Source organism: Cryptomeria japonica, chromosome 5 (genome assembly GCF_030272615.1).
Source record: "Cryptomeria japonica chromosome 5, Sugi_1.0, whole genome shotgun sequence".
Lineage (NCBI taxonomy): Eukaryota > Viridiplantae > Streptophyta > Pinopsida > Cupressales > Cupressaceae > Cryptomeria > Cryptomeria japonica.
The window spans coordinates 266,536,308-266,680,486 of record NC_081409.1 but is presented as its reverse complement, the minus strand read 5'-3'; the positions used below and the strand labels follow the sequence as shown (position 1 = coordinate 266,680,486).

The window sequence follows — 144,179 nt, the reverse complement described above, 5'->3', positions numbered from 1 at the left end:
TTGCACTATGGATGCTTATGGAGGATTGAGATTTGTATAATAGCTCCAAATATGAAATGAAAAGCTAATAGTAATGCTAAAATGATGTATTTTAACTAAAAAGACAAGATTTAGTTATGCTATGCTAAAATGCTCTCTAAAATGGCTATAGTCTAAATGCATACAAGTTTTCAGGATCTGGATTATGAAGGAATGGGCTCTATTTATAGGGAAAATGGAGCAATGGATGGCCAAGATTAAAAGGTTTAATCAAGGGTCAAGCTTGAAAGTTGGGAATCCATGTGCACAATTTGCACCAATGAAATGGTGACAAATGTCAACATAAGATTGGGTTGAAAGAAAGGGGTTGGAGGCATTGAATGCCTGAGAAGACTTCATGGTTATCTAAAGGCTAAGGGTCAAGCCTAAATTAGGATTACCCACTGGATTAGGAGTTAATCCAAGGATAAACCTTTGTGCAAATGATTAAGAGATAATCATGGTCAAAGCATTAATGACCTGATGAGACCCTTGGGTTGGGTAGAGGTTGAGTCAAAACAAATGTTTTAACCATGTGGGAGAGTTGAATTAACCATTAATGGTTATTGGAGACTTTGTGGATTAAGTGGTTGAAAGTTGGAAGCCTTTAATGGTTTTCAAAGACTTTGGGGTTTTTGGTGGTTGAAGGTTGAAAACCTTCAATGGTTATCCAAGACTTTGGGCCATTTAAGAAGTGACTCCATTTTGCTTAGGAATGTGACAATAATTAGGGGATGGATTAGGTTAATTAGGAAGGGGTTAGAAGAATCTAGAAGGGGATTAGATTTTGCAAGTGGATTTGGTGGGTGAGGGAAAATAGGATTTTATTAAAATAAAAATTCATTTATTTCAATATGTGTGCAAGTTGCATTTGTAGGAAAATGCAAGTGGGGTGGGGATAATGATTTAAATAAATGTTTTATTTAATTTATTTAAAAGAGGAATAGGGGGATTTAATTAAATAAATAGATTTTATTTATTTAATTGATTTGAATTGGATTTAATGAATTAATTAAAATAAATTGAATAATTTATTTAATTAATAGAAGAATGTTTGGGGATGAATTAATTAAATATTTATTTAATTAACTGGTGGCTAGTGGATTTTTAATCAAATAAATACGAAATATTCATTTAATTAAAATGGATAGATTTATGTGACTACATTTGCCCCTCTTTGAGACGGTGCAGTTTATCGCATCGTTTCAAAGAAAGAAAAATTGGTGTGAAGAAATGCCCCATAAAATGTTAATTTAATGGGTGGTATGCCCCCTCGAGAGATGGGCCGAAAAATTGCGAAAAATCGGGCGAGCTCTCGAAAAAGAATGAGAAGTGGAGGGGAGGTAGAATAGAAGAAATTAGCAACAATAGTGAAAGAATGGAAGAAAAATAGAGTGAATACGGAGAAACAACAAGCCAACGAGTACCCTGAGGTCATGCAAGAGATACATAGTAGATGTAGTGTGGGGTTTGGATTGATGCTATACAATTGATCAAAATTGGTTAGACAATCTGGTGCAATCGGTTTAATTGCCCCGGTCAAGTCAAAGCATGACAGTTGATGTCAGTTGGTTGCTTGGACATGATAAAGTCTGAGTAAGTGAATCAAAGTGACCTGATGGTGACTTAGACAATTGATGTAATTGCCCGATGAAGTCAAGGTATATGAAGCAAAATACTCGTTGAGACGTAGACAATTGATGTAATTGTCTGTTAGATTGTGTTTGATTGGTTGATCAATTGATAGTGTGTGCATGTGATGGGTGGTTGTGGGGAATCATGGCAGCCCCGTTGAGACTAGGTCATTATGATAAATGCCTGATGTAGTCTAGGATTACCATAATCGATTACCTGTTGAGACCCGAAGATACTTGATCAAAGTATCTGTTGATAGTCTAGGTGTGTGGGAGTCGATGTATCTGTGTAGACAGAGTAACTTGCTTGATTGCGTGGATGAATGAGGATGGGAAACACAATCCCTCCTTTTAGAGATGGATGGTGATGAACGTGGCTTGATTGGGTTGATTGAGAAATGATGTAGGGTATGTGATGGTGATTATCGAGATGGGGAGGGTGGGGAGGGGTTCAATGTTAGATAGAAGAAATGGAGGACCTATTACATTCCTATGGAAGAAGAGGAAAATAGAGTATGCATTATTATGACTATGTATGCATGATATGTAGCTATTATGAATGTATTGATGGGTGGAATGCAACGAAATGCAATATATACAGATGAGATGAGATGACGATCCATAGTGCTCTATTTTCATCATTGAGCTTTAAAATGTTGTAAGAAAATACAAGCAACTTGACATAAAGATTCAAGATGACCAGAGTATTTCTTACATGGATTTTGATATAGCAAGTTAATACAAGCAACTTGATATAATGGATCAAGTTGACCTGAGTATTGCTTGCGGAACAGACAAGGATTATTTCCTTTCATGCATGACTTGGATCGTCCTCCTTGACCTTAGGCTGATCAGATCCTGAGACAAGTGCATACTGTACTAAGAGAATAAAACCTTTATCCAATTTGGAGGAAGAGGAATCAAAGGATGAGCATTGTACCTGCAACCAAACAGTATATATGCATAAAGAATAAAGAATATGGATCCTTGGTAATGGTTCATGTCCATATGGTCGAGGTATACGCTGTAGTCAGCAAGCCGTAGTGATCTATGACTGCATTTTTCATAAGATCACGTAGCTTAGTGAACTTCCCACGTAGACACCATTAGTACATGCCCCAGAACTTCATTGGAAATAATGCACAAACGATACAAAACAATGCTGAAAGATCCCGATACAGATAAACAAACGATTGTACTCACAAATCAACCAAGTATTTGATAGCCTAACATAATTTTCTTGTCAAAGAAAATGTCATCTTGTCTTTGTTTTGGTAAGGAAGGATGCATCCTTGGTTAAAGACAGGTTTGGATTGTTGATGTCGATTGGTTTGGTGTGATTGGTAAATGGTCATTTGTGTGAGTAGTTTGTCAATGTTTGTTTTGCATCTGATTGGATGAATATGTACAAGGTGTTGTCATGTTTGTGTGTGATTTTTGATGGGTTTTTCGATGTTTTTGGATTTTGTGAGTCATTTTTGAATGTTTTTGTATTTTGCGAGACATTTTTGAATGTTTTTGTATTTTCTTCAGGACATTTTCTGAATGTTTTTGTATTTTCTTCAGGACATTTTCTGAATGTTTTTGATATTTTCTAATATGTAGGGGAGCCTGATGCTCTGTACACCTTAGGTATAAAACCGTTTGAGGTGCATGCAATTGATTGGGTCTGCGAGTGGTTCTCCATCTGATGTAGCCAACTGATATGCCCCGGACCCGAATACAGCAGTGACAACATATGGGCCGAGCCAATTTGATTCAAACTTGCCTTGATGTTCTCTGTTTGGTTGGTTGCGAGGATTCTCTCGAAGAACAAGATCACCTACCTCAAATGTACGAGATCTAACTCGGTGATTGTAGCTTCTGCTCATGCGCTGCTGATAGGCTTTGAGGTGATTGTATGCAGCTTGTCGCTTCTCATCTAGTAACTCTAAGTCTTGAAGACAGGATACTCTGTATGTTTCATCATCGATGAGATTATGCAAGGAAACTTGTAATGATGGTATCTCAACCTCAATAGGCAAGATAGCTTCTGCACCATAGACCAATGAATAAGGAGTTGCACCTGTAGGGGTTCGAATGCTAGTGCGATATGCCCATAATGCTGGATTCAATTGAACATGCCAATCATGATCGGCATCATTGACTGTCTTCTTTAGGATTCTCAATATGTTTTTATTGGATGCTTCGGCCTGACCATTGCCTTGTGGGTAATAGGGAGTGGAAAAGCGGTGTTGGATATGAAATTTCTCACAAAGCTCACGAACATCCTGATTTTTGAAAGGAAGACCGTTATCTGTGACAATGGACATGGGCACACCATACCGGCAGATGATGTAATTGAGGATGAATGAGGCGATCTGCTTGCCGGTGACTTGGGTAAGGGGAACAGCTTCGATCCACTTGGTGAAATATTCAGTGGCGGTAATAATGAATTTATGGCCATTGGATGAAGATGGATGGATTTTACCCACAAGATCAAGACCCCATTGACAAAAAGGCCATGGTGTTGTGATTGGTTGCAGTTCCTGGGCCGGTGCATGTATCAGGTCGCCATGAACTTGACATTTCTTGCATTTTTTGACAAAGTAGTAGGAATCCTTTTCCATAGATGGCCAATAATATCCAGCTCGCAAGAGTTTCTTGGCGAGTGATGGACCACTTGAATGAGTCCCGCAAATTCCTTCATGTACCTCTTCCAAAGCCTTTGTTATCTCACCTTGTTCCAGACATCGAAGGAGAGTACCATCAAGACCGCGTCGGTATAGGGTTTCGGCAATAATGGTATATCGAGCAGTTTGGCGAATGAAGGTTTTACGTTGGTTATTTGATTGGTTGGGAGGAAGGGTGTGATCGCGGAGATAGGTGTAGAACTCACCGTACCATGGGGATTCAGAACCAACAAGGCAACATATCATTTCAGATTCAGGGATATCATAAGCGGGGATCCAAAGCTGTTCTACCAAGAACTCGTAGCGTGTTGAATTTTGTGGAAGATCTAGGAGAGATGCGATGGTAGCCATGGCATCAGCAGCTCGATTCTGATCTCTTGGTATCTGCTCAAAAGTGATAGTAGTAAATGATGTCTTTAGAGTGTCCACCATTTGCTTGTATGGCATGAGTTTATCATCTTTGGTCTGATATTCATCAGTTGCTTGTCGAATGACCAGTTGTGAGTCGCCATATACTTGTAGTTCTTGTAATTTCCATTGTATGGCTATCCTGAGTCCTGTGATCAAAGCCTCATATTCTGCTATGTTGTTTGTGCATGGAAATGTGAGCCTGTAAGACTTCGGGATGCTATCACCTTGAGGTGTGATAAACAGAATGCCTGCCCCCGAGCCGTGCCTAGTGTATGAACCATCAAAATATAGTTTCCATGGTTGTACTTCTGTGATCATGAATATCTCTTCATCTGGAAAATTGGAAATGAGAGGATGATCACCTATGAGAGGTGCATCAGCCAACTGATCTGCAATGACCTGACCTTTGATAGCTTTACGGTCCACATACTCGATGTCAAATTCACTTAGAATCATTACCCATTTGGCTAAGCGACCTGTCAATGCTGCTTTGCTGAGTAAGTACTTGAGTGGATCAATCTTTGCAATGAGTTGTACCTTGTGTGTTAATAGATAGTGCCGCAGTTTGGTGGCTGCCAAGATTACTGCTAGGCAAGCTCGCTCAATAGGTGTGTAATTGAGTTCATAGCCCACAAGTGTGCGAGAGATGTAGTAAATAGCACACTCTTTTCCTTCTGCATTATGTTGTGCCAGTAGTACACCCAATGCTGTACTTGTTGCTGAGATATAGAGCAATAATGGTCTACTTGGATCTGGTGGCATCAGCAATGGTGGATTCATGAGATAGTCTTTAAGCGCCTGAAATGCTTGCTGGCATCTGTCATCCCACTGAAAGCGGATGTTCTTGTGTAGCAGGTGTGTGAATGGGTGACACTTATCAGCCAATTGTGCAATGAATCTGCGGATAGATTGAAGCCGTCCTTGTAGTGTTCTTAGCTGACTGATATTCTTTGGAGGTGGCATGTCCATTATTGCCTTAACCTTTGCTGGATCGACCTCAATACCTTTGCTTGAGACAATGTATCCTAGAAGCTTCCCGGAGGTCACTCCGAAGACACATTTCTTTGGGTTGAGTCGAACATGGTATTGTTCCAGTCTATCAAATATTTTATCTAAGATGTGAAGATGTCCTTCTCTAGTAAGTGATTTTGCTAGTAAATCATCCACATAATCTTCCATTATAGTATGCATCATGTCATGGAAGATGGTGGTCATTGCTCTTTGATAGGTCGCTCCTGCATTCTTTAGACCAAAAGGCATTACATTCCAGCAGTATGTGCCCCATGGACATGTGAAGGCTGTCTTATGTTGGTCCTCTGGTGCGATCTTTATTTGATTGTATCCTGAAAAGCCATCCATGAGTGAAAGCATGGCATGTCCTGCTGTCAAATCCACTATGATGTCGATATTTGGTAGGGGGAAGTCATCTTTAGGACATGCCTTATTCAGATCTCTGAAGTCTGTACAAATGCGAATGCCCCCTTTTGGTTTGCCAACTGGTACAATGTTGGAGATCCATTCTGCATAATCAATTGGTCTAATGAAACCAACATCCAGGAGTTTCTTGAGTTCTGTTTTGACTAGCACGGCAATCTGAGGATGCATCTTACGAAGCTTCTGCTTGACAGGTTTGGCTCCTTTTGCTACTGTGAGATGATGCATGACTAAATCAGGATCAAGCCCAGGCATGTCTGCATATGACCATGCAAAGTTGATCTGACGCTGTTGGAAGAATTCTATGAATTGAGGCTGTTCCTCTGTAGTGAGAAGAGATGCCAGATGTATGATATGAGGGTTTTCAGGAGTCCCCACATTGTATTCTTTGGTTTCCTCGATGAGAATCGTCGATCGTTCCTGTTGTGTACTAGCAGGGAGAATGTCAAACCCTTCATCCTCAGGCGCCTCAGAGAGGTTTTCACCGTTGGATACGCTCTTTCTTTTTACTTTTGTTGGATCAAACAGTGCCACAGTGTGGTTTTCACTGGAAGATCCATGTTTTAATGTTATATTTTTGCAGCTGAAGGGTTTGGCATCCGCTCCGAAGTATGCTGTGCTATTAAGTTCAATGGTGAATCCAGCTTTGTGATCCCCGCTTGGTAGATTATCCCTTAATTCCAAAAAGTCAATGATAGCCTCATCGTTTTGGAAGAGGTCAAGACATGGAGGATTTGATTGGTTCCATTCGATGAGTTCAGGGTGGATAATGGGCATTACTTCATCGATTAGGTTAAGTGCGGGAGATGTATCAGTGAGGGTTAAGACAGTGTGGTGAAGGTAGTTGATGGTACTCTCCCTGTCAGAATCAGGCGTAGGATGAGACGTAGGGTCTGTGGAAGATGTTTCCAGCTCAGGTACCCAAGTGGTCTTTATCTGTGCTTCTCCGTAAACAGGGATGTCTTTGCGTGGTGGAGGTGGTGATGTGTCTCCCTCATCTGAAGTGTTAAGCTGTACAGAATCAAATTCCCACTCATGTGAGTCGGTCTCTGAATCACTTTCCAGCATCCGATTGCTATACCATACTGGGATTTCGCTGGAGTTGAATACTGCAGGTGTGATTGGTTTATGTACCTTTGAGGTGATCGGTGCTGCAGGAACTGTGATGGGGTTTAATGGATTTGTCATTGGAAGTATCGGTAGTGTTGATTTAGTGGCTTCTGTGGGAACGGCTGGTGCCATAGATGTTGCTGTAGGTTCGGAGATAGTTGCGGCTGCTATGGGTGCTGCTGATGGGATTACTGATTCGTTTGGTGGGATGATTGGTATTGTAGATGGTTGTGGTAGGTTTGTGAGCCTCGATGGGGCAGTGGGGATAGTGTTTGATGGTGCTTTGATTATGAAAGGTGTCCTCTTTGCAGTAGGCGGGCAAAATGGTTTGCTAGGTTTTCCTTTGAATCTGAGTTTAGGAAGGATCTCTTTTTCAAAACCTAGGCCTGTATTACCTTTGGGCTTGAACTCTGGCAACAGCGGTTCATGTCGTCCTTGTTTGCAGTATCCCAAAGCACTCTGACCATCATATCCCATTCTTTGCATAATGAGGAGGCCTTTGCCATATTGTTCCGTAGGAAGTGTAACTCGCGGTATGTCAGTGGTGATGGGATCCTTATAGATCCAGTCCGCTATGTCCTCATCTTGTGTTTCTTCCTCTTGACTCTTTCCAAGGATGAAAGGCATTAAGGCACATGCTGGCGTGATTAGTGGTTGCTGGAGCAACTGTTGTGGTTTACCATGTGTTCTTGGAGAAGTGGGCATTTGTCCCACACAAAAGAGCTGACTCAAGTTGTATTCTCCAGGACCTTCCTCTGCGACTTTCATCTTAAGCTTTTCTTGCTTGGGTATAGGGGTGTTCGAACTGGCAAGAGAGGCGGGATTTACATATGATGTGGAGGAAATGGCTTCTCTATTATTAGGAACAGTAATCTCTGGTTGATGGCTGATATTATGGCAAAATGCAAAGGGATTTGCATCGCCCAGGATTGTGATCTCTACACCATTATGTGGGAACTTGATACATTGATGGTAGGTAGATGGAACGGCTTGCATGGCATGTATCCAAGGTCTCCCTAATAATAGATTATATGGCAGAGGAAGGTCCAGAACCTGACAAATGATGTGCTTTACCACAGGGCCCACTCGGATTGGTAGTACCACAGCTCCTTTGGATGAACGCTCTGCATCATCATAGGCCTTGATGGTGATCTTCTTGCGAGGATCCACTGATTCTACTGCATAGCCCAATGCTGTGACCAACTGTAGTGTGCAAATGTTTAGGCCTACTCCATTATCAATCAAGACTCGCTTGATCCTGTGTTGGTTGACAAAGCCTTCAATGTGGAGTGAGGCGTTATGAGGTTGCTGGAAGGAAGAGTTATCACTTTCGGAAAAAGTGAGACAAGGTGATGACTTTAGACTTCCAACCATGGCTTGAAATTGGTCCGTGTTCAGGTTTGCAGGGACTGACGCCTCTTGGAGTGCTTGATCCAAGATTGTTTTATGAGAGGGTGACAGACGCAAAAGCTCCAAGATGGATATAAGTGCAGGGGTTTTGTCTAATTGTTCCACAAGATTGTATTGCTTCGGGACAGAGGTGGTGCCCTGTGGAGCTGCCTTTATGGTAACTTTGCCGCGACGTGTAACAACATTGCAATTTGAGGTGGGATTTTTGAAGGTTATAGTTGCAATTTGTTCACTGGCATCATATAGGTGATTTACAGTGTAGTTATACGCAGCCTGCGTATAGTCAGTGGTATCGGTGCCTCGCCTGGAAGTGGAAGGACCCCTTTGATCTTGTGATGGAAGTGGATTCTTGAACATCTGATGATCATTATTGGTTGTTTTTGGGTCATGTCCTTCAATTCCAATTTCTCGTTGCCTTGACCGTGATCGAGTTTGAGCCATTTTGTTTGCAAGTTTGTGTTGAAGTTGATCGAAGATGATGATGAGTGGTGATGAAATGCAAGATTGATTGGTTGGTGATTTGTGTTGTATGGGGATCTCTAGCACTTTTAAGGTAGATGTAACCAAAATTCCTTCTTTGAATTGCTTGCTTGTTTTGATAAGTTTTGATGTGATAAGGTGTAGAGAAATCTGAGATGTGTTACAGATTTTGACTACCTAGCAATGAGAAGATTCACTCATGAACTAGTTTTAACCTGCGTAGATGTGTCTCTTAGGATGAGCTTATCCTAGATGTAGAAACAATCTAAAAGTGATGTGATGTGTTTGATTTCAAGCAATATCTAAAAGAGAACTTGGGACAAGAACCTCTTAATGTTTTGAGAGTTTTGGGATGAATTGATGATGGAATAATTATGTATGAATGAGATGATGGATGAAAATGTTTTCAACTTTCAATAAAAACTTTGTGTCACAAATGGGACAAACTCTATCTCTTCCCTTTCGGGTGTTGGTGGCACTTCTCGAGCTATGTTGTAGGTGATACAGATGTTTGGGAAGAAATTGGGATTAATCTTTCCTCCTTGATTTTTGTGATAACTCAGAGCTCTATATTGCATAAAAGCTCTGTGGTTCAATGATTCTGAATCAAACTCGTTTGTTTTACCTTGAAGGTATAGACGCATGCGATGTAGAAAGACTCTATGGGAGACAAAGATTTGTCGATTGATATAGAAGAATTTCCTCCTTTTGATTAAAGCCTTTGAGCTCAATGGTCTTCTTTTCAAGGTAATATTCTGATGACACTTCTTCTTTCGCAAGATGTGAAGAATGGTCATAAATTTTTGATTCTTTGTTTGTTTGCACTTTGTTTTTGGTATTTTTGTTTGTTTTTGACAGATGTTGGATGAATACTTTGTTTTTGGGATTGATTTTCTGATTTTTCTTTGACAAGAAAACAAAGCAAGCACACAAACACAAGAATGTTGCCTAAAAAGGCACAAATGAGTATGGGTCTAGATCAACCCAATCCTTGGACTTGTTTTTGACCCTTCCTTTAGATGTATTTTAAGGTGTAATTCCAAAGCCTGAAGTCGGCTCAATTTGCTCTAGGTCTGTAAAACGAACACACTTCAAACACTCTTTATCCCTAAGGTCAAATGGCCAGTTGTGATAAATTTAGCCCACATCTTGATATTTCTTCGACTTTGGTACTACATACCTTATGAATCCCGCCGTGGCAGGTAAGGATGTGATATACTAAGTCTTGCACGAGCATAACAAATAGATGATCCCTATGATGGGGGAGTCACCACTTTTATCAAGCCACAAGTGACTTTTCAAAAAGCTATGTTTCTACTCAAGGAAATATGTATGGTGAGTATCTTGGGAGCAAAACCTTCTATGCTCTTGCACTAAATTATACCTCAAATATCCTCAATCAATAGAACAGGTGGGCTACTACTTAAAAGTGTTTAGTCATGTTCGATGGCTTTGGACATAAGTTCATTCTGCAGTGACTCACTTAAGAGCCTTGTAACTGGTGGTGGGGCCCATTTGTCCTTTCGGCCAGTTACACTGTAGGAACAGCTATACCCAAGGCTACAGCTTTCGCTCTCACCTGATTTCTATAGCGGCTCGAAGGATTTACCGCTCGAGGTCGTTCCCAAGAGTATCGATCCCTTGGCAGGCCTCTCTTAAAAAGATAAAATTTTGAGCGTTACTAACACTTTTCTCTTGCACCTAGGACCACGAGAGCCAAGGGAGAGGATAGTGTGTGTTAGAAGTAGGACCACTCGACTGACTTTTTGTGCACAAGCGTGCCAAACACGTAAAACACTTGTTCCTTTTAATCCAGCATTTGCAAATGTGATCTAACTATTTGGAGATGTTGCTCCAACAGCCATGGTGTTCTTTTTAACTTCAAAGCAATATGTTTTGTAATCTAGAAGTTGAAAGTCCTGGTCAACTTAATGAAAAACACGATTGCATGAAGGAAAATTTGTTTTTGCCAAAATGAAGACAAGTGGATTGTGTATTTTATTTGCACCAAAATTTGAAGTGTGGCTTGTGATTTTTAGATTTGATGCAAGAAAATGGAATTGTTTGGTTTTAAGCACCAAATAAAGTGTGTTTCCTAACTTGCAAGAAAACAAATGTTTGAATTTTGTTGTTCTTTTTACCTTGCAAATAAAGAAAGATGAATTTGTTTTAAGCACCAAAAACAAATTTGAGGTTCATTTTATGCACTCCAAAATGAGATGTGAGGTTTATTTTAACTTATGCAATAAGGGAAAAATGAATTCTTTTTAGCCAATTTTTTTAAAGAAAGTAAAAAGAAAGATTTTTTTTTTTAGAGCATCTACTAACTCCTTTCCCTGCACACAAAAAGATTAGAACCTGCACCTGGTCAATAGTCAAAGCGTTAGTGTGGGCTTACACAAGCCTAAATGCTGATTTTGGGTTACAAAGCGAATTGGACAACACTCTATCGCAATAGCGCTATTCTGCCTTTTTTTACAAAAGCGCTAATTAATACAATAGCGCTAGTCTGCGGTCGCAGAAGCGCTATTTTACACAGTAGCGCTGAAATAATAGAAAAATCCGGAAAGTCAAAAGCGCTAAAACAGTTGCAATAGCGCTAGAAATGTGACAAAGGCGCCAGAATGGAATCAATAGCGCTAAAACTTTTTCATTAGCGCTATTATATGGACAATAGCGCTAAAAGAAAATGTTGCAATAGCGCTAGAACGCGTTCAATAGCGCCGAAGCGCGACCTGTGTGGCAGTTTCAACAAGCAAAAATGTTAATTTTTAAAAACAAAAGATCAGAAGGTTGCGTGTTCGATTCACGTCGGGTTCACCAAATGATGCCCTCCTAAATGGCACAATTGTTAGTTCTTGATCAATCAAAACAAAACACACAAGATGTTAACGTTAGTCAATCAAAAACTAAAACATGAAGGCATTCCAAAAGAGACACTAAAAGAAACATGCTAAATATATCTAATAAATAGAACAAATGATCATGAGACATCTCCAACTGCCTCTTAGCATGGCCTTAGCTTCTTCTCCCTTGTTCCTCTCCTCTCCAAGTTCCAAAATAGTGTAGCTCTCAGCAGCTTTTTGCACTATGGATGCTTATGGAGGATTGAGATTTGTATAATAGCTCCAAATATGAAATGAAAAGCTAATAGTAATGCTAAAATGATGTATTTTAACTAAAAAGACAAGATTTAGTTATGCTATGCTAAAATGCTCTCTAAAATGGCTATAGTCTAAATGCATACAAGTTTTCAGGATCTGGATTATGAAGGAATGGGCTCTATTTATAGGGAAAATGGAGCAATGGATGGCCAAGATTAAAAGGTTTAATCAAGGGTCAAGCTTGAAAGTTGGGAATCCATGTGCACAATTTGCACCAATGAAATGGTGACAAATGTCAACATAAGATTGGGTTGAAAGAAAGGGGTTGGAGGCATTGAATGCCTGAGAAGACTTCATGGTTATCTAAAGGCTAAGGGTCAAGCCTAAATTAGGATTACCCACTGGATTAGGAGTTAATCCAAGGATAAACCTTTGTGCAAATGATTAAGAGATAATCATGGTCAAAGCATTAATGACCTGATGAGACCCTTGGGTTGGGTAGAGGTTGAGTCAAAACAAATGTTTTAACCATGTGGGAGAGTTGAATTAACCATTAATGGTTATTGGAGACTTTGTGGATTAAGTGGTTGAAAGTTGGAAGCCTTTAATGGTTTTCAAAGACTTTGGGGTTTTTGGTGGTTGAAGGTTGAAAACCTTCAATGGTTATCCAAGACTTTGGGCCATTTGAGAAGTGACTCCATTTTGCTTAGGAATGTGACAATAATTAGGGGATGGATTAGGTTAATTAGGAAGGGGTTAGAAGAATCTAGAAGGGGATTAGATTTTGCAAGTGGATTTGGTGGGTGAGGGAAAATAGGATTTTATTAAAATAAAAATTCATTTATTTCAATATGTGTGCAAGTTGCATTTGTAGGAAAATGCAAGTGGGGTGGGGATAATGATTTAAATAAATGTTTTATTTAATTTATTTAAAAGAGGAATAGGGGGATTTAATTAAATAAATAGATTTTATTTATTTAATTGATTTGAATTGGATTTAATGAATTAATTAAAATAAATTGAATAATTTATTTAATTAATAGAAGAATGTTTGGGGATGAATTAATTAAATATTTATTTAATTAACTGGTGGCTAGTGGATTTTTAATCAAATAAATACGAAATATTCATTTAATTAAAATGGATAGATTTATGTGACTACAGCTCCAGTATCTTTCAGGCTCGTTGCGATCACTTCATACACACATCCATCCACCCATCAACCATGGCTTGTTATAAATCTACAAATCCAAGAAAGTACTGCATGCATCCTACATCCCGCTTTTTTATAGTCATGTCTAAAAACTTGGGGGCAATACCTTTTAAATCTAGATGATGGAAGTGGATTCTATGTTACTGGTGATTCATTGGCAAAAACATTAAAAAATGTCTCACAAAATCCAAAAACATTCAAAAATGTCTCACAAAATCCAACAAACATTAAAAAATGTCTCACAAAATCCAAAAACATTCAAAACAATTCAAAATCCAAAAACATTCAAAACAATCACCAAAATATCAAAAACAATGGAAATCAAATCAACAAAATCCAAAAACATCAAAAACAATTGAAAATCAATCAAAAACATGGCAACACATTGTACATACTCATCCGTGCAGATACCAAACAAACATTGTGATATACTCCACAAAATGATCACTTCCCAATCAAACCACACAATCAACATCAACACTCACAACTGTATTCAACAAGGATGCATCCTTCCTTACCAAAACAAAGACTAAATGATATTTTCTTTAACAAGAAAATTGTGTTAAGCTATCAAATACTTGGTTGATTTGTGAGTAATTCATTCATTTATCTGTATCAGGTTCCTACCGCATTTTTTGTATATCTTCGGTGCATTATTTTCGATGAAGTTCTGGGGCATGTCCTAATGGTGTCTACATGGGAAGTTCACTAAGCTACGTGATCTTATGCAAAATGTAGTCATAGATCACTATGGCTTGCTGACTACAGCATATACCTCGATCATATGAGCATGAACCATTACCAAGGATCCATATTATTTATTCTTTATGTATATACTATTTGTTTGCAGGTACAATGCTCTTTCTTTGGTTCCTCCTACCTCATCCACACTAGATAAAGGTTTTATCTCTTAGTACGGTATGCACTTGTCTCAGGATATAATCAGCCTAAGATCAAGGAGGATGATCCAAGTCATGCATGAACGGAGATAATCCTTGTCTATTCCGCAAGCAATACTCTAGTCGACTTGACCCTTATATCAAGTCGTTTGTATTAACTTTCTATATAAAATCCATGTAAGGAATATTCTTGTCATCTTGAAACATTATGTCAACATGCTTGTATTCTCTTCCAACATTTTAAAGCTCAATGATGAAAATAGAGCACTATGGATCGTCATTTCATCTCATCTGTATATATTGCATTCCATTGCATTCCACCCATCCATACATTCATAATAGCTGCATATCATGCATACATATTAATAACAATGCATACTCTATTTTACTCATCTTCTTCCATAGGACTCGGTCCTAGGTCCTCCATATCTTCTATCTAACATTGAATCCCCCCACCCTCCCCATCTCCATCATCAGCATCACATAATCCCTTCATCGTTTCCCATCAACTCAATCAAGCTACGTTCATCACCATCCGTTCTCTAATAGGAGGGACTGCGCTTCCCATCCTCAGTCATCCACACAGTCAAGCCAATTACTCTATCTGCGCAGGTACATCAACTCACACACACCTAGACTATCAACAGATACTCTGATCAAGTATCTTCGGGTCTCAACAGGTAATCGATCATGGTAATCCTAGACTACAATAGGCATTTATCATATTGACCTGGTCTCAATGGGGCTGCTATGATTCACCACAACCATCCATCACCCACACACACTATCAATTGATCAACCAATCAAACACAATTTAACAGACAATTACATCAATTGTCTAAGTCTCAACGAGTATTTTTGCTTCATATACCTTGACTTCATCAAGCAATTACATCAATTATCTAAGTCACATCAGGTCACTTTGATTCACTTACTCAGACTTTATCCTATCCAAGTGACCAACTGACATCAACTGTCACGCTTTGACTCGACCGAGACAATTAAACCGATTGCACCAGATTGTTCAACCAATTTTGATCAATTATATAGCATCACTTGAAAACACAACAACCACATTTTCACCATATCTCCTGCATGACCTAAGGGTACTCACTGGTTTGATGTTTCTCCATATTCACTCCGATTTTTTCTATTCTTTCTAAATTCTTCTCTTCTATCACCCTGCCAATTTTCATTCTTTTTCGAGAGATCGCCCGATTTTTCAAAAAAAATCGGCCCATCTCTCGAGGGGGCATACCACCCATTAAATTAACATTTTATGGGGCATTCCTTCACACCTATTTTTCTTTCTTTGAAACGATGCGATAAACCGCACCATCTCAAAGAGGGGCAAATGTAGTCACATAAATCTGTCCAGCTCAATTAAATAAATATTTGTTATTTATTTGATTAAAAATCCACTAACCATCAGTTAATTAAATTAATATTTAATTAATTCATCTCCAAACATTATCCTATTAATTAAATAAATTGTTCAATTTATTTTAATTGATTCGTTAAAATATTCCAATCAATTAAATAAATAAAATCTATTTATTTAATTAAAATCCCCTTTTCCTCTTTTAAATAAATTAAATAAAAACATTTATTTAAATCATTATTCCCCCCCACTTGCATTTTCCTACAAATGCAACTTGCACACATTTATTGAAATAAATTAATTTATTTTAAATAAAAATCCTATTTTCCCTCACCCACCAAATCCACTTGCATTCTTAAACCCCTTTTAGATTCTTCTAACCCCTTCCTAATTAGCCTAATCCATTCCCTAATTATTGTCACATTCCTAAGCAAAATGGAGTCACTTCTCAAAGACTTCAAAAGTCTTTGAAAAGCATTTAATGCTTTGTGTGTTCAACAATTTAACCTCCAAAGTCTTCCAAAACCACTAATGGCTCTTACATGACCATTAATGGCTCTTACATAACCATTTATGGTTATTTCAAACTTGTCCCCCCAAACATTTATTGCTTTGACCATGTTTATCCCTCTTGCCTTTTGCACAAGAGTTTATCCATTGGATAAAAGCTTTATTCTTTGAATAAAGAGTTTATTCATTCAACTAACCTTGACCTTAACTCCCAAGGTCATGTCAAGCATTTAATGCTTATTCCCTCTCCTCTCAACCTATCTCACATTGACACTTATCATCCTGGGATTGGGTTGAAAGCCCTCACATGGATTTGAAATCATTCAATCTTGACCCTTGTTGAGATTACTCAATCTCAACCATCCATTGCTCCATTTTCTCTATAAATAGAGCTCACTTCTTCATAATCCAGATCCTGAAAACTTGTATGCATTTAACCTATAGGCATTTTAGAGAGCATTTAGCATAACAAACTCCTATATTGTCATTTTGGTTAAAATAAATCATTTTAATATCAATAGCTTAATATTAGCTTCTTTATTTACATTTAGAGCAATATTTCAATCTCAAACCTCCATAAGCATCCATAGTGCAAAAAGCTACTGAGAGCTACACTATTTTGGAACTTGGAGAGGAGAGGAACAAGGGAGAAGGAACTAAGAGCATGCTAAGAGGCATTTGGAGATGCCTCATTATCTTTGTTTCGTTTGTTAGATATATTACCATGATTTTAGCATCTCTTTTGATATGCCTGTTTAGATTAGCTTTTGGTTAACTAACACTAACGGTTTCTTGTGTCTTGTGTTGTTTGCCATTTGCTAACCTTGTCCATTTTGCAGAGCATCAGAAACATACCTAGAAAAAACAATTTGAGGATGGATGAAAGATGAAGAAAATTGGTGAGCTTGACCTCCAAATCAAATGACAATGGTAAAAATAAAAACAAAAATGCATAAAAGAAGGATTAAAAAGAGGAAAGAGACACCTAAAACAACTCAAATTTGGAATCATTAAATTTAAAATCATGGGCAATAAATGAGGTGAAAATCAGGTTCATGGACCCAATTTGCACTATTAATGTGCATTTCAGTTTCATGAACCTGATTTGCACATTTGAGAGTCGGGTCTAAGGTCCGACAATACACTAAAATGACCAAAAATAAAACTAACTTAAAATTGATACCAATGATGAATTAATTGCTTTGAATCAAAAAGAGCTTAGAGTTTATGGGTCGTGATTTGGACAAAAATAGTGGGGGATATCCAAAAATTGAGCTCAATTGAAATTGGGATAACAACTAGCTCTAACTATGAAACTATTTTCTCGATCATTCTTTGAAACAATCAAAAAGTAGTAGAATCCCAAAAGTCTAAGTGCCTTCATCTGATCCATTTGGCCATACAGTCAAGCAAAAGACAAAGGAATCAAAAGAAGAGACACAAAACAAAAAACTACAGATAGTTACAAGTGTATTTCACAACTTAATTGAGTGAATAACTTGAGATATTGTGCACTATGAGGTAGCAAAAATTGAGTCCCATCATCATATGCAAGGAGATAACTACCATCGCCACAAACATGACAAATTGTGAATGGACCTATTCATAGGGAAAAAACTTCCCACGCATGCCTTTACATTCTCACCACTTATCCCAAAGAAGGACAAGATCACCAACCTTAAATCTCTTTGCTTTGCTCTCTTGTCAAAGAGATCCTTGGTTTTCTTCTATTTTTTTGCAATGTGATCCACCACTTGTGCACATTATTCCTCTAATCGAGTAAGGAACATGATCCTTTTATAAATGGAACTTTCATAGGTCTCATCTTCAATAGTCTTTGTCATCCTTAAGGTCGGTAGCTCTAGAGTAATTGGAATTTCAACATTCAATCCATACAATAACTGAAATGGAGATATACCATTGGCTCACTTAGGCATAATATGATCCATCTATAAAGCATCATACAAATCCTTGTTCCATAATCATTGATTTTCATCAACCAATTTCTTGATAATTGTGACCAGGTTCTTATTGCTAGATTTTGCCTCACTGTTGCCTTGTGGATAGTAGTCAGATGAATGAGAAAGAGTAATTCCATATTCAAAACCAAACTGAGTCACGTCTTGAGAAGAAAAAGTAGCTGCATTATCGACTACAATTTTGTATGGGACACCAAACCTGCAGATAATTTTTTCATTGAGGAAATGACATACCATCTTTGACGTAGAATGTTTGACCAGATTAGACTCCACCCACTTGGTAAAGTAGTCTATTGCTATGAGAATATATTTATGCCCAACACTTGAGGATGGATTGATGACACAAATGAAATCAATTCCCCATTGCTTGAAAGGTTCTTGAATTACAATTGGCTTCAAATGAAGGGTTGCCAATTTTGCTTCCCAACAAACTGTTGACAAAGATCACACTTATGTACCCACTTGTATGCATCTTGAAAAAGTGTGGTCCAATAATATCTAGCCCTAAGAATCTTGTGAGATGTGAAAAGTGTAGAGAAATGTCCACCACAAGCTATGTTGTGAAATTTCTCCTGTCGTTCTTTATCTACACACCTTAAGAAAGTACCATCAATATTCCTCTTGTACAAACAATTGTCCCAAAGAACAAAGTTTGGAGCCTTGAGCTTAATGTTCCTCTTTTCCTTGTAACTCAAATGATGAGGGCATTTTCCATACATGAGGAAATAAGCAATATTTGAATACCATTCATCAGTGGTGCTAAAAAAGAGAACTTGAGGAAAAGATTCAGAAGTTTCACCACCTTCTTCATTAGGTTTATTTTCAGCCATGAGTTGGTATAAACCTTTACCATGCACAAGCTTTGTAGGTTTGATCTCTAGATCATACTCTTGGATCTTTGTAACCTAATTGTCTCTCTTCGTGCCAAATTCATGTTGAGTCAAAATTGACTTGACAACTGTATCAAGGACCAAAACAAGAGTATGAGAATTAAGAATATAGAACTTGAAATGTTTCGCTGCTTAACAACAATGAAAGCATGCTTTTCCATTTCGTAATATTTCAATTCATGAGACTTCAATGGAGATCTCATGAAAGCAATAGGAGAATCTATCCCCTCTTCATTTTTTTGCATCAAGATGGTGAACATGTTATGCTCTGAGGCATAGCTATAGATGATGAAGCCCTTAGTGTAGTCTAGACAAACCAAAACTAGAGCATGTGCAATAGTCTCCTTGATCTCATTGAAGGTTGATTTCCCTTCAACACTCCAATGGAAAGAAGATTTACCTTTCATCATATCAACAATATGATGAGCCTTTTCTACAAAATTAGGAATAAACCTACATAGGAAATTCACTTTTCCAAAGAATGAATGAACAAATAACTTGCTAGTAGGTAAGGCAAAACTTTTAAATGAAACCCTTCTAGATCAATCCTAATCCCTTCTTTGGACACAACGTGTTTGAGGAGTGTTCCTTTTGTTATCCCAAAAACTGACTTCTTGGGATTGATTAAGAAGCCATTTTTTTGACATCTCTCTAACACTTGTTGTAAGTGACAGAGGTGATTCTCACAATCCTAGGAGAAAACCATGAAAACATCTAGGTATACAACAATAAATCTACCAAGTATTCCTTGAAATGCTAAATCCATGGCTCTGTGGAAGGTAGCCCCTGCATTGATCAACCCAAAAGGCATTTTGCAATATGCAAATGTACCCCATAGAGTTGTAAATGTAGTTTTGTGTTGATCTGATAGACTCACCGCAATTTGATTACAACCTGAAAAGCCATCCAACGCGGACATCATCTGGGATCCTATCATTGTTTGAAGTACTTGATCCATTATCACCAAAGGGTAATTATCCTTGAGTGAAAGGATAAAAGCACAAAGATGTGTCACACTTTTATAAAGGAAATGACCAATGTTGAATTAACTTTTTAAATTGAATCAATAGAAAGTGAAATATATGTTTTGAATTTTGAAATGATGTAAACTAATAAGATATATATTTTTTGTGTATTTTATGTTTGTAATTTTTTTTAAAATTAAAAATTATTTGAATATACTTTCTTATAAAGTAAACATTATAATTTAGTTGCTGATAAAATACTAAAATTGAAGTTACACAAAGCGTCACAGTTTATATAGTAAATTTTATCTTTTTCTCTTTAATTTTTTTGTGTATATTGATAAATTTAAATTTTAGTGCAAAAATATATTTTTAACTATTTTTTATGTTTATATATTTTGTAATAAATTTGAAAAGTTATGTGTACTAAAATATAACTCTTTCCATTTGGTGTCACCTTTTTCCTTAATTATTTATTGAAATTAGAAAAGAATTATATCATCTTGACATAGACTCTTTTCTCTAGTGCATTAATTTTTTTCAAAAATTTTAAATAGATTTTAGTATTTTTCCTTTAATAATCAACCTTATATTTTAGTGTTGATGACCTACTTTCAATAAAAATAAAATATAAAAAATAAAAAATAATTAAAATATTAAAACACATATTTTGGAAAATTCACTTATAGATCTATAAAAGGATATTTTTACATTTCAAAAAAATTATTATTCATAAGAGTCGGAGTTGTTGAAACATCGAGTTTTTTAAAATAAAAATAAAAATCGGTAATTAGACCCAAAGTGGAATACAATACACATTTAGTAGACAATTCCAATTGGAAAAGTTGTGGCCCATATATAAGATAGCTTTAATGCATCTCTATAGACCATATGTTTGACTAAAAGTATGTTTTAGTTAGAATTACTTAAATTAACTTGTGCTGATAAGTTGGCCTGAAATGTGACACGGTTTTGTGCTTTTACCCGAAAGTTGATTGAGATTCCCGAAATCTACATAAATACAAATTTATCCACTCTTCTTGCATACTAGAACTATGTTTGCTACCCATGTTGAATGATGAATAGTAAAGATAATTCGTGCATTCAATATTTTTTTAATTTCAGAAAGAATGGTACTTGAAATATTTAGATTGTACTACTGCTACTTCTACCTGAAAGGCATCACACCAGTCATGAGGGGAATGTCATGTTGTAACTCCTTTGGCTGGAAGAATTTGAGGTCATCATATGAATATGCCAACACATCAATTTATTGATGTAACAATTAAATAAATTGATCTGTTTCTTATGGAGTACAATTGTTACCAATATTTACAAATTTTGGATCATCATCTAATCCAATATTATACTTCTTGTATCCTATAGAAGATTCAAGGTCTGACTTTTGCTGACTTTCGGTGTAGCGATCATGTTTATCAAACAATTTTTCAAGTGAAACTAAACCTAAAGGGATTTTATTTCCTTTTAGTTGCAAATTTTTTTCACCTTGCTCAAAATTTTGATCTGATGTTGAATCAAAACAATTGCTACCTTCAAAGTACCAATTATTAAAGTCATCATTGACTTCAAGAAAGTTAATGGTGTGCTTATCATCATTAAAAATCTGCCAATTATCCCAATTATCAAGAATGCTTGGCCTTGAGACTAACTCAATAGTATACTTATCTTGGCTAAAATCTTTATGGAAAATCAGGAGAGAGGTAGATGTTGCAAGAGAATCAGCCCTATCATCAAATTCCCTAGGAACTACTAGGATATTGAAACCATCAAATGCTTCAATATTATCCCATACCAAGTTATGATAATACTTGAGCCTGACATTCCTTGTTTGATATATTTTCCTTACCCGACATACCACTAGCTCAACATCACCTTGTGCATGAAGATTCTTTATACCTTTCTTGCATGCAACTTAAATTCCTAACAACAAAGATTCATATTCAGCTATGTTGTTAGTATTTGCAAACTGCAACTTGGGAAAAACTTCTCCTTCAGGAAAAATAAGAACAATGCCCCCTCTATATCTGACAGAAGAACAACTGCCATCAAACTCCACTATCCTAACATCATTATTACTATCTTCATTGTTTACATCTAGAGAACTTTGAACTTTATCAATGGTAGAACTTTGAGCTTCTGGATCAATTATTTCAAATGATTTGTTAGAGTCAGAAATGGGATCTCCACTATCATCATTACTTGATAAAATATCCTCATCAACATCTGCAAAATATTTTCTATCTGAAACATTTGAAGATTAAGAGCCTTCAGATACCTCAAAAACTTTTGACTAGTCTTGAGAAAATTCTAAGATCTCAATATGTAAGTAGTAATTTCCCATTTTGGCACAATCAAAGAGAATTTGAGCATGAGGATCATCAATATTTATCACTATATACTTAGTCTCTTTTTTTAGGAAGAAGTTTTTGCATGACCCCTTTGACATGAATCTTAGCTTGAGACATAACCATGTTAAGCTCACCTCCTACATCCTTGCAAAAATTGCGTCCTAATAACATCCCATAGGAGGTGGGAACATCTACGACCAAGACTATCATTTTGATCCTTTTATCTGGAAAAGATGCAAATACAAATTACACATCTTTTATTTGCCCATCAAGAGACACTTGTTTATTTTCCATACAATAACAATTACCAAAAGGCTTGGTTAAAGTTAATCCTAAGGTGTTAGCCACCTTAGTTGGCATAACATTATCCGACGCTCCAGAATCAATAACACAATTACTCAACTTAAAACCATTAACCAATATAGAAATATAGAAAGGCTCTACTTTTCTTGGGACAAAGGAAGGAATAGTAACTAGGTTGTCTGGAAGATTATTGGGCTTAGAAGAAGAAAAAGGTATACTCTAGGAGGAATTATCAATGGGACAAGTATCCGGGTGAAAGTATAGTGTTGTGTCACACTTTAGGCTAAGTGCGATCGCATTAAAAATCCTACTCGACCGAGTAGGACTCGGCTGAGTGTGCATGGCACCACATGGCACCTATGTGGAGGACGAGTGGCGGGGTATACTCGATTGAGTAGGGTTCAAATACAAAATATAAATATCACTTTTGTGCCATTGAAGTTGAATTGTTTTGTTGTTGTTAGCCTTTTCCTTTATAAAAGTGAGACACGAGTTTGTACTTTTACCCGTCCTTATCCTTAACAAATCTAACCAACCTATTAAATTGGTTTGGGTTGGCTTGTAGGTATTCTACCTCTGACATATGGATTTTGGTCTTCTTGGCATGTTCAATTATGTCAAAGGCTTGATATGAGCTTGTCGAGAAAGACAAGGAATTTTTGGTCTAAAACTTGGGATTAAGGGCACTGGATTTTACTACATTAGAAGTAGAAGGATGAGCGGATGTACTTACTTGATTATCTCCCATTTTAATCTTAGGTATAACTGGAAGAGGAGTCATCCTCTTTGCAATAGTGACTGGTAATTGAGGAGTGTCCTTCTTCTTTGCCTCATCATCTTTTGGATGATTAGGTTGATTTTGTGAATGGGTGATAATTGCACAGGTATAAGCACCAACTTCTTGTTCTTCCCTTATATATTATTCATTATACCCAATAGTAGAGTCACCAATTGTATCATCTCCTTGATCCTAAAAGAGAGTTGCAACATCATATTTTGAAGGGGAATATCTCCTTGGTCAGCCTTAAAGTATCTGACCGTTGTGTTGGTAGGTGGAGCTTCAAGTGCAAGCCTCTCTGGTGGAGACGAAAGCTTATACTAATTTTTGGCTACATAGTTGTTCACATTATTTGGATATGTTCTTGGAATATCTTTATACAAATCAGGGAATGAATTTTGAGAAATTGTCTTCTTAAGAGAAAGAATCTCATTTTCTAGCCTTTGCACCATAGGATCAGTAGTGCCTGACGAAGCTAACTTGGGCAATAAGGTAGAACTCTTTGACTTATTCGGGTCTAACCTGATCTTACCAACATGAATAAGATCATATTCAACTTCAATTTCTAGAGTATGCACATGCACCAAATCTCTCACAGTTGCTCTCCTCAACAAGAAACTCACTTTTGACAGTTGAGAGTTAATAAAGAAACATTTAAGATTCTCAACGGTTAGTTGAGCAATGGTAGGAATGCAGTTCTTCAACTTGTTAAACTTCATAATGAAATTGCACATGGGCTCATGGGGTTCCTTCTTTGTTTGTGTAAGTTGAGCCAATAGAGCATGTGCATCTTTAGTCGACTTGAACCTTGCCTCAAACTAAATTTTGAGCATGTCCCAATTTGTGATGGTTTGAGGCGCCAAGTGATAGAACTAATCGGCAACAACACCTTGTAGTGTCTTAATGAACAACCTCACTAAAACATCTTCATGTTCAACTTTGAGAACACTACATGCAATGTAAAAGGCAATGATATGCTCGTCTAGATGTTGTTTTCCATCTCACTAGAACTTGGGAATATTCTTCCTAGAACCATGTAGAAGTGGATGAAGTGGAAGAGGCAAATTAAGAGGTTCAAACTTTTGCCCCATGGACCTTGAGCACCTTGACCACCTGAAGCAACCATGATCATTGATTGTGCTAGTTGAAATGGTGGGATTACAAACCTATGTATGTGTGGTAACACCAAGGATCTCAAGGCACGAAAATTCAGTTGGTATAGGAGACCTCAGATTAGCTCGTGGAAAACTACTTGTACACTATAGAGAAGTTCTTACTCTAGTTGGAAGATAATCAATGTTATTCTTTGATAATATTTCAAACATAGGATCAACAAAACCCTTATTAAGTGTAAAACGAGTAAAACTCGGATCAACTAGGTTAGAAGTTTATGAAATAACTATGAACAAAAGATTTTAATAGAACCGATAATAAGAAAACCAACCTACTGCAACTAATAGCTTGAAGTGTTTGGTTGTATGTTCTCCCCAGCAGAGTCGCCACAGCTGTTGGTTGAAAATTTTGTAAACTTGTGAGGTTTACAAAATAATGGTTCCAGTCACAACACATGAGATTGAATCTATCCTAATTATAAAGGAAGGCTCCCCCTTTGCTTATTACTCTAACTTTCTTCAAATAAAATTGTACTTACTAATTCTATTTTAAGCTTGTGGGCCTAATGAGAAATGTATTAAATTCCCTTTAGAAGCTATTCCTCATGGCTCTAAGACTAGACTTGGATATTACCACACAACTTATAGCAAAATCATGGTTAAAACTTTCACATGATTTTTGTCGAGCCTCTTCCTCTTATGCTTGGTCACCCTGAGTATATTGCAAATCAAGTAGACTCTAAGGCAATTCCTCTAGATGTTTTCTCCTTAGAGGAAGCTTTGAATAATTCTTAGGTGTCTATTATGATCTTCCTTCTTATCACCACAAATGTTGATTTCATATTTCTTGAATAGCCGGATATATTTTGGTGAGTTTTTTATGGAGGCCAATGAGAAGGATCTTTTGTCTAATATTGATGAAAACATGTCCATCCTGCATCTTGAAGACTGCAATATTCTTATTAAAGGAGACACTTTTGGTGTCCTCATCAATCCTAAGTCTTTTGAAAAAGTGATTAAGATTGGTAAATTCCTTTCTTTGTAAGAGTCTAAAACACACCATGATCTATTACATTATTATTATAATATATTTGCTTGTTCATACGAGGATATGCCCGATATTGATGAATCTATTGTGGTTCATAATGTCATTTTATATCCCGATGCTAAGCCCATCAAGAAAAATATTCGTAAGATGAATTTCAAGATTGCTTTGTTGTTCAAAACTAAGATAGAAAAGATTTTAAATTTTAGTACTTGTCCTATTAACCACTCAGCTTGGATCTTGAATATCATTATTGGTAGTAAACTTGATAATCGAAATAGTGTTTGCATTGACTTTCATGATCTTAATAAGGCTTCTCTTAAGGATGATTTTATATTACAAAATACTGATTAATTTGGAATATTGGTATAAGACAACCTTCACAACCCTTTGGGGTTTCTTTTGCTACATAGTCATGCCATTTGGGTTGAAGAAATATGGAGAAACCCATCAACATGTGATGATCTTATCTTTGATTACTTCATTCATAAGATCGTAGAAAATTATGTCGATGATATCTTGGCTAAGTTTATAACTTGTCAAGATCACATTAAGAATCTTCATCTTATCTTTGAAAGACTTTGGCTCTATAAGATGAGACTAAACCTTCTTAAGCGTGTCTTCAGCGTGGACACCAACAAACTATTAAGGTTCATCATCTCTCACTATGGAATCAAAGTTGATACAAATAGGATTGATGCAATTATTAACATGTCTCCACCTAAAAACATCTCTTAACTTTGTAGTTTCCAAGGGAATATTTAGGAGATACATAGATTCATATCTCAATTCGTCAATCGTAGCCTTCCATTCACACAATTTTTGAAGAAAGATGTACACTTTTAGTTGGATGATGAATGTTAAAAGGCTTTTGACTCTATCAAGAGATATTAGGCTAATCTTCCCATCCTGATGTCAACTATACAGGATAGACCCTTTCTATTTTATATCTCATCATCACCTCATGCCTTGCAACTTTATTAAATCAATATGATGATCATGGTAAGGAAAAATCAGTCTATTATGTTAATCATATTCTATTTGATTAAATGAAACTCATTTCTCCATGAGAAAAAAAAATAATGTCTTTCTCTTGTCTTTGCAAAGAACAAGCTAAGGCATTATCTCCCTCATGGAAAAACTCTATGATTGTTAAAAGTGATGTCCTTAAACATTTATTCTCTAAATACGACTTGTCTGGAAGGTAAGCCAAATGGCAATGTTTCTCTCCAAGTTTGACTTCAAGTTTGTAACTCAAACGACAATCAAAGGTCAATTTGTCGTTGATCAACTAGTGGAAGCTCCCTCACCTAAGTCCATTCCTACACTAGAATTGTTCCCAAATGAAAATTTGTTTACCATGAATCATTAGCCTATATGAAAAATGTATTTTGATGCATCAAGATGTCAAACTAGCTATGTGTACTATGATAGCATCAAAAATTAAATATATTTGCATCCATGATGACTTTGAATTGATTGTAAACTAGATCACGAGAACATGTCAAGCTAAGGAATGCAAACTATCTCAATATCAAATTTTAGCTTTATTATTGTTTAGTCAATTATCTTCTTATACCAATAACAATGTTCCTAGGAGAGAGAATTGTCATGTGGATGCAATGAGAAGTGCAACCTCCCTTGTACATCCTAACTATAGTGTAGATGAGTATCACTTTGTGGTTCAAATTCTCCACTCTCTAGTTGTCTGAGATAGACTTGAAGTTGATAGTCTTATGTGTGAACATATAGACTCGGGGGAATGGTATTCACATATCTACAACTATCTAAAGACTATAAAATTTCTTGATGATGCTAGTAAGAATACTTGTGTTTGAATTCAAAATCTTTTAGCTCGCTATATCATTTTATCTAACATTATTTATAGTAGATCATACTATGGTCTTTTTCTTCGATGTTTTACTAAGGTTGAGATGCCCCTTGGCCTTCAAGAAGCTCATTCAAGCTCTGGGGGTGGAAACTTCACTGGTAAATCCTTAGTACCATAAATTGACACATATGGCAACTATTGGCAAACAATGGAGCAAGATTCATTTTCCTTTGTCAAGAAGTGTCCTCAAGGTCGACAACATAGCAATCTCACTCAAGCTCCTACATAGGAACTCCATACTCAAACATCTCCTTGTCCTTTTCAAATATGGGATCTATATATCATTAGAAAGATAACTCCCCATTCTTATAGGGTAAATACCTTCAAAATAATATCTATAAATTACTTGATGAAGTGGGTAGAAGCTATTCCATTATGATCCACTAATGCTGAAGTAATCTATAGTTTTCTTCTAAATAACATAATTTATGGTTTTAGATTGCCTTGCACTCTTGTTTATGATAATGGTACATCATTTAAGAACAAAGAGGTGAAACAATTCTTTTTTATATTCAACGTTGGTTCTCTACTTCTTATTATCCTCAATCTACTAGCTAGATTGAAGCATCTAATAAGAACGTTGAACAAATCTTGCTTAAGACAATTAAAAATCATGGTAAATATTGGCATAATCAATTAAATTATGCATTGTGGGTCTATCCCATGAGTTTTCATACAACTACTGGTACTACTTTGTATAACATTGTGTATGTTGCTGATATTTTTATGCCTCTAGAGTTGGAAAATTTGTCTTTATGAGTTTCCCTTAGGGGGTTGATTTTTAATGACATTTGTCATGTGGAACATCCAAGAAAACTTGATTTGCTTGATGAGAATCAATTTAAGGCCCTTTAGCACCTTCAAGCCTATCTAAAATCTCTATCAAATCACTACAAAAAGAATGTTCTTACTTTCACTTTCAAAATGGGTGATCTCGTTCTCTATGAGAACCAAAAAAAATTAAATATGCCACTTGACCACAAGACGAAATTCAATCCTAATTAGTTAAGTCCTTACATAATAACTTTGTTTATGGTTATGGTGCCTAAAATTTATCTAATATGGATGGTACATTGTTGAATAAACCTATCAATGTCATGCACTTTGCATCGATACCATGCATAGTACCTTCCTATGTTCCATGTGTATGACACTCGACTCTTTCTAGAATTAAAGTATGTTGTGTTATGGGATTCCTTCATCAACATAGTATTCGTTCATCATGTTATGATGCATACACATGTATGTTTAATTTATTTTATTAGGGATTGAGTATATGTGTATTTTAAGGTATTGCATTAATCATGTCAATTTCTCATATTAAGCAGTATGTCTAATTAGTAGATTAGTCACTTTATTTTATGCAATGTCTTTATTAGATTAACATGTTTCTTTGTAATTTCTATGCATACATATTTATATTATTATGTCACATTAGATCACCATACTATTTGATTAAACATACGTATCATATATGTTTAATTAAACCATGATCACATCTAATCTAATCATACATCAACATGCATCCATAGCATACATGAAATTAAAAGCATATATCAAAACACAAGTCATGGTCGAATAAAATATCATATTTATATGTATAAATGTTTCAATGTACATGTCATAATTACTCTATCAAAACGCGGTGTCTGTATACATGTATATTAATATATGCGTCAAAATGTTATACAATGTCTTTATATAAAAAATGTTTAAATAATCTATCTATCCTCCTAGAGCATGTGTGTTGGACCCCGCTAGTGCTAGTGGATCAGGATCTAGACAGGGAGGTTAACATACTAATGTGTGGTGCTGCGATTGGCCAACTGTTCCACTCCATGTACAAATTCCTTTCACCTCTATTATCTACTCCCTCTAGGAGGTCATGTATTCATGGCTATCCACTCTTGTAAAGTACCCTATCTCTACTTAGCAACTGCCAAAAACTTCATCAATGATCGCACTTAGGGGTGCTTAAGATCCATAGGGCCGCTAGTCTGTGTAGCCTCAACCTGACTCCTAAGCTCATCGAACTCACTTTGAAGGGAATCGTGTGCCCTCTCAACACTGTCTATCATTATCACAACTTGATCTCACTCAGTGAGGATAGTACGAAGCTCCATCACCCCTCGATCCCTCTACCCCATCATTGTGCTCAACTCCATCTCCCTCTGAACCAAGTCTATATAGGTCTCCTTGTAGGTCCTCTTGAGTCATTCTACATGCTTGAAAAATTGGACATGCCTATTGATCATCTGATGTGGCTTGTAGGTATCTAGGATGGGACCCCATGTATGCATAGTTGGTATCATATTTGTTAGTGCTTGATTGAAAATGTTGAGCCACTCTCATGCAAACACTACAATTATAGATAAAACAACATGTATTAGTAATACATCAGAATGATCAAAAGATAATTGAAAGTGAAATACATCTACATCATATCTATATCAAAATAAAACTCATACCTGGGTCACTAGCTCTCTAGTTTGGATCCATCAGTGCAGTCCCACTCCCTAAGGCCCCCGATGTCCCTGTCAATGTAGCTGGTGTAGCACATTTTTTGGTACCAATGTCAAAATGACCATAGGAGGAATTTCAATGTGGGCACCTACTGCAAGAACAACTGAAATGATCAAGACTACGACTAGCGAGGATACCCTTTGCCATCTTTGAGGCCTCTCTACTACTACCTCCTCCTGTTAGGCTTCTTGTTGGCCTTTCTCTCCATTTGATCCCTATGATCATAAGTATCAATTGGGAGAATCTATTGTGAAGATGGAATTAGTAATCACTCTCTACCACAACCACACAAACCCATTTGTGACACCAACATCATCGATGTCCAAAAGAGCAAGTAGATTGTCATCATTGCCCATGTTGCTAAAAGAGACATCTCCAAGGGTGAGATATTATCTATCCTTGGGCCTAGTAGGACTCTTGAAAGACTAGATGTATGTTGGCACATGTTGATATGTGGCGACTGATCAACAAAGTACTGTACACTCAACATGTATCCTTGCTGATATTTTTTTTGCCATTTTTTTGTTGATGAAAACCGACATTGTAATAAAACCCTAAAAAGGTCGACTTTGTTTGTTATAAGTGGCTAGGATGCTTACGGCATTGTAAGGTTGATGTACTATTTTTGCGAAATAATAAGGAAGATTGGACGGCTGTGTATGGTGGACGTAACCCATTCTGGGTGAACCACATTAAATCTATGTGTTATCTGTGTCCAGTTTTATTTCTTTATCTTTTGTATTTAAATCAACATATAATTGTTAGTTCATATTTGCTTTGGATCTGCTTGAAACCCTAACAATTGGTATCAGAGCGAGGTTTTCTATAAATTGGTAGGACTTTTAGATTTGAGTGGGAGCAATGGAGGATTCCAAATTCAAGGTTGAAAAGTTTAACGACCAAAATTATCAGTTATGGAAAATGCAGATGGAGGATTACCTATATCAAAAGGATTTGTGGCGGCCGTTGGAAGGAAAGGCAAAGAAAGCGACCACAATGTCAGATGAAGAGTGGGACATTTTAGATAGAAAGGCATTGGGATCCATTCGATTGTGCCTTGCACCATCTGTAGCATTCAATATCACAGAAGCAAAAACGATTGTAGATTTGATGGCGACATTGGCTAAGTTGTATGAGAAACCCTCAGCTTCGAATAAGGTATTTCTTATGAAGCGTTTGTTTAATTTAAAAATGAGTGAGGGAGGATCTGTAGCGGAGCACTTAAATGAATTTAATACAATTCCTAGTCAATTATCTTCGGTAAAAATTACTTTTGCAGAAGAGGTTAGGGCTCTCTTGATTTTATGTTCTTTGCCAAAAAGCTGGAATAGCTTGGTTATGGCTAAAAGTAACTCTATCTCTGGTAAAAATACTTTGGTATTTGATGATATTGTTGGTGTTATCCTAAGTGAGGAAATGCGAAGGAAAAGCATAGGTGAGACTCCAACATCATCAAGTAGTGTTTTGAATGTGGAGAACAAAGGAAGATCAAAGGAAAGAGGAAAAGGCCCTTGGAATGAGAAGTCACGAGGAAATTCAAAGAAAGGACGCTCTCAATCTAGAGGAAAGAAAGATTGCTGGTACTGCGGAAAGCCTGGTCATCTAAAGAAAGACTGTTGGTCTCGAAAAAACAAAGAAGGAGACAAAAATGAAAATGACAGTAAGGAAGCTAATATTGCAAGTAATACTTTACAAGATGCTTTAATCTTATGTTTGGATAATGTTAATGATTCCTGGGTAATAGATTCTGGGGCTTCATTTAATGCTACACCCCATAGAAAATATTTTCTAAATTATGTTCAAGGTGATTTTGGACAGGTATATTAGGGTGATGATGAGCCCTGTCAAATTGTTGGAAAAGGAAAGATAAAGATCAAGTTGCAGAATGGAAATGACTGGTTTCTGCAGGAGGTAAGACATGTTCCTAATTTAAGAAGAAATTTAATTTCTGCAGGGCAACTAAGTGGTGAAGGTTGCATAGTTACCTTCTCAGACAATATGTGGAAGGTCACTAAAGGATCATTAGTAGTAGCTAAAGGTGTGAAGGTAGGCACATTATATCTGTGTACTGGTAACACTTACTCTACCCTTGCTGCTACAGATAAAGTTACTGCAGGGACAACAACAATAGATGTTGCAAGAACATATTCGATAATGTGGCACCATAGGCTTGGGCACATGAGTGAGAAAGGGATGAAAATCCTTAACTCCAAAAATCTGTTGCCAGGACTAAAGAAGATTGATTTAGAGTTTTGTGAAAACTGTGTTTATGGTAAACAGAAAAGAGTCAGGTTTCTCAAGGTTGGGAAAGAGAAGAAGAGTGAGAAGTTAGAGCTTGTGCATTCAGATGTATGGGGACCGGCTCAGGTATCATCTCTTGGTGGCTCTTGTTATTATGTTATTTTTATTGATGACTCAACCAGGAAAACATGGGTATATTTCTTAAAACAAAAATCAAATGTTTTTGAAACTTTTAAGAAATGGAAAGCTTTGGTTGAGAATGAGACAGGGAAAAAGTTGAAGTGTCTCAGATCAGATAATGGAGGTGAGTATTGTAGCAAAGAATTTGAAGATTACTGCTCCTTAAATGGGATTTGAAAGCAGAAGACAGTTCCAGGAACTCCATAGGAAAATGGTGTGTCAGAGAGAATGAATAGGACTATCATGCAACGCGCGAGGAGAATGAGATTGCATGCTGGATTGCCCTTACATTTTTGGGTAGATGTTGTACATACTATTGTTTATTTGATAAATAGAGGACCTTCAACCCCTTTGGATGGTGGTATTCTAGAGGAGGCATGGACTGGTAAAAAGGTAAATTATTCTTTTCTGAAAACCTTTGGTTGTGAAGCTTTTGTCCATGTTGATAAAGAAAATAGAACCAAGCTTGATGCTAAATCTCATAAATGTACCTACATTGGATATGGGATAGATGAATATGTCTATCGGTTATGGGATTTTGAAAATAAGAAAATAATTAGAAGTAGAGATGTTATATTCAATGAGAAGGTTATGTATAAAGAACAGATGCAGGAAAAGAAGCATGAACAAGACAAACAAGAATATGTGGTGTTGGATGAGATTCCTGAAAATGAAATGCCATAGGTACCTGATGCTCAGCAATAATAGATTGTCCCACAAAATCCTACAAGTGTTAGACGTTCTACGAGGTCAAGTAGACCCCTTGAAAGATTTTCTCCTTCTTTGTATTCTATATTATTAACTGATTCTAGTGAACCAGAAGAATATGAAGAAGAAATGCAGGTGGATGCCAAACAACAGTGGGAGCTAGGCATGAAAGAGGAGATGGACTCCTTGATGAGAAATAAGACTTGGGACTTAGTCCCTTTACCTGCAGAAAAAAGAGCGTTGCCTAACAAATGGGTTTATCGGCTAAAGGAGGAGGAAGGAGGTCAGAAAAGTTATAAGGCCAGACTTGTGGTAAAAGGTTTTGTACAGAAAAAGGGAATAGATTATGATAAAATATTTTCCCCAGTTGTAAAAATGACTTCAATTAGAACTGTACTTATTCTTGTGGCTGCAGATGATTTACATCTTGAACAATTAGATGTAAAAAAAATAGCTTTTCTCCATGGAGATTTGGAGGAGGAAATTTACATGTTGCAACCACTGGGATATGAGGTCAAAGGTAAGGAGAACTTGGTGTGCAGGTTGAAGAAAAGTTTGTATGGCCTAAAGCAAGCACCCCGACAATGGTATTTAAAATTTGACAGTTTCATGGCTGAACATGGTTATCATAGATGTCATTCTGATCATTGTGTATATTTTAAGAGATTGGATAATGGTAGTTATATTATCATGTTGCTTTATGTTGATGACATGCTTGTTGCTGGGTCTAACATGCAACAAATAAATGATCTTAAACAGAAATTAGCCAGGTCATTTGCTATGAAGGATTTGGGTGCAGCTGAGCAAATTCTCGGTATGAGGATTACACGGGACAGGAAAAATAGAACCTTGAATTTGTCCCAAAGTGAGTATATAAAGAAGGTGTTGAAAAGATTTAACATGCAGGATGCAAAAGCAGTTAGTACACCTTTGGCTAGTCATTTCAAATTGACTAAGGAGATGTGCCCAAAGGCACATGAAGAGGTAAATAAAATGTCAACATCCCGTATTCATCAGCTGTTGGCAGTCTGATGTATGCAATGGTATGCATAAGGCCAGATATTGCACATGCAGTGGGAGTTGTGAGCAGGTTTATGAGTAATCCGGGTATGGAACATTGGAATGCTATAAAATGGATTCTTCAGTATTTGAAAGGAACTACTACGAAGGCATTATGTTTCAAAGGATCTAATGTTGCTCTGAGTGGATTTGTTGACTCTGATCTGGCAGGTGATATTGATTTGTGGAGGAGCACTACAGGGTATGTTTTCACTATAGGGGGAACTGCAGTCAGTTGTATTTCTAGGTTGCAAAATGTTGTTGCACTTTCAACCACAGAAGCTGAGCATGTTGTTGCTACAAAAGCCAGCAAGGAGATGATTTGGTTACAATGTTTTCTGGAGGAATTAGGTTAGACATAAGAGGATCACCCATTGTATACCAATAGCCAGAGTGCCATTCATCTTGCGAAGAACTCTGCTTTTCAATCAAGGACAAAGCACATTCAACTCAGGTACCACTTCATTGGGACTGTTTTGGAGGAGGGTCAGTTACGACTTGAGAAGATTCACACAAGTGAGAATCATGTCGATATGTTCATGAAGGCAGTTCCACAAGAGAAGTTGATTTCTTCATCAGTTTCTGTTGGTCTTCTTGATTGATAATTGTAGAATTTATACCAGTCAAGTCAATGTGTTTTATCCAGTGGATGCTGCAAGTACAGTGGTGTCATCTAGTATCAGTCTCCAAGTGGGAGATTGTTTGGTGTGGAGCCTGATTAGTCTCCAAGTGGGAGATTGTTGATATGTGGCGACTGATCAACAAAGTATTGTACACTTAGCACGTATCCTTGCTGGGGTTCAAGGTCGGGTTGGGCCTCGGGAAAGCGGGTGGTAGCCCGCTGCAGGGGTTCGAGGGCGGCAACCCCTGAGAAATTTTTTTTTGCTATTTTTTTGTTGATGGAAATTGACATTGTAATAAAACCCTAAAAAGGCCGACTTTGTTTATTGCCCTAAAAACGCATATTATAAGCGGCTGGGATGCTTAAGGCATTGTAAGGTTGATGTACTATTTTTGCTGGATAATAAGAAAGATTGGACGACTGTGTATGGTGGATGTAACCCATTCTGGGTGAACCACGTTAAGTCTCTATGTTATCCATGTCCTATTTTATTTCTTTATCTTTTGTATTTAAATCTGCATATAATTGTTAGTTCATATTTGCTTCGGATTTGCTTGAAACCCTAACACCACCATCCTAAGTAACATCTTAACCTATTCAAATTGGTGCATGCAATGCGACTAGTAGTATGGTACAACAATATGGTCATGACAATCGGCTAGGAACTAGTTACACTACATGTGTTGTAGATGTACCATGTCACTTGGCCATTTTTCATCTCTCCATATAACTATCATATCATGTCATCAATCCTAATTCAATTCACAATCTTTCACAAGAACAATAAAGTCATTGAATATCCTCTAATGCACTTGTGGGTACACATGTACTTGTGGTTGATCACTTGTGATCTAACAAGGGTATCCTAATGGCCTCGTGTAGGTAATATGCTTGAATGGCCATACTAGAAGGTGTGTGTAGGCTATTAGTCTATGTTACTCATGGTGTATGTGCTGCTTAAGGTCATGGTATTAGCGCACTAACATGTTGCAATCCTAGGTGAATACCACACCTTTCTCCTTCATGTCTCTGATATAGTGAACAAGGCTCACCTAGAGGTGGGAGCCTCACCCATCGGTGACAACCTAGAGTTCCACCATAGAAATCATGATACACCTAACAAGGGGCACTCTAGCTTGCCCCTGTTCTAGCTATCTTAGGTATATGTGCCTTGTAGTGTCAGAGGGCACCACTCAACTGATACAAAAGAGATGACCATCTCAAATATCCTAAGATGTCTATGGCTCATTGAGAGAGACTCTCTACCCTAAGATGGGGAGTCAAATAATATGGTAGACATCTATGAGTGTCATGGTCATCTTCCATGTGGGGAGATGTAATGATTTTGTATCGGCATCCCATCTCTCAATGAGCACCATGAGCATAGCAGGATGAAATCTCATCTCTAACATCTCATAGGTCACTAAAGCCCTACTTGGTATAGTAGTGGACAATTGTCCACTATGATGCCCACTATGCAACTATGTAGGAGTGTCAATAGATGTCCACCAGTGTTCTCTCAAACCTCTAGAAGGCCTTGTAAAAACTAGCTTTGTCATTGAAAATTCTACATCTTCTCTATCTACCTCTACTCAAACATGCCTTGATCACAATTCTATGCCCTTGATCTCAATTTCTATCTACATTGGCCTCTTGGATGCTAGTGCATATAGAGAATGATAGGGCAAAAAACTTCCTTAAATGAATGTAGGGGTCTTGGATGTCGTATGCATCCAAGATGCTTGCACTAATAAAAAATTTCTTACTAAAACTAAATGCATGAAATGAAAGTGAATTTTTTTTTTTTTGGTGTACCTCATCCAAAGCCTCATTTTTCTCATAGTGCTGCACAAATCCTCAATGCATGACAACCGAAAGTCTCATCTACAAGGCATTTTTTCTCAATCTCTATAGAAGTATGCACAAAATTCCTTGTAGTAAATAGTCATGATGACCCTTCTAGGACCCATCATTCACAATAGTCTAATTTTTGCCCATTTTTACAAACATTTTGTGGTGCACCCGACTAATCCACCTTCTTGTTTTTACCCTCCTGGCTGGGGGCAAAAACACAAGGGGCATATATTCACACTTTTATTAGGTTTTTCTTCTAACCCACTAGCATACCTTCTTAAGCATTCTTCTTGTTGTGGTAGCTTCTTCCATTTTGGAATTGATGCTTATTGGCTTTACAACACCTAGATTTTCATGTTAGATGTTGTAGTATTTCGCTAAGAATTAGAAGAATAATTCATGTTCACCTAGTCAACCTCTATGACTTCTATAATATTCTTTCTTGAGGTTATTAAAGAATTTTTGGTACTTAATAGTTTACATGTTTTTAGATTATTTAGTGTAGCTAATCCATTTGAACAATTAACTCATTAAAGTGGAGGCAAAATATAGTGTTGCAAATTGCACCCTATGCCAGTTTCTCACTTACACATTGTGCTTGATGCATTTATGGAAAAAATCATGATCAATATTTCATGATTATGACTTCATGGAAGGCAAAGACGAAGCGTGAGCAACCCGTGGTCTGAATTTTATGTGAAATTGGTTGGATGGGAGTTTGTGCACCACAAAACGTCCTGATAAATTCTAAAATTCAAAGTAACATATTGTATATATTTTTCTTCTAATGCATGTCTCAGTGCCCAAATGCGCTTGCCCATTCCAAACATCAAAACTCTCAATCTTGCTCATTTTGTCATTTTAGCTTTCTTTCTCAGCTTGTCTTTATCTATCTCTCTCATATAGTGAAGCTTTGTCAAAATCGTCTTAGCTCTTGGACTCTCACAACAACCAAGACTCCTCTTAAAGCTATCTATCGTGTTTATTGTCTCAAGAGGGGAGCCACAACTGCTAGTAAGGTTCTCTTCTATTGTATTATGATCTCATCTGCTATCTATTATTTATCACGATAGGGTTTCTCCTCCACAACATGGTTTATTTCTATCACACATCTATTTACTTCACATCTTTTTGACTATTTTGATAATATCTAGCTATTCATGGAGGTGGAAACACCAAAGTGGGGTTTTGATTGAGGCAAACCCTTAAATAGCCCCAACATTTTTCCCCATCTCCACGTGTGTAGGTGGAAAATAGACTTAGAGGATGAAGGATAAACGATTATGGCAATTTCTAGGCCCCGTCAAAATAGACGACTATGCAGCCACATAGACGTCCCCAAGGTGTACTGACATGCAAGACTAAGGCTTTTCGTGTTTGGTATTTTAATGATTTATGTTTTTGTATTCTAAACATTTTTAGCACATGATATCTCTGAGTTATTTAGTATTTTTAGTCTACATTCATAGTTTAGCATAGTTTAAAGTTTTAGTTTTAGCATCTCATTTTAAAATCACTTGCATCGTGTCAATGGAGGTAGTTGAGAGTCATTTTCTCCTTAAGACCTTGTTACCTTGAGAGTAACAAATCCCCTCCTCTACACTTATATCCATATTAATTAAAGAATTTTTAGTTTATTTAATTAATTCATAATTCCCCTCCATTCTTAATTAAATAATTTTTATTTAATTAATTTCATCCATTTCTTTTGGTTCACTACAATTTTTTTTTATAATTATTTAATTAGCTAACACATATCCCACAATTAAAAAAAATTAAATAATTTATTTAGTTCCTCTTTCCCTCCAAAATAATTAAAATCAACATTTTATTTATTATGCATTTAATTCTTTTAACTAATCCGCCTCATCAATCCATGTGCTAATTTTTTATCCTACCTTGTCTCAACTTTTTCTCATCCATTGATTCTTTTAATTTATCTCCACCATTGATCAAATATCAAGTGAAATATATAAATAAAACATTCATTTGAAATCTTCCCATATCACATCTTGAGTATGCTTATCTTAAGCATGCATCATTATCAAGCATTATCTACACAAGCAAGCAAGCTTTCATATCTATCTTTGATCTACTATTTTTTAGCATTATCATCACAAGATCAAGCTATAGTACTATCATTGTGCTATCATGGTTATGGTACTTTGAATAGCAACCCACATTTCAAGCATTCAAGCAAAAATCAAAGGAACACTGGAGAAAACTAAGATCTTTGCTATGGTATAATTGTTCATTATTATCTTGTTTTATCTAATGATCTTAGGCTTTATTGAGTGAGTGTGGATGTGAATTTAGTTCTTACATTGCATTGTTCCTATTTTCATGGTTAATAGTTTCATCCCTCACAAGTTCAATGGCAAATCTATAAGTTCATCAAAATAAAATTTGTTAGCGCATACAAATATGTTAATTTGTTAACAAATCATAATTGACAACTAGAGTGGAAAACATTATGTAAAAAATAATTCATTGTGCAAGTGGCATTCCTTATTTCTAGCCTATCCCACTAAACACTATTAATTTATCCCAGCCACCCAACAAATTATTGTATATGAGAATAATTTGTTCTTTATTTTTTATACACACATTGCTAGAATAAGGTGATATTTAATACATTTTATTAAATCCCATAATACACAAGAATTGACATAATTCTTATGCCTTGTTTTATTTGGAGATACATATTATAAGTACTATAGTGTTTGTAGTCATGTAGACCCAAAATTAAATATATTACAATACCTATATATAATCTTTTTAGAAGCAGTATTTTATTTTTTATTAGAAATTGTGTGATTGAGTGAGTGAGTGAACTGGTATTATTGAGGAACATCAGGGATAGGTGATTCTAGTGAGAAAGTGCACACTCATAAGCAAACCTACTATTTAGTGTTTGTACATAATAAGATGTTGATATTTCTTTTGACATATTGAGAATAGTTAGAAAGGTCAACAAGTTGTGTGATTAAGGTCTAATTTAGAGGCTCTCTTGATGTTTAATTTTTGAAGTTATATCTAAAGACTCTTATTCCACTTAGTTGGAATGTTGTTCTCTTTGAGACCATCAACTATCTTCTAATAGATTGTTTCATTTAAATCGACTAAAACATGTACTTGTAGCTTCTAACATAGGTTTCCCATGACATGGTACAAGTTTATGTCCCTCAATTTGACAAGTGTGTTGCAAAATCTTATATTTTTAAAATTATTAGCAATATTTGTTTGAAATAGATTTTGATTGGTCAAATGTTAGTTCTAACTTAAAAACATTGTAGAGACTTAACAAATGTCACATGAATAATACTTTTATGCTCCTTTATATATGCAAGAGTTATTCTTTAAATGCATTATAGGTTATCCTTCTTCTAGATATTGAAATAGATTAGGGTTAGTACTCAAATACAACTACAAGGCCATCAAATAAAATATTTCACATTTAAGTCAACACATAATGACTAAATGCAAAGAAGAGAGTAGGACAATAATTTGAATTTAAAATTTAAAAGTTTTGGGGTCACTTCTACAACTATGCATGCAACTTAGGTTGTTTATACAAATTATGTATTCAACCATGAGATGAATCCAAGGATTAAAATCAATTCATAGAAGTGAGTGTAGGTGCAAATATGTGAGGTTCATATTATGTGCCAAATCTTAGTAGAAATTGTGCCACTTGTACACTTTGTCATTACATAAAAGTTATCCATTCCATTTAGTGAGTTCAAGAGAAGGGGAAAATATAAGGTATGTAATTTTCAACATTGCAATTATAAACTAACATAAATATCTTAAATATCATAATATGGTAAAAATTGCACACCCATGTCCTTTTCCCCTATGTTTTAGGTCTATTTTGACTAGGTTATTATTTATGCATTGATTGACATACAAGTTAAAGTATTTTTGTGTGGAAGTTGACAAATAGCTTTATCCTTGCTTCATTCCATCTCCACATATTCCAAAGATCAAACCTAATTTGTATTCTCTATAGTTAATCACTATGGTTTATATCCACGAGTAGGGAATTGATCTAGGCCACTTTTGTGCACATGGACTTAACTCCAAACTTTCAAGTGTAACTTTTAAATTGGGCTTATATTTTTTCTTTAGTATTAGAATAAACTCAAGCAGTGCATATTAGGCTAGTGTATTTGAGGACACACACTAATTCATTATTGTCATGATATATCTAGATTTGAGAGAATTCATATGAGGGTATTATAGAGTAGATCAATTGCATCATTAGCTTGCATCAACATCCTAGACATGCTACATGCTAGTTAGCTTGATTGAGGAGAATATGACCCTCATTTAGGAAATTTCCAAATGTTATCCATAGACACTAGCCCACTTCTAATATAGATGACAAACACATATTTATGTTATAAATTCTCAAATTAGAGAAAGTTAGATCCATGCACATGTTCAATTATACACTAAAAAAATAAGCATGATTACCACATAATGGATTTGTAGCTCTAGAAGAATTTGTTTGATAATTCTTAATTTTTAATACATTTACAAATTAGTTTGAAACATCATGCGTGATCAAATTCTACATTAGATTTAGAACTAAGTACATTCCATCCATCTTCGTAATAGATATATGTGCTTAGGATTCTTCATCTTTTATAACTCCCCTTGATCACCATTTTAACATTAATTACAATTTTTATAACATTATTAATGTATGGAACTACTGTGTTGAAGGCGGGGTGGCGGATTTCATGGAAAGCCTCACCGACCATGACGAATAGCTCTCGACCCAATTTGTAGCCTCTTGGTCTGGCAGAAGGGTTACTGTTGGGGTGGGGGGGGGGGGGTCTCTTTTGATGTCTCTAAGGAAACTATTGCTTAGGCGACGAGCCTTTCCTTGGACAGGAGAAGATGGAAGAGAACCAATCATGTCGCCAAATAGTGAGGGGTTGAAAAGATTTTTCAAGTGCAAGGAGGAACCGGTGAAAATGCAAGCTGGATTCGCCAGAGAAGAGTTGAAACACCCTTGGAACCAGATTTGTATGATGATTATGAAGTATTTCACGCTGGAAGGTCGTTACAAGGTATTTTATTACTATCACTTGCCCCTGCTTAACCATTTTTGCAATAATGATCTTCTTTGCTTGCCATTTTTTCTACTACATTCTTTGGAGGTTTCAATTAAGGAAGCCCTAGACCCTAAAAATGGGGATAAGCCACCCATCCCTTTGCATCAGAGCCTCATAAATAGGTTATACAACTTCCACCTGTCCCTCTGCCCTCCTAGGAACCTCATGATCTTCCAACCCTCGTTGGCTGCTTCACACCCCCTTACGACCTTCACTAGTGGCCTTGCTCTCCCCAGATTATTTCAATTAGAGAATGAAGCCTTCACTTCCCCTCAGTTCCCCTCCTCTGTTTCTATCACTGAGTTTGCCCCGCACTTTGTGCCCTCTTCCTTGGCTTGGAAAGATAAAAGCTACACTCCTGCCAAGGGCAAAGGGAAATCCCCTTCAAAACGTAAGAGAATTGTCATCGACAATTCTTCCTCTGATGATATGGAGGATGAGAGCCCTATCTCAGATACTGAAGGAAGGAGGAGGTCCCTCATACTTGCTTCCAAGGGTTCCTCGGAGAAGAAGATGAAATCCCAAAGTGTCTTTGACTCTGGGGAGGATGACGCTCATCGAAAGGATGTGGGTGTTTTGTATGGGCCGACGGGTGGTGAGGATATTAAGGTGTCTATCATGGGATTGAGGAAGGTATTTCTGGCTCCCCTACTGGTGCTTTATAAATTTTTGTACAATGACTAGAATAGGGTCATTGAGATGATTGGGGTCCGCAAGTCGGCCCCTTAGTTCTTTTCTTTTTGGTCTTTGTTTTGGTTGGGGTCCCCCTTGTTTTGTTGTTTGAAAACTCTTCGTATGCTTTTGATCTTTGAATGACTATTGTTCTAATGCTGCTAAAGTGTTGTTATGGTGTTGTTTATAATTCTTGCTATGTAAAGAATCAACACCCTGATTAACGCTACTTTCTTAATCAAAAACATTATTAATTATCAATCACAAAATTTAAATATAAATTAATTGTTATTTAATTAACTTTGATATTTATATAAGATATTTTTAAATGGATCCAAAGATATTAATAGCAATAGATCTATTAAACCTACGTGACAAATTCAATATAAACATCTCCACAATATCTGTCATATGTTACAGATATTTCTATACTAGTTACCATTTACTAACAAAACTCTATCCATACCAGTTACCGTTTACCAACGAAAGTTTTGAAATCCTTTTAGCAATGCTGTAGACTTCGGAAATACGAAACGTATAATAAATTGAAAAACAGCAAGGTTATATGAAGAAAGTGATCCAGTGTTAAATTACTCTGTCTGCTATTGGCGATAAAGATGATTTTTTGGGTGGGATTGGTTTCAGTATTGGGAGGGGGATGTGTGATTTTTCCCAAAGCCAAACAATTGTGGTTTGAATGGATTTGGACTCCAAATTGTCTTATCAAATGCTGTGAGAGACAAGGGATTTCTGCTATTTCTCACCATCAAATTGACCAGGTAAGTACCTTCGGTTCCAATTTTTGAAATTGGGCATTTGGTTGTTCAGAATTTCAATTTTTTTTTAAGATTGTCTTTCATGATCTTTTGTTTCTAGTAAGAGAAGATTCCCAATGTCTTCAAAACTGAATTTTGTTACTACGATTGAAAAAATATATATATTTATAAATTATCCCCATTAATCTTATGCTTAGTTGCCATGACCAGTTTTAATGATTCCAACACTTACTTTTACTGATAAAAATATTTATTTTAATCTGGTAAATTACCTTTTTATTTCAGAAGCCTTAGGTTTAGCTGCCGCGACCTTGTGCTATGAATGCAATATTTTGAAGGGGTACCTGGTTTGATTAAAAAATATAGTTTTTACATGGTAAATACTCTTTTTAGAGATAACCTTGAGCTTAGCTACTACTGCCTAAGGGTATCTCCTCCCTCAAAATTAACAGAAACTTATATTTAGCCTGATTCATCATAGTGAATTTCTTAGAGCGAGTTAGATATTGTATTGTTATATTGCATACCCTACATAGATCTGATTTCCATGCCAAGAATGCCACACAAATTGGTTTTCACTGGACTATATGAACTTGTATGTTCTGACCACACCCAATGTATATTCAAACGTATATCTTACCACCTAGAATTTGCTTTATTATTTCTACACGTCTCCGTAAAGGTGAATTTGAGTTCATTTTGAAGTGGGGTTGGACCATGGAGCTAAAATTGGTTTGTCATTATAATTTGTAAGGCAATAATTTTGAAAAACAAAAATTGAACAAACACGTTTCAAAATCCAAGCAAATGAAACATTGTTAATTTTTTTAACTAAAATTGGTTGCCATTGAAGTACCACCAAGAGTTAGCATGCTTTTTATACTTGCCACAAAGAATGGAAATATTTTGACCATTGGAGGCTACGAAAATCAACAAACTCACTTGTAACTAGATTCTCCATGTTAGGTTTGGGGAAGAGTTTATCAAATGTTACTTGTATCCTTCATTAACTTCAACATCTTTGTATGTGGCACCTTTATTAGCAAATAAATGATCTCATCATTGTAATATTTGGGGGTCAATCTAAAAACAAGAAGATGTAGTGGGGTGTTCATTTTTTCCATTGCTCAACGCAAGTTGTTAGCACTTCTTTGAAGAAAGCTTTTTAAGGATTAATGATGGACTTCATCTTCTCAATAATTGAGTTGAAGACATTGTTAACCTCTCCCAAATGGCTTATTCATGTCTATAAAGTGGATCGTACTCATAATGTGCTTGGTGAATCTAAGGTGTTCAATTAGATCCCACCAAGTGTTATATAGGATCATTTTCTTTACATTTATTTCTCTTTGACTATTGCTTTGCCTACATGTGGACAAAAGTATAGATAAAAGTACTATGAAGAACTACTAATTGTTTAACAAAATGACAACATGGTGGACAAATTGAGGAAGAAGGTTTAGATTTGAGTTCCAATGAGGAACAATAGGAGCCTCTTGTTATACCTTTGAGATGGCCCACAAAGCGACAAAATCTAATTGAAAGGTATAGTCCTTCTGATTAAAATTTGTGCACGTTCCTTATCGTGTATTAACAATGAACCTAGATTTGTGAAGGAGGCTTTATCTTTAGATGAGCATAAGTCTTGACTAGAGGGCATGGAAGATGAAATAAAGGCCTTTGACAAATGCGACATATAAGATTTAGTTGAGTTGTCCAAGGAAAGTAAAGCCATTGGATATAAATGGGTATTCAATTTTTTTTTTTCAAAGAAGACGATAAGTTGGTGTAACGTCCTCTTCCAATTTTTGCCCTAGAATTATAATTATATCAATTTAGCGTTAGGGTTAGTATTAACTAGTAAGGTTCATGATATTTCTTACTAGAAAGACTAACATATTTCAACATTGCTTAGATTCAATTATTGCAACTAATGAACATTTAGCTTTCACAAAACATTTGATAACTATATTTAAGCCCCAATCCCTACCTCTAACCTAATCCTCAACCCTACGAAGGATGGGGAATAACCATGTTAGGGTGCTAGAAACTATCCTTCACAAATAGTGCCTTTGTATGATGTAATACATGCCCATTCCACCACAGGTCTTATCTATTGCCCTTGTATGATGTAGCATGGTCCATTCCACTACATGAATTACCTATCTTGTGAGGTATTGATACTGCCTCTCCCTAACATTCCCACATTCAATTCTTCTTAGGGGCAATAGGAAGATTAAAGATTAGGCTACCATGTAACAATTCTCAATATATTAAGAATGTAAATGTTATGAACATATTCTAATCATTATATATATATATATATATATATATAGAGAGAGAGAGAGAGAGAGAGTATATTAATGAATGCAGTTTTGCTTTATTATTCTCATTATTAATGCTTATTATATATGAATATAAAGATAAACATAATTCTGCTCATATTATGTGTCATAGATTGGCCTTTCATCTTTAATTATTAACTTTATAAAATTTTAATAATTAATTGTTCTAATTATAAAATAGATTCAGCGTACCAGGCTGTGGTCTGATGGCAGATTGCAATTTAAACTTGATTTATACTTGAGAGCCAGTTCTTATTAACTGCTCTTATATCTTATCTGATCGATGTTGGTTGAAGTGAAACTGACTGCCTCCTTATATCTTGCAAATGAATTGAGGAGTCGTGTTCCATGTGACATGTCTCATGCCCAGATACCATCACCTCCCTCTCTTAATCCAAATCGCACCATTTCACATGTAACTGTTTAGTATCTTGTCTTTCCAAAGTCATGATGATTAGATTGTTGTTATTAATCCTTTATTTGTTATTGATTAGGCTGCCTTCTTAATCACTGTCATTAATATCATGCCTCTCTATAGGTTATGCACAGATGTAGGATGGTAGAAAATCATGAGTCTTGTGAGTAAGATGATTTCCCTAGCGATGAGATCTTCTTTCAATGATGGGGCAGGACAATTAAGGAATGATTATCCTCCATTCCTCACAGCCTGTTGGATTGTTGCACGATTATTGAAATTGTGAAGTCTTACAGTCTGTAAGACAATTTAAAATGATTGGTTTACTTTTTATATAACGTCAGATTGGGGGGCATGACAGTTGGAGTGGTACAAGGCTTGGTTAGTGGAAAAAGGTTACTCTTAGGTTGAGGGAGTAGATGTTGATGAATTTTTTTACTCTTGTGGTTAAACTGACCTCTATTAGATTCCTTTTGTCTATTGTTGTTGCATTTGATTTAGAGGTAGAGAAAATGGAAGTTGAAACAACTTTTCTCCATGGGGATATATTTATGAAATAGCTTGACAATTTTGTGGTGCAAGGATAGGAACACAAAGCGATCTTTGTACAATTTGAAGCAGTAACCAGGAATGTGGTATCAAAAATTCAATGCTTTTGCATTGGAGCATTATTTTATTAGAAATTTAGAATTGAACTTGATCATTGTGTTTATTTTAAAATTAATTTATTAGCTCCTATTCATTGTCTATACATTGATGACAAGTTATTTTATTGGAAATGGTAAGGGAATGATTAAGGAACTCATTGTGATGTATTCACATATCACCCCATTGCAAATGGGGACCCCCTTTTTTTGTTTTGCTTGCCTGGTTGCTTTAGTCGTGTAGAGCTGTGATCCAGCTACAATTCATTCTCAAAGTGGTCTTAACAGGTAAAACTGATATGATTTTGCAAGCTCCAAAGTTTAAGATGACAAACTTCACTTTAAATAATTGTCTTTTGAGGACATCCTGCAGATTGAGTCGAGTTGAGTTGTCAAAATTATCCTAGTATGAGGGCTGTGCATCAACCTCTAAGGATGTAGGTTGGTGAACTCCTACACTCGAGGGTTAAATGAAGTAAAAGATGGAACTCGATTGGAGGGAAAGGAAGAAGATAAAACCCATAGGCTGAAGGATGTAGTTTGTTTGATACTTAGTTTGCTGGAAAAGGATAGATTCACCTGAAGCGAAATTTCAAGTCATATGGATGAGGATTGGGAGATGAAAGATGAGACTTCCAACTTGCACAGCTGAAGGTTGAAAAACTCAGATTAAATCAAACCTCCAAAAGAGATAAGTATTGAGGTCAAATTCCCAAAGATGAAAGATATTGAATTATTGAGCAAGTGAGATCAAATTGGGACACACACACTTTAAGGTTAAATGAGACAAAGTTCAATTTGGACAGACGGAGGTTGGAAATGGCTAAGTATGGAAACCGAACCTCTAAGGATGGGAGTTCTAACCTGTAAGGGTGGAAGTTGGAATAATTAAGGATGAAAATCAAACCTCCTAAGATCAAGGTTGAAACATTAAGCATGAAACTCGAAATTCTAAACATAGTGCTAAAACCTACGTTAGCCCAAGTTTCCAGGACGGGAACGACAAGGGACGGGGGTACGCGTTTCCAGGACGGTGATTTTTTTTTGCCAATTTTGGTGATGGCTATATAAAAGTAGGGAAAATTATTATATATAAGAAAATTTAAAATATTCATATGAAAACATGTATAAAACATGCACATATCCATTATAGAACCTTAACATATAAGAACTAGTATAGTTCTTAAGGCAAATTTGTGTTAAATTGAGAGTCAAAGTCAAACTGCTTATAGAATTCATTGTCTATATGTAGAATTTATGGGGACATCCCTTAGGAGCCCCTTGCCCTCAGGATGGGGACGGCTGATAAAAAAGCCGCGGACGCGTCCCCAAGTAATGTAGGCTAAAACCAATGACAAGACACATTCATGTTACACGGCTGGAAGTTGAAACGTATAAGGAGATGAAGTTCACTTTTCCAAGATACAAAAATGGAAGTTGGAAATGGCTAAGTATGGAAATCGAACCTCAATGGGTGGAAGTTCGAACCTCTATCGATAGGAGTTGAAAACGGCTAAGTATGGAAATCGAACCTCAATGGGTGGAAGTTCGAATCTCTATCCATAGGAGTTGAAAATGGCTAAGTATTAACATTGAACCTCCAAGGGTGAAGGTTAAAGTCATAAAGTTAAAAACTCGAACCTCTAGACATGAGGGTTAAAACAAAGAATAAACCTAGAGCGATGGAAGTTAAAACTATCAAGTGTTAAATCGAACTTCTAAAGATGGGAATTCGAACCTCTAAGGATAGGAGTTGGAAACCACTAAAAATCAAAATTGAACTTCTAAACATGTGAGTTGAACCCAATGATAAAATGGATTTCAACTTAGATCGCTAGAGGTTGAAATTGTTAATTTCAAAAATCAAATCTCCAAGGATACAAGTTAAACAACTAAGACAAAATTGAAGGAGAATAAAGGCGATTTTGAAAGTTTTAATATGCTAAGTCGGCCTTGAAAGGAAGAAGCTTTAAAAAAAATTGCGGTTTGTTAAGTGGAAAAACATTTTTATTTTATTAACAAAGTCGGCCTTCCTAGAAACATGAAAAGATGTGACTCTTGAACTCCAAATCGTATAAGTAAGAGGGGAAAGGTTTCTTGAACCACACAAATGCAAGTACAAATCATAAACCTTTTGATCATTAAATCGCCCAGCAGGTTCCCTTTGAAGAAGTTTGCTCAGCACATTGGAAGGGAGAAAATCGCTTGAAGATAGCAACATTGTTGAAGGTAAAAGAGTTCGCTGGCCCCAAATTCGCCTTCATCAGCATCAGCAATTCATGCACTACAAACTGAAAATTTAAAGTGTTGCAAATTTACATTGGGAAAGCAATACTTGAAGAGGGGAGTTCGAACATCAACTTGTGAAAGAAGGAGCTGAATGGCTGGTCAAAGACCAAAGCCTCAATGGTTTTAACTTTGATTTCTGAGTGTGAATAAAAATTTCAGTCATCTCTTTGCTCAGAAATCTAATTTCAGAACTTAATAATGAAGAGGCAAAACTCAGAATTTTATAAGTATTAATCAGATTTAAAACTATAGCATTCAGGTCTTGGGGTATAAGTTGTATGTATCATCATAATATCTCCAAAATTTGATAAATTTAAGTTCTGATTTCATACAGTTAAAATATTCATACTATTTGATAAAATATCAGAACTTAACAACATAAGCATAATTCAATTTTAAGGCATTCTAACTTCGAAATTCTTGCAGAAACATGTCGGGAGAAGGATCAAGGAAGGATCAGATGAATGCCTTACTCAAAGGGTGTTATCCGGAATCTCAGATCACTTCAAGATGGAGGAAAATTGGAGACACCAACCTGGAGCAGTTCGACTTAACCAAGTTCAAGAAGGGGATGTTTGGCACACATGAACAAATGTCGTCTCCTATAGCGACCAACATGATCAAGAATGGAATTTGTCAAGCTGCTGGCTTCCCACCCGCAGTACAATGCAGTGAATTAATGGTGGAATGCGCAAAACACTACAATTCCGAAGAAAGAACCATAGTAACATCCAATTGAATGATCTTAGCACACCTCACAGAGGAAGCAATCAGAGAAACATTTGGTATTCCGTACCATGATGGGATGATTGAATTAACTAGCAAAAGTCAGAGGCTTTCTTTGAAAAGGCATCCGGAAGATGTACAGATCACATCATTTCAGACTGGATGAGTGGGCACAAGAAACCACAATCTAAGATACCTAAGAAGTTTGTATATCTTGATTTCAAGGAAGAGTATGGGGATATGGTATTCCTGCTGAATAGAATCATGAGTCGCCCACAAGGAGCCACGTTTGAGATATGGATGTTTTGTTATGTGGAAGAAGTCTCTCTAGGACTGAAGATGATAAATTGGGCTAAATTGATCAGTGATAACTTGGATAACCAGCTAAGAGAATTGGATAGAACAAAGACATTTTACATGAGCTCCTATGTTGTATACTCCTTGGCTAGGCGCATAAGGTATAAAGGATTGATATGCAAAGGAGAGGTAGGCATCAAGAAAGGACAGCTCAAGGTATATGATTGTTATCCTCAGTTGCGGCTACATGAAAAACAATTTAGAAGGGTCAATGATGTGTTCACAATGTATCTCATCCGGTTGCTGCAAGGAGGATTCCACATGAGACTATCTAAAGGAGCAATGGCATTGGTAGAAAAGTTTGGTTCATGGTTCATTCAATTCCCCACCTTTTCATTTATTAGGATTCAAGGTTGTTCCTACCATCCATGTCGCCTTCCACGATATCCTACTGATAGGATGGTACTACTTGAAATAGTAAGGCAGTTGACAGAGTTTGATTTCATCCAAAAGGAGGAAGGAAGAAAAGGGATTTCTTACCCTATCTTGATGGGTAAGCTGATGGAGGCATGTTATTCAGCCCAAGCCGCTGAGACAACAGACATGGAGCTAGAGTTTTATCAGCTTGGTGTGTATAAGCAAAGGTCACACTTTGATCCTTACCATAGAGTGCCTACAATTGGAGGAAAAAGGTTCAAGCATAGGATTGACATAGAAGACTATTAGGAAATCTATCAGATGAGTTCAAGGTTAGAAAGAAAATGTGGTCTAGGATGTCAATCGACTTCATCAAGAGATTTAACATCTTCCTAGTTTTGGATCAAGTTGAAGATGAAGGGGAGCAATTACTACCTCAATATGAGCAGGAGAAAGATAAACCTATCCTAACACTTAGTGGGTCCCAACCTGGACTCACCGATATCAACACTTTAATGAAAGATGTATTGGATAATTCACGATGGTGGATTGATCAGCAAATCAATAACTTGAGAAGCCAAGGGATATCTCTCACGTATGGCAAGATGGATGAAGATTCCTCCTCCGAAGAAGATGAAACGATGAAGAGTAATGAAGAAATAAACAGTGAAGGAGAAGTTCAAGTCTCAAGAAAAAGTAAGCATGCAAGTACTAAGGAAGTTGCTAGAGTTGAATCCAGAAGAAAGAAGTCAAAGACAAACACTACCTCCTCAATCACAAGTACTTCCTCAGTAAGAGAATTGGGAATGAACCAAATTTCAGCTGAAGAAGACAACTTGGGAAACGAGCAAGGGATAGAACAACCTACTTGTGACCAAGGAAGAACATCACCAATTTCGAATTGTGTGGAAGAAGAAAGAATAATCCTAATGGAAGACCTAGAATGTCATAATCAAAACATAAGTGGATATCAAGATGAAGTTGCCTCGCAGGAAGTCAATAGAGATAGCAGATTGGAAGAAGGTATGGAACTATCTATGGTACCTGATTGGCTAAAAGAAAGGATGAAAAAGAAAGCAAGTGTAGAAATTAAACCTATTGGAGGCGTGGATGATTTCTTTGCAAGGATTAATCAAGCTAAGGAAAAAGAAGGCAAAGAAGTTCACCCATATCTCTAGGGATGATTCAGGATCACGCATACTAGAAATAGCGATCCCTACCATTGACAAGCCCATAGATAGAATCACCGCTATGGAATATGAAGTACAAACAGTTGACCTTGGACACACTACTGAGGAACAAGAGTTTCAAGAGGTGGGGGATAATCTCATATCCATCCAACGAAGGCTCCGCAAAGCAGAGGAGAAGAAAGATAAGGTAGAGGCAAAAAATGCAAGATTGAAGGAGTATATACAAAGTCTAGTGAAACCGATTAGACAAGAGGATGAAACATTTGTTCCACCTTCTTCTATCTCCCAGGAGTCATTCGAGAACTTTGAAGCAATGAGAAATTCAAATCAAGGATTGAAAAGATGGATGGATTATATCTCAAAACAAGCAGAAGGGTTTCTACAAGAGGTGGTGAGAATATATAATGAAGTAGCAATGTTCAAAGGAAGGTTTCAAAGTATGGAAACTCAATGGAAAGACTTCCCAATGGCACAGGACAAGATGATTGCTCGTCTCAAGGTGCTGTGATATATTCCGACTCAAGTATTGATTTATGTAACCCGGGGACATGTCCCCGGCCTGAAAACCCCCGTCCCAGTCCCGGGGACTTGGGGACGGCTAGGGGACGTTTCCCCCTGTACTTGAATTGCCAAGAATTTAGAGGGGACGTCCCCGAAACGGGGGGACGTCTGCCCTAGCGGGGGGGTACATCCGTGTGTCTCGGGGACGGTTGGGACATCCCCAATCCGTCCTGGGGACAACGAGATGTCCCCCACATCGAAAGACTATTAAAAACTATTTAAAAAAATAAAGTGTTGTATTTTCAATTTGTTTTTTAATTTTCTAATATGGGCCCCTATTAATTCAAATTGTTATTAAAAAATTAAAAGGCAACATTAATTAAATTTTAAATTTATTAAAATTTAATTCATATCAAACGTTTAAAATTAATTCATATTATAAATAGAAAATATTAAATTGTTAAATTAATTGTTAAACATTTAAAAATTTAAAATTAATAAATAATAAATTATAAATAGGAAATCAAAATAATAAAATATTAATTCATTAGTACTATTTTGATTTTCATATCGTAATTGACAATGAAACTATATGGCAGCAGTGTAGCCTTTGGGCATTTTGACATTTTGTATGTTATTTCTTTAATATCTATTATGATATGCATATTGACAATGTGAATGAATTGAAATTCTGAATTATGAATGCATAATTGCATATCGAGTATTGACAATGTTGTATGTTAAATTCTAAAATGTTTTCATAGTATCATACACATGCTATATCCATGTTTTCATATGAATATAATGTATATATGCATGCTTTATCCATGTTTTCATATGAACATTTAGAATTTTCCTATATATTTTAAATTTTCCCTATATTTTATATAGCCGTCCCCTGCCGTCCCCAAATTTGGCAAAAAAATTTGCCGTCCTCGTCTCGAAAACTCGGGGTAACATAGGTATTGATACAAGGTGGTGTAATTCAAGAAGGTGATATTCATGACTTCCACCCTCGGCATAGTTCTTTAATGATGATAAAGACAACACTTGATAGGTTGAAAGGGGAATGCCAAAAGATGGAGGAATTAGTCAAAGACATTCAATCAAAGATCCTTGTATCGTTGGAAGAGCTATTAGGACAAGAAATGAATGAAGAAGAAGGCTTAAATCTTGAAGATTTAAAGTAGAAGGTAATGGGTGTATACTTCCAGAGGTTGGAGTTAGTTCAAGAAAGCCAGTTCAATGATATCCTTTCATTCATGATCTTTGTAAGTCACTTCCAAAGAAGGCAAGCAAAATAGGAAAAAACTCTTGAGGCATATTCTGATCAGTTGGATATAGTGGATCTTTAGCTAGATGCTTTGCCAAGTGTTGCTACAAAGGAACTTGAGTCAATCATGTCTAGATTCATTGCATATGGAATCAGAGAAAGAGACAAAGGAAACAAGGTTCTAGAAGGAAATCTGCTGGAAAATTAGTTGTCATTCAAATTCTTATTTGTTCTTACTCCTCGTTGTTGATGATAAAGATAATGCTCCACTTTTGATGCTTAGTATCTAGTAAAATGGGTTGGAAACCCTAATTAGGGCTTAGGTGGTTTAATCTTGACCATTGATTTTGGAATAATCTCAGCCCGTCATTGTTTAGAAGCTCTATATAAGCCTCCATTTTTCATTTGTAAGAGAGGGAGAGACTTGTAGAATTGTTGTTGTTTTGCTGCTAAGATTAATAAAGACATTGAAGTGTGGCGTTTCTATCCAATCTTTTAAGCAATTGCATAGTTATTCATTTTCTCAATTCAAGCTTTAAAATTATGTTTAAGTATTTAAGTTGAATGTTAAATTGTTGTGTATGATGTTTGGTGAAACTCATAATCCATACCACTAGCAGTTTGTTGATTGCAAATTCACCTTGTGTGGTCAACTGGAATCCATAAATGTGTTTAAGTTCTAATTGTTATTCAAGCATTGATATGTATCCAATTGATAGTGTCTATGTTTGGTAATAATTGGAAAACTTATTCGATCTCCTTAGAAGATAGCACTAGTTTTAGTAGAGTTGTTCTCGTATGGCAATGCTAAGGCTAGTAGAGTTTCACTAGTCATCATCCTTCATCCTTGCATTCTAGGCATAGCTTAGCATCTCTAAACCCTCACCTTTTGCCATTTTTTTTGAACATCTAGTAGTAGTAGTAAGTGAGCTTCATTGCATATCATTCAAAGGAACCATTCCTTGAAATATTAAGCATTCATATCCTAAGAAGTTACACAAGGCCCCTTGATGAAACAATAATCACAATGACCAACTATGCTTATCCACATGTCGTGACCCGACATTGAAGAACCTTGGAGTTGTCTCATGTAATCCTTAAACTAATCTTCAGCATTTGAGTAACTTTGTTCAAGAGAGGATAAGATACTCCTGGGTATTTTATTCTGTGTTCGCATGTGCCTAAAAAACACGTCTACAAAACTCAAGGGTTAGTTATCTAGCACTTTTTGATATGAAAGATTTAGTGGCTGCAAAATACGTTTTGGCTATGGATAATTTGTAGGGATTGGGCTAATGAAAATTTTTGGTTAAGCTAGAAGTATATTGAAATATTTTTGCAGTGCTTTGCCATGCAAGATTGCAAACTAAGGTAGTAATCCCTTTCCAATTGTCACTAGGCTACCTTTGGAGCAATGGTTCAAAGTTGTTGATCTTGAAGAGATGCATAAAATTTTGTATGCTAGAGTTGTGGAATGCCTTATGTATGCCATGGTTTATACAAGACTTGATATTTTTCCAAGCAATGAGAGTTCTTGAGTGGGTTTATATTGAACCTTGGTAAAGAACACTCATGTTAAAAGGTTTTTCAAATATTTATGAGGAATCTCTAACCATTTCGTCTGTTGTAGCGCTTTGTTGATTCTGATTGAGTTGGTGATCTAGATTGTAGGAGGCCCACTAGCGGTTGTTTTTACTTTGTTTGGAGGAGCAGTTAGCTGGATGAACAAATGACAACCTATAGTCATGTTGTCCACTACATAAGCAAAGTATATGGTTGTGACACATGCATGTAAAATTTAAAGAGGCATTATGGTTAGAAAGATTGTGTTCAAGTATTGGCTTTTAGTGCAAACAAGTGAGAATTAGATGTGACAATCAAAGTGCCATCTGTTTGGCTAAAAATCCGAAGAATCATGCCCACATGAAGCACATTGATGTTCAATATCAATTTTTTTCATGAAATGGATGAGGGTGGTAGAGCCATGTTGCAAATTCTCTTCCTAAGCCATTGAGCACAAAGAAGTTTGGTTGGTATAGAGAGGCCATGTGTCTTCATCTTCAAGAGCTTGATTTATTATGTTTCTTGACCATGTCATTGCAATGTATGTCAAGTATGAGAATGTTGGGTTGGATGCCATTCACCTTAAAAATCCTAAAGAAGTTATAGTACTTCTTGTTACATCCCATTTGTGCCCTAGTTGTTTTTTATGCTACATCACGCCATGTTGTTTGTGCCCTAGTTGTTTTATGCGATGTTAATTGTGCCCTAGGTGTTTCATGTTATAATTGAGTGATGATGCCCTAGATCTTTCATTTTATAATTGAATGATGTTATTTACGCTCAGTATGATGAAATGATGATTCATGACTATTAAATTGATGTTTTGATATTTAACATGATCACATTTAAGATGTTTTACTTTTCTTGATAATATTTTTGAATGTCAGAGTTATGACAAGATTTCAGGCTAATTGTTTGAATTGGCCAAGTGTGTGCAGGAGTTCATCGTCCTTCGAGAAGGGAGGGGAAGTATCATCAGGTTGGGAGGTAAATGAAAGAGAACTCATGCCATCTAGAAAACCTAACTTTAAGTTGGGTCAGGTCGTCTCATGTAGATCATGTCTTTCGCCAACCTGTTGTGTCAGGTAACACTAATTTGGACTTAATAGGAGTTTAGGGTTTCACGACTCTAGTCGTGGATTGGTATTCCAAGTTAATTTATTATTATTTTAATTATGGAATTTAATCATTTTATCGCTCATGCATTAATATAATGTATAGATGTTTATATACATATTATATACATATATCTCATATATAAGTATGTATATGTATGTGGTCAAGACGTTAATGAATACATACATATAAGCACTTGTATAGAGAAATACGCATATAATATATATGTATAAAAAAATATAAATATTAATTCACACCTTTTATCGTATTATATTGTATTACATATTTTGACCAATCTTTGATATGGTCTTTTATAAATTCATTGTTGGGGGCCGTTATTATGGAACAAGTCGAATATAACTTTTAAGCACCGAATAATTCTTATTGACTTGGGTATAAAAGCCATATATATTGAATGGTGGAAAGTAAATGAAATATAAATGTTTTTAACGCAAAACATTATTGGGCATAAAGAAGGAGAATGTCGTGAGTTTTGAGACCACCATCACGGCATGTCTCTCTTGTGAATTGAAATGCATTCAAATTAATTAGAATGTAGCTGAAATCTTCAGGAGGCGATTCTTCCAGAAGCTTCTAAAAGCAAAAAAAGGCCTTTGGCATGACCTTTTTTATCTTCCTCGTCAAGAAACAAGCATGGAATTGACGTGGGAGTTGGGGAATGAAATACACATGAATGCAATGGAATTAGGGCAAAAAGGAGAGATCATTCTTGATTGTGGAGTATATAAGCATTGTGTTGTCCTCATTTTTGTTTCCAAAAATGAAGGACCATTACATAAAATTTTTGTGAAAAACTGAAAATTTTTACTCTATGGCATGCTTCCCGAGGCAGAATTTAGACTAATCCTTGGACTGGCTTAATCCTCAGTCCATCCTCGAACTACGTTTCGAATTTCGTCGCATTCTAGGTTCGTTTGCTATGTCTTTCCTTCAATTTCGGGTTTTAAAATCCCGACTGCAGGTGGAGAATTTTCGTCAAACTACAAGTTTTAATGATGTCCATTGTTTTGGTCTTTGTAGGGAAATTTTTAGCTTATTACATGTGCACTTTATTAAAAGATGAATACTTGTAATTTGTTTTAAATTTCCCCTTTATTGTTTTTATTGTTGTTTTTGGCTTTTTCAGTTAAAATAGGGATTTTTTGGTTAAGTTACAAGTAAACTTGTATCTCTCTCCAAAAACCCCTACTTTAATGGTTTTTACATGTAATAGGGATTTTAAACCCTTATTTCATGTGTGCAAGTAAATTATGACTTGTTGTAGAGGTTTTATTTCCCCTTTACAAGTGAATAAAACTTGCATCTCTCTCCAAAAATCCTGATTTTGCCTTGTAAGTGAAAGAGTGACAATTTAAAACTTGCACTTTGGTCTAAAAAACCCGATTTTGCTTATAAAGTGCATTTTTGACCATTTTAAACTTGCAATTCATTCCCAAAAACCCGATTTTTGCTTTGTTGAGGAAAAAGTGAAAATTAAAACTTGTTATATCTTCTCAAAAACCTGATTTTCATTTGGAAGCAAATTTGTTGAAATTTTCAAGCGATTTTTGTGGAGATCTTCTAGGAAGGAGAGGTGTTTGGGATTTCATCCTATTCTCATGCATTTGTAAACACTTATCACGCCATTTGGGGTTTGCATTTACTGATTTTTTTTGGTCTAAATCAGCAACCACGTGGTCCTTTGAATCTGCATTTTGGAGGATATTTTCTTTGCAAATCAGCAAACTCCTAAATCGTTTTTACCTCTCTTACCTAGGTGTTGAGTTTGTGAGAAGTTTTCAGTCATTTAATGGGCCATTCAAGAAGGTTTTAATGCCACGTTTTTACCACGTGACCCTCCTTTGGCTGCGTTTTGAAAGGATTTGATGCCATATCTCCATCTCCTCCTTAGGCGTTTTGCTTTAGCTCTCTTGGGTGTGTTCTCTCATTGGCATTTTGGCCCTCCAAATTTGGGTTTGCTGCCACGTTTTTCAGTTTGTGGCATTTTTGCAAAAACGTGATAAGGGTTTAGCATTGCGGATTGTTTCTATTTATTGGTTTGTCTTCTTCATTCCAAAGATTGGTTGCATCTTTTGGAGAAGCATTTTCAGTTTCATTCAAGGTATGTTTTCCTTTCTTTCTTATTTTCTTAGTTTTCCTTTCTAGTTGCATTTTGTAAATGTGTTGTTCTTCCCCCAAAAATTGGTTTTTGTGAGAGAGATTTTCCCTTTGGTATGCAATTTTTGAATTGCATTGTTCTTCCCCATTTTCCCTCTTTATTTGTATTCGGGATTTTAAATCCCAATTACAAGTTGGCTGGAAATTCTTGTTCTTCCCTTACGGTTAAGGAATTTAACCATTTTTGGTTAAAATTCCAAGTTGAAAAGATGTGAAATACCCCCCCCTTTCAAATTTGGGTTTTTAAAAACCGGATTATATGTTGAAAATGACATTCCTGGATTTTCCCATTTCTATCCATTCATGTTTCCCATATCCGTACTTTTCATTTCCGTCATTTTCCGCAAGTCAAATTCTCATTTTCCATCCATTTCTCCATTTGCAAATTTACAAGTGTACTTGCATTCGGGTTTTAAAACCCCAATTGCATGTATGTTCTTACCAACTTGTATACTTGCAAAAATTTCCCCAAGATCCGAAATTGGTCAAAGTCAAGTTTTTCCCATTTCCATATATTTCCCCTCTTCCTCTCACAAAATCGTGAAGTTCAAGAATTGAAGTTTTTCCCATTTGAAGAAGGAAGAATGTTATTTGCAGCTGACTATGATGTTGCCTTAACACTTTTAAGTCTTCATCACAGTATTCCAGGTTTCCAATCAATGTCTGATTTGCCATCATCTCCGGTTCCAAAAAAGATGAAGTACAAGTATGACAAGTATCAGAATGAGGTGGAACCTTCCCAAGTTTCTTCCCCTTTGGATCGTATCAGAGACATAGAAATAGGCCACGTGGATATGTCAGAGTTTGTCAAGAGGGTGGAAGATCCACAAGATAATAACATGCAGCGGCTGTTGGACAGCCATATTCATCATGCGTCTTCCTTCCCGGTGGCTGCCCTAGAACCTGAATTTGTTATCGCCTGCGCCCATCATTTTGACAAAGAGACAAGAGTCATAAAAAATGATGATGGCGAAGCAATAATTCGTCTTGATGCAGATACGATCGAGAAGGTCTTCAGAATACCTCCTGCACCTATTTACATGGAAATCTCCAAAGAAAGTGCAGCAAAGTATTATGTGAAGAGGGAAAAAGATTTCAAGTGACATATCAACAGGTGGATCCAAAAGCCACGAGCCTCCTTCTCAAGGTGGGCGAAGTTGTACCGCTGCGATTTCAAATGGGAGATAGGAGACACCATAACCCTTCTCAGCAAGATGATGGGCCTTGAACATTCTAATGTCTTTGAGCCATGGATGTACTAGTTTATCATGTTCTTAAGATAGTCTCATCACATTTCATGGGGAGAAGTCATCAGTGATGCCTTGTGTGAACAACTTGCAGCAGTCCCTTCTACCATGACTTTCTACATGAACTCGTATTTGGTATACTTGGCAGCATCACTTAGACACTTTCCAGGTCTTTCTACCAAGGGTGATCGCTCACTTATACCAGTCTGGGAATATTATGATCAGTTGCCTTTGAGACCCAGCAGATTGCATTTCAAAAGAGTCCAAGATGCATTCTTTGAATATTTCATGTGTCAGTTTGACAAAACTCTGAGGAACAAAAGAGTATTAGATGAGGCATGGGAAAGGGTGAGCGAGTATGGATGCTTGTTTCTACAGTTCCCCACCTTCACCTATATGAGAATTGGATGATATGGTGGTCAGCCATATATGCTTCCTAGATACCCGACTGACAAGATCATTCTTATGGAGTTGGGAAGACAGATCATGGCTGTCCACACTTTTCAATCTGCTAGACACAAGGTTGGAATGGGGATCTCTACCACAAATCCATTGAAAATTGGCCGGTATTCCCTTGTCACATCTGTGAAAGCTAAGGCCATGGAGACTGAAATGCAAGAAATCAAGCTCAAAAGGTTTAAACCTAGAGCTGATTTTGATTACAGGGGTATGAAGGAGAAGATCAAGAAATCCTTTGTGCACGTGCATCGCATTGAAGACATCTGGGTAGATCTTCGTACAGAGGTCGAAGTTCTAAAGATGGATTACTGCAGGCTCACTGTTGAGCAAATTGTTGATTTGAACTTGGTGGATATCCCACAAGGGATGTTTGATGAAGGGCACATACTTGATCCTGAATACATTTCGTGGAGGGTTGAGGAAGCTCCACTTCCTTTGATCCAATGGTTGCACAAAGAGTGCATATCCATCCTTGAGAGATTTCAGCCTATCTTGGCTAACACTAACGCATGGCTGAAAATTAATGCTGTCAGACTTATAAAAATCAAGGTTGGAAAAGAAGATGATTCTACGGGGCCTCTTGGACGTAAGTCTGAAATTCAGGTTGACAACAAGGAAGGTGCATCGTCTTCAGGCACAAGAATCAAGTTGCGAGTTAATCGGGCAGTAGTGCTTCCTCCTGAGGAGACGACAGTTCGTGGGAAGGAAAAATCACGATTTCATGTTCAGGTGATCGATCCGGATAATTAAGAAGAAGGGCAACAATCTGATGATGATCCTAAGTCTCCAGTTTCAGACTCGCCTCATGAAATTATTCCCCCAGTTTCCATTGAGACGCCTCTTTCTCCTCCCAATTTGTTTGTGGATGAATCTCCTCAGAATGCCATTCCCATTTCAGCATATGAGCCACTTCCTGATCATCAACAAGAGAGTGTGTTGGAAGTTCCTAAGGATATTCCTACTTGCATCCAGTTATCAGAAATTGATACTTCCACTTCTGATTTTGAAGAATTTATGAGGCAATCTGCCTGCCCGTTGGTAACTGAGCAAAACGTGGTCGCTGTCCCAACAAATATTCCTCTCAGGATGACCACGAAGATTCAAACAGAAATTGCTACTACTTTGCCTACAACTGCTACTGAAGGGGAGTTGATGACTTTGCCTCCATGGCTCAGCTCTTTTACTTCGAAAAGGAAGAAGCAAGAAATCTCACCTGATGCCTTTGATTATCAGCAACAAGATGAAGGTAGCTGAAATTGTGGAACCTATTGCAGATAAGCCACTTGAAGAAATGTTAGCTGCTGATTATAAGGTTACAAGGATAGAGTTGGGCAAACAAATGCATGAGGTCATTAAACATGATGCTCAGTTTTCTGTAGCTTCGCTGGTACAAAGATGTGATGAACTTCTAGCAAAGAAAGACAAGCTAGAAGAGGAAAATCGACAACTTATGACAGCCGTTCATAAAATCACAAAACCTGCTGCTGAAGGGAGTAACTCCATAGGTTCTTCTGGTTCCCAAGAATCAATTCATGGAGTAGAAAGGGCTGCTCGGAAGGTACAAGCACTGGATTCCTGGGTTGATCAACTTCATGATCTATGTGCACAGGTAATGAAAGACATTTTTCAGATGATGTCTAAGTTGGAAACCATTGAGGAGAAACTGGGTTAGACTTCTGATACTTTCAAAAAGAATCTGGAAAGTGTTGAAGAAAGTTTGACAATCTGGCGTACTATGCCCCAACAACAGCTGAGTGTTTTGCGGGAGCATGCCATCATCTCTTCCAGGGTCATGTACTTGGAATTTGAAGAGCTTCTGGAAAACAAGATCCTTGTTCTTAAATCCCTTATTGAGGAGATCGGTGATGCAAAGAGATTTCGGGGTGAAGTTTTCCGAGATATTGTCTCACATTATGAAAGGGCCTCTTACAACATATTAAATCAGGATGGAGAGCTGATTCCAGAAGAAGAAGTTCTTGCTGATTTACAGATGAGGATTCATAATGAATGGAGGAGCGAACAATTCTCAACCACTTCAATTCAAATATTGATGAAACACCAAGTCTTTTTATATGAAATCCAGTCCATCCTGGATAAAAACAACTCTACGCTCCTCCAGTGTCATGACATTATTGTGAAGACCATGGTTGTTGCCAAGAACACCAATGAACCAAATCTCGAGGAACTACAAATGAGCATCCAGAAGTTTAAAGGATTCGTGTCTTCACGTGCTGCAACTTAAGTGTTTTTCAACACTTAGTTGTATTTTCCCTCTTTTGTAATTTTTAGTTGTAATTTTGTTTTGACAAGTTACATGTAAAAGTATTTTTTTGTAAAATGCAAGTTACTCATTTCTTGCACTTTTGTAATTACATGTAAGGCAACTACAAGTTGTGTCCAATTAGGACTGTAGTTGGAATAAGTCTTAGTTAGTTATTGAATAAGTCTTGGTGGTTGAGAGAATCTTTCAAGTTAGTTAGGATCCTCCCACCTTTTTCTCAAGGCTCCTCTTCTATAAATACTTGAGGGGTCTATTGTAATTTTTATCTTTTGGAAAGCAAGCAAAAACTCTGTCAAATTTGCAGCAAAGAAGTCTTTGAGCTTTTATGTGTAAATTGAAAGATTGAAAGGAATAGAAGAAAATTACTCAAGCTTTGAGTCTTTGTGCTATATTCTTGAGTTGGTGTTCCATATTTCCTTCTTTGCAAGTGTTTCTTTGAGAGCTTAATCGAATTTGATTTGCAGTCTTTGAGCTGCAAGTATTGAAGATTAATTTAGTTAAAGTAGAAGTTCTATTGGAAAAAGCTGTAAGCTTTTGTTCTTACACTTGTTCTTAAACATAATTTAGAAGTAGATTGTGTGGGAAATAGCTGTAAGTCTTTGAGCTTACACTACTTCTCATTGTTTTAAAGAAGAAAAGAATAATGTTTTTCAGTCTTTGAGTTGTCATAACTTGTTCTTTATAGCATTAGTGTAGAAAAGGGTAGATAGGACTTCACATAATCAAGTCTTTGAGCTTGATATTGTCGTCCCGTCCCGAAGGAAGTGACGAAAGTCTTTGCGCTTTCAGGAAACTTCATTTCCTTTCTCTCATTTCATTTGAAAGTGGTTATTGCTGTTTATATTCAATTGCTATCCTTTTTTGTGAAGAGAAAAGGATAGTCTTTCTTGAAAGAAGAAGAAAGATTGCTGTCCCATCCTATTTTATTTTCAAAGTTGTAGTTAGATAGGGGGAGTCTTCCCTTAATTAGGAGAGTTTTACTCACGTGCTGTGGTTGAAACCACAATTTTGTATATTTCCCCAAGTGTACAAAATTTTCAACCAACACATTGTTTGGGGGAAGAGCAAGGGATATATTTTTACTAGGATTTTTTTTTTGCAAAATATAAGAGCTCTGCATACATGAAAGCTTAAAGGGTTCACAAAGTTAAAGCGTTGTGTAGGGAAGCCATATCCAGTCGCATCTCTCTTCATTATCTAGGTCATGCTTTTTGTATAAACCCAATTTAGCCTTGTGCATACATTCTTCTTTCTTTCTAAGTTTGAATTAAGGAAGATTAAACTTAGAAAAAAAAAACGTATAATGAATATGCAATATGGTTGGGAAATCATTCTGTATTTGGAAATGGGAAAATATAATTGCATAGAGAATTATACAGCACGACTGTGGCATAATCTTATTGCGAGTAGGGAAATATAAGAGCACAAAGAAATATTTTGTGTAGCTGTGAATAAATGATTTGTGAATTTAGGAAATGTTTGATAATGCCAGTGTAGTGTTGTGACCTTTTCACACATCACCCCATTGCAAACGAGGACCCCCCTCTTTCTTGCTTTCCGCGTTGGTTAGTTTAGGGTTTTGGCAGAATAGTGGGCAATTTTGATTTCCTGTGCCTGAGTCTCGGAGTCTTTGATCATGCCTATTTGTCGTTTAGGGTTTTTAGAGTTACAGGATCAATCACGTAAAAGTTGAGGTTTTAAATGATCCTAATTTTGTCTGTGTAGACTTTTTGAGCGTTAATGTCTTTTGAACGTCCTCGTCGGTGATTTTTAAGTGTCTAGGTGTTTCAAGACCTTTTGGAGTTATTTTCTCACTTCTAGGAAGTTATTCAAGTTGATTTTGCACTTTATCCGGATAGGTTTCCTTGTGTTTCGCTCAAATTTTGGTGAATTTGCCAAAGTCCAAATGAGTTTTATTGAGTTTTGAAGTTTCCTAGTGGTTTTGAGTGGAAAAATCATCAGATTCCGGATGAAAATCCATATTCTAGGGATCAAAAGGTCAAAATTCCAGACTTAGAGGTGCTTTTCCCATCATATTCTCAACTACCCATGATTTTCCCCACTCAAAATCCAGGCTGGACGTGGATTTTCTTTGGAACCCAGACATGCCTTATTTTCCCCCCATTCAAAATCTAGACTAGGGGTGATTTTCCACCAGGATGATTAAAACTTGTCTCACCAGGATGATTAAAATCTGTCTAAGTGTTAGGGATTTTCCTGACTACCTTCGAATTTCCCCTAGGGAGTGTAGATGAAGTTGCGGATGACTTAAGTGAGGATCCCTGATGACTATCGATTTTCCTCCAGAGCTTTTCATGACGACTTTTGCGGATTTTAGTGCAGATAGTGATTTTAGACTTGGTGCGAATTTCCACCAAGTGCAAATTGAAGATTTTTAAGTCCGGATTGCTATCCAGACTGGGGTCGATTTTCCCCCAGAGTGTTTTTTTTTGCCTAAGCGATGATTTTAGTTTGGATTTTGACTCCCAACTTGGGTCCATTTTCCCTTGAAGGCAATTTTGTGAAATTTATGATGAAATTTTGTCCGGATTTTTATCCAGACATGGGTCCAATTTCCCCAATGTGCATTTTTGAAATTTTTTAATAAATTTTATTTGGATTTTTAATCCAAATAGGGATCGATTCTCCCCATGGGTCCAATTTTGGATGAAATTTTAAAATCTTTTTAATAATGTGACCCAAATTTAATTGTTTTTAATGATGTTGACGATTATTTAAAAAATAAAAACAATTAATAAATGATTTGCAATGAGTATTTAATGAATTTTATCTTCTAGAAGCAAATCGATTTTCCCCAGGCAAGCATAAGTACAAATGTTTTATCCCACATTGCTTGTGTGGTGAGAGTTCAAGGTGAAAGCAAGTTTAAAAGGGAGTGGCCGGCAATATAATATTATTATATTTGCCAAGTGTGTGCTTACTTAGGTGATTTTTCCTCCAGTTGGCGAATTTTGGCGAAGTGTCAAGTTGACGACACATTGGGCTGAATATTGTTTCCATTGATCATTTTTTCTCATTTCCAGCCTAGGGCGATTTTGTTTGGCTGCCATTGGAGTGATTTACTTGCAGATTTTCAGACTTGGCGATTTTTCTAAGGGTGGCGTCTTTTTTGGAAGGTGGCGATTTTGTTTTGGGGAGGTTTTAACCTCCATTTTTTGGTGATTACTCTCCTTGGGTGGTGACGCCATTGCTGGGAGCTTGCTGGTTATCATTCTTAGACCTGATTTACTTCATTTTCAGACTTGTGTGACCTCCATTACCGACTGGAACTTCTTTTTCAGAATTAATTTTTCATTGCCTAGCCAATTCCAACCTAGGCGATTTGCATTTGGAGGAATTTGTGGAGTTTTGTGTGCATTTTCAGACCATTACACGTTGTTGCAGGTCTGAAACTCCATTGATAAGGGGGTTGTCCTTAGGAATTTATCATTTCCAGCCACTTGTCAACCTAGGCGATTTTACTCTGGAAGCATTTTTGCTTCATTCCGGGGCCATTTTCTGAGTTTATCTTCATTCTTAAGGGTGCTGGTTAGTCTTGAAACTCCATTTTCAGACTTGTCTTCAGAGTTAACTTTCATTTCCAGCCCTACATACATGCTCAGATTTACCCATATTTGCCTTGAGAAATTGTTTTTCATCATAGATTTTGCATAACATGCGATTGCAACATGATTTTTAGGGCTAATTTACATAGTTGCTAGTTGTCTTCAGACTTTTGGCAGCCATTGTTGACTTTGGAAGGGTGTCCTCAGGCATCTTTTGTGTGAAAACACTCCTTTTCACACCTTTCCATAGTCATTTCTTGATCTGGTATACTCCTTTGCGCTCTATTTTTGGTAAATTTCCTAAGTGTAAGGTGTCTTCAAACTTTCTTAAGTTTGAAAATGATTAATTTTATGAGCTTTCATGAGGGTCTTGTACCCTAATTTTATGTATTTACTTTCTATTTTCAGAATTCGTTTTGAATATGGACAAAATTCTTGATTTCCATTCCCAAATTTGTCTACATTTTAAGAAATCAGAACTTTCCTAATTCTGAAAATAGCTTATTAGGATTGATTTTCCGAAGTTCTAACTTCTAGCTTCGTACAGGTACGATGTCGAAGTCCAGAATCAAGGAAAGGAGGGAACAACAGAGGATAGTTGAGACAGGATTCTATCCAAAATCCAAGATGTCATCCAGATGGAAGGAGATTACAGACATGAACATGCATTTCCTCGACATGGGCCTAATGTGACAACGGATGTTCGGAATTGGAAGCCAGATTCTTTCCCCAGCTTATGTGACCATTATGAAGAGTGGTATTTATCAGGCCGCTGGATTTCCGCAGTCCATACAGTGTAGTGAGCTTGTCCTAGAGTTTGCACGATGTTATGATCCTCGCTCCCGAATGATGAAGACTCTTAAGGCTGCCATCATTGCCTACCTTGCTGAGGATGCAATTGCTGAGGTGTTTGGAATTCCACATGGAGTAGACATGAAAGATATAACCAAGGATTAATATGAAGACATATATAAGAAGAAGATGGATGCGTGCAAGACCGTAGTAAACAAAGAGTGGATGATCGAGCCTAGGACTCATCATTTTAAGGCTCCCAAGACACTCATGTGCACAGACTTCAAAGATGAATATAGTGATTTAGTATTCCTGCTTAACCAAGTGATGGGGATGCTGCGGAGTGCAATTTACGATGGATGGATGTTCTATTTCGTCCAGGATTATCTGAAAGGAACGTTAATTAATTGGTCTAAAATCATAAGTGACAATCTGGATTTTCAGTTGAGGAATGTGGAGAGGTCCAGGTCATTCACCATGACTTCCTATTTGGTATACCTACTTGCACGATTTGTTACCTACAAAGGATTGATATGCAGAGGTGAAGTCGGGAATGGACAAGGACAATTCAAGAGTTATGAGTGCTATCCATAGTTGAACATGTATCGATTTGAAGATTATAAGAGAGTGAATGATACATTCACTATGTACATAACACGAATGTTGCAAGGCGGGATCCACAAGAGGTTGTCCAAAGAGGCAACATAGCTGATAGAGAAATATGGATCGTGGTACATATAGTTTCCCACTTTCACATACCTAAGGATTCATGGATTTTAATCCGAACCTTATAGGCTTCCTAGGTATCCTTGTGACAGAATGATCCTATTGGAAGTGGTGAGATAGCTTTTGGAGTATGATTCTATCCAGATAGAAAAACATAGAAGGGGCATGTCATTTCCTATTTCCGTAGGGAAGACATTGGAGGTTTGCCAATCCACCACAGCAGCTAGCACAACAATTGAAGAGCTTAAGAAAGTTGGAAGGATCAGGGGAGATAGGTCCATCCACAAGGTAGACATGGAAGATTATTGGGCCAACTTGATGGACGAGCAAGTAGTGAAAAGAAGAATGTGGTCCAAAATGTCAGTGGATTTCATGAGGAAGTGTGGACTTTCTCTCATTCTTGATCAAGTATTAGATGACAAGGATCATACGCATCCACAATATGAGAATGAAATGAAGAAGGCGATTCTATTGCCTAATTGGTCAGAACTAGAAGAGACAGATTTGAATGTGTTGGTGAGAGAGGTCTTGAGTTTCTCTAGAGGATGGGTAGACCATTAGATGAACAAGTTAGTTGACATGGGTGTTGCCTTCACTTATGAAAGGATGAAACCAGAGGAATCCGCTTCCGAGGATGATCAGAGGACTATCAGTGATATTAGGATTCATGCGGATGAGGAGAGTCAAGCTCCCAAACGAAGGAAGAACACACGAAGAGAAGTCAAGGCTAGGGGGAAGAAGGTTGAAGAGGTCAAGAAGAAGAAACAAAAGACTATCATTCCTTCACCTTCCCTCAGTGCCTCATCAATCAAAGAAGTTGAAGTGCCAGAACAAAACAAAGAGGCTGAGCAATGTTCTAACACATTGATATTACCAGAGAATATTCAGGATTTACATGCCACGGCTACATTTGCTCCACCTAATGAGGATGATGATCAATCGGGATCTCCTATTGTCCTTTTGGAGGTTAGTTTGGGGAAGAATGTATATGATTTGACCAGGGATAATCCTGATGATGATGATGATGTTATCTCGACATTTAGAGAGCTTGATCGAGAGATATGTCTCGATGATGGTATGGAGATGGCCGCTATTCCTTGATTGGCTGATGAGGAGTATGGAGAAAAGTAAGAAGATGGTAGAGGCACAGCCTATTGGCGACATTGATGACTACTTAGCTAGGAGCAATAAGGAGAAAGAACCTAAGAAAGCTGAGATTTTGTCACACATAGCTAGAAATGAGACAGGAATGCGGATTGCGCAGGTGGTTGTTCCTATTGGAGATGTGATGACAAACATTGCTACTCCCATGGATTTCTAGATTACTTCAATTGCCCTTGGCCGTACTACAAAAGAGAAGGAATTTCAGGAGGTTGGTGACACCCTCAAGGCAATCAGTGCGAGATTCGATAGAGAGATAGAGAAAAGAGAGAAGTACGAAGCAGAGAATATCAAACTTAGAGAGTACATTGCAGAGATAAGGCGTGAGAATTCCACCCTTATTTCCCCTATTGCAATTGATCGTGGACTACATACACATTATGATGTAGCGAGAGACGCACTCTCAGAGATGGAGAAATGGATTGAAAATACAAAGATATAGGCGGATGATTTCCTTACTCAGTTTGTCCAGGATTATGACAGGACAACAGGTCTTATATTCAGGATACAATATTTGGAGGGAGTTTGAGAAAAATTCCGATCTATTTAGGAGAAGACTATTCCACGCCTTAGAGCTTTGAAGAAGATTCCTATGTCCACATTGATCAGGGAGAATATTGTGCACAATGGAGATAGATACGATTTCCATGGCTGGTATTGTTCATTAGCCATGAAGAAATCAACTTATGAGAGCGCACAAAAGAATTATACAGAGATGGAAGGATCAATTCATGATATTCAATCAAAGATCCTTGCCTCAATTGAGGAATTATTGGGAGTTGATGTCAGTGAAGCCAGTGGGTTACACTTAGCAGAATTGAGAGACAAAATGAAGTTCATGTACTTCAATTAGTTGGACTCTTTGAAGAAGAGTCAGATAAATGATTTGGTCTCTTTGTTGATTCATGTTCACAATTCGCAGAAGCTCATGCCAAATTGGGAGAACACCTTGGATGCTTGCTCAGATGCGTTGGATGTGATTGATTTACAACCCCAACGTTTCCATGGAGGAGTTAGATTCTGTATTAGCTAGATTCTTGGATTATGCTATGAGAGAAAGAGATGCAGGGCAGAATCTTCTAGAAGATTCACTATTTGATGACGAGGTATCTTTCTATTGGGCCATATTTTGGTGGCTCCATTTTTTATGTAAACCCTAATTAGGGCAACTCTGGGGTTTTGTTGGCATGACCTTGGCCCTTGATTTAAATTTAATCTTGGCCATCCATTTTGTATGAGACTCTATATATACCTCATTGCCTCTCATTTTTAAGAGAGATTTTGTAAAATTGTTGGTATATGCTGCAACTTCTGAATATAAATCATTGTTTGACTTGATGGTGATTTTTGTTTAAGTGTTGTTTTGCATTCAAGGTTCTCAATTCCTCCAAGCTAGATTAGAATTTGCTTTCAATGTTTGTTATATTGAATGAAAGAATTGTTGAGTATATTTGTGTGGATTCTATTAATCCATACCACTAGCCTCTTGCTGATTGTAAGTGTGCCTTGCGTGGTCAACTGGAAATTTATGCAAACTTAACTTCGATTATTACATATCCATTGTTATGCATCAAGTTGGATGGTTTCAATGCTTGATGGTAGTAATTTGAATATCTATGAGATACCCCTTAGATGATTGCACTAAGCTCGTGTCAAAATCAGTTCGACTTGATGGTGAGACCTTGCCTAGTTTGATTCCACTAAATTTGTTCATCATTTCCTACATTCCTAGTCTTAGAATAGATTTCCTGAACCCTATTCTGTTTTGTCCTTTCTTTAGAAAGTCTTGTTAGAATTAAGTCCAAAACAACATTGCCAAATCCTAAGTTATCAGCACACCCATTCCATATTCATGATAAGCGAAGTTGATCCGAACAATCGTGTAAGTCCTCGAGCGAAAACAACAATTCACATCGACCATTGAGTTACCCACTCGTCAAGACCTTGTTGACGTGTCTGAAATTGCATTGTTACAAACTCCATACGGCCAACGCAGAATAGAATAAACTTGCCTAGTATCCTATCCTCTCTTGAGATAAGGAAATCCCTAGTGCTATTTTCTACGTTTGATCAAAGGGGACAACCTCAAGGTTTCGTTTGTCAGGTCTTGACTATGGGATTACTCAGTGGTTTGATGTGTTTTTTGCTGGAAACACAAGGGGACTTACAGTAGGATAGGTAATTGTTGGATGAATTCCCCAAAACTTTAATGATCTTACTTATCAAATGATTTCAGTCGGGTCGATATTGTTTTCAATAGGACTGCCGATTTTCTCGATAAAAAAGGGGGAAAAAGGAGGGAAGGATAGGGAGAGAGAGATACATAAAATATAAATTTTAACCAAAATAGCAGATTCAGTAAACAGACAGACACCTCCAAATAACTAGACTAAGCATTACCAGCTATTTAAGCACAATACTTGCATCAATCTAGTGCGATCTTCAAAGGAAAATAGGATTTTCATGCTATCAAATACAACATTAGAACTTTAACATTCATTCAGTGAGCATTCAATAACCGAACTAAGTATATGAAAGGTTCAGATTAACCATGCAGAAGGAAAGTCAATCAGCCATTCCCTAATGGTGTGAACAACGAGGATTCTATCGGATATTTATCTGAAAATGCTATATAAAGGAAAGAAACATGACTGAAAAAATTCTAAATTAATGAAGAAGGAGACCATGCACTCACAAGGAAACTTGAAACAATCTTAACTTTGCATTAAATCCTATAAATTTTGCTAGAGCTTCAGCAACAATCCAAGAACTTCTTACTAAATGAGGGAAAACAAGTCCCTTAAATAGGCTTCAAAAATGGATGAATGGCCAAGATTTAATTTAAATAAGTGGCCCAGATTCATCCATAAAACATGTCTGCCCATACCCATAAATGGGAGGCAAATATCAATAACCACCCCAAAGGAAGTAATAACTACCCAAAAAGGTAATTAGAACATATCCAAAAATAATCCCAAAAAGGTGCATTCATAAAGTTTTACATTTTAGTTGACTTGGAAGTCAAACATGACCTTTTGGCCAAAAAGTGCATTTTCAAGATTTAAAAGGAAAAAACACTTTCTAGGAAAACACTTTCTCTTTTCCATTTGTAGATTCCTTTTCCAAGAACTCATCTTCACTATGCAAATATTCCTGCCAAAGATCACGACCTACCGCACGCTCCTCACGAACATACTCCTGGAACCTAATGCATAATTGGAATAGCAGACTGAAGGGAGGCATAGGAGGATGACAAATTTTATATTGCATGCCCTCGAGATATTGGTCCACATGCTTCAAACCATCCTTCCAGCTGGAACGATTGCGCTCGAAGCACAACATGTCTGACTGGAATTGACCAGCAAAACTTAGGTCCTTAACGGAATAGGTGATCCTATCCGTCCCTAGTCTTTCTTCCCAGTCTAGTCGTATCACTTTATCGGACAGGGCATTTTGCCATCCCGAGACCATAGATCGGAGGATCATTTTGCCGAGTTCTTGCATGGTGTTCAGAATTGTCTCGCACGCATCGTATTCTTTATCAATGATTTCTCTTGTGTCATTCTTCATGGTGATAGTCTAGTACCATTCCTTAAGAGTGCTGATGTTATGAGGATCTAGGATGGTGGGTAATGTAGGAATCTGTGCATGTGTCCAAAAGAGAGCTCTCATGAGGGGAAGGGTAGTGGCAGCCACTTCATGCATTCTAAGGGATTCCCTCTTTACCTCTAATAGTCGGACTAGGGTGGTCTCTCGATGGTGAGCCATCTCTTTTACTTTTTCGAGGATTCATTCTCCCCTCCCTTTGATGCCTTGTATCCATTCTTTGAAGGCCCTTGCAGTGTCCCGTACTCCTTCAAATTCTGTTGTGGTCCTCTGTGCCAATGTTGTCGGGGGAATGTGGGATTCAGAAGCATTGTGTAATGGTCTCAGGAGTTGATCGATGTATCCCTCAGCCTGCTCAGCACGAGCTCGATACATGTCCTTTTCAGCTGTTATCTCTTCAAGTTGCCTGAGCATGTTCTGTACTAAATCCTTGAATTCCTCCTTTTCCTGTTCCTTAGTGGCTCGTCTGATGGGGATGGTTGTGATGCTATAATCTGCCTATGTAATCTGATCTGCTGGCTTGTCTACAGGCGGGGTGGCAATGTGAAGAGTGCGGTTCCTTTGATCATCTTTAGTCATTCTAGAATATGCCTTGGGCTTTTTCTTCCCCTTAGCTTTAGCTTGGTCCATGCGTGAGAAGATGTCCTCCAAATCAATAGGTGGTTTGGTGGCGGCCTTGCGCTGAGCTCTAGCAATCAACCATTCTTGAGGTACTGTCTGGGTTGATGATATGGTTAAGTTTGCATTTTGTTCTTTGATGTTTTCAGCCGACTCATCGCAAATTCGCAGCTGTTTTGTTACTGGAGGGGTGGAGGAGGTGTCAAGCTCTTTGCTTGCAGCAGAGTTTTCTCCTACTTCGCTAAACAATTGTCTGATGCCTTCATGTGATGGTAGCTCTTCAGTCTTTTCAAGCTCGCGGGTCTCCTCTGTCTTTTGCTCTCCTTCAACGGTAGAGTCATCTTTGGCAGTGTTATGGAGCAGCAGTTCATGGCGACTCTGTTGGGTGGGTTCATGCACTTCGATCCCCTGGATGGATGGAATTTCTCCTTCCTCAATTTGGTTACCCAGCTGGGCTGGTTCAATAGCTATTAGCTCGGCTTCTAGCATGTCGGGTGCGGGAGGATCATCAGCTCCAAATGCATCGATGTTACTCTGGGAAGGAGGAGTAGGTATATAATCCAATTCTACTACATCGTCGGACGAACTGGGGTCCTTTGACGATGAAGTGACCTCTGGTCTTCTTATAGGAATCTTTTCCCTTCTTGTTCTCTTGGACGTCCGAGTCCCTCTGCAAGCCTTAGCCTTTTTTCTCTTTTCAAGTTTCTCAATTTCTTCTCTGGGTGCATTGGAAGTTCCCTCATCTTCGGAGGACTGAGAATCGAGGCTGCCCATTAAGTGGTAGGTGAACTGGACTCTCTCATGAATTAGTCTTTCAATCTGCTGATGCAACCATAGGTCTGTATATCTTGTTGGGGCTGCCATGACTGCCTCAAAATCAGTGATAGGGTCCTGCGACCAATCAACATTTGACAGAAGATGCCTCACTGCCTCAAATTCTCGAACTTGCAGACAATTCCCTGAATCCATGAGTTGATCCGGGACTCGGCAGTATTCAAAGAGTCGCATTTGCTGCACACTTAGTCTCGAATATTCACGCCTCCGGACCTCATAGTCAGCAGAGCAGTTTTTCCAATAATCTTCAACTGATTCCTTCACTCTGTACCGCCTGCCATAGGCTCTCTTTGCCAGATTATCGTGATCAAATCATTTCCTTGGAAAATGCTCTTGTAGGCCATAGGAAGCCAGCTCTGTGAAGGATTCCTCTGCTTGGGTGGGGGTCTTCAAATGGACATCCTAGTTGCCTATAATCATGGGGAACGCGAATCCAGCCTGCTTGCTATCTCTGAGTAAGATGTCAATCGGACGCGACTGCCTTGCGACCTCCATAAGAACTATCTTGTCGGTTGGGTACCGTGGAAGTTGGAGAGGGGCACCGTCAAAGCCCGCTATTCGGATATAGGAGAACCTTGGGAACTGGATGAACCAAGCTCCGTATCTCTGTACCAGGATAGTAGCTTGCTCCGAGAGCCTTATGTGTAATCCTCCCTGCATTAGCTTGACCAGGTGCATTGTGAAGGCGTCATTGACGCGCTCATACTGGCCAACTGCATAAGCTGGGTTGTTCTTTTCTCTCTGAGCTATATCATGATAGTGAAGCTGTGGGTAACAATCATATACCTTTACTTGACCAAGCCCATTCCCGATTTCACCTTTCATTATCAAACCTGGCAGTGGCTAGTTCTTGGCGAACATGTAGACCAAATAGGAGGTCATAGTGAAGTACTTTTTGCTCTCGAGTTCAATTAGCTGAGTGTGGATGTTGTCGCTTATAATCTGGGCCTAGTCAAACTTAGACTTCCCAGCAAAAACTTGCTTTGTGAAATAAAACATCCACTCTTCAAAGTAGTTGGATTTAGGAAGTCCCATAACCCTGCTGAGTAATGTGACCATATCCCCATGCTCGTTGTGAAAGTCACTTCTTGGGGTCTTTTTCCCAATTCTGGCGCTTGGAGGCCTTCTCTCCTTGTACCACTCTTCGTTGATGTGTTCAGCATCTGGCCGGATTCATATCATACTCCCCTTGTGCTTCGTTTATAGTCGTGGCCGTGGGATTGTTTGGGAAGGGAATGTCGAATGCGTTGCCAATGGCCTCAAGAGTGAAGTTGGCGAGGGTCGCCTCAAGAGTGAAGTTGGCGAGGGTCATATTCTCGAGGAGCACCAATCTGGAACCTGGCTAATAATGCTGGGCAACCTCTACCACTAACTCATAGTTTTGTACTGCTGGAGGAAATCCCGCCGCTTGGGCGATGCCGCTTTCCACCATCTGTCTGGGCTTGCCATATGCGTTAGGGGAGAAGACCCGATTCCGGAAGTCTTGGATATCAATATGGCCTAGGTTGGTATCACCGACATTGTCCCAGACGCTTTGAACTTTTGACTCCCTCAATCCCCCTCTTTGATACTAGGACTTCATCCTTTCGACTTTGCGTGGGGTATCTGATTTGGATGCTTGCGATGTCTTGGCTGTAGTGGGTGTTTTTGATGATTCCACTGCCGATTTAGGCATTTATCCTGCACAGTCGGACGCGGATTACGAGGCGGTATAAAAGAAGTAAGCTGGGTTAGATAGAGAATATGCCAGCATTCAAGGATTAATTCAAAAATTGAATTGGAAACGACGTGATATTGCTAGCTGAAAGCTTGATTGAGCAAAACATTTATTCATGAAGCTTTTGATCGCGAATTTATACTTAAGCATTTTCTGGATTAATTTTCAAAAGGGACAAAGCTCGAAAAATTCTCCTAAGTTTGAAAATACAATTTCTAGCTGATCCTTAGGAGCAAATTCTAATTTCGATTGCTTTGCATGACGCTTTAATAATTGGAAAAAAGATGCGAATTTGAAGATTTAAGCATTTTAATCACTTTTGCACAGGCATGCATCCAATTTATAAATATTTCAGATGATCAAGAGAGACAAAGCGTACTTACCTGATGAAAATGGACGGTGAGAAATTGCCCGACTTGCTGTGCAAAGACAAATGGATAGTTCTGCAAATTTGGAATTCCAACGGTTATCCTCTAATTCAAATTTTCGCCGCTGTGGTTGGAAAAGAATTTGCAATGTCGAGTTTTAAACTAGGCGATTTTTACCTTGTGCGATTTAGCAATTTGAACCTGGACGCTTGGAAGGGTTTATGTCAGCGTTTTACCTTGAGTGCAAATTATACTTTCTGACTTCCCTTTCAAAACCCAACGCGATCCTCTCTCACGCGAACTTCGGTGGTATGGAGGGGTTTTTGCAGACTTTTAAACTCCATATATCCTTCTCTTAAATCGCGGACTTCGCGCTCTTTCACGTTTTATTGTCTATTACACCTTCTGCGCTGTGTTCTTCGGAGGAATGGGGGGATTTTACCGATTTGAAATCCTTCTAATTGCCCTATGCGTCGCGACTTTGACATTGATGGCGAATTTCGGACCATTTGGCGATTTCGCCCAAAACTCACCCTTGCATCTTCTTCGCGTCTTTCCTCTAGCTCGCGATTTTGGGGAAATGGAAGCCCTTTAAAACTTAGACTTTGTTTTCACCTTGGGGAATTTTGACGTTTTTATCTTTTTCGGACCTTTTAGAGGTTTTGCGAACTTTTCACTAAATTCTCTCAATTTGCCCTTAGGGTTCGAAATTCCGCTCATAAGGCACTTTGGCAATTTTAGCGATTTTAAAGTGAATCTCGGACCTTTAGAGGTTTTTGGCAACTTAAAGGTAAATTCGGACCTTTTGCCCGCTTTGTTAATTTTCGGACCTTTTAGAGGTTTTGCGAACTTTTGCGGATTTTGAAAATTTGACCCCATAGTCCGAAATTCGGCCCTTTGGGCGATTTCGCAAACCTTTTAACTTTTCTAAAATTTTAACCCCAGGGTCCGAAATTTGGCCCCCCGGGCGATTTTGCAAAATTTGTAACTTTTTCGAAATTTAACCCCAGGGTCCAAAATTCGGCCCCCTGGGCGATTTTGCAAACTTTGTAACTTTTCAGACCTTAGGCCCATTTTGCCAACTTTTGTAAATTTTCTCTCATTTTGGCCAGGAAGTCTGAAATTCGCCCCTCCTGGGCATTTTGGCAATTTTAAACTTTTCCTCAAGAAGTGTGAGCTTGGGCACTTGAGTGAGTTTGTCAACTTTGGCATTTTGCAACGAAATCCGCTCCTCCTTTCTCAGTTGGTGAAAATCGTCATTCGTTCAAATCTTGTAAACTCTTTAAGAACAAACATCATGCAATCTATCTCATCGCTCTTACACAAAAAAAAAGGGCAACTCCTCATGCGACCTTTAGACGCGTCGTCCTTTGCTTGGTGAGCTTCGCCAACCTCTATCATCTTACGCCTATTCAAGCGCGATTTCACAATTTTGAACAATCTCTTGGAATTTGTGCCTGAGGGCTAGACTAGCCTAATGGAATCACTGGCTTCTTTTCTTTCAACATCATCACTGCCTCAACTTGAACGCAGGCTCGCTCGAAAGGACGCGAGACACTCAAAAAGGGAAAGGGGGACCCTTCGGCGACAGGGAGCATGTGCAACGCACAACAGACCTGACTGTAGAAACCTTGGAATCATTTTAGTTGATTTTACCCTTAAAATCTAAGGTGATTTTGTTCAAGAGAAGGTAAAGTACTTTGGTATTTTATTCTGATGCTTGCATGTGCATAAAACACACATCAACATGTAGCCTTTCTCTTTCTAGTTGTGTTTGACTGCTTTAAACCCTTACAATCCATGGGAAATGTATTCATATTATAAGTGTATTCAGGGAAATTTGGAAAGGTTAAGACTGCAAATATAGTGCAGTTGTAGCAGCATTCATAGTGTTTGTTTAAAGAAAAATAAAATGAAACCCTTGATAGCTGGAACAATATGATAGATTGTGTTTATAGTATACAGCTTGTTGACGTGTCTAAAGGCGTATTGCTACAACTCTATCCAGCCAACGTAGAATAGAATGTTCTCGCCGAGTATCCTATCCTCTCTTGTATAAGGAAGCCCTAATGCTTTTTTTAGTTGATCAAAGGGGACAACCTCAAGGTTCCAAATGTTAGTTCTTGACTGCAAGATAGCTCAATGGTCGATGTGTTTTGCTGGGAGCACAAGGGGACTTACATTTTGCAACAAGCTGGTCTGCATCTTATGATGCTGCGAAATAAAAGCAAAAAAAGAAGGGTTTAAAGAAACCTAAAATTAGCCAGGCTGGTATGCGGGTAGATGGATTCAACATAACCAATCCTTGCTTGGCCAGAATAGCTCACAACCTCGCAGGAATGGCGCAATCTTCAAGGGGACTTGGAAGATTTTCAGACTACAGGAGCATGGCTAAGCTCAGACGGACACCTGCAATTGAACTAAACACAATTAAAGGCTTAGACTAACCATACACAAGAACATACAATCAGTATATTCTCAATGGTATGAGCCTGAATCCATCAAATACTTGCACACCCAAAACAGAAAGATCTATCTAAAATGCTGAAAGAAACCATGCAAATAGGATGAAAACAAGATGATAAACACCAAATCAATGTCTATATATTGATTTCAGTTGCTTATTACAACAATTTCTGCAGCATCTCTATGCTACTACTAAAATTTAACCTTCTACAATCTAACCTATTCTAACTGAAATCTAATAACCTAACTAGAGACTAACTATCTAGAGAATTAAACTAAAAGTTAAATTCCACTATAACGATTAATCCAATTAACCATCATTATTCATTGAACATAATAAACCATTTACAATAACAGATTACACCATTGAAAGATTGAAAGGGTACAATATAATTTTCTCTGCAATAAAGCATTTACACAAATCATAAAGAAAGCTGATAAAAACATCCAAAACTTAGGATTAAATTGATCTTCCAATACATGGCCCACAATATACATATAAAGTTAACAACTTAACCAAATTACAAGGTTACATAAATTCATTGATACAATTGACCACATAGGTCTCCAAAGAACAATAATCTCCAACATGAGATAGAGCATGAGTCACGAACCACAGGAACAACTGCGAAGCCAACTGCGAAGCCAGAAAGTACGAACAAGAACATCCGATGGGAAGTTGCACTACCACCTAACCATGTGATCCCAAACTAGAATCACCCCACCATGCTAGGAGATTGCAAAGGACCCTCAAGCAAGCATAAGCATGACATGGACAACAAAACATTACGTCGCCATGACAGTACAATACGATTCCACAATATTCCAGGTGACTCAACATCACAATACTCAAGTGACTCGACATCACAATACACTAGTGACCTTAAAGAGAGAGTGTCATCGCATAGCTTATGATGGTTACCCTAGGTAGGCCTCCATAGGTCCCGGCCCCCATCCTGGGTTATCCTGGTAACCTTTCCCAAACCTTCGACTCCATCTAAGTCTCATGCGGACCCTACCAACCCTTCGTGAAGACAAGGTGGTCGGTTTGCCATTCCAGGCCTTCCCACTACATCTTGAGCCTATACAAGCACTCAACCATGCGCGGGGTACAATATCTTATATAATGTTATAAACTACCCACCCCCTAATCAATTATTAGGTTATCACTTATTATCTGACTTTCGAGGGGTTATCCTGCCATCCACTTCGGGCGCGGCCCCCACTCGAAAGCCACTCTCTCAAAAGACACTAAACAAACATGGTCACTCCACGAGGACCCTATGGCGAAGCAGACAACCGTAACACCACTATCCATATACAAGTGGCCAAAACAAAGACATACTAACTCTTGGTTAACCATAAGGAACAACACTACATGGTTAAGGCAACAAGGTTATCATACATCACTTGGTCAAAAGATACCAAATATGCCACAACAGGACAACTGAATCAAAGACGAGAAATAACTACAAATAATACTCTTTGCAAGGAAAGCTAATTTCACTAAGTCTGCACTCAGACAATCTTTGAGAAAATCAACATCATAAACACTTGCAATTTCATTGATTGAAAATTAAATACAAAAAACCTACATTTAATGCATCATTAAAAAAAAACGTCATTCAATTCTATATAATTTCCAATTCAATATTTCAACAAAGTAATAAAATCCATATAAATATTCAACCAAATAAAATATGAATTATATTAAACATATAATCTTTTTCCCAAAATTAAACCCAAATTTAACAATTTGATTTAATTACCAAAGCCTTGATTTACAAGCAAAATAAAATTAAATCCATATATATATATATATATATATATTAACAATTAACTTTAATTAATTACAATTTTAATCTAACATATAAAAATTTACACTAAAAACTAACATATAAATTTATTCATATTCCATGAAATAGCGGTCACGTTTAAACATGCACCGCGAAGGAAAAAGAGCATGCGGTGGGCCAAGCCCTACCTGCGGGTAGTGCTGCTACCGGTAGGCCGTAGTCACTACCGACTGGTAGTGCTGCTACAGCGGTAGCAAGACACTACCGTCCCACGTGGTGGGGCTAGGGTTAATTTATTTTATTATATATATATTTTTTAAACAATTTAATATAAAATTAAATCATTCCCTGCACATTTTCACGGGGCACACATACAGTACCAGAATTTCAAATATGAAAGGATATTCTTCAATGAGGAAAACTTGTAAATTAAAAACACACAAGAGCCCCAATTATATAAAGATTTTGGGCAATATTAGAAGAATTTAAAAGAGATAAGAAGGATTTGATAAATTCCTTCACTTCTTTTACACAGGAAGAATTCTTGCATCATGCAAGCGGCAATTTTAACAATTTGCCAACATAAACCCCAAATCTTGGGCAAATAGAAACTAATAAATACACAAAAAACTAAATCTATTTCTTTTTATACCAAATAGAGGAACTAAACCAAGAACTAGATTTTGCAAGAACAAATAACAAACAACAAATAGAAAATTGAACCATTTCCTTCCAATATGCACACATTTGATTTGAATTCAACAAAATACTCAATTACAACTACTCTTTCAATCCAACATTCAACAAGAATCTTCAAAGAGATTTTCCAATTTTTCAAACACACAGGAAGAAAACTCAAACATTCAAATTTAATTGCAAAAAAATGAAGAAGACTATCCAACCTTCAAAGCAATCCAGGAAGCAACTTGTGGAAGAGTTCCCAATCTTGCCAACCAAATCCAAATTCAAGTTCCTCCTTCCAAATGAGTTTTTCAAATTTTGCATTAAAAAATCTGCCTTTTTCCTTCCTGTGAACTTCCAGGAATATATGGGAAAAATATATTTTCAAACCTAACCTTTCTAGGTTAAAAGTTTTCTCCACCAATCAGAATAAACTATTTTTAAAAGTAAAAGCAATCAGATTTACCTTTTCCATAAACAATTCTTTTCAACAAAATAAAATCTAAAACTCATAAAAAGGTAAAAAGGAAAAAGCCTTTATTTATTTCATTTTCTATTTTCCATGATACTTTATTTCAACACAAGTATTTAAAATTTAAATGGCAAGGCAATTACTTATTTCCTTTCCCAATATAATAATACAACTTTAACACAATAAAATAAGCCAATTTAACCATTTAACTCTAGCAACTCCTTTATTTAATTAAATCAATAAACTCAAGAGCATAATAATTAACTAATTACGCCAACACAAAAATAGCATCATTCACTCAATTAAATAACTATTCAAATAAACGGAAATACGCAAAACGAGGAACGATCAAACGACGACTCACAAGACGAAAACACTAAAGCACTCTGACTCGCATACCGGTCAAACGGAAAAGACGACCGACTGACGACACTCACATGAGTGTGATTGTGGGTCAAGTTAGGGGTCCAACCACTATCTCCTCCACTCCCATCGGACAAATAAGGCACGCTCGGACCTGTGAAACTAGGTGGAGTCAATACCCCGTACCTACCCGATACTAGTACCTGTAATGTCCTGCACCAAAGAACCACACGTGCATATATACAAACATATAAATAGACACGGCGCACACACCGATGAAGGAGAATCGTGACGTTCCCTATCTCACCAGAGTGAGTGAAGGAAAATCATCCCCTTGCATCCCATACACTTGCAAACACAAAACATATAAATAGCACATCACACATAAGAAGTAAATGTGTCAATCCATGTCAGTAATCCATAAACATCTCATTAACATAAGTAATGAAATACAACATGAAAGTATACACTGCATAACCAGTAAAAGCATGAAACAACATCGCATAAAGTCTGAATCATATACAATAATGTATCCACTGAACAGTCAACTGAAGACAAACATAAGTCCAAAAGAGTCTGATCGAGGAGGGGTACTACACTAAACAATAATGAAATCATTGACAAAGCTCAAATTGGCTTTGTGAGCAAGAGCGTGACCCAAAAAGCCAAATTCAGCCTCTAAGGCCGAAGTGCAAACTAAAAACTCTCAAATCGGCCTAAGAGGCCGAAATATGAAACATGAGCTCTCAAATCGGCCCATTATGCCGAAAATAAAGAAGGTAGAGAAATCGCGAAGTTCAAAACGTGTCCTCATTACCCAAAAATTGCAGAAGCAAAGGGAGAAAACGCACATTCTGGCCCTTCGGGCCAAAAACCATTTTCTAAACCAAAAACAAAAGTCTAAATCGTGCATTTCAAGTTTTACCCGAAACTGGCATCAATAAAAGATCGGCCCAAAACTTCATCATGCGGAAATAAATGAGGTTGAGTTCAAGTCGCACAATTCGCCTTTAGAAGGCCGAAACTTAGGAAAACCAAAATTGCAAATTCTGTTTCAAAAGGCCGAAAATATCCAAAGTCACAAAATAATGTTTCAAGTCGACAAACTTAGGGCAAAAGGTTTAGATCGTGCAAAAGGGGAAAGTGCCCGAAGTTTGTAAATGACGGGGCGATATCACACAAGTATGAAATCGCACAAGTAACCCATAAGGCCCGAATTTCACGAGAAGCATTTAAAAGATACATCTCACAAAGAGCTTCTCAAGCCCAAACTTCACTGAGACGTAGCCTGACATCGCATAAAATTTAATATTTGTCAAATTAATTAATTAATTTTTCAAATTGATTGATTAAAGGTGAAATTGATTGTTTGTAGGGCATCATCGGAAAGAACCAGGAGAAAGCCTGAAACGCAAATCGAAGAAGGATCGCGATCAAAGCTGGAGAAGAAGATGCAGGAGTGCGAGATCGGAACCAGGCATTGGGAAGCGTGCCACTGGACCACAAGTTGAAGTCCACCACTGAGACCAAAGACAAAGAACACAGAATGCAGCAAGTATGCATTTTCAAGAAATACACAACTGGATTTAATTCCAAAAGTTCAGTTTTGGAAATTGAAATTGTTTAATGTAAAAATGCCTGTGGGTCCCGCTCAAGATATTTTGAAACAAAGTGGGGAATAGGTCAGTTGTGGTTAGCTATTTCCAACTACCGGATAGACCCAATTGAATCCAGAGAGTGATAAGTAGTTGAGATAGTGGTTGAGAGGATAACTAAGAATTAAGTGGGTATGGGCAGCCTTATTTTGTGGGATAAATTAGGACCCTTGGATGCAGTCCATCCTGGCCTCCGGTTCAAATTGTAAATCTATAAAAGGTAGAGGCCTTTCTTTTGTAAAAGGTTAGAGATTGTTAGATAGTTAGTCTCTAGTTAGGTTATTAGATTTCAGTTAGAATAGGTTAGATTGTAGAAGGTTAAATTTTAGTAGTAGCATAGAGATGCTGCAGAAATTGTTGTAATAGGTAGCAGCTGAAATCAATATATAGACATTGATTTGGTGTTTATCATCTTGTTTTCATCCTATTTGCATGGTTTCTTTCAGCATTTTAGATAGATCTTTCTGTTTTGGGTGTGCAGGTATTTGATGGATTCAGGCTCATACCATTGAGAATATACTGATTGTATGTTCTTGTGTATGGTTAGTCTAAGCCTTTAATTGCGTTTAGTTCGACTGCAGGTGTCCGTCTGAGTGGCGCCAGAATTGGGTGCTTAGCTATGCTCCTGCAGTCTGAAAATCTTTCAAAGTCTCCTTGAAGATTGTACCATTCCTACGAGGTTGTGAGCTATTCTGTTCAAGCAAGGATTGGTTATGTTGAATCCGTCTACCCGCATACCAGCCTGGCTAATTTTAGGTTTCTCTAAACCCTTCTCTTTTGCTTTTATTTCACAACTTGAGAATCGCAACATCGTAATATGCAAACCACCTTGTTGCAAAACGTAAGTCCCCTTGTGCTCCCAGCAAAACTCATCGACCGTTGAGCTATCCTGCAGTCAAGAACTGACATTTGGAACCTTGGGGTTGTCCCCTTTGATCAACTAAAACAGCATTAGGGCTTCCTTATACAAGAGAGGATAGGATACTCGGCAAGAACATTCTATTCTGTGTTGGCTAGATAGAGTTGTAGCAATACGACTTTAGACACGTCAACACAGTTGAGAACAATTTTATTGGCTGTAAATAAAATGTACACTAAGAAAGTAACAGTATGGCTGGGTTATTTACTTAATTTGAAAATGTGAAATATAGGCATAAATGCTTATCTATTTGAAACAACATGACTGTATATATGTGTGTGTGTGTGTGTGTGTGTGTGTGTTGATTATAACCGGGAAATTTTGGTGAGCATAACTGGTAAAGGGTATGTGGAATAATACCACTCAAAATTGAGGGTATGCATACTAGGAAAACTTGTATTATGGAGAATTCATCTTCTTATTTTAAGCTGTCTCGGAATTAACCAAAACAGAAATATATTAGAGTTGTGAAGCTGATTATTCAAACTGAGATTAACCTTCACTAGCATGTGAATGAAACTAAACCCTAGCTTAGGAAAATAAAATGGGTAAGAGCATAACAACAATATCCGTAATGCAGTTAGCATTTCAATTACAAAACAAATACACTCAGATATTGCAATGACAACAGAGACATGTCATGCATGATATTCATTCAAAACTTAAAGAGTACATGGGAAGTTGACTGCTCTTAATCCATTTTTTCTTTACTAATCTAGGGGTTAGCTATATTTCTAATACTTTATACAATGATTTATGAGAAGGATAAAACATAAATCCCATAGGAGAATAAGTGTTGTTAACGGAAATTATATAAAACTATTGTGTGGCAACGAGTCTCTATGTGAGTACAGATATGGTCAACTATAAGCTTAAATTTACTTTTTTACAAGATCTATGCCCTAGAACCCTAAGTTGTAGCCGAGAAGGGTGGACATTGACGTCACAATTAAGTGTGATTGCATCTATTTGAAAACCTTTGGCCAAGGAGGTGCTCATTCTAGAGCGTTAGTCAAGATGGTTAATTTATCTTCAGCTTGGTAAGAAATGACAAGCAAGAATAGTATTTTCAGTACTCATTAATGCAGTTGGGCTTAACAAATACTATAGGTGCACTTAGACATTTAGTAAACAATACCTTAGTGCGAAAAGATTTGATAGGCAAGGGAGCTTATAGCGCTTCTTAATGCAAATAGTCCTATGTATAGAAATACACAGCTTCACTGCTTCCTAATGCAGTTTGGAATTCATACAAAAATATATAGTTTCACTGGACAGTACAGTAGCAACACGAATGCTCATAATACATATAGAACATAGAAGCTAATGCTGATGAGGGAGATAGCAGCTTGTTGTCTATCTCATATTTTCTGCACTAAGGTAAGTATATCGGTTTAAACCATGTTACAATGAAACTAGAAGGGAACAATTTACATCTAAAATAAAATAAGGCCTTTAACCTCGAGATGAGGTAAAGTATTGGCCGATACAATCAACTATGTTGGTCTATGGAGAACTATTGACTGTTTTGATATTTTATGTAATATTCATGTGTGAAAAAGGGCATCATATGTTAATCATTTGCAAGTCAATGGCAGATATTAGTTAATAAAGGCCAAGTATGGGCTACTTCTCATGTGTAAACAGTATTGAGATTGTGTGAAATGTAAACTATTCAACTTTTGTACTTTAAGATTGGTAAATTTGTACAAAACATTGGTTCATTAAAAGAGGGACGGTGAATTCTGCATATTCATTAAGCATGGATTCATTGTTGTACTCGTGAGAGAGCAGGTTGCTAGCTCAAAGGCACAAGTATGAACTCCGTATTAAATTAATCTAGGGTTTTGTCAAAGAAAGGTTACATTATAAGAGTTTAAGTCATCTCGAGTTTGTAGTCTAGCATGTGAAGCTTGGGCCCAATCATAAATGACAACCAATGAGCTTCATAGAGTCAGTATGCAGTAGGATAGAGACAGACATGATGACTTGGACACCTTTGGGAATGTAATTCGACTGAGTAGGGTGATGAACAATGACTTCAAGAATTAGTGAGATTGCATTTACACTAAAACCTTTAGCCAAGGTGATGTTACTTCCGTAAGCATCAACCGGTTGGTTAATCTAGATACACAACCCAGTCAAAGGTCATACTAGTTAGGGGTAGCCTATGGTGTATGACCGACTAGGGATTTGTGTAGGATTATACATTAGTCTAAGATGGCATGAGTTCAATTTTCCGTTACGTCCCTACGAAGGGTCGGGCCAATCCAGTTGGATATGGCATGGAGGACTAGCAAGTCTGTGGTTGGGCTGAAAAGCGCCCTGATGATACCTTCCCTCCTCAATGGTCTATTAGTAAAGTTATGAAAGATCAGAATTTTGGCATCTGGAAAATGTATCTTCTAAACCTTTTTGTATACATTTAATTTGAAATGTTAAAGTTTTCATTGTATCAATTATTATGCGCATAGCATAGATCTCTGTTCAATTCAAGTTTCAGTTCAATGTTGTAAACAAAAGAAAAAGTTGCAAGTTTTTCCTTTCTTTTCTGCTTCAAAGATATAAAAGTTGTAAATTTATTTTGAATAGGTTATTGCATGTTACAGTTCTATTTAACATTGTCGATAAATAATTGTCTTCTCGCTAAGAAACATGGAGATGGTAGACTTAGATGCCCCTCTATTTGTTAGAAAAATTATTTACTAATTATATATCCTCACATGTAATTGTAGCAGCATTTATGCGTGGAGCTACTTTTGGGGTTGGGGTGCATAAGAAGGCGTAAGAGCATCTTTTATTATTGGATCTTATCATATTTGGTCAATATTCCCATGGAACACTTAGGATTGAGATCTTGATCAATTTAATTGTAATGAAAAAATCTATGATGTTTATGATGTAGGAGGTGGATGTTACAGTGTAGTGCATAAGATTTAATATCAATGTATGATGACCATTTTGGTGAGATGTGTGATATCCTTTGTGGATTTGGACACCTAGGTTTGGGTGTGTTGTATTGGCCACTTGTTTTGGAATACCATTCAAGGCATCTTGTATTTGTCTCTCCTATATATTGGTGACTTGAGATGGTAGTAAGATTTTGTTGTTTTGCATGACATTTGAGCATCGTTATGTTGCTGAAGTTAAAAGGGATATGCTGATGTATGTAACTTATATTATCATTAATATAGGCTTGGGTCTCTTTGGGATGGAGTTTTTTCTCGAAAGGGCTTCTCCACATAAATATTGGTATTATGGTTTGCATCTGCTTTATAGTTGATATTCATTTCCATTTATGATCCATCACTTCTTATTGAATTTGGATGCTTTAAGGCCAACATTTTCATTGTATGGTTACACTTTGTTTCAACAAGCTTCACAAACTCCAAGAAGGTCTTTGATAGAAGTAAAGAAAGTTCATACATCATAGCTACCAGCATTCAGCAAGAATTTAAAAAAGTGATGAAAATGGTATGGACATTTCTTTTTTTAACGGTGAACTGCATTGAGCTGCAAAAAGATTGCAACAAGGTCTTGCAAGAGTTAATGTGGCACTAGGAAATTTGGCTTCAATACTTAAGCCCTCACATCATGCAACTTCAAAGAACGATTGATGCCATTGGATAGCTAATCACCATTGAAAAGACTACAAAGAATCTTGTTGAGGTCATGCATCAAAATGAGCAGCAATCCACCAACAAAAGACATGTTGTGCAACTTTAGTTCATGGAGAGAGAATAGAAGGCGACACTATAAAAGTCTCTCCCAATCCCTGCTGCCACTGCTTGGAACCCTCACAAAGGTATGTTGATTTTATTGTAGCTGTGGTCGGAATCCACAGGCCGACATTGATATCACAAAGTTTGTGATTATATTTATATAATTATTATGAGATAATATAATATAATTATAATTATAATGTATAATTATTATATTATATGATAATACAATAATTTATTTATTTTTGATAGGTAATTGGCCGAAGCCTGAATAGCTTTTGACTGGAGCTATGAACCAGTGGGGACACAGTAGGGGGGCCCCATCCCCATTACATTTTTCTTTGAATTATTATTATTATGTTTGATTAGATTGACCCCAAGACCTTCCCCATCCTATGGAAGGCCAAGAGTCACAGCCTAGAATTCCTCTTTAGATGTCCCTATTGGGAGTTGAACTTGGGTCTCCACAATGAGAACCCAGTGATTTAACCAATTAAGCTCAACCCCTTGGACGATAATACAATAATTATTATATTATATTAATAATGTAATAATTGGTGCCACTCGGAAGAGTGGCGACCCTTGGTGTATAGACATCTCTCACATATACATAATGAGATGTGTGATCTCATTTAAAAGCAAGATATAACAAAATATCAAAATATGCAGATCAATATAAATTAGAGTGCTCGGCGGAGATGAATATATCGTCTATGGTTGGGAGGGCAATAAGGATTTTTGCCCATGGTTAATCGAGCATACCAGAAAAACAACATGGTATCAGAGCAGGAAGATCAACCTGGGACCTGAGCGATTGGAGAAACATCGTCTTGAAGCAAGTCAGCATAATCTACAGTCTCGACTATTTTCTGCAGAGCAGAGAGTTTTTTTTTACTACAGGATTGGTCGTGCATGAAAGCGAGGTCAAAGAGGAGTATCCAGAACGTATGCTGATAACGTTCTATGTATTTGGACTGTGATTCACGACAGGCAATACAAATCCTTGCTAGATTCACGTTATCTTGAAAGCCTTATTAGCGGTAAGCGCTAAGCAAACATAAAAGGAGGCTCCATCCAATATAACATGCAAATGCGTAAGCCTCAAAGTTAACGCACGATCATAAATTGTTGATCAAACATTTTATAGCTCCCAACATAAGTGAAGGGAAGGAACTTCTGGCGTGTCATTTAAAACATCGCCGCCTCCTTATCGTCTTGAATGATATCGATGATCTGGATCAAATCGATGCTTTGTTACCTCCCACAAATTAGCTTGGATATGACAACTTGATTATCATGACAACTTGCTACATCAGCCTTCTATCTTCGTCCTCCATGCCTTTAACGATAACCTATAAGATGGATGGACTGGATAAATCACATGCCCAACAACTTTTCTGTTGGCACGCCTTCGGCCAGTTGAGCCCATTGCATGAATTTCACGATCTTGTTGAAGTGTTTTTCAAGTAATGCTCTATGGCAAGCCCAATGATTATTGGCAGACGGAATTAGTCAGAATCTCCACAATATTGTTCAAGGACATAAAGCAAGAATGGACAGAGGAGCAAATTGTCAAAAGTTGAACAACCATTCCTTGGTCGAGGCACATAAAACTTCATTGGTGGGAGTCTTGTTGCTTCGGCATGTGTATCACTCTGTGTACTTGGCATGACAATATTCTGACAGATTGTGAATTATCTAGTGCTCTAGGTGTGATGAAATTAAACATAGTATTGAAGGTGTGATTCTCCATATATATAGTGTTGGAACTAAAGAAGGTTGTATTTTGGCCACCATTTATCCTATTTAGATTTAGCATTCTTTTAGACTACCGAGAGGTGCAATCCTTATCATCATGGGCAATAGTCTTTCGTACTGCACGTGAAGTTCTTTTCTATGATGTGGCGTTGTTGTTCTTAGCGCCAGACAATTACTTGAGAATTGGTGACTCCATGAGGTGTGGTCTATAACTTCATTGGCATAGAGTGACTCTTATCAAGTCAAGGCTATTGGGAGCCTGTATTGCCTATCTCTACTTGGCATGAGCATTTCCTTCCAGAATGTGGTGTAATCTTCTGTCTTCTAGACAAATTTGAAGTGGAAAGAAGAAATCATTCTTATTGTAGTCTATTTCATAATCTCTACATTGTGTCTAAAAGAGGATTGCTGATAACAAGGGCAGAGCCAGAATCCATTGCAATTAGATAAGGATAAGGTGATTGCCACAGAGGTCAGTGATTGACACGAGAGAAGAGATTATGGCATACAAATGAATACAGATTAGGATAGTTGACTGTGAGGAGGAGGACATATCGGGCCCAATACCAGGCAGTTTACAATGCGAATGAAGGAAGGATTAATTCGAGCACCAATAACAGGGATAAATTGTTACCACCCTCTCAGTTGTTGTAGCTTGCACTTGGGAACGCAAGAGTGGAAGAGGAACATTGCATTTACCAGAGGCTGCCAGGGGGAATATCTTACAACCGGGTTCCATGGCAGATTTGAAATCAAAGATGATAGAAAATCGGGAGAAAATCAAATTAAACAAACAACTTTGTACTCAGTGGGTAATATCGTTGAGATGAGATCAGTTTCTTCGAAGTGGAAGAATCAACATTCAAAGAGAATCTAACAGACCATCAGAGGGTAGCCTTGAACAAAGAGATCAGAAGGTTGACATCAAGATACCCTTTGGTAGAAGGGAGTGGACTGCGAGGGGACTTGAAGAGATTCCGATTTAAACAAGATAAGTATTTCATAATGTTCATGAATTTTCTGTGTGGCTATTAATTCATGCAATTATATTGGAATAGTGATCCACGTATGCTTTTAACATTGGTATTTCTCTTCAAGATAGTTTAGTTATATAAACTATTATTAATCTATTTAAGATGCTTTCAAGACAGACCAAGAAGCATAAGAGATTGCATTCAAGGAAGGAAGAACTTGACGCTTGCTGCCATGAGACTAAGTTGGTGGCTGAAGACGTTTCTTCAAAGAGGAGGAAATAACATACCTTCAGTTGTATGTATATCATATGATGAGAGTCTCTTGGAGCAAGATATCTTCCATGATTGGGACCATGTGAGCAGGGTATGCTTCTGTGACAGAGGGAGCAGCTAAGAGGATGTGCTTCGGTTGACATCTGAGGATCTTGATCATATTGGTTCAGAGGGAGTGGACCATGTCGAGATGGTTTCTCTAGTTATCAGTCAGAGGACTATGATTCATGGGATGGAGTCCCATGTATGTAGGCTAGAGGGCCTTTATGCTGACTCCTAGGTCGTGATATTCTTGAATAGATGGATACTTGGTGAGCTTGTGTAATGTCCCTACTAGGTAGGGATCACTATCCTACAAAAACAAACTGTTAGAATACAATAGACATATATATATATATATATATATATATATATATATATATATATATATATATATATATATATATATATATATATATATATATATATATATATATATATATATATATATATATATATATATATGTAATCTAAATTGCAACCGAAATTTAAAACACTTACTTAACATAATCATAATTTTAATCTAATAAAAAGGATACGAATGCCATAAAAAGTATGTCCTTAGGTAGCCGTGAGGCTCGCCTTCTTGGAACCCATCTTGATTCCAAGCCCCTCCAGGAAGTCGAAGGTGAATTCGACTCCTATCTTGAATGTAATTTCTTACATCCAAGCCCTCCAGGAAATTGAAGGTTATTTCGATTCCTGTCTTGGGTGTAACCTCTTACGCCCAAGCCCTCCAAAGAGGACCATGTGTCATTCCTTGCCTTGGGTGATGCATCCCATCACCCAAGTCCTCGGAGTGGACTGGCCAGATCCAACTCCTCTTGGTTGAACTTAATCAACCAAACCCTACATATGCATATCAATAATCAGTATATATACTGCCCTAGGGATTTCATAATCCCTTCCTTAGACTAAGGGAGTTTCCTCCCTATAGCCTCCAACATGGGTTTACATTTGTATTTATAATGCACTTTGATGATTGAGTACTATTTTATTTCCTAATCTTCATTTTATGTTAACATGTATTCCTAATGTGTTTTTTTAACATATATACATATTAAATGTACCCTATCATTGTTGACATATGCATTACACCTTCCTTGATAACATCTTTATTCCTTAATCATTCCCTATGTGCAGATTAGTATATTAATTAATTGCATTCCTTAATGCACATATGTTTTAACCTTAATATATTCTTACCAATGTTCAATGAAATATACATTAATTAATATTTACATCTTAATTATCATATTTAATTAATGCTTAATGAAACATACATTAGTTAATGTTAACATATATTAGTTATCATACTTAATTAATGCTCAGTGAAATATACATTAATTAATATTATCATCTTAATTATCATATTCAATTAATGCTTAATGAAACATACATTAGTTAATGTTAACATATATTAGTTATCATACTTAATTAATGCTCAGTGAAATATACATTAATTAATATATTAATCTGCCCCAATATACTAATTATTCATATTATATTATACCTTACCTTTTACTGTTGGTCCACGAAGGTTTGCTCCTGACTGCTCTCCCGTGCTTTCTCCTCCACTTCCCTTGCGGTGGCTGCTTCCCTTTAGAGCCTCATGAAGGGCTGTGACCCTTCACGATCCCCTTCCGCACCAAGGGGTGCGGTGGTAACTGCAGCTCAGGCTGCGATTACCGTCGCACCTCTTGGTGCGGGGGAATTGGGGGGGGGGGGGGGGGTGTTTATTTAGTGTTTGCCTTCCTATGTTATATTTAATTTTAAATATATAATAATATTAAGGTTTGCTCTTTTTAATATATATTAAATATAATACTTCCTTCATTGTTATATATATTTAAAATAATAATATAATACTTCCTTCATTGTTATATATTAAAAATAATAGTATAATACTTCTTTTATTATATGTGTATATTAAATATATGACATTTTAAATAATTCTTTCCTTTATTATATAAATGTATTTTCTCTACTTACAATAATCTTATTTACTTGATCCATACTTTACATCATGTGCTAACGCGGGGTTATCACAGCTTGGGACTTGCCAAGTGTGATGCAAACTCCAACCTGGTATTTCATGATAAGACAAAGCATGTGGAAATCCAATATCACTATATTAGAGATATGGGGCAAAGGAATGCTATTCAGTTGAGATACATTAGCACTAATGAGTAGACGGCAGACATTCTCACCAAGCCTCTCTTCAGAATAAAGTTTGTGTACTTTTGAGGTAAGCTTGGTATGATAGAGAATGAAGCCCTAGCTGAGATTGAGTCTCAACATCATTGATTTAGTTATATGTTATACTAATGTATTCTTCTTTTCAAAAGATGTTTAAAGTGTAAACTCTTGATTAATGCATTTCTCTTTGAGGGAGACTTGAGGTGAAAGCCCTTATCTCCACCTTTGATATGGTTCATGGTGGATGTCATGTGTGTGACGCCATGACAATACCACGTGAGAGAGCCCGTGGTGATTTTTCCCGTACTAGTGTGTTTACCCTCTAGATGAGCCATGGTGAATATCATTGTGAGGTGACGATCTCACAATGATGAACACTTGTGCATCTACCATCATTGTGAGGTGACGATCTCACAATAATGGTTGATATCTCGTGAGGTGATATCTATGGATATGCCATAATGGTGGATATCATGTGAGGTGATATCTGTGGATAAGCCATAATGGTGGATATTACATGAGGAGATATCTATGGTGGATATCATGTGAGGTGATATCCGTGGATAAGCCATAATGCTTGATATCACAGTGAGGTGATATCTTTCCTTTCCACATATGGATGTAGCCATTGTGGACAATCATCACAATGAAGTAATGTAACTTATTAAAGGTTAAGAAGGACTCCTCCCTAGCTAAGAGGGAGTGTTGATTTTATTGTAGTTGTGGTCGGAATCCACAGGCTGACATTGATATCACAAAGGTTGTGATTATATTTATATTTATATTATGAGATAATATAGTTATATTATAATTATAATGTATAATTATTATATTATATGATAATACAATAATTATTATATTATAATAATAATGTAATAATTGGTGCGACTTGGAAGAGTGGGACCCTTGGTGTATAGACATCTCTCACATATTCATAATGAGATGTGTGATCTCAGTTAAAAGCAAGATATAACAATATATCAAAATATGCAGATCAATATAAATTAGAGTGCTCGGGGGAGACAAATATATCATCTATGGTTGGGAGGGCAATAAGGATTATTGCCCATGGTTAATCGAGCATACTAGAAAAACAACAAGGTCATCGTGCTGCTATGGTATAGCAGGATCTAGAGCATCCTATGTCTTTTTGAAGCCCCAAAGGAGAGGTAAATGTCTGATCTACAGTTTTTTCAATGTCAAAAAGAGACCTTATGTAATGTTCCCAAATTGGGATAGACCTGTTTTTGACCAAAATTAACAATTCCAACAATATAATTCATTTTACCAATAGCATTCTAAAGTTAACTCATTTAAAAGTAATTGAGTTTGAGAGTTAATGAACAATTAACATCATATGAAATGATAAATAAGTTTGCTATTAGAATCTAAACCCTAGCTTATTCCCCATAACCAACCATAGTAGAGTTTGGAGAGGAAAACTATGAAAGGGAGCTTGGAGACTATTCAGCCCAATTAAGCCCAAGAGCGCAAAGCATCCAACTAAGACAACTCGCCCCTTGGCCCACAAATGGTAGGAAAATCCAACTAAGACAATTCCATCCACTTGGGGTGGCCTACTTAATTCGAAGGAACTGGTCTACTGTCTCTCCCTAACATATTTCCATCCATTCCACGTACGATTGCTTGTGGGGACAAGGCATAGATAAATTTATTAATTAAAGAAACATAATAGATTGACAAAGCTTATTAATATCGTGGTCAAAGATATATTAAAGAGTATAGATGTGTAATAACATTTATCTGCATTGCATACCAAATACTTGTCAATTCACAAGTCTGTTGTTTGCCTGAATGTAGATTTCTTATATCAGATCTGATCTCCTTTGATGATTGATTGATTGAATGAATGAATTCCTTTGCTTTTATGATTTGAGGTATTGGTGAGTGATGATTAAGTGATTGTTGATTAATAGATTGATGCTTGATTGCTGAATTGGTTGCTTCCTTGATCTTAAGATGAAGTGATGATTGATGTGGATTCGATGATTGTTTGCTTGATCTTGTTGATTGACTGTATGCTTTATTTCTCGAGGGATTGGTGATTGATGGATGAAAGAAGGATTTGTTTTGATGGGTTCATGAGTGATGATTCAGAAGTGATCCTTCAATGCTTGGAATGAATTCTCCTTTATACTTTCTTGGTGAAAGGGTCACCACCTTATATAAGATTTGAGTCACCACTTTTCATTGTTGCCTTTGAGAATAATAAATAAATATCCAAATTAATCTCCCTAGGATGTCCTCCTCAAATGAAACCTTCTCAGTTTTATATCTTCCAATGTGAGGGAGAATCACACCTCTTCACCATGTCTTCCCTTTGCAATGGTCACAACCTTTCACAATTACCACCCTTCTAAAGAGTCACAACCCTTAATCACTTATGCCCTTTGAGAGAGTCACAACCTTTCATTATTTCCAACCTTTGAAAGAGTCACAACTCGTCATCATTTCTGCCCTTTGAAAGAGACTTCATTATTTTCTTCTCATTCCTTTCTTCTTCCATTAATCCTTCCTTAATTCCTATGTTCCCTTATTTCTTTCTTCCTCCATTCCATATCCTTTTATACTTTCGCATTTTATTGAGGAGACACATCTCTTTCGGAAAGAGACATCCATTAAAAGGGTCATGTCTCCTTATTGCTGTCTTATTATTCAAATTAGATCTGCACTTCTGATTATTAAAAAATGCCCATTCTCCCTTTTATACCTCATCTTTGAGGGAGTCGCAACTTTTCATTTCATTTTTTTTGACCATTCATTAAACTTAACTAAATTTTAATTATTTTAATTTATTTTTTTATATTTTAAATTAAATTAAATTTTTGTTCTTTTATTTCTTAATTTTATTTTAGTATTTATCATTAAATCCTATTTCAAAATGGAGACATTACAGCCTGATTTTTAAAATTTCAACTTGTGGGAGGGTAATTTTGGTAGATATTGATGATAATATAAAACTTTTCACTGTCTGGGTATTGATTATTGAATCAAATAACATCCTCATACTCCAGATGGTTGGTCATACTTTGTTTATACTCTTCTAAATCTTTTTGTCTTTTCTGTTCTTTGTTCTTGTTCTTATATTTTAAAGATTTTGTAGCAGTTACTAACTTAATATGAAAGGAATATGATTTAGTATAGAACTTTCTGCCATTGTCTCTATGCCCTGTCTGGACTAGTGTTTGGATTGTTCTAAATGTTTCAATGTGATAATACAAATTTCTTTGTTTCATCCAAAAAATATAGAGAATCCTCACATGCACACTTGCAGAAAACAAACATATTACAAGTTGATGTCAACCAATTGTCTGAGATTCGTAACTAAATTCGGGAGGAGAACAAAAAAGTGTGGATAGATAAGCTACAGTTTTGCAGCATATATCAATTGAGCAGTGACTTTTTAACATTTTTGCAGTAGAGAGCACACTGAATTGAAGATTTTAGTGTATTTACCCTGGCCATTGAAGATCTTAACATGTGTTATAAGGTTGGAAGTGGATTTATTTCAAAGTATTAACATGGAAATCCTTGGACATTATGTTTTGAAGGATATTGTTGAGACATCCCCATCTCTCTGCCAAATGTTATTTTGGCCTACCCCCAGTCCTTGGAATGTACCTCTTTCTCAGCCTCTTCTCAAGGCTCAATGAACATGGAAATATCCTTTGACATTATGTTTTGAAGGAGACTGTTGAGACATCCCCATCTCTCTGCCAAATGTTCTTTTGGCCTACCCCAGTCCTTGGAATGTACCTCTTTCTCAGCCTCTTCTCAAGGCTCAGTGTAACTCCAAAACTAACTTTAACTGCAACAAAGTTGTCTTATTAAATGTTGTAGCACGTAGTGAAAGGTGCAGGCCTGAGATATACTGACTAATTTTAGCAACTTAGGAGACCAATCAACGAGTTGTCATAAGATATTCTAGTGTCGCTTAAATTCTCTCCTAATTGAACAATGCTTCTCTTAAGAATGGAGAAAAAATGTTTTTCGTAGTATTTTCAATCTGCACAAACAAGATGTAGGTGCGCTGTAGGTTATAATTATAGAAAACACAACCTATTAATTTAACAAAAACAACACAAGAGCAACACCAATAAATTATAGTGAGATCAATTTTTTATCTAATCACAAAAATCTATGATACAACTTTAATAAAATATAGCCTATTTTTTTCCAAGGTAAAATATAACCTTCGTAGAAAAAAAGAAAAATAAATTTCAACAAAAGTTGTAGCAATCTATGCTCAAAGGTAGCTGAAAATAGGTAGTCTTCTTTCAAACTCAAACGAATAACACTCCTTATACATATATATAGTTGGGTTATCTTGAAACTAGTGTAGAAACATGCAACTAATTTGTCACATTGGTGTACTTTAGTTTATTTATTAATTTTCTCTCTTGAGTTTATTCAGCTTGTCGTAATGATTAACATGTATTTTAAACCCATTAACCACTTATGATTAGTTGAGGACATTTGGATGCAGGCAGTAACCTGTTCACAGTTAATATGAATTTGCAATAAGTTGGGAAACCATTTGCTATCGACAGTATTAACTGGGATTTTTCAATATGTGTTTTACACAACTGATATTGTTAAGGGTTTATATGAAAGCTTATCTCCAACTTTGAATTTTTTTTTTAAAAAAATGGCTATTTATTTTCTTTACTCGGGAAAAAGCTTTCTCAAATGGCAACCTTATTTTTCATTTGTTTTGCATTTTTTTTTAAATTTGTCTTTGCAGTGCATTTTAATTTGTTGTCTTTGCAGTGTATTTTAATTTGTTGTCTTTGCAGTAGAAATGAATTATTTTCTATAGATTTCAAGTTTCCACAATCCATAAGATTAAGAGTAGAGGGCTTCTGGATGAGATTGCATAGAAAGCAAGATATCAACATTTTGGGATGAGCTACATGATCCATTTCCAGGAAATCATAATTTTTTAGTTTCTAATTTGGGTTTTCATAACTGAATTCGTTATTGTGTGTTCTTTGTAGGTAGTACAATTAAACAACATGGATGATGGACACAGTTGGGATGTCTGGAAGAGTCTTGGAAACCATAGCAAGCCTTTCTACATTAGATTCGGAAAGTTTGTTAGGTTATTTATTGTAGATCCTGTTCTTGTTCGACAAGTTCTCACTAGCAATGCAGATTGTTACAAGAAACCATCATTCATTCGTTCATTATCTATTCTTGGGGACGGAATATTTTCATCATCTGGAAAAGATTGGTTTCAACAACGGAAAATATTTGAACCTCATTTCTTCTCTAAGAAAATTAAGGTGTGCTTCCTATTCTTTGTGCCTCTTAATTTTTTACGTACAATGTTTTTATGAGTTCTTTTTTTGGAATTACAAGTGCTTTGTATTCTATGGTGTTTTGGGGATGGGGATGGGGATGGTAGGATGGCAAGGGATGGCCATCTAAGGGCCATTTTTTAGGGACAGCAGGGGTATATATATATACAGTAGAGTCAAATTTCTAAAAGGTACAGTAGTGGGCAGCAGTGTTAAACATGACATTAACAGCAGTATAATAGTAGCAATAAATTCAAATGTTTAAAATAAATAAATAAATCATGACAGCAGTAAGAGTATAACTGTTAGCAGCAGTATGACAGCAATGAAATTAATCATGGTAGTTGTATATTTTATTTCATTGTTTAAACTTTAAACTCAGTCTTAAACTTCGAAATACAACTATGCCTCATTTGGGCTATCAATGTCAAAAGAACTATTTGTGTCACTCTCTAGCTAAAGTTGTGATTCGTCCAATAGAAGCCTAACCAATCTTGGTTAAACCTCCTCCTTGTCAATCTACCAGTTGATCCCCAAAAGGCTCATGCCTTTGAAGGGCAGTCCGGAAGTTTCACAGATGAGAGACTTCAATTTAATTTTGCAATCTGTGAAACAACCTCTAGGATTTTAGAAAATGGCTCTTCGTTCAGAGGGAGAATGGAAAAGGAGGAGGAAAAGCATACAATAGCTAAACTAAGGCGAAATGCTGGGAGCAGAGCTTTTACAACACTTTAATTTCCCTTTCGTAAGAATCGTCAAGAAATACTGATTTCTAGACATGAGCACATCACACCACGACCCTTCATCGCTGAGAGGAGAACGAAATGCACAAAATGACACAGACATAGGGTATAGCTTTTAAATCCTCTCGTGGGAAGCACCTGTCAAGGCTCGATTGAAAATAAAGGAATTCTTCTTGATCGTCACAATAATTAACCTTACTTAAAAGATTGTTTCCTGGTAGCATAATTTGATTCCTAATTTGAGAAAAATGGAATAGGGAAAGATTCTACATAATCAATTTTTTAACAAATTTAACAAGAAACAAAGAAGCCAGAATGAGAATATAGCAATCGCTTCAAAATCAAAACGACATAAAGCATGCAAACTTAATTAAGACAAGCGAAAGGCAAACAAAGGCACAGTCTAGTGCCCAACCTAAGAACAAACATTTTAAGGTCAGATCAACTCTGAAACATTCTTTCAATTTTTCATAAGAAAGGGAATCACAAAATCCTTGTTTTTCAAAAGTGGTGAACTCCTATTGCAAGAATGCCTGTGGGCTTTTATAGAATTCATTCCATCAAAATGGGAATGATTTTTGCAACTGAATCCTCTTCTGCATATTCGCCGCGTGTTCGCAAAATCATGACGACCATTGCAACAGTTCTCGCATGAAGGATTTTTGTATCATTTGCTCTCCTTAATTCCAGGCATGAGCACGACCTGGATCTCTCATCATTTGAAGCAAAACGGCCTGGGCATGCAATTTTCTTTAAAAATTTGGCATTTGATTCTATTTTGGACCCACAAGGTGTCCAAGTTCATTCTTTCTTCCATCGGCCAATGGCATGCCTAGGTTCCCCTTTTGAATCAAAGAATTTCAAATTCTCCGCTTGATTAACAAGTGGCATTTTTCATTGACACTTTTGAAAATCCTGCATAGATTTAAATGTCTTATACATGTTTGGGACACGTGACATCTTGATGGGGTTTTTTGAGCAATATCTCTTGGTTTGAACTCGGACTTCTGCAAAGCTTCCACGTGTCTTGTTTCCAATGGGAATGTTATTTGAAAGACATTTTTAGAAACAAGTGAAAAATGTGGCGTGATAATGGGAGTTTGTGAGGCCTCTCCTTTATTCTTGCTATAGTCCTCCACGCAACTTCCACGTGGAGTCTTCCATAGGGCGCTTTCTTTTGAACCAAGAAGTCTTGGAAAAGACGCAGGGAACCTTCATTTAAATCTTTGGACGCATGGCTCATTGGTAGGGAAACTTTGAAATTCTTCCTCTTTATCACTTTGGTTTTCCACGAGACCTCCACATGGAACACCCTGAAAAGGGATCCCCTCGATATCTGAAAATCAATTGTCGCCTACCCGAAAGAGAAGAGAAAGATTAGGCCGTGGGGATCGTAACTCAATTAGATTGAAGCACAACTCGATCTAGTTGTAATCAAAGAATCTACACTACCTAACATCTTTAGGATCAACATCTTAGCATGTGGTTGGAGTTTGTCGAACCTTAATAGTCTATTGATGCCAAAGTCTCTAGGTTCTATGAATTGCAAGTAGCTTCTTTTCTCAACTAGAGGTAAGCTTGTTTCTCTTGATTTAGTCGATGAAGCCATAGGTGGACCAATCCCTCTCTATAGTAGAGGAACTAGCAATTTGTGAGAGTGGACAAATGGCAAGTTGCTTCGACTCTATTGTGTCCTTCCCAAGAAATTTCCACTATCCAATGGGTTCTTTTGTGCAATAGCAACTCTATCAATGCTAGCTTTTATTTGTTGAATGTAGGACCTCGAGGACTAAAAAATTGAAGCTATTACTCCCAAAGTATGGTTTCCTCTTGTGTGCTATAAATCTTACATAGGGGCCTTCATAAACTCCTCCATTACCTTATCATATTTTGAAGGAATAATTTGGCCAGGTCTAGGTCCACACCACTCGGGATTAACTATATGAATAGGGGTGTTTATTGTGTTCCACCTCTTTGTGACAATAGGCCATGTGCTCCTAATTACCCCCACAATAGGTGATATGATAGAGCAAGTATCTTTACAAGCAATGTTTAAAAAATTAAAGACATTAACAATATAAAAAATTTACATTAAAAATAAAAAACAAAGTGCAAACGTATTAAATGAAAAAAAATTGCTATTGGATATTTGACCACCAAGTGTCATCAAGGACCCTTTGTCTCAACTTATTCCCTTTTGTCTTTGATTGAGCACACATTTTCCACTCCCCAAATACCACCATGGATTGTAGAGCATCTTGCACCTCCAACATTCTCTCCATTAAAATAAAATAGCTAGCACATCTAATATCAACCAGTTTGAGGAATTATTTCCTTGAAGTGTGATGGTCACATACCAACATTTGTATGTCTCTAGCTTCACCCACTATTGTCTTCACCCAATCTATTTTTTCAATGTATTTTAAAGCATTATTCAAAGCATGTACACATGATAAAGTTCAAAAAATATATTATTAAGCACTCTCAAACATCAAATCAACATGAGCTGAATTTGTCACAACTTGTACAATATTAGATCCAACCTTTTTTATAGCCTCCTTCAATAGGCCAAACTGGTAATCAACATCTTTATGTTTCCTAGAGCAGTCAATGGCTCTGAGAAAGTATGAACCAATAGGACATGTAACAATAATATCAATGAGTAGTGTGACATGTCCCTTCTCTAGCCGCTGTTGTTTTTTCTCCGAATAAGGCTTAAGTATCTTTCTTCTCCATTTTTAGCCAATTTTCTGAGTTAGAGAAGTCTTTTGATTCAATAAGTGGTGGGGTCCGGTTCACTTAAGTGGCTTCCTGATTTTCAGTCATGGCTTGGGGCCAAGATAAATTAGATATTTTTGTTGGTTGTTTGGCAGGTCAGCACCTCCTGTGGATTTGTGACATGGCTTTCTCCCTCTTCTCGTGGTTCCTTAACTCTGGCCGCACGCCCGTTCACTGATAGTTCGAGCTTTTGGTGTAACGGCAACGGTGATTCCAACAAATGGTATTAGAGCCCAGGTCACGGGTTCGAATCCCTGGAGTTGCCCCTGGAATCCTCAGTAGTCGTTGAGGGGGGGATTGTTGGCCGTTCGGCAGGTCAGCGCCTCCTGTGGATTCATGACATGGCTTTCTCTTGCCTCCTGTGGTTCCTTAACTTTGGCCACACGCCCGTTCACTGATAGTTCAAGCTTTTGGTGTAACGGCAACGGTGATTCCAACAATTTTATGACTTCTTCCTACCTTGTGGATCAGCGCTGAGGGTTATTCTTTTCCCTAATATTATCACCAAGTTTAGGTTTGAAGGTGAGGCGCATATTTTAGGGTTGAGGGTTATATTGCTATGGTGGAAGAAAAGGAGGTATTCTGCAATCATTATGATTTTATATTATTTTTGGTCTGCTGCCAGAACTCCTTGCTAAGGACGCAACCCCTGAGCATCAAGCCTTGGACGCCACCCCAAGCAAACAGTCCCAGTCGCTGCATGCATGCTACAGGAGTGTAGGTGCGCTTATAGTAGCAGATTTCAGTTTCAGAATTATAGTTCGCCATTGCCTAGGGTTTCAAAGGTATTCACTCAGGCAATGCTGATGATGGACAATGAAGAGTTTGAGACCGCTGTGGGTCTTTCCCTAGATTATTCTGTCAGCTCTTGGTTTTCCTCAATCATCCAATAAGAAATAAATAATATTGTTTTCAATACCTTACTTCTGTTTTAGACAGTTTAGGCATATCTGGTTTATATCCAATAAGAAATTTGTTCCAGAACTGTTTGATCTATCCTGAATGGAATGCTTCAATTTGATAGTATTTTCAACCCAATACCCTAGCTGGGTTATTTCAGTGGTATCAGAGCCACAAACCCTGCCAGCTTGTGGGGTTTAGTTTGCTTTTTCGTGCTTTTTTGTTGCATGTTCTTGTAACAGGGTTCTATGCACTCCAGAGGGTTAGAATTTCATAGATACAATACAAGGAGTAGGTCTAGACAGCATGAAGAAGCCGAAATTATCCCAGCTGAATCTGAGATGGGTGAAAGAAGAGATGCAAGTCCGCCTAGAGATTTGAATAATCAACTGGATAACTTTTTGACAGTGTTCGCCCATCAGCAGCAACAAATGATGTAACAGTTCCGGGACAAAATGATCACAACCATAGGGAAACTGAGAACTAATCATGCTCGCTCAAGAAGGTCAAGTAGTCATCACAGTAGAGGTGAGGTTGGACAGGGAAATCAAGATAGAACCGCCTCCAATATGGTACGGAAAGCTGATACAAGGTCTGATCAACCTTTACGTCCTCAATTTTTACCACATCAAAATGACAGAGAACCCCCTCCTGAAGCAGAGGAAGAAGAAACTCACGTCACAGTTGATGTCATGGTGGCACGAGATGAATATATGCAACTACTAGCTGATGTAAGGCAGCTAATGAACTTAAATCAGTTCATGAACCAGTGTAGGGACAAGGCCAAGAATCTTCAGGAAAGACAAGACAGGAGGACTAGAGGTACAGTGAGGCAAGCTTTCCAGCCATTGGAATATAAAGATGCCTTGAATAAGATAAATATTCCAACTTTTAATGGAACAGGAGAACTATCAGCGAGATCATGGGTTCATAAGTTGGATACCTTCCTGGCACTCAAGCCCATGGAAGAGGAAAAGGCAATATAGTTTGCTACCATGCATTTGGAAGGGGTAGCATATGACTGGTGGCATCACGGTCTCGTTTCCCAGGATCATGCCATGATTCAATCATATGAAGAATTTGTTAATAGACTAATCACCCGCTTTGATAGGAAAGATATAGAAGTTTATTACAGAGAGTTGGCTCAATTGAAGCAAACCGAATAGCTGGAATCATATATCAATGAATTCTAGAAGATTGCAGTAATGGTGCCCGATATGCCTCAAAAAAGGATCACCATGCTCTTTGTTGAAGGACTTAATGATAGATTGAAAGGCTTAGTGAAAGCTCACAGGCCGAACTCCCTTGATGATGCCATCAGACTAGCTATGGATTTAGAAGTTTCAGCACCTTCTCAGCCTCACAAAAAAGAATACAGTCCATGGAAAGCTGAGAAAAAAGGCCTGAATCAGCAAAGGAATACAAGTTTCAACCAGCCAAGAAGTACTCCTTCAAAGGCTAATCAGGAGTCTAGAAATGAGCTTAGGAGGAAGAAGTTGTGTTTTTCCTGTAAAGAGCCTTGGGAACCAAGACACCGCTGCCTTGGTAAAGGCAAACTTCATTTAATTGAAGTTCACTTAGAAGATGAGGCTGAGTCTGAGGAAATGGTTGAGAAAGATAACACCCAGGGGTTTCAAAATCCACCGATTGAATTGGAAGATACTGCTGTTGAAGAAAATCCACAGGTAGCTACTCTCTCTGGAATTCCGAGAGGTAGACCTTTCCGGCTGAAAGGAGTCATTAAGGGACAGCGAACAATATGTTTGGTAGATAGCGGTGCAACTCACAATTTCATTGATGGGAGTCTTGTTAGCAAACGTGGACTTCAAGCAGAGGAGTTCCCTGGATTTAATGTGATTGTGGCGGATGGTTTTCCCTTGAGTTGTACCCAAGTCTTACCTCAGCTTAAAATTCAAATGGGAGACTATACCTTGATAGGAGATTTTTATGTTCTTAATCGCAGTAATGTGGATGTTGTCTTGGGTCTCCAGTGGCTTGAATCCTTAGAAAGGTATGTTCAAGACTTCAAAGTTCAAACAAATGCAGTTGGAGTTTATGGTTGAGGGTAAGAAAACAGTGTTGAAAGCCATGGCAGATGGTGGACAAAAGTAGTCTCTGCCAAAAGAATGGAGGCTCTTCTCCGTCATGATGACATTGAGTGGGCAGCCCACTGTTTTGTTTCTAATAATGCTGTTACAAAAAAGAACTAGCCTATCATGTGGATATACAATCTATGTTGACAAACACGGTGCAGTGTTTGAGATATTCCACCAAGACGTCCTCCTAATAGAGGATTTGAGCATGTTATTGAGCTAGAAGAGGGCTCAAAACCAGTAATAACCACTCCTTACAAACATCCTCATCACTTCAAAGAGGAAATAGAAAAGACAATTAAGGAGTTGCTGAAAATGGGACATATCCGGCCAAGTTCTAGTCCGTTTGCTTCTTCAGTAGTTCTGGTCAAGAAGAAAGATGGCACATTACGGATGTGTATAGACTATAGAGCATTGAATAAAAGAACCATTAAGAACAGGTACCCTATTCCTCGAATAGATGAATTGTTGGATGAATTACATGGTTCATTTTTCTTCTCCAAAATTGACCTACGGTCTGGCTACCATCAGATAAGTTTAAGAGAAGAAGATATACATAAAACAACATTCCGTTGTCATTATGGGCACTTCGAATTTCTTGTCATGCCCTTTGTTTTGACCAACGCTCCTGCAACTTTTTAGTCTTGCATGAATCATGTATTCCGCGAACAGTTGAGGAAGTTTGTATTAGTATTCTTTGATGACATACAATATATAGTAAAATGTGGGATGAACATTTGCAGCACTTAGACGTTGTCCTCAGCATCATGGAACAACAATCTTTGTTTGCCAAAGCTTCTAAGTGTGAGTTTGGAATGTCATAAATTCTCTACTTGGGACATGTGATACGTGTTGATGGGGTAAAGGTACATTAGGAGAAGATTCAGGCAATCCAGGGGTGGCCAATTCCTAAAAATATTTCTGATCTCAAAGGGGTTTTGGGATTATGTTGCTATTATAGGAGGTTTGTACGAAGCTTTTCCCAGTTAGCACAAAGAAAGGGGCTTTCCAGTGGTCCACAAAAGCACAAGGTACCTTTGAGAAACTCAAAAGTGTTATGAGTACATGTCCAATGTTAGCACTACCGGATTTTAGAAAGCCTTTCATTGTGGAGTGTGATGCTTTAGGATATGGAATTGGAGCAGTATTGATGTAGGATAGACATCCTATTGTGTTTGAGAGCAGGAAGCTCAAAGATCCAGAAAAGCCGTACTCCACCTATGACAAAGAGATGTTGGCTATCATGCATGCTTTAGCCAAATTTAGATAGTACTTGGTGGGTGCTAAATTTACTATTAGAACCGATCATAATAGTTTGAAATATTTTTTGGAACAAAAGGATTTTAATGAGAGGTAGCAAAACTGGGTGAGCAAGATTTAGGCGTATGATTTTGATGTGGAATACATCAAAGGGAAGAAAAATGTCGTGGCTGATGCACTTTCTAGGAGGCCTATTCTTTGTTCACTTACAGAAGTTTCAGCGGATTGGAAATCACAGCTGCTGGCCGAATATGCTAAGGATTCTTTTGCTTGTGATATATTGGACGAGAAGATGCATGATGACAGATATATTATGCTAGAAGATATAATATACTATTGTTGGTTGAAAATTTTGTACACTTGGGGAAATATACAAAATTGTGGTTTCAATCACAGTGTGTGAGTAAAACTCTCCTAATTAAGGGAAGGCTCGCCCTATCTAACTACAACTTTAAAAATAAAATGGGATGGGACAACAATCTTTCTTCTTCTTTCAAGAAAGACAATATCCTTTTCTCTTCGCAGAAAAGTGATAGCAATTTAACATAAAACAACGGTAACAACTTTTTGAAATGAAATGAGAGAAAGGAAATAAAGTTTCTTGAAAGCTCAAAGACTTCCATCACTTCCTTCGAGACGGGACAGCAATATCAAGCTCAAAGTCTTGATTATATGAAGTCCTATCTACCCTTTTCTATACTAACGCTATCAAGAACAAATTATAACAGCTCAAAGACTGGAATATCTTATTCTTTTCTACATAAAACAATGGGAAGTAGTATAAGCTCAAAGACTTACAGCTATTTCTCACAAAATTTGTTTCTAAATTCTCTTAAGAATAAGTGCAAGCACAAAGACTTACAGCTCCTCTCAAAACAATATTTATTTTAATTTATATTAACCTCAAATACTTGCAGCACAAAGGCTGCAAATCAAATTCGATTAAGTTCTTTGAAAGAACACTTGTAAGAAAGATAATATAGAACGCAAACTCAAGAATGTAGCACAAAGACTCAAAGCTTGAGCAATTTCCTTCTATTTCTTTCAATTCTTGAATTCACACATGAAAGCTCAAAGACTTCTTTGCTGTAAATTTGGTAGAGTTTTTGCTTGCTTTCCAAAAGATAAAGATTACAATAGACCCCTCAAGTATTTATAGAAGAGGAGTCTTGAGAAAAAGGTGGGAGGATTCTAACTAACTTGAAAGATTCTCTCAACCACCAAGACTTATTCCAACTCCAGTCCTAATTGAACACAACTTGTAGCTGCCTTACATGTAATTACAAAAGTGCAAGTAAAGACTTAACTTGCAATTTACAAAAGACTTTTACATGCAACTTGTCAAAAGAAAAACTACAACTAAGAAATTACAAATCTGAAAAAATACAACTAAGTGTTGAAAAACACTTAAGCTGCAGCATGTGAAGACATTAATCCTTTGAACTTCTGGATGATCATTCGTAGCTCAGCGGGATTCGGTTCATGGGTGTTCTTGGCAACAACCATGGTCTTCACAATGGTATCATGGCATCGAAGAAGCATAGAGTCGTTCTTCTCCAAGATGGACTAGATTTCGTGCAAAAAGATTTGATGTTTCATCAAAACCTGAATTGAAGCAGCTGAGAATTGTTTGCTCCTCCATTCATTATGAATCCTCATTTGTAGATCTGCCAGCACTTCTTCTTCTGGTATCAGCTCTCCATTTTGATTCATTATGTTGCAAGAGGCCTTCTCACAATGGGAAACAATGTCGTGGAATACTTCACCCCGCAATCTCATTGCATCATCAATCTCCTCAATGAGGGATTTGAGAACAAGGGCTTTATTCTCGAGAACTTATTCAAATTCCAAGTACATGACCCTGGAAGAAATAATGGCATGCTCTTGAAGAACACTCAACTGTTGTTGGGGCATGGTGCGCCAAATTGTCAAACTACCTTCAACCCTTTCCAAATTTTTGTTTGAAAGTGTCGGAGGTATGATTCAATTTTTCTTCAATGGTTTCCAACTTAGACATCATTTGGAAAATGTCTTTCAGCACTTGTGCACATAGATCATGAAGTTGATCCACCCAAGAATCCAATGCTTGTACTTTTTGAGCAGCTCTTTCAACTCCCCGAATTGACTCTTGGGAACAGGAAGAACATGTAAGATTACTACCTTCACCAATAGGTCTTGTAATTTTATGAACAGCTGCAACAAGTTGTCGGTTCTCCTCTTCTAGCTTGTATTTCTTTGCTAGAAGTTCATCATACCGCTGCACTAGTGAGCCTACGGATTGCTGGGCATCATGTTTGACCACTTCATGCGTTTGTTTGCCCAATTCTATTCATGTAACCCTGTAATCAGCAGCTTGCATTTCCTCACGTGGCTTATCCGCAAGGGGCTCAACAATTTCTGCCACTTTCATCTTATTTCTATCAACAGTTACTCTTGAGATTGTCTTGGCCTTTTTAGCAACCTTGGGCCTAGACTGTTTGAGTTGCTGATAGTCAAAGACATCAGGAGAGATTTCCTGCTTCTTCCTCTTTGGGGTAAAGGAACTAAGCTATGGAGGTAAAACAACTAGTTCTCCTCTAGTAGCTGTTGAAGGCGAAAGAGAAGCAGTTTCTGTTTGAACAGCCGTGGTCACCCTGGGAGGAGTATCTGTTTGGATGGCGACCATGGTTTGCTCAGTAACCAATGGGCATGAAGATTGCCTCATAAATTCTTCAAAGCCAGAAGTAGAGGCTTTAATCTCTGACAAATGGATACATGCAGGAGTATCCTCAGGAATTTCCAGCGAACTCTCTTGTTGATGATCAGGAGGCGGCTCAACTGCTGAAACAGGAACGACATTTTGAGGAGACTCTTTCACTATTATGTCAGGAGGAGAAAGAGGCATCTCAATGGAAACTGAGGAAGGAATCTCATGAGGTGAGTCTGAAGCTAGAGACTTAGGAGCATCTTCTGATTGTTGTCCTTCTTCTGGATTATCAGGATTGATCACATGAACGTGAAACTAGAACTTTTCCTTTCCACGAATTGTCGCCTCCTCAGGAAGAAGTACTACTGCCCGACTAACCCGCAATTTGATCCTGGTGCCTGAAGATGATGCACCTTCCTTGTTTTCAATCTGAATCTCAGACTTACGTCCAAGAGGCCCCGCGGAGTCATCTTCTTTCCCAACCTTGATCTTGATGAGTCTAACACCATTACCTTTGAGCCAAGTGTTGGTGTTAGCCAAGATAGGCTTAAATCTTTCAAGAATGGGGCGTGCATTCTTTATGCAACCATTGGATTAAAGGAAGTGGGGCTTCCTCAACCCTTCAGGAGACGTACTCTGGATCGAGCACATGACCACCATCGATCATTCCTTGCGGAATGTCGACTAGGTTCAGATCACTAACCTGCTCAACATTAAGCCTGCAGTAGTCCATCTTGAGAACCTCGATTTCTGTACGAAGGTCTACCTAGATATCCTCAATACGATGCACGTGCACGAAGGACTTTTTGATCTTTTCCTTCATACCCCGGTAATCGAAATCTGCCCTAGACTTAAACCTTTTGAGTTTAATCTCTTGCATCTCAGTCTCCATAGCTTTGTCTTTGACGGATGTGATTAGAGAATACCGGCCAATTTTCAATGGGTTTGTTGTAGAAATCCCCATTCCGACCTTATGTCTGACAGATTGACGAGCGTGCACAGCCATGATTTGTCTTCCCAACTCCATAAGAATGATCTTATCAGTCGGGTATCTAGGGAGCATGTATGGTTGCCCGTTGTAGCATCCGACCCTCACATAAGTGAAAGTTGGGAATTGAAGAAACAAGCACCCATACTCATTGACTCTTTCCCATGCTTCATCTGACACCCTTTTGTTCTTTAGAGTCTTGTCAAACTAGCACATGAAGTAACCAAAGAATGCATCTTGAACTCTTCTGAAATGTAATCTGTAATCTGCTGGGTCTCAAAGGCAGCTGATCATAATACTCCCACACAGGTATAAGCGAGCGGTCACCCTTGGTAGAAAGACCAGGGAAATGTCTGAGTGACACTGCCAAATACACTAAGTATGAATTCATGTAGAAAGTCATGGTGGTTGGGACTGCTACAAGTTGCTCGCACAAAGCATCACTGATTATCTCTCCCCATGATATATGATGGGATTGCCTTATGAACATGGTAAACTGATACATCCAGGGTTCAAGAACATTAGAGTGTTCAAGACCGATCATCCTGCTGAGGAGAGTTATGATGTCTCCAATTTCCCACTTAAAGTCACAACGGTACAACTTAGCCCACCTTGAGAAGGCAGCTCGTGGCTCATAAATCCACCTGTTGATATGACGTTTACAGTCCTTTTCCCTCTTGACATAGTACTCGGCTGCACCATCCTTTGAAATTTCCATATAAACAGGTGCTGGTGGTATTCTAAAGACTTTATCAATTGTATCTGCATCAAGGCGGATTATTGCCTCACCATCATCATTTTGAATGGTTCTTGTCTCCTTGTCAAAGCGATGGGCACAAGCGAGAACAAATTCAAGTTCTAGGGCAGCCACTGGAAAAGAGGATGCGCGATGGATGTGGTTGTCCAACAGCCGTTGCATATTACTATCATGCGGATCCTCCACTCTCTTGACGAATTCTGACATGTCCACATGCCCTATCTTCGTGTCTTTTATGTGATCCAAAGGAGAGGAAACTTGTGAAGGTGAAACTTCATTCTAGTACTTGTCATATTTATACTTCATCTTCTTCGGAATAGGAGAGGATGGTAACTCTGACATTGAAGGATAACCTGGTATACTGCGATGAAGACTTAAAAGTGTTAAGGCAACATCATAATCTGCTGCTACTAACATTTTTCCTTCTTCAAATGGGAAGAACTCCAACCCTTGCAGTTCACGACTTTGCGAGAGAAAGATGGGAAATAAATGGGAAAGGTGGAAATTTGACTTTGACCAATTTCGGATGTTGGGGAGAGTTTTACAAGTATACAAGTTGGGAAGAATGAACATACCATCGGATTTTTAAAACCCGAATGCAAGTATACTTGTAAAACGAAAAATGAGATTTAGACTTGTGGGAAATGACATGAACGGAAAGTACAGATATAAGCAATATGGATGGATAAAAATAGGAAGGTTTTGGGAATGTCATTTTCAAGAAAATGGGAAGAACTTTGGACATGCAATCCGGTTCTAAAACCCAAATTTGGAAGGATGGGTATTTTTCACCTTTGCAACTTGGAATTTCACTAGAAGATGGTTAAATTCTTATAACCATAAGGGAAGATCAATTATTTTCATCCAACTTGTAATCAGGATTTAAAATCCCAAATATAAGTAAAGAGGGAAAATGGGGAAGAACAATGCAATTCACAAATTGCTTTGCAAAGGGGAAAATCTCTCTCACAAAAACCGATTTTGGGGGCAAAGCCAACATACACACAATTTTACAACTAGAAACGAAAAACAAGAAGACAAGAAAACAAGAAAATGAAACAAGAAGAAAAGAAATCATACCTTTCTTCAATCTGAAATGCTTCTTCAAAAGATGATCAATCTTTGAAAGAAGAGAGGAAAACTCTTAAATAGATAATAAACTGCATTCCAAAACCCTAGCCACGTTTTTGCCAAAACGCCATATGGGGCAAAACACCTTCCAAAAGCATGAAGAATCGGTCAAATAATAACTTCAACCTCCACGCCTAGATGAAAGAAGCCAAAACGACTTAGGAGAGGTATGATTCGTGGCATTTTCAAAAATGTTTTTTTTGCTGTTAAAATGCCTTCAAACCAGCAAACAAATCCACCAAATGGCATGAGAAGAGTTTAAAAATGTATGGAAATAGTAAGGAAACCTAAACGCCTTTCTCCTCCGAAGATTTCTCCACAAAAATCAGTGGAAAATGTCAACCAAATCCTTCAACAAATTCGCCTATGAAGCTGGTCGGGTTTTTAGAAGAATGCAACAAGTTCGATTTTGCATAATGTAGTGAAAATCGGGTTTCTATTCTCACATTACAAGTTTAAAATGTTACTTTCCTCTCAACAAGGCAAAATCGGGTTTTAGAAATCTAATTGCAAGTTTAAAATTCCTCTATTTACACTTTATGAAGCAAATCGGGTTTTTTAGACACAATTGCAAGTTTTAATATGTCACTTTACTCCCTTTCTAAGCAAAATCGGGTTTTGGAGAGAGATATGCAAGTTATAATAACTTGTAAAGGGAAAATAAAATCCGTACAAGAATTTTTAATAACTCAACACGTGAAATAGGGAAATAAAATCCCCATTACAAGCAAAAGACACTAAAATAGGAGTTTTACAAAAGAATTACAAGTGACTTTTAAATATGCAATTTAAAATTAACTTGTAATTTATCCAAAAAATCCATATTCTGACTTAAAAGACAAAAAGAATCAAGGGGGAAATAAAAAGTAAGTTACGAGCTCTTCTTTCAATAAAGTGCACTTGTAATTAGCCAAAAATTTCCCTGCATAGACTAAAACAAAGAAAATCATAAAAACTTGCAATTCAAGGAAAATTTTCCACCTGCAGTCAGGGAAAAAAAACCCGGAATTAAAAGGAAGACATAGCAAACGAACCCATAATGCAAAGAAATTTGAAACGTGGTTCGAGGATGGACTGAGGATTAAGCCAGTCCAAGGGCGAAGCAAAATTCTGCCTCGCGAAACGTGTTGTAGAGTAAAATTTCATTTTTTTGACAAAATTTTTATGTAATGGTCCTTCATTTTTGAAAACAAAAATGAGGACAACAACTATAAGGGTAGAATATATCTTGTACCAAGGTCCAAGTTGAAGCAGAATATTTTGAAAGCTTTACATGAGACTCCCATGGCCGGGCGTCCAAGTTTCTTTAAAACTTATAGGCGGATTAGAGAAAGATTCTCTTGGAAAGGTCTTAGGGATGAGGTGCTGCAATATGTTCATGAGTGCTTAATTTGTCAACAAAATAAGGCAGAACATACCTTTCCAGCAGGTCTTCTACAACCCCTGCCCATTCCTGAACAAAAGTGGGAGGGTATTTCAATGGACTCCATCACGGGTCTCCCAAGGGTACAACGGAAGGATTGCATATTTGTTGTGGTGGATAGATTGACCAAATATTCCCATTTCTTTGCCATTGCCACAGATTACTCAGCGTCATAGGTTGCTGATTTGTTTTTCAGAGAGATTCAGATTGCATGGTCTTCCGAAGACCATTGTCAGTGATAGGGACAACAAGTTCATCAACTTGTTTTGGTAGGAGTTGTTTCAGTTGGTAGGGATAGAATTGACACCGAGTACCAGTTATCACCCTCAGACGGATGGGCAGACAAAAATAGTAAACAAATGGATTGAAGGTTTTCTCCGAAACTATGTTTCAGGACAGCAGCGTACATGGATCAGATGGTTGTATATGGGTGAATACTGCTACAATACAACATATCATATTGACTAGTGGGATGTCCCCATTTAAAGCTCTGTATGGATATGCGGCTTTGTCATTTATGGACTTGGCTTTTGATAACAGCAAGGTACCCCGGGAAAGGGAGACTATACTGGAGTACTAGAATATACTCAAAGTATTGAAGGATAATATTCTACATGCACAAAACCAACAAAAAATGTTTACGGACAGGCATAGAGTGGAAAGGGAATTTTAGGTTGGTGATTTAGTATTCCTTCGCTTGCAACCTTACAGACAATCTTCCATAAAGAGTAGTGGAGCAGAAAAATTGAAATCGAGATTTTATGGACCCTATAAGGTGATTAGAAGGATTGGAGAAGTTTCCTATGAACTTGAGCTTCCCTTAGGTAGTCAGAGTCATAATATTTTTCATGTTTCCTGTTTGAAGAAGGTTGTGGGACAACAGACAGTAGCATCTCCTGAATTACCACCATTAGATGAGTCTGGGAAGTTGGTGCTTGTACCTGAAGGCATTGCCGATTGGCGAGAGAGAAAACTGAGACGTAAAGTGATCCGGGAATATCTAATTAATGGAAGGATTTACCTTTAGAAGATGCTTCTTGGGAAGGAGAGGAAATTTTGCAACATCCAAAGTTGCGATTGCTTGTGGACCAGCAATCTCAGGAAGGGAGGACTGTCATGTCCCTTCTCTAGCCGCTATTATTTTTTCTTCTAATAAGGCTTAAGTATGTTTCTTCTCCATACTTAGCCAAATTTCTGAGTTAGAGAAGTCTTTTGATTCAATAAGTGGTGGGGTCCGGTTCACTTAAGTGGCTTCCTGATTTTCAGTCATGGCTTGGGGCCAAGATAAATTAGATATTTTATGACTTCTTCCTACCTTGTGGATAAGCATTGAGGGTTATTCTTTTCCCTAATATTATCGCCAAGTTTAGGTTTGAAGGTGGAGCACATATTTTAGGGTTGAGGGTTATATTGCTACGGTGGAAGAAAATGAGGTATTATGCAATCATTACGATTTTATATTATTTTTGGTCTGCCGCCAGAACTCCATGCTAAGGACGCAACCCTTGAGCATCAAGCCTTGGACGCCACCCCAAGCAAATAGTCCCAGTCGCTGCATGCATGCTACGAGAATGTAGGTGCGGTTATAGTAGCAGATTTCAATTTCAAAATTACAGTTCGCCATTTCTGAGGGTTTCAAAGGTATTCACTCAGGCAATGCTGATGATGGACAATGAAGGGTTTGAGACCGCCGTGGATCCTCCCCTAGATTATTCTGTCAGCTCTTGGTATTCCTCAATCATCCAATAAGAAATAAATAATATTGTTTTCAATACCTTACCTCTGTTTTAGACAGTTTAGGCATATCTGGTTTATATCCAATAAGAAATTTGTTCTAGAACTGTTTGATCTATCTTGAATGGAATGCTTCAATTTGATAGTATTTTCAACCCAATACCCTAGCTGGGTTATTTCATAGTGAATGTTGAATATCATTCCACGCATTCATGACAATGGAACAATCACTCCTAATCCATGTCTTTCTCATCTCCTCTAGCAATATATTCAACTTTGAATATTGTTTTTCAATGAAGGATCTATGCAACCTATGTTCTCTAGGGGGAACATAAGAGGGTTCAATTGCCATTGTATCTCTCAACATTTCCTTTGAAATAAGGAGACCTTACCAAATGAAATGGGATGGCACGGGCATAAAAATTTTTGGCTATTGAATTATTGGCTTGCTCATGTTTTTGCAAATTCAATAACCTTACCACTGTGTTTTTCTCACTTGTAATAGAAATGGCATTTATCTTCTCTCTATTATAACCCTCTCAAGTTGATATATTAGAATGCTCATTAATAGATTGCAATGGTATTGATGAACATTTCTTAATAATTGTAGTAGTTTTTCCTCACTCTTCCGAACCTACTTTTCCATTTCAACCCATTCTTTCAATGTTATATCATCACAAACTCTAACCTCATGTCTACTCTCACCTAATGAATGGTGGACAAGTCCACTTCAGCTTCCATGATAATCATTTTGCAAACATGACACGACATGCTTGTTGCTGTCTAAATTTTTACCCTTATTATTGTTTAATTTGGTAGCAAATTGCAACAAGGCTTTTGGGGGTTGAAAGGGCCTTTTGCAAATATTTGAAGAGGATGAAGGAATTGCAAGATGGCCTTGTGGTGTTTCAATAGAATTTGTCTTTGGATTTTTAGAAGAATGAGAACCCCAACACTTTCTTCAACTTTCTTTGCTGCCCATCTTATTGTCATTAGTGTTCATTTTATATGTCAAAGATGTTGCAAAAGTTTGTGGTGCTACTGAATTGTCATTTTGAAGTTATTGTTTAAGAGCAAAATGAAAAAATAAAATAAAGAATTGTGAATGAACTCCCTAATAGTCTAATTGTTATTTTACAAAAAAATAAAAAATAGTCAAATACCTTATTGGCTGAATTGTGAACTTTGAAGAACAGAAATCTCACTAAGCCCAGCTAAATCCTCGTGGAATCCAGCTAAATGACTAAATGATATCATCTTTTAAGTTTGAAACTGCCGGCAAGGCTTTAAAATTGGTGTAGGTATCCTCTACTAGTAACAACAATGTATAAGCAAATTTGCAAAGTGAAATGAAAATAATTGTGCAAGAGGTTCCTTTTAGTCATTGAGGTTGAACTAGGGGGTGGGAGGGTTTTTGGGTTCCCCAAACCCATCTTGAAACTATTTTTTCCCCAAGTGATTGATATTTTTTAAAACATTGTAAAAGTGAAGATTGATGTTGGGAACGTTCTACTGTACTTGGGATGTTCGAGGGTTGTCTCAAACATCCTCAATTGCCTCTAGGATGATCAAATGTCCCCTATAAGTTTCATATTGTTAGGTCACATTTTCAAAGTTTAGAGGATTTTGTGAATGGCTTGGAGACGTCCCTTGCATCCTGCCCTATTGAAACACCATTGGGGATGGGGATAAGGGTTGAGGGCTAGGAATGCTTGTGGAACACATCAAATACTTTTATGCAAATTTGTTGAAGCTTCATGGATGATGCTAGTTACAATGAATTTTTTAAATTGGACCATAGTACTTGCAAACTATAAGTAATTGCCATCCAAATGATAATTTTATGTTGATAGGCATTTAGACTTTTTACTTGGAAGGTTAGCTATATGGCAAATAGAAAATTAAGATAAAGCTTACTTGAACTTATTAGAATAATTAATTCTTTTAGTCAGTTACCTTTTTTGTTCTATTAATGGTCTTTTAGTTCGTCATTCGGCTTTTTAGTTCGTTTAGTCTTTTAAGTGCAACTATTGCTTCTTTTATAAGAACACATTCTTTGCGACGACAGTTTTTTTTAGACCCACATTTTTTGCACCCTAGGGTTTTTTTGGTGATGCCGAAAATCTCCAAATCCGACGGCGAAGGTTTCCGCGTTATCCTTGGGTTCATCAGCATTTTATTTTTAAAAATTGGGTTCTTTTCTGATTTCCTAGGTTGAGATTTGCAGAAGAAAAAAAATTTGGTGAATCAGGAAATTTCGCTCCTCGTTTTTCGTGCCAGAATTTTTTACCTTGAGAGTTCTGCCATTTTTTTCTGCTGATTTATTTTTTTGTGACCTAGGGTTTGCAAGAAAATTTCTAAGTTTTCAGCAATTTGTGCATTGGGTTTTGTGCTAGAATTTCACACCTTGAATTCTGTGTTAGGGTTTTCAACGTCTTGATATTGGTGCCACATGTTTGAGCTCTGTTTTTTAATCAGATTCTTTGTGCAGTTGTTTATATTCTAATTTTCAAATTAGACTTTTCTGCCTCGGTTTTTGTGCCTTCACCAAGTTGAATTGTTTCAACCTCAGTTTCTGTGATGGCATCTTTGACCAAAATCATGTTGTAACACAGTCAGAAGTTCAACAACCACAACTACAACACTTGGAAACAACACATGATGACGATATTTGAATATCATTGCCTTGATCAAATTGTTCTAGGCAAGGCTTCTCATCCTGCAGCAACAGGTACAAACCAAGATAAATTTGATGAGCACACTAGAGAGGTTGTTATGCTTATCAAGTTATCAGTCACAGATTATCAACTCCCTCAGGTGCCTTCATTAGAAAAAACAATTAAAGAGATCTAGGATCTCTTGAAGGATCTTCATGAAACGTCTGACAAGAGTCGAGCTTTCTTTTTGAAGAATATATTGTTTCCTATCATGATGGATGAAAAGACATCTATCTAGGCACATCTTACGAAGATCGAAGACATCCATGACTAGTTGGAAGCTATAGGCCGAAAAATGGAGGAAGAGGGTGTGGTAGTGATCACGTTGAAAAGCCGGCTCCGATCCTACGAGCATTTCATTGATACACTCAATATCTCTTCTACTAGTGTTGATTGGAAGTTTCCTAATCTCTGCAACAAGCTTCCGGAGCAGGATCGATGGAAGCAACAGTTTAGAAGCAGTGCTAGTTTGTCCACTGAACAAGTCTTCACAGCTAAAGCCTCAGATATGAATAAGGGTAAAGCTCAGTCCTTCCAGCAAAAGGGACAAGGTCCACCTCAACAGTCTTCAAAGAAGAAAAATGTACAGTGTAACTACTATCACTAGTTTGGCCATATGAAGAAAGATTGCAAGAAATTGTTGGCATTCATGCAATCTAACCAAGGAGGGTCTCAGGAGCAGGTGCAGGCTCATATTGCAGAGTGTTCTAAAGAGGAGTCAGCCTTCCATGCTTTGTGATAAGCAAATTTCCCGTTTGCTAGGCTTTCATTATTTTTTCTTGAAAATTGTCTGTAGGTTTTCACGATTTTTACCTAAAAAATTGTCTGAGGGTTTTCATGATTTTTTCCTGAAAAATTGTCTGTAGGTTTTGACGATTTTTTCCTCAAAAATTGTTTGTTGGTTTTTTTCAATTTTTTTTCCTCAAAAATCATTTGTAATTCATGAAGTTCACATGGGATTTTGTGATCTGCGAAGTTTTCAGGGTTTGACAGTTTTTTCCTCAAAAATTGTGCTTTGTTGTAGTCAGTTTTGGGTTGCACCTGGAGTTGCCAAGGCAAACATCTGAAACCACGGTATCTTGTTGTTTGTTTTGGAGTTGCTGAAGCAAACAGTGCTCGGTACTCTTCTGCAAAAGTTTTTGTGGTTTTTGCTAAAATCGTGTTTGTTGCTCTTTGGAGGGTTTGCCGATTTTTCCTAAGTTACCGGTACGTCTAGGTTTTGACCTGGATTCGGGTACGATTCGAATCAGATTCGGATTCGAACTGGAATCCCTGTGGAATCGAACAGGGTTCCTGCATTTGCCCTCTGAAACGTATCCGCGTTTTCAACCATGAATCCCAACGTATTTGGAATGACGTGGCGTTTATTTTTCGATTCTGTGGCGTTTTTGACGAGTCAATGTCGAATGTGGATTTCGAGGGGTTTTTTTAGAACAGATGCAAGCATAGACGACGCAACAAGGCAACGCACAACGAGGGCAGACGAGGGGAAGTGACGCACGATGAGGTCAAACGAGGGCAGACGAGGGCAAAGTAGCCACCTCCCAACGAAGATTCACTCTTCCATCCATTCGAATAGCCTCTTCCCGACGGAGATAAAACCAAAGTTGTGTTCGACGGAAGTGTTTTCTTATTCTCCTATAATTACTCTACATAAGTTTTAACTTTAATTTTAGGTTTTTAATTTACTAAAATTTTATTAAATTTAATATCGTTTATTATTATTATTAACATTAAGAAGCTTACAATTATTTTAATGAATTCTATTGTTTATTAAATTTAAACTTAAATTAGTTATATTAAATTATATTAATTAATATTAAATTAAATATTATTTAATATTTATTGTTAATTTAATTATTTTTATTATTATTATACATGTGTTATTTTATGAATGACCTAATAAGTAGTATTTATATTAATAGGTTTTGAAAAATAGTGATAGGAATATAGTTTTACTTTTATTTTGTTAATATTTATTATTAATATTTAACATGTTTAAAAACTCAATAATATCAAATAACTTTATATTAATATGGTATTAAGATAATAGTTCATAAACTTATAAATTTAATATAATATAGATTTATATTATTATGACATTAAAGTTTTAGGTATTAAATATGTATATATTTATGATTTCATATGTTTATTAAAGAGGCGTACCCAAAACGTACCCAACCCCCTCCAAAAAAATTGACGTATCTGCGTACCGAAACTACGTACCCGTACCCGATTCGGTAACTTAGGATTTTTCCTCAAAATCATGGTCTCAGGTTTTTTTGCTTTTGTAATTCATGTGTGATGGTTTTGTAATTCGCATGTGAGGGTTACATCAGTCGGACAAAATAAGCTAGTTTTGGTCATTAACACTTTGCAGATCCTAGGAGGGTCTCCGCAGTAGTTTAGTGTTCATGTGTTTGTGATCAAAAGACCTACAGTGTCTTCTGTCGGGTACTTAGTTGATACAATAACCATTAAGGGAGGGTATTAGAATAATTAACTCTTTTAGTTAGTTACCTTTTTTGTTCTATTAATGGTCATTTAGTTCGTCATTTAGCTTTTTAGTTTGTTTAGTCTTTTAAGTGCAACTATTTCTTCTTTTTATAAGAACGCGTAGTTTGCTTTTTAGATTTTAGCTTTTTAGCTTTATTTAGCGTTTTAAGCTTTTTAGCTTCATGTTGAAGCTTTAGTTTAACGGTTCATTCTTTATAGAACACCGTCTTGTAATTCCTTTATATACGTTGTATGTTCATAATTAATTCATTTTAATATTGTCCAATTATTTTTCAGAATTACACAATTGGGTTGTAATTGTTTTAAATCCTACATTGATAAAAAAATGTGAAAGAAAGGAGATTTATAAGGCACTACATACTCGAAAAAATTTGTTAGCAGGGAAAGCATCAGGAGGCCAAAGAGTCAAAGGTGGTGGATTACTTTAACTATTCATCCCCTCAATTAAGAAATTTATATTTGCTGTCCACTAGTAACCAAATAAGGTTAATTGAACTTCAAGAAAATTATTTTTATTTAAACATTTGTAAGAAAAAGAAAAATAATCATAAACAACAATGTGCTTGTTTGTGTTTTTGAAATTAAGTTTGAAGAAAGGAATCTAAAAGTGAACATTGAGACAAAATTCTGTTGATAACTTTTAAAAGTGTAGACTTTGTGCTGGGTCATATCTCTAATGAATAATGCTACACATCTTTGATCCTCGTAATGAACAAGATCTTCTACAGAGTCATAATTTTCTCTTAAGAGGTAGTAAAACCTGCCATGAATCTCACATTACACTGAACACCCAATGCAAAATGTTCTTTTGATTTTGTTTCATTGTTGCGAGGTCTATGAATTTGCTGATCTCTTTGGGTGAATTTTTTTGACTCAATGCAAAGCTGATGAGAACATAACCACAATTGGCCCAAAGGAAATCTCAAACCAAAAGCAAGATTAGAGTTCTTAGGAGGAATAATGCATTGAAAGGCAAAAGAGAAGTGTAAAGATTCTTGTGTGGTAAGTGATTTCTCCTGTACTGTAATTTTTACTGACATATACGAGAAATAAATGTCAAAATTGTAATAAACTCTCATGGAGGTCATCTCAAGGTGACTAAATGGCACGTGGGCCAAATCCTACAAAAATAAAAAAATGCCTATGGAAGCCTTCACTCACATAAAATACACTACTCAGTTGAGCTTGAGTTATATTCCATGTTGATAAGAGTTCTAAGACAAGGGTGACTTATATAGCTTTACATGCTCTAAAAGCTTTAACGATGGGAAGAGGGTGAAAATCCTGAAGCAGTGGAGGATTGTGTTCACTCTCCATTCTCCATACTAACAAATGCTTAGAAGTTCCCATGTGCCCCTTGTTTCGTAATTATTACAAATTTACAAACATAATGAGAAAAAAATGTCATTGATGTAATGATTACTCGTAGGGAAAACCTGCAGTGACCAATAAAATAGATGGTTCATATCCCACAAAAATTAGAAAACTTATTAGAAATCCTTATGAAAGCCTTCACTTTCTTAAAATATATATAGTTGGTTTGAACTTTGAAATTGAACTAAATCGTATGGTGTTAAGAATTGTGAGACTAGAGGGACTTACGAGGCATTACATTCTAAAAAACTTAGCTAATGGGGAAAAAGGTTAGAGGGTGAAAAGATCAAAGCAGTAGATTAAATTCAATATTTATCATCCTCCTTTCCCTCTAAACAGATACTTAAGGTGTTTATGTGCTGAGTAGATCCTCTTGTCTTCTAATTACTATCAACATATTTGAGAAAAAAATATTATTTAGTGACCATTCATGAAGATTATCTTGAGATGTTTAAAAAATACATGGGTCAAAACTCCACAAAAAAAATCTAAAAAAAATACTAGATTTTTTTTTCCTAAAATTTGAAGTTAAGGCTAATAAGAAACCAGGATTTCTTTGTGAGAAGCACCAAATGGCCAATGACCAGTTTCAAATCTCATAGACTCAAAAAAAATATTAATCATGCATACAATTTGGAGAGTAAAGTGCTATCATTGCAAGCGATCTCTTGAAAATCATGAAGAATTGCAACAATAACGTGAGGTTAAAAGCCCTTCCACTCAATTACAATTGGCTCCTATAATATAAAAAGACTACGTTAATGCAATAAATTAAGGAATCAAGGATGGTGTCCATGCCATGCCCGTCTTAAACCCTCAAAACAATTACAAACCCTAGTCGCAGTAGTGGAGAAACCCTAATCGCAGCAATCACGAAACCCTAGTCACAGCAAACTAATCATAGATTTATATGGGTAATTAAAATGCAAGGGCTGACTCTTATGTGGCACCTTAGTTGATGAGTTCCAAAATTAAGAATAAATTGAAGTTGTTTGAAGACCGACCCCTAAAATGCTATCATCATCCACAGAGAATTAAAATAAATTTTAAATGTTTATGTAAGAGGCCGACATCTTGGGAATAGATGCCACCCTTATGAAAAGACATATGAGTGGGTATAAAAGAAAGAGGAGGGAGAAGGGGGGCATAAAAAAAGAGAAGATCACTTTTATTTTAGAACAAATTTAGAAGAGCAGCACGGACATTAAGCAGAGCAGTGATCATTCATGGGCTGCGACTAAGATAATCTAAGTACAATGAGAATAACTTAAATTAAAGAAGATGAAATATTATATGATTTAATAGCATGGATAGAGATAAGCAACCGCAAACTTGAACCTGGAAACTACAGTTGCAGATGTATAATCAAGCAGATCAGACATTCTGACAGATATAATCTGCACCTAGAGAATTAGCAAAAGGTACTACTGATACCCTACATACTCATAGGCTAAGTCACAAGGTTCGAATTCAAATTCGAATTCGACAGCCATGAAATTCGGATGAAATTCGACAAGGGAAAAATTTGGAAAAAAATTCGCCTTCTATAATTTTGTTTATTTTTAAATATATGTATACTTCTAATAAATTATCAGAATAGCGACCCGTGTTGGAGAAAATCCTAGGGCGACCCAGCAGTTGCAGACACCCATGACCCAATAGATATAAAGCATATACAAAGAATACCCATGACCAGCTGAATTGTGTTTAGAGGCGGATAGCAGTGCTTTATAGAGGAAATTCGATTAAATTCGATTTTTTTTATAGAAGTTTGAAATTCGATTAAATTCGAACCTCATCCATGAAAATCGCTGTATCCTGTGACTTAGCTCATAGGGACGTATGGAGCAGAAGTAAAGAATTATCAATAAAGAGAATAGAATAAGAATAATCAAGTGAACAGCATCAATAAGAGTTGCAGACTCAGAAGAGATATATTAGGCAGCAGTTTAATATTTATTAAATATTGTGGCTCTAATTCAAGGAATATCATTCCTATTCAGACCAGATATAAAGGACATCAAATCAAACAACAGCAGATCATCTCAGTAGTAACATAATTATCCTGAGCAGCAGCACCTATAACAGCAGTTCCAAAATTGAAATCAGACCAGCGAAAAGATCAGATCAGAACTATTGTTAAGTTACAGGCTATATCATTCTATTCTTGGGAAAAATATGAGGTGATTTTGAAAAGGGACATTACAGTCCAAGGCATGTGGTGTAATGCTGAAAAGATGCCTTGGTAAAAAGAGTGGTCCAAGTGTAGAATGCCAAACTGTAATAAGGCAGGCCATAACTCGGAGAACATATGTGCGTGTAATAGCATGCTCAGGGCTGGGGCCTGTTCCTTAAGAAAACAGCCTAGGATTGGTTATTTCCTAGTTATCTTTAACCAAAAATAGAATTAAAAAGGATGAAAATGATGATGTAACAGCTTTTTTCTTTTTTCCAGACAAAGTTGTTGGGAAGTAAAAGAAATGCAGAAAAAGAGAATGTGTTATAACTTTTCCTGAGACAAAGAAAAATAAATAAAGATGATCTATAATTTGGAGGATAAGAAAAATAAATAAAGATGATCTATAATTTGGAGGATATGCGCACATGTAATACCATGTTCAGGGCTCGGTGATGTTCTGAGTAATCCTTAAAAAAAATGAAGGATGAAAATGAGATAGTATACTGTGTACATTTTTATAGAAATGAAAATGCTTTTGTAATGTCCCAACTTTGAATAGAATTTAATGGTAAATAATAACAATAAAATTAAAATGCAAAAGAATAAAAATTAAAATATAAAAGAATATAATTAAATATAATTAAAATTTAATTAAAGTAATGAATGGTCAAAAGACATGGAATGAAAAGTTGTGACTCCCTCAAACATGAGATATAAAAGGGAGAAGAGAACTTCATTTGAGAGGGGGATAATTTGGGAATCAGAAGTGCAGATCAGATTTAAATAAGAAGTGGAGATCTGATTGTGAAAGGTTGTGTCGCTTTCAAAGGGCATAAATAATGAAGAGATGCACTCTTTTAAAGGGTGCTAACGGTGAAATGGTGTGTCTCTTGCCAAAGGGTGTAAATGATGAAGAAGTGTGATCTCTCTCTCACATTGAGAAATATAGAGGAAAGGAATCAAAATGCTCCAGTGACATCACCATCAATCAGATCAGATCAGAACTGTTATTAAGTTTCAGGCAGTAACATCTTTGTTCTTGGTGGTATGCATGGGGATGTGCTGAATATGTATGTTTAATATATGAAGCCTGATAATGTTCTTATGCATAATTTAGTAGTAATATTAATATAGACTGCAATATGTATGATAGTCATACTTAATTTCATATATATTCATAATACGTGAGAAGTTAGTATATTCATAGCCTAATCCTTGCTTTGCTGCTAATGCCTACTCTAGGAAATGGATGTGGAATTGTTAGGGAAAGGTGGTATTAATACCTCGCGAGGTAGATAAGACTTGTGGTGTAATGGACATGTGCTACATCATACAAAGGTAATGGATAAGGCCTGCAGTGGAATGGGCATATGTTAAATCATACAAAGGCACTACTTGTGGAGGATGGTTTTTTGGCGCTCTAACAAAGATACTTTTCAATCTCTGCTAAGATTGATCATTAGGATTGATTAGGGATTAGACTTGGCTATGTTGATTATTCCTTGTATGATGTATGCTAATTGTTCCCCAGAGCTAACAAATGCATAATAAAATATAATAAGTATGATGAGATGTGTTTAATTATTGGAAAATAGGCTATCTCCTAATAGGGGACATTACAACTTTTTGGGTTTCCATATAAAGAAAAGACAAAGACCTAGGAAATAAAAATTGACAGAAATGAGATTTAAATATTAGAGAGAAAAATAAAATCATTATCCTGGAGGCAAAGGCAATAGATACTGCATTCATTTATTGATATAATGTGGTTATTTAAATGTATAGATGATTTGAAATATAGAAATTGGCAACCAAATCTATGGATGATGATTCGAACTCAAAAATTTAAATACAAATATTAGTGGTCCAAAGTCCAGAAACACCTTTACACGCTCAAAGTTATGTGTGCATACTGTTGGGCTGAGAAATGATGGCAGCCATGGATTTGAATATCAACTGGGTTAGATTTGGAAATGACTAGGAAACATAGACTGAAATAAATAAACAGGATCTAATATCGAAGATAACGAAGAAAAGGAAAAGCAATGGCATGGAGACATCACTGAGATGGCCTGTGTGACTTCTTTAGGAAAGAATCAGTCTGTTGTATGTACTCTTTGCATCCTGTATTGATAAACAAAAGTAATTTAATCAAAGTCTCTTTCTCCTATCCAGAAAAAAGATGTACTTTGGTTAGTTGATTTACAATTGCTAGAGTATAATGCTCCTAGGTCGTTGATCTTGTCCAGTGATTAGATGTAGGCTCATTGATCTCCAATTGTACTATAGAAATGTAGCATTATCGGGAGAGCAAAATTGTTTTCAATTTCACTTTTTTTTCCAAGTTAATCATATTTACATTGCATGTAAATGAGGTATAATCTTTACATGAGCTATATATGACGTCTATGATTTATTAATTTCCTTTGGTATTTTGTATCTTTTGACATTGTCTATATTAGGACTAAATGTTCAGTTTCAGTATGCTATTGGGAAGGTAATTTAATTTTTTACTTCTTGTCACCTGCACTCTACTTTTAAGCCGGTTTCCCTTATAGCTGAATAAAAGTTAAAATACCTATTGGTAGCTTTATGTAAACTGGAAATGAAGAGACAGTATAATAGGATGCTATTCTCTAAATTGCAATATCATTGGAACAACATTAGATCTCTGTCTAATTGTTCGTAATAAACAACGGTGGTATGGGCCTTGAGCCATGGAAGTTATATCAAGAACAAGCTCTCTTGACTAGACTGGAATTGACGCTTGATGTAAACTTCTGTATAAAATTTTATCATTTTGGTTTTGGGCTCAGAGATACGCTGATTAATCAATTTCAATTGTTGCAAGAACTAATAAACTATAATATGATAGGTTCAATGATTCAAGAAACTAGGGATAAGGTTAAGCATAATTCCATTTATTGCTATATGTGAACCTAGTTTTGAAGAGGAATACATTAATTTGAATTTTCTTCCATCAGATGAAGCTGGAGCTCCTTAGGGAAGTCACAGTCGAGGCCATGCATGGCTGGGAACAGAATTTACAGCTTCATGACCAAGAAATAGATATTTATCAAAGATTTCTTGAGTTGGCACTGAGCATCTTTGGAAAGTTTGCTTTTGGTAGTGATTTAAAAAGCTCTATGAATGAGATTTTTCTTAGTTTCGGTCGGTATCTTTATAACAGGAGACATGGTATATTTAGACTTGCATCTCCATTGCCTACCTTTAGGTAATTTCTGATAGAACCATACAAATGGTATAGATTATAGCTAATGTGTTAAAAATGTTTGCTTACTTGTATAAAATCTTATCATTTTGTGATATGCAACCTTTTTTTCTAAATATGAAATTAAAAATTTATTTCTCAAAAAAGGGCAGTAAAGGATAATGCCTCAATGCACAAGCTCAAGCACCAAATAGATAAAGTATTATTATCTGAAAATTGACACATCAGAATGTGGGTTAGTAACAGGAAGAGATGCATATATAAAAGATCATCAGGACAACTTTTAATATTTGCTGCTAAACAAAGTCGTCTAAGTTTGGTTGTAACCAGCACATACTTTCAGCAGGTCAGCCCAGGCAACAGGCTGTGCTTGCAATGTGGTATCAGGTTATTGGGTCAAAAATCCATCTATATAGCCTTTCCAACACCATCACCAGCCTGTCACATCCTTCAACCCGGTGGGATTCAAACCCTTATCCTACAGCCTGCCAGTGGCTGGTCTTACCATTGCACCTGCATATGTTTCTGAGCATTAGCTCTCATGGTTTCATGTTAAGGTGTTTATTGAACAGTTTGTGGGAGAATAGTAGGTATACAATGTATAGAAAATAGTTTAATGTATATGTAGTGCATAGATGCTGAAACCATCTACAAATCTTGCCTAAATAAGTTTTATGCTGATACACTAAATGGAAACTAGATGGAATCTCATGGGAATTTGACAGGAAGTGTAGGAACAATAACAAAATCTGATTAAAGTTAAAAAGTTAATTTTTCCATGGGCTGCCTATAATTTTTTATTCCCTTTTGCACAGCTGTTCAAAAGTACATGTCAAATAAGCAGTTGGGTGGTGGAATGGGAAAGTATAATATTTTATTAGGATTCAACTTTGTAGTTTTTAAGTCAATTTCGTTGACCTATATTTTATGAGTAGTGGTTTATTATAAGAACTTATCTCTCATAAGTACAAATGGTTCACTTAGTAGTTAGCACTCTTTGCATCTACGTGAATCAGTACTACTCCAACTCAAATGGACTTAAACGTAAAATTTCCCAAGATCAAGCCCACTTAACTTGCCACCACATGATTGCATGTGAATATTCATCAACCTGTGGAAAGTTTTAAGTACTATTCTTTATCAACTAGGAAATTTTAGGAGTGCGTCATACTGGTGCAGCTTTACACCATACAGAATGCTATAGAATTTTCAAGATTCTAGCATATCCAATTCAATTTTACACTGTTACATATGGTGTAAGGCTGTAGAGACATGCCAGCATAGTCAATTCCAAAAAAAATAGTCATTAATATTTCACCATTTTCTCTTTGGGAAATTTCTCCCATGTGAAAATCCCTATTAATCAATCTTTCTTTTGGCTAGGCATCGACTTTTTTAAAATATGCTAGGTTTAGGTGGATTGCCAAGACTCATTTAATGGAATGAAATCCCCTGGTGGACTTATACAAGAGGGGTCTTATTTACCAACTGTCATTCGTTTCCACGTTAATCAATCCTCTCTTTTTTGCCATGCATCAACCAGTTTTTAATTTTTAATATGCTACGTTCATGTGGATTGCCAAGACCCATTTGATGGAATGAAATCCTCTTGTGGACTTCTACAAGGTTTTATTCAACAAGTGCCATCTGGGATCTAAACACACAACATTATGCCGGCTAATCTTTCTTTAATTAATAACAGTAACTTCCAGTGATGAGGAAGAGGAGGAAAGACTTGTAGAAAAAAGGTAATTTCTATCTTTGTTCAATTATTATCAGTAACTCTAATCACAAGGAAGAGGAAGGTTTAATAGCAAAGACGTAATGTAATTCATTTTGGAATAGAATGCTGAGGAAGAACAACAGCAACCATGCTATTCATGCTCAGACAAGCGCCTCTATTCTTGCATGTGTTAAAGCTGAATTTTCAGTCAGAGGGTAATGGCAATCGGTATATATATTTAGTTTATGTCTAGTCTTGAAAGCTTGTTTCAAAACAAACCGCATTGAGTATATATATTTAGAATTAACTGTTAATTTTAGAAGCTTCTAATTAATAATTAAATGAAATGTTATTCTGAACTTCCAATAGTTGTATCAAATATTAAAATTAAATATTTATATTTGTTGTCCACGGGCCTACTGTTGAGCTAAAAGTAGGGGGCACTTACTAAGATGAGATCCAGGTCCAATATAGAATATTAAGTTATCAACTGTGGTGGTTGTGTACTCACTAGATCTACTACGTAATCTTTACTTTTGTTATCAAAAGTTTTTTCAGCTAAAAATTAATTATATTTCTTACGTTGTGAACTAGAAAGAATGGCCTCTTATTGTGTATACGTAAAGAAACTTACATTCTTAAATTTTTTCTGTTCTAGAGTATATAGTTTTGTAATACCACCTGCAATACCAAGAGGATAAAATCTGACAAGCTTATTATTGTCTGGGACTGTGAGCAGATCAAAAGTTGCTGCTCAGCAGATTGTGGAAGATGAAGGCCAACTCCGAAGGATTGCAATGGACCTTTTGGAAAATGAACTGGCACATCAACATTTTGAGCCAGATGGAAATGAGAGCTTGCTTACATCAATGCTTCTGTTGCTCAAGGAAGAAAATCTGAATGAGAAGCAGATTGTTGACAATTGTATAACTTTTTTACTTGTTGGGCATGAAACTACTGCCATCCTTCTTACATGGACCACATATCTCTTATCTGTTCATCCAAATTGGCAAGAAAAAGCCCGGATTGAAGCTGCAGAGTTGTGGCAGAAGCATGATCCATTGACCTTGCCAGATTTAGGACATTTGAAGACTCTGAATATGATATTATTGGAGTCACTTCGCATGTATCCACCACAACCTTTAATTGGGAGAGCTTGCATCAAAGAAAATTCTGTGGGAGAGTTTCTGATCCCAGAGAAACTCGAGGTTGTCATGCCTATCCCTGCCCTCCATTATTCCAAGGAGTACTGGGGTGATGATCCTGAGGAATTCAGGCCTGAAAGATTTGCCAATGGATTGGCTCATGCTTGTAAGAATCCATTTACTTTCTTACCCTTTGGCACGGGTCCAAGAACATGTATTGGCCAATCCTTTGCCTTTGCAGAGGCAAAACTTGTTATGGCAATGATGCTGTATAGATTTTCTTGGAAGATAAGTCCCCATTATAGGCATTGCCCTGATATCATAAGCTTGACACTACGTCCAAGTTTTGGCATGCCAATTATAATGGAAAAATTGGTATCTTCATGACGATTAAAGCAGTTTGAGTGGTTAGTATGGGCACTTACCATCCCATTATCAATGTTCTAATCTTGTAGACATGTTGCTAAATTTACACTGAAGATCTCTTATGTTGCGGAAAGGTTACCATGTAATTTCTTCATCAACGAAAAAATTGTTTGAGAAGATGCTGTAAGTAATCACTATAGTCTATGTATCATGTATGGAGGTCCATGTACAGATTCAAGATGTTCTTGTCAAATTTGTATGAGAATTTTGATTTGTACATATTGCAGATTTTTGGATACACTATACTTTTTACAAATTATATCTGTCAAAAAATGCAAAGGAAAAATTTCTCTTACTCTTTTGAGTGCTCTTAATTGAATTTATTTTCCAGTAATCTATCTGCTAATAACGTTTTGATTTCTTAACAACCATTTACAATTGATGCAATTGATTGACATAAGATAGATTTCATATCTTTAATAGTAGACCATAGTTTTCTGGGAATTCTAGGTTATATATTTGACATGGGTGCCACTTTTTAACACAAAGAAAACTACTATCCAAAATGCCACTTTAAATTTGCCTTGACAAACTCCTTCTGGAGCTCTAGGATGAAATAATCTTAAATGAATAATGGAAATTATGGAGGAATACATTAGTATTAGTCCATCCAGAAACATAGTAATCTTCATAAGCTACAATTTGTGTTCAAGGTAATCTTGCTAAGGGCTAATCTAGGTTGTTAGAATCGATTCAGCCTCAGGTGTCTGGAGACAAGAAATAGACTGACTATTTTCCCTTTAGATGTTTCAAATACAGGAAGTTTGGACATAAAGAAAGAGTTTGAGGGAAATGAAATGAAAATATGGCAAATTGCATAGAGGATGGTAGGAAGGTGCGGATCAATGAAGATACAGATTTCCAGAATATGAAAACCAAAAGAAGTAAAATCAGAGAGGTAGGAGGGATTGTAATAGAGAAACCATGGAAAATTCTATGAAGATAAAGACTCGGGGAAAAACAAAAAAAAGAAGTAAAGCCTAAAAAATGATCATGGAAAGTGAAGACAAAAATGAAAATCAAGTAAATACCAGGTCTCTCAAAATAGTGATCCTAAAAGGAATTGTAAAATTAATATTTAAGTCATTTAGCTAGGAATCAAACAAAAAGCTGAGATTGGTAAGGGACTAGAGGAGTTCAAAGAAACAGAAGGGCAAAACCGTCACTTGGTTGGAGAATGTTCACAAATAGAAATATCCAATTCCAAAGAATGGAATGGTAAGGATGAGTTCCAACTTTGTGGGGAGAATTCATTTAGAAGCCGCCAAGCAAGCAGAACCTACAGTAACTATTACGAAAAATCTTGAGAAATGTAGTCAGTATTGTGATCACGTTAGCTATCAAATCTCTGCATTGGGAGCCATCGAAAGACCCTTAATGTTTTTTTTTTGAATTGGTGGAAAGGAAAGGCTTAACACCTAGAGGCAATGAAAATTCTAAGTCGGAATGTCAAGAGTCTTGAATTCCTTAAGATAATCTCTTTTAGTTAAGCAACTAGGTGAAATAGACAAACTTAAAATGGTACTGTTACAAGAAATTAAAATTGCATCCAACTCATTCTGAATTGTAGCATAAGTGTGGAGAAAATATAAATGCAATGTTGAAAGTTCAAGCGGAAGTGTGTGCAGATTGGATGTGGTTTGGAATCCTATGAATGTCAAAAATATGAGCATTCCCCAATCATCTTTTTGTCTTAATTTGTCGTCACATTCTGAAGGTACCCATCTTTTAACTTGCTGAGTGCATTGATCGATTTGCTGATGACAAGGTGAAAAATGATGCGAGTTTTGTAGTTTGATCAGGGAGTTTTTCAATGTTGACTTCAAGTTTAATGTCCATGGTGTTAGTCATGTCATCATTTGATGCTAATGAGAGTGTAATTGATATTGTCTTCTAATGCAGGGGCATTGACCCTTTCTTTTCTTTTGCGTTCTGTTCCTTGTTTTCGTAGTTAGATTTTTGTGTTCTTGTTTCTCATTTTGCTTTGCCGAGCTGTTCAAAACAGAATCTTCTTGTCCTTTCTCTTTCAGACATGTTGTTGAAATTTAGGAGAATCTCATGGGAGTTTGTTGGAGGATATTCTCACATCATACTCCTCCGATTTGCTTATTTGGCAGAGTCTGTCTTGACACGTGGTTGTGTGAGTTAAGGACGTTGGCAAAACTCCCATGGAACAAACAGATCTGAAACGGTGAGAGGAGACTGTTTTTTTTGGGGGGGAGAAGGTTAACAGAATCACGGGTGGGGGAGAGAAGTCTATCTTCAGCAGAGGAAGGCAAATGTTCTTTGGGAGAGAGATTGTACAGAGTAGGATAGGTTTTCAAATCTCTGCATAATTGGATAGAACAGACCCTTGTAATGGGAAATGTAATTAGGCATTTTGGGTTGTATTGATTCAATAAAAGAGTTTGTGATTGATACCCTATATACTAGCCTACTTCATATTGCAGAAATAAATCAATGAGAAGTTATGTTTCATGCTTTACCTAATCGTGTATCTACTTTACTCTGTTAAGTTCATGGAACTCCAATCGCTCTTGTTAGTTACCATCTTAGTTCAAAGCTCTTGTCACCATTGATGCAGGGAGTTTTCTGTTGGGATAGTTTGCTCATAATTTGGAAGTCGACTATCATTGTTTGTATAGAAGGTTTCTGCTGCTGTTGAAAATCGCTAACCTTGCAAAGTCTTCGTCAACTCTTTTCTAAAGTGCTTTGTTGTCTCTAGCTGATCATGCTCGCCATTATCTTGGTATTAGAGTAGCAAGAGATTGGGTATTGTGGTGTGGGCAGAATGTTACCAAGGAGAATGCACAGAGGAGGTTGTTAGAGTTTAGGTGACTCTACAACACCCCTAGGATCAAAGAAAGAGCAAGATAACTTCCACAAGAGAATGGCAAGAAGATTGCATCACAATGCAAGATGATAATATTGCTAATGGACATAAAAATGTACATAATGAACCTTGCATACATGGCAAGGTGAATAAACAAGATGCTGACAAGTGTCATCATACTATGAAATGCACAACCTATCACCCACATAAGGTGGAAAAGTGCTAGTGTGATAAGACTAATAAAGGTGGAAGATCCACTTAAGGTGGATAAGTGATAATTTGATAAAACCACCTAAAGTGGAGATGCTCCTAAAGTGTAAAGTGATCACTAAGTAAACTTAAGCGATATGTGTAATTATAAGGACCTAGGTGAAGTTATCACTAGGTACAACACCTTAATTATACCAACGGAGGTGCTAGAGGTGGTGGTCGAAGAGGCCATGATGAAGGGATTCTCAAAATGTTGTTGAACATTACAGCAAGATTGGATGCTATGGAGTAGGCCTAGACGAGAGGAGTTGTGGCAGATGATGTTAGTGATGTGGAAGAAGAAGAGGAGCCTCAGGTAGTTGATAATGCTCTAGTAGAACTATAAGGAGTTGAAGATAGATTAATAAAAGCAGTCATGAGTGTTGGAGCCAAGCTTAAGGTAGAGGTTCCCACCTATTCTAGAAGCCTCAATGGAGAGGAACTCATTGATTGGATCAAAAACCTGGACAAGTACTTTGAGTACGAAGGACTTCCAATTGAAAGAAGAGTCAAGTTTGTCGTACAAAGCTTAAAGGCCATGCTACCATGTGGTGGGATTATGTTTAGTTAGAAAGATGAAAGAAGAATAAGGAGAAGATAGATTCTTGGGATAGGACGGTTGCCAAACTAAAAGAAAAGTTTCTTCTTGAAGATTACCAAGCAAACCTTTTCAAAAGATAGCAAAATATTAAACAAAAGGATATGTTAGTGAAACAATATATGGAAGAGTTCTACAAATTGGTGATTTGATCTGGCCTTAGTGAAGAAGACATGGAAAAGGTAGCAAGATACCTTAATGGTTTGAAATACAGTTTGTGGGATGAGTTGAGTTTGGTGTCCCTTAGATCTCTTTAAGAAGCCAATCAGTTTGCCATTAAGGCATAAGAGAAGATTGTGAGGAAGCAAAATTAGCAAGGAAGAAATAGAGGAAGAGGCTATACAGGAAGAAGATAGTAGGTTGGTAGGGGACAATACAACCATCAAAATGAAAGGGCTAGTAGCTCCAGTGGACCAACCAATCAAGAAAGAGGAGGCTATCAAAACCAAGGAGGAAGATCATTTGGTAGAGGTGGTTATCAAGAAAGAGGGAGAGGTTTTGCTGGTAGATGTTTTGAATGCAATTAGTATGCTAGTCATAAAAGTGGGGAGTGTCTTGAGTTCTTACAAGAAGGATGTGCAAGGCTTGAAAGAAGCAATTAGATTGTGCAAGAAGACGAAGAAAGTGTGGGATCACCTTCTCATCATAACGAGGAACCTGAGGCAGGAGAATCTTTGATGTTCAAAAGAGTGTTGTTGAAGCCACCCAAGGAGAGTCAGGAATTGGCACAAAGAAGAACATTATTCAAGACCAAGTGCAAGGCTAAAGGTAAGTGTTGCAAGTTGATTATTGATAGTGGTAGTATGGATAATCTTGTGGCTGTTGAAATGGTGGATAAACTAGGCCTTAAAAGAATTAAACATCCTTTCCCTTATAAAGTGTCTTGGTTACAAAAGGGGCATCGGTTGTTGGTAGATGAGTAGGTCTTAGTGGAATTTCAAATAGGTAGATATAAGGATAGTGTGATGTGTGATATCATGCCCATGGATGTGTGTCATGTGTTGCTTGGTAGACCTTGGCAGTATGTTAGGAAGGCTTTACATGATGGAAGAAATAAGACCTCTACTTTGGAGAGGAATTGTGTAAAGCATACTTTGATGCCTTTGCAAGAACAAGAAGAGTGTAGCAATAGTAGCAACAATAGCAAGGTCATGATGGTGAGTAGAAAAGAGTTTTTACATGCCATGAAGGGTAAAGAAGTGTGGTTTTCTTTGGTACTCAAGCCCAAGGTTGTGCTTACCTCTACAAAGTTGTGTTGTTTTGTAAACACACGCCCCATTGCAAATGGGAACCCCCCTTTGCTTGTTAGATTAGTCATTTCACTTAATTTTACTTAGCTTGGAAATAGTTTTTGTCTTCTATCTCTTAGGATGATTGTAAACCCTTGCCACTTTGGAAATGCAATGATCAATCCATGGAACATGTGAAGTGAAAGGTTTATATTAGGAAAGGGTTTGAATTGCATGACTCCTTATCAAAATTTCAAGTACTAGTGAAAATGCATAGATCTTGCCTACGATCACCTTAGAGATGCAATGTTGAAAAGTGCAAAGGAAAATATGACAAATTTGAGTTAGAGTGTGGAGCTTTGTCTTGGATAAGGGTGTGATCAAGTCAAGAATTCAAGTCGAATATCCATGAATGAACTTTAGGATTGGGAATTGAGGACGAAATTGTGAGACACTTTACAAAGTCAAAAAATGTTATCAAGACAAGTTGTCCAGAATGTGAAATTTTGAAATGCTAAGTGTGGATTTGGAGAGAATTCAAAAATGTAATACCTTGACAAGAAGGGAAAATGAGGTAAATTTTAAATCCCTTGTTAATCCACACTCAAGGTGAAATTTGCATGAAAAATCCACAAAATCCTTGTCTAGGTTGTAAAATCCTTGTTTGAAATGAGGAATTCCTAAGTTGCAATTTGAAATCCAAGTTTGAAATATGGATTAATCCTCATCAAGGTCATGTTTCCCCTTCAAAATTCAAAATTGAAATTTAGAATCCAAAGTTGAAAGCTAGAAATCTAAAATTGAAAGGTGGAAATCCATGTTTAAAAGTGGGATTTCATTCAAAATTCCTTGCATGAGTGAGAAATGTGCCCACATTTTGCCCACATTTGTCCTTGGCCACCCTTATTTGCACTAGATAGCCCCTCTCTAACTTAAATTGAGTCCTTGTCACCCTTGTATTTGCACCCAAGTGTCCTAGAACAGGTTGAAATCCTACCCAACAATCCTAGAACAAGTGGAAATCATGCCTAGCAGTCCTTGGATGACCTCAAAATGCGCTCAAGAGTCCTATAAGTAGGAATCTTGCCAAGGAATAGGTCTAGGCCAACCTAGAATGGAAATTTGAAAAATCCCTTCTCCAAACGTGTGAAAAGGAATTGGTGCAAAACGTGTTGGACAAGCTGGGCAACTTGACAAGAATAAGATGATTTGTAATTTCAAAAGCATGATTAAACCTAGCCGACTTGATATGGAGTCAATACAAGAGGAAAAACAAACAAAATCTTGCCTAGGTCGGCTTTCATCAAAGAGTTTGCTATTTCTAGCATGGAGCGCTCATATAAGTAAAGATCAAAATGCCATTTCCACAAAATTCAAACAAATTCAAGGGTAGAATTAAGAACAAAATTATGAGCGAATTTGTGCAAACAAATCAAGATTTCAAGTCAAGTATGAGGTGATTACAAGAAAGCGTATTAAGGAGAAATCATGTTGATTTTGTAATCCAATACAAAATTAATCCAAGAAGGAAGCGCAACAAATTGCAGAGCAAAAGTGTGAATTCCTTCATGGCAAAGTGACAAATATCAATACAACTCAGTCCAAAACAATAAGATCGGAACAAAGGTTGCAAATTCCAGTAGACAAGTAAAACTTTATTGCCAAAAGAATCATATTCCAAGACAAGCATTGAATGAAAAGAGGGAAAATTTGAAAGATGACCTTTTCAAGAAAATCGATCATTTACAAATAGATCTCAACATTCTTCTTCAATATTTACAAACAATTTTCAGACCTAGAACATCATTTCTAGGTTTGAAACAGGAATTCTAAGTGGGAAAGTGTTAATTTCAAAAGGGTTTTGTGAAGTAAATTTTGTGAATCTTTTATGTTATTTTATTATCACAATCCTCTTGCATTTCATTTATATGTTTGGGAATCAACTTAGGGTTTCATTTACAATCATGATTCAAAGTGTTCTCTCTCTTTTAAAAATTGATGTATGGTGAATGAAGGGGGGATATTTCACACAACAACATCGACAAGATCAAGAATCTAAGGAATGATTGCAAGGAAAATGGATTGAAGGTGAATGAAAGAGAACAATGCAAGGAAAGACAAGATCCACATTTGCAATAGAAGACAAAAGCAAATTACTCTATGATGAAGAACCCAACAAGATTGATGGGATGATAAGATCAAGATACTTCAAAATGATGATAATCAAGAACATTACAAACTGGAGGATACGTCTATAACGACAAGAAGACCAACATCCAAGATATCAAGAAGAAGATACCAAATGATTTCAAAGATGAAGATGGAAATGTGCAACAAAACCTAAGGAAGATAGTTCCAGAGGAGTTAATCAAAGTTAGAGACTCGTGAGATGATGATGTCGAGTATCAAGAGATATTGCTAGAAATGCAAATACTTCTTTGTGATGAAGGATGAAAGTTTACGACAAATACAAGTTGAACTGGCATCCACTCATCTCAACCAATCAAATAATGACAAGTCAACGTGTCTAGATTCATTGAACCTGACTCATCAACAAGTGGACATGTGGATGCATTGAATGAAGTGTCATCATCTACTCCTTGTATGTTGTGTCACTAAGGCTATGTTAATTTTCTCATTGGTCCTTTCCTTAAAAGGACATACATTCAAAGCTTGTAATTTTTCCATCTGATAGCATTGAATGTATGAAGGTGGTAGTTATAACTACCTCACCTTAGGGTTTCATTAAATTATCTTGGCCATTGATTTAGAATCAATCTGGGCCCTTCATTTGTAATTGAGAGCTCTATATAAGGCTTGGCCTTTTCATTTGTAAGGGTTAATAATAGAATAGAGCAAAAATAGTTAACATGAGTAGGTAGACGTAGTAAGAGGAGGAGATCAAAGATTGTTGCCAAGGCTATGATGGAATAAATGCATTATTTTTATTGAAGGTACGGTGGATCTTTGTGTTTTGTTTCAACATTTTTCATGGTTTCTACTTCTCAAATTTTAGTTAAAGTTCATTGATTCTAATGAAGAAATGTGAAGATGTTTGATGGAATCCCAGTTCATACCATGTGTAGTTTATTGATTACAAATTGCAGTGCATGGTTAGTTTGAAACTAATTTATCACCAGTTCTATTATGGATGTTCATTTAGATTGCACCAAAATTGGGGTATTTGGATGAATGCTTACAATATGAAAATCCTTTGTTACCTTTGGAGATTACATTAGTTTTGTGTAGTTGTTTCCTCATGGTGAAGCAAAGCTTGATTTATGGAATCCATCTATTTAAGCACTATCTTAATCTTCACTGACCTTAGGTTCTGAGATTAGTTTTCTCTACCTTAGCCCTTTTTGTCTTTTATTTGAAGTTCAAGTTAGTTTAGTATTCCAATTCTAGTAAAGTATAAGTCCCTTTGTGAGAATAACAAATAGCAACAATCACTGAGTCTATCCATTGCAAAGTCACATTGTAAACCTTGGGGTTGCCTTATTTGATCACATTGTTTAGCATTTGAGGTTTCTTTGTTCAAGAGAGGATAAAATACTTATTTTATTTTATGTTGGCGAGTGTCACAAAATGTGCATCAACAAGTTGGATGATTTGCCTACAAAGATACAGGAAATCTTGAAGGAGCATATGGATATTGAAGCAGGATATTTACCTAATGAGTTACCTCCCATGAGGAGTGTTAGTCATTACATGGATTTGATTTCTAGAGCTAGCCCTCCAAACAAGGATGCATATAGATTGACTCCTAAGGAGAATGAGGAGATTAGGAAACAAGTTGAAGAATTTCTTCAAAAATGGTTGATAAGTGAGTTTCTTAGCCTTTGTGTTGTTCCCACAACTCTAGTACCTAAAAAGGGAGTTGAATGGAGAATGTGCATGGACTCTAGAGCCATTAATAAGATTACAATCAAATATAGGTTTCCTATTTCAAGAATAGATGATTTGATGGATTGTTTGAGTGGGCCTATGTATTTTTCAAAGATTGATATGAAAAGTGGTTGGATCATCAAATTAGGATCAAACCTAGAAATGAGCAAAAAACAACATTTAAGACTAATGATGGAATTTACAAACAAATGGTTATGCCCTTTGGGCTTAGAAAATGCACCTGGTACTTTTAGAAGACTTATGAATGAAGTCTTAAAATTATTTATAAGGAAGTTTGTTATTGTGTATCTTGATGATATTTTGGTTTTCAACATGTCTAAAGAAGAACACTTACAACATTTGAGGATGGTTATGACAAGGTTTCATAGGAGAAATTACTAATAAACTTGAAAAAAAGTATGTGTTTATGCAAATTGAATTGATTTGGGTTTTGTAGTATCCAAGGATGGATTGAAGATGGACAAGGAGAAAGTTCAAGCCATTATTGTTTGGCCAACACCTAAGAGTGCGTCTGAGGTAAGAAGTTTCCATGGGCTTGCTAGTTTCTACAGGAAGTCTATTAAAAGTTTCAATCATATATTTTCTCTTATACATGCACAATTAAGGGTTTTAAAAAGCAATTAAATTGACCAAAACATAGATAAACTAAGCAACCTATACTTTTATTACTTGATTTCAATAAAGTATTTCAAGTTGAATGTGATGCTTGTGGATTGGCAATAGGGATTGTTCATAGTCAAGAATGTAATGTCCCCTCCTTAGCCAGCATCAGACGATCAAGGTTAGTCTATCACCAGTTCCTCATAGACTAACAAGATGGACAGAGGAACCATTTAGGGTTGTTTTTCTCAAGTTTTAGACAACATATCTGAGGGGTTCAAGAGATACCAAGGCATTATTTTGTGATATTAGAAAAGGTTGCTAAGTTAAATCATTGTTTAGCTTATTTAAGACTCCTTGAAAGTACATATTATGATATGATTCTAGAGAAAGTAATGCGTCCTAGGAGAGAGAAAGTGAAGCTCACTGCATTTTGTGGTTATTTGTAATATTACAAATGATATTAAAGGTCTTTGAAAGTCAAAATTATTAAATTATGAAAATGACTTTATAATAAAGTCATTGGAAATAATAAAGGATGAATTTGACTCAATGTGGAGGCCACCTTATTTGGGACTATTATGTCATAAAGTGAAATATTAGAGAAAATAAAAGTAAATAAAGTTATAAGTTGGGCACTAGAGGAAACCCTAATTAGGGTGTAGGTTTTGGGAGACTATTTAAAAGCAACTTGGATTTCATTTTGAACATGTCTTGGTGAAATATTTTCTTACTTTGGCCTCATGAGAGGAGCTTGTCTAAACCCTATAGTTTAGAGTTGCTTGTGGGGACGAAAAACCTTGATAGGTAAACACGCTTGCAGTTGTGAGAGATCAACCCAGAGTGTGCAAGGAGATCATATTTGTTGGGATTTCATTTGGGCTTCAAAGAAATCAGTTTCAAAGTGATTTTATGGTTGTGGCTGAGTGAGGTGTCTTCTTGTTAGGACGACCCCTTATTGGGCACATTCAGAGCAAGGCAAAGCCATTACCCTTGATGTTTGGTATTGGTTGTTTAAGTTGTTTGCCACTGATAAAAATAGAGGCAATTTTGTTGAGAGTTTCCAAGCTTTTTGATATTTTGAATCAATTTTTTTAGTGAGGTGCTTGCTTGTGAGCTCGAACCCTCTTGGATAGCTTTGGAGTGTAAGGAAAGCACTACAACTACTATTTAGTGTTGTTACTGATCAGTTTCATCTTCTACAATGGAACTTGAGTAGTTTTGATTGCTAGATTCAAGGGATTTTAGGGGTTTGTGGAGTAATTTTTTGAGTCAGCTACCTACTTGTCTAGCCAGTCCCTTTCTAGGCCATATTTGGAGCTAGAGAGACTATTTTAATATTGTCCAACCTTTGGGTTGCAAGGCTCTATCATTGAGAACAATTTATATTTCACCATATTTTAAAGGGTTGGGATGATTACAAAAAATAAAATCAGAAGCAGATCAATCTGAACTAGTTCTTAAAAGAGGGTTTCCTAAGGACAAACACTCAATTATTGAAGGCAAACTTCTATATCTAGAGCACAGGGGCTTCACTGGCTAGTCAATATTATATCACGTTCATTCATATTGGGGGGTTTAATATCCCAAAAATGAGGATGAAATATATTGCCTATCGGTGAAAATAGGGGAGTTTTTAATTTCGGCTATGAAAAAATATAATATTTGGTGAAAATAGGGGGGCTGTTAATTCAGGATGTGTATTGGGAGGGGGTGACAAAAAAGGAGTATAGGGCAATATTTTTTGAAAATAGGGGGATTCTTTAGTATGCCATGAACGCATGTGCTATAACCCAAGTTCACCAAGTGAAGCCCTCGTGATCTAGAGCACCTTGAGAAGACTTAACACTTGGAAATAGTTTGGGAGTGGAAAGGACAGATTTGCAGCTACTACAACTTATTTTATGAGTGACCTATGTGGCTGCCACCTTCAAAATTAGATATGCAAACAACTCTTCCAGTCCATTTTTCTTCTCCTATTTGCCTTGTAAAGGGGTAATGCTTCATACTGGAACTTAGAATTATCAACAAGTGCGTTCCCATCCAATTGTACTTTCAAACTCTAAGTAGTTAAGATTAAATCATCAATAGTTTCAGTCTAACTTCTATGTCAGACCTTAAACTTTTGTAATCAGAACTATGATAGTAATAATATAGTTTATCTAAGGTTGATTTATCATATCTCTTGATTGCAAAATAGAAGTACTTGTTACTATTGTTATTTATTCATTGAAAAACGCTCAAAAGATCATAAAATCACACAATATCGATGCATCAGTTCCAAACCAAAATTCAAAGGTAGTTCATAGTGCCCCACACCAGGGTGGGACATTACAAAGAAGGAAATCTAGTAGCTTATTTTAGTGGAAAATTAAATATGCTAAGAAGAAATATTCAATCTATGACCTTGAATTTTATGCATTGGTTTTAATATTTAAAGAAGTGGAGGCATTATTTGCTTCTCAAGGAGTTTGTTGTCTAGACAGATAATCATGCATTGTAGTTTGTAAGTAGCCAACATAAACTAAATTAGAGGCATTTAAAATGGGTACAATGTCTACAAAGTTTTAATTTTGTGTTGAAGCATAAGAGCAACAAATAAATAAGGTTGTTGATGCATTAAGTAGAAGAAGTTTATCGTTACATGAAATTCAAGCTAATACGTTTGATTTGATAGTTTGAAGGAGTTGTATGTCAATGATCCAGATTTCAATAGAGATAAAGGAACTTGGATAGATTTTATGCTACATGAAGGTTTGTTGTTCAAAGGCAATAGATTGTGTATACCTGGAGGGTCAATGAGAGAGAATCTCTTGAAAGAAGCATTGTGGCAACCTAGCAGGACATTTTGGACAAGATAAGACTTACCTACAACTGAGTACACATATTATTGGCCAAAAATGCAGGCTGATTTTAGGAAATATGTAGAGAGATGTAGAGTATGCCAACATGCAAAAGGAAGAAGTTAAAACACTAGGTTGTACCAACCATTGCCAGTTCCATATATGACCATGGGATTATGCAAATATGGTGTTTTTTATGGGTTTGCCTAGGACTCAAAGAGACAAGGATTCTATATTTGTAGTTGTGGATAGACTCTCTCAAATGGTCCATTTTATTCCTTGCAAGTGGACTAGTGATGCAACCAATATTGTTAATTTGTTTTTCAAAGAAGTGGTTAGATTACATGATATTCTAAGAAGTATAGTATTGGATAGAGACACAAAGTTTGTACGGAAATTCTAGAGACCCTTTGGAAGAAGTTAGGAACTCGCCTCACTTTCAGTTCAACCTATCACCCCCAAATAGATAGCCAAGCTAGGGTAGTTAATAGAAGTTTGGGTAATATGTTCGGGTGTCTTGTTGGAAACACACCAAGAAGTTGGGATATGGCTTTAGCATAGGTTGAGTTTGCCTAGAATGCTTCGTCAAATAGGTGTATAGGTTTCAATCCATTCTATATTGTCTATGGCATGCATCCTAGGGATGTATTTGAACTCAAAGATCTTGGTAATATGGAGCGAAGCAGTGCAGATGGAGAAGACTTCACTGAAGTCATTCATGACCTTCATGAGGAAGTTAAAATGAGTATGAAGAAAGTAATCAACAATACAAACAATATGTTGATAAGAAGCGGACATAAGTTCATTTTCAGGTGGGTGGTCTTGTTTTGGCTCATCTCTAGCAGGAAAGATTTCCTATAGATGAATATAACAAATTAAAAATGAAGATCGATCCTTGCAAGATTCTTCGAATTTTTTTTAGCAAATGCCTATGAGATTGACCTTCCTCCAGGCATGGGTATTTGACCTATTTCAATGTGGTTGATTTGTATGCTTACAAAGGTGTTGAAGATGAGGAAGCAGTCGGCATTAAGTTGAAAATTGGTGAGGACCAACAAGTGATCAACCTAGCACCACTAGACATCAAATGCATTTTAGAGAAACAATTGTTGAGGAAGACCCGCAAAAAGGAGTATTTCAAATATTTGGTGAAATGGAGGAATCGTCCTTTGGAGGACACCTCTTAGTTGTTTGCCTCTGAAATATCCACCTATGGTTGTTCTATTGATGACCTCATGAGCTGGAGCTCATGATTCCTTTTTGTTCCAAGGGGAGCCTAATGCAAGGGCATCGACCCTCTCTTTTCTTTTTCATTATGTTCCTTGTTTTCATAGTTAGATTTTTTGTGTTCTTGTTTCTTGTTTTGGTTTGCTAAGTTGTTGAGAACATAATTTTCTTCGCCTTTCTCTTTTAGACATGTCAAAATTTAGAAGAATTTCATGGGAATTCATTGGAGGAGATTCTCACATCATACTCCTTCAATTTTTTCAATTGGCACATGCAGCTGTGAGAGTTAAGGACGTTGGGGAAATTCCCATGGAATAGACAAATCGGGAATGATGAGAGCAAGAGACTATTTGGGGGGGTGGGGGGGCGTGGGAAGAAGATGAACAAAATCACAAGTGTGGAAGAGAAGTCTATCTTCAGCAAAGGAATGTGAATGTTCTTTTGGAGAGGGATCAAATATAGTAGGATAGGTTTTCAAATCTCTGTATAATTAGGTAGAAAAACCCCATGTTATGAGAAATGTAATTGGGGATTTTGGGTTGTATTGAT

The 144,179-nt window shown here is 36.8% G+C and overlaps 1 protein-coding gene across 4 annotated transcripts; it reads left to right on the top strand.

Annotated features, from left to right (window-relative positions):
- The first annotated feature begins 42,987 nt into the window (after nt 1-42,987).
- LOC131035223 (cytochrome P450 CYP72A616) lies at nt 42,988-130,380 on the top strand. Of its 4 annotated transcripts, XM_057966882.2 has the most exons (5): nt 43,241-43,372; nt 86,789-86,834; nt 98,034-98,321; nt 126,601-126,851; nt 129,311-130,380. In XM_057966882.2, exons 3-5 carry the CDS (start codon nt 98,052-98,054, stop codon nt 130,101-130,103), a joined length of 1,314 nt encoding a protein of 437 aa, XP_057822865.2. In that variant the 5' UTR covers nt 43,241-43,372; nt 86,789-86,834; nt 98,034-98,051; the 3' UTR covers nt 130,104-130,380. The 4 variants fall into 4 exon arrangements, with proteins under 4 accessions (XP_057822868.2, XP_057822864.2, XP_057822865.2 ...); XM_057966881.2 differs by lacking the exon at nt 86,789-86,834 and having other exon boundaries at nt 42,989-43,372; XM_057966883.2 differs by lacking the exons at nt 43,241-43,372; nt 86,789-86,834 and adding an exon at nt 84,112-86,448.
- Nucleotides 130,381-144,179: the final 13,799 nt, after the last annotated feature.

Coding starts and splice junctions, on each gene's coding strand:
- LOC131035223 (XM_057966881.2), top strand. CDS start 43,211: ATGATTTTTTGGGTGGGATTGGTTTCAGTATTGGGAGGGGGATGTGTG. Junction 43,373..98,033: donor CTCACCATCAAATTGACCAG/GTAAGTACCTTC, acceptor TGTTCTTTGTAG/GTAGTACAATTAAACAACAT. Junction 126,852..129,310: donor TCTCCATTGCCTACCTTTAG/GTAATTTCTGAT, acceptor GACTGTGAGCAG/ATCAAAAGTTGCTGCTCAGC.